Source organism: Girardinichthys multiradiatus, chromosome 18, assembly GCF_021462225.1.
Source record: "Girardinichthys multiradiatus isolate DD_20200921_A chromosome 18, DD_fGirMul_XY1, whole genome shotgun sequence".
In the NCBI taxonomy this organism is placed as follows: domain Eukaryota; kingdom Metazoa; phylum Chordata; class Actinopteri; order Cyprinodontiformes; family Goodeidae; genus Girardinichthys; species Girardinichthys multiradiatus.
In genome coordinates, this window is record NC_061810.1 from 38949629 (window position 1) to 39092642 (window position 143014).

Sequence of the window (143014 nt, forward strand, 5' to 3'; positions counted from 1 at the left end):
GTTTGTCCTTGCGGGTACTGGAAAGGTTATTGCACACACATTCACATATCTGTTTTTAATAAAATCCCATTAATAATAATGTGTACCTTTCCTCTAACTTAAACTTAGTTATATAAACTGAAAGTTCATGCCCTAACTGTGAATATGATATATTATACAAAGTTAATATTTGCACCCATGGTTTTATTGTTACTGCATGGGAACCTGTTGCTGGCTGAAAGTGAGACCAGCTGTGGGTTTGCAGTTACTGTGTAGATGAGCAGAGAAATGAAGCTGTAGCTGCATTCTATCATTTCTAACTTCTCTTTCAGACCATTGTACATGTAAGTAGAGCAACACAAAGATTTTCTTAAATCTGTGTTTTTGTCTATTTTGTTATCTAACTTGATAACCAGAATCACAATTGTTCATAAAAGAATACTACACTTGAATGCTTTAAAAGTAGCCACAATTAAAATTGTAGTCTTAATAGGCTGGTTTTCAGCCAAAATGTATGGTTTAAGCTGTTGTTATTATTAATCTGAGAATATTATTTAATATTAATATTTCGGTCCTGTTAAGGGTTGTCCTGTGAATACCAGCCCAGTAAGGCGATGGTATTAGGACAAAATAGAAAGGTGTGAGACGAGCTCTGACATTATTGAACAGCATAAACTCTGCAAACATGGAATTAATTCACACAATTTCTTAAAATATAAGAATATATTAACAAAAATAAGTCAACTCAAAGTCAAACATATTTCAATTAACAAAGTCTATGCTAAAATAATCCAACTAAACTACCAAGCAGAATTAAAGAATAGGGAAGACTAATGGACTATGTACAATATAAACAAGTTGATTAAAGATGATTGAAAATAATGACCAAAAGAGTGATGCAACATTACCATGCAATGTTTATGTTTGAGAACCAAGGATTATCTTGAAGAATCTGGAAGTGAAGTTAAGTTAGTCTTCGAACTACCTTAGGCAATAATCAGCAAACGTTTAGACAACCATTCACAATGCAACATCAGATAAAATATTATTTTAATAAAATAATGTTTTAAATAATGATCTGCTGAATAAAACCAACCTTCTGGATGACCATTTCTCAACGGTGTCTCATTAACTGCCTTTATTTATTAACATAATATTTGAAGAAATATTATTAGGGGAATATTTTGGAAAGAGCCAAATCTTTCCGGAGAAATGGGGCTTAATGGTGTTTACTTAGTTATCAGATTTAGTAAAATAATGTTTAGGGACTATTATTCACTAGCTTGAAAACTAACAACCTTTCTGTTAAATACTCTTTAGTTGCAAGCACGTGTTCTTACCGGTTAGCATTGAGCTAACAAAAAAAGCTGACAGCTTAGCACCAGAAACAAACACATATCTTTAAAATACATCTGTTAATATAAGGGTTAAAATGCATAAGCGCGGACGGTGCGTTATGAGCAATCTTCTGTGTTTAAAATCACCCTTGAAGTAAAGTTTGACTTAACTTGAAAAACACAAACACAGAACACAAACAGGGCACGTGTGCTGCAGATAGCCTGCTAGCACTTAGATAGCCGAGTTTCACACAAACAAAACCAAACTTCATAAGATGAAAAACGTTTAGATCATTTCAATCTAAATCTTTCTATTATTTTTCTGCTCTGCCCAAACACTTACCCTCATGAACTGTGATGAGGAATGTTGTCCAAGCAACGATGAAGTTTGAAGAAGGTATCCACAGTGAACCAGGGTTACCTTCCCGCTAACCTCCAGCTGTGGATGAAAAACGGCTCGTTGTGTCCGCCAACCACACTGCACATTAACACGGTGGTGCGGTCTCTGCTGTTTTCCTTTCAGACTGGGAGACCGCTCTGCTCGGCTTCATAGAGACCGCTTCTCTGTAGGGAACTTCTCTGGGACAATTTGCATTTGCAGGCCTCAGAGAAAAAGTAAGCAACTCTTACACTTTAATTTCCCCGTTCATGAATGAAAATACCAGATACACAGACAGTATTTCATTCGTACTTATCTTTGCATATGATTGATGATCGTATGATATCCGTGGATCCAGTTGAAGAGTTTATTTCTGTTTGCCAGCAAAGAGACATCAGCGCGCTAGTCTCACCTATCCAATCCCTTTCGAAGGCCGTGTGGAAGAGGGCGGATGTAGCAACAGCTGTGCTTTTATTTGGGTAGTGGCGTCACAGTCCGCAGTTATCCCGTTTCCTGGCTGTGCCGGAAGAAGGTGCGCGCTTGTCTCCCCTATCCAATCCCTTTCGAAGGCCGTGTGGAAGAGGGCGGATGTAGCAACAGCTGTGCTTTTATTTGGGTAGTGGCGTCACAGTCCGCAGTTATCCCGTTTCCTGGCTGTGCCGGAAGAAGGTTAATGCACTTCCAGAAGAGTTCGTACTGGAGTTTAATGTTGAAATCCATAGCTGGGTCCCAACAAAGCTAAAAATGTTAATGACAGCAGCTTTCTTTTTAACTTGATCAATTTAATATAATAGTTTATATGAGCTAAAAATAAAAAGTGAAGACAATTAACCTGATCCGTAAATCCGCTGGCAAAAGCCAGCCTGCAAATGTGATGACAATGTCAGTATGTTTGTATTGAGCACAAAGCGATGACCTATAATTATTTTAACTTTTGTCAATAAACAAGTGATAAATCCACAAAAGCCAATTCAAAGTGGTACTGTAAATTTTGTCCAGGATGTTTAGATGGTGAACTTTTATATGAAATAATTTAGTTTGAACTTGTGTAAGTTGAACTCAACTAGTTTTTGTTATGGGTGCATTTGCACAGCATTGATGCCAATGAAGGTAAATCTTGGACTTGTTTGTTTCTTTTTTACTGGTATTACTTTTAAGCAAGAGGAAAATTGTTGTAAAGCCATAACAAAACATGTGTGTCTCATCGGAATAATTGGGTAAAACAGAATGATGAGAATCAATAAATGTATTCCTTCTGATGCTCATAATTGCCAGATAAATAATAAAAAGGGTGGCTAAAATAATCAGTAATGCAAGTCTGTCTACAATAAAGATTTAAACAGCATTTTCCATATTGTGACACATTTTTATAATACTTATGCTCCTTTCCATTCACTGTTCCAGCATCGCACAGCTCCACTCCGCTCAACCTCACTCTACTCAGCACAAAACCTGTTGTGTATCTATTGACGATAGGAGGTTTAGCTTGAAGCATCACCCTTAGCTGTCAGTGTCGTGTGCTGTGCAAAAATAAAATAGACACTCACTGTTGCACATCATGGTAAATAACCTGCACTTGTATAGTGCTTTACCAAGTCTCAAGAGACTCCAAAGTGCTTTACACTACAATCAGTCATCTGCTCATTTATACAGTGACAGTGATAAGCTACAATGTAGTTACAGCTGCCCTGGAGCAGACTGTCAGAAGCGAGGCTGCCATGCATCGGCGCCACCAGGCAAGGTGGGTGAAGTGTCTTGCCCAAGGACACAACAACTGAGACTGACAGAGCAGGGGTTCGAACAGGCAATTCACCAGTTACAGGACGAAGTCCTATTACCTGAGCCACAGTCAGCCCATTGAGTTTGTGGAGTCCAGACCACCCTCCTGTTCACATCTTGCGGGATGCGAGATGTGGAGACGAGATGCCATCCATGATTTTGAACCATTGACACAGCTTTTGGTTTGACCCACTCCAGGCATTTTGGTCTTTAATATTGTTGGGACCCACAGCCATGGAAACAACATGAAAGATGCGGTACAAACTTTTCTGGAACTTTCAAAATAAATTGCATTTAGCCTACTTCCAACATTTGGAAAAGGGGGGTAACAGCGGACTTCCCATGATGCCACTGCCCGTATAAAACCCCCACTTCTCCCACAAGTCTTTCTCTTCCACACCTGTGATCATCGGGATAGGGGAGACACAGCGCGCTAATGCCTCTTAGCTGGAAAACAGACATAAACTCTTCAAACTGGATCCAAGGGTGTCATACGATTATCGATCATATGCACTGAGTTAAGTACAGATGAATTAGTGTTTGTGTACCCGGTAATCATTCAGAAAAAGGGGAAATTAAGGTATAAGCATTGCCTTACTTTCTCTCTGAGGCCTGCAGAAGCAAACTGTGTTCCAGAGAATTCCCTGCAGATAAGTGGTCTCTACGAAGCTGAGTGGAGCGGTTTTCCCAGTATGGAAGGAGGACAACCAAGGCTGCTTCACCGTGGTTACAGTTACTGTGCAGTTGGTTGGCGGACAGAACGAGCCGTCTTTCATCTACAGCTACGGAGGTTAGCCGAAAATAACCGTTTGTTCACAGTGGATGTTTCTTCAAACCTCGTTGCCCCGGACAACGTTTCCTCACCACGGTTAGGATTTGGGCAGAGAGATAGAAGTGATTTAGAATGAAATAATCTAAACGTTTTTCATTTTATGAAGTTTGATTTTGTTTGTGTTGAACTCAACTATCTTGGTGCTAGCAGGCTATCTGCAGCACACGTGCTCAGTTTTGTGTTCTCTGTATGTGTGTTTTTAAAATTAAGACAAACTTTATTTAAAGGGGTTATTTTAAACACAGAAGATTGATCATAATGTGCCGTCTGCGCTTATGCATTTTAACCCTTTTATTGACGGTATTTTAAAGGTGTGTGTTTGATTCTGGTGCTGAGCTATCAGCTTCTTTTGTTAGCTTTAACTGCTAACAGCTAAGAACACGTGCTTGCATACTTAGGCCCATTTCTCCAGAAAGATTTGGTTCTTTTCCAAAATACCTCCTTAAATATTTTACCATTTCCTTAATAATATTTCTTTAAATATTATTTTAATAAATAAAGGTAGCTAATGAGACACCATTGAGAATTAGTCATCCACAAGGTTGGTTTTATTCAGCAGATCATTCTTTAAAACATTATTTTATTAAAATAATATTTTGATCTTTTGATCTTGCATTGTGAATGGTTGTCTAAAGGTATGCCTATTACTGCCTAAGTTGGTTCCAAGACTAACTTAACTTCATTTCCAGATTCTTCAAGATAATCCTTGGTTCTCAAACATAAACATTGCATGGTAATGTTGCATCACTCTTTCGGGTATAATTTTCAAACATCTTTAATCAAATTGTTTATATTGTACATAGTCCATTAGTCTTCCCTATTCTTTAATTCTGCTTGGTAGTTTAGTTGGATTGTTTTAGCATAGTAAAGAGTTTGTTGATTGAAATATGTGCGACTTTGTGTTGACTTATTTTTGTTAATAAATTCTTGTATTTTAAGAAATTGTGTGAATTAATTATGTGTGTGTGCAGAGTTTATGCTGTTCAATAATGTCAGAGCTTGGCTCACCCTTTTGATTTTGTCCTATTACCACCGCCTTACTAGGCTGGTATTCACAGGACAACTCTTAACAGACTGAAATATTATTTGATAAAATATTAAAATATTATTATTAAATATTAAATAATATTTTCAGATTCATAGTCACAGCAATATTTTTGTAGTCACTTATGAGTTTTTTTTTTTTACTTTTCTAGGCACTGCTGCAATGTGCGGTATAATCCGTGGCTTGTCATTCTCTCTGCTACCTTGGCGAACACCTTCTCATTTCTCCTCACCCATCAACGTGAGCTGCCACTTAACACCAGTCTATTCATGTCACATTTCGACTACTCAGCACCAATGGGACCTAAAAAACCAGCGACGGAAACAGTCAAAAAGTCATAAAGGGTCATAAAAGGCATGATCTATACTGTAACGTTCATGATGACAGACCACAGTGACTGTTGAACCTTTACCAGATAAAAAAAGCCAGGCATGTGTGATACATGTGTGATACATGTGCTAGGCATGTGTAAAGAAGCTCAGTGACAAGTTTCTGGTGGTCATGCCATGATTCCTGGCCATAGCCAGGGAAATTTACAGAAAGTCCCTTTAATTTGGACCTAACCTTTAGAACCACACACACACACCTGGACGTTGGGTGGGCGGGGGGTGGGGGGACTCTTCCATGAAGAGGGGCCCTAGGCTGGAGAGGGGCTACTCATAACTCCCCAGTTTGAGTGAAGACTCTGACTACCCTGCCCAGGTTCTCACTGCTCAGATTACCTAGCTGTCTTGTGAGTCTAACAATAGTCTCATGTAAAGGGCACCATTTGACAATTCCTTTGTGTCTCTGTGTGACTTCAGTAAGTGTGTGGTGATTTATGAAGTTACCTGGAGATGTGTGACTAGGAAGCCTCCCTGATATAAATCTGAGCAGCGTTTTGTTACTGGATTTCTGTGTTATTGGGTTTCATGTTTGTCATAGCATGGGATATCAGTGACAAACATGGGTGATAGGTATTATTTAGTCAACTCAGAGGTAAGGAACGACACAGAGTCAGTTATACTTGCGGCAAGGGTAGCTGTGCAACACAAACTACAAAGTATTAGCCCCCTCTCTCTTTATTTATACATGCTTGGTCACACACAGTTCAAACATCATTCAGGGTGGGGTGTGTGTGTGTGTGTGGGGGGGGGGGGGGGGGGGGGGGGTTCAGAAAGGTTAGGGTTCATTTGTCTTGATTATAAACAAATAGAGGAAGTTGGAAGTCAGGAGAACACGGTATGGCCCTCTCCAGCAGGGGGTGCTCCAGTCCTTTCTGTGGAGTGTCTTAATCAGGACCAGGTCTCCAGGCCTCAGGTTGTTCTGTGAAATTGGAGCAGAATTTACTGGCAGACTACTGGACAACTGTACTTCTTTTGTTTGTAACATCTTATTCATCCATTCAGCTAATGATGTTTCCTGCTGTGCTTTTCCTACGTCATCCAGTTCTGATGGCAAAGGAAAAGGTCTGCCATGTACTATTTCAAATGGAGTGAGACCAGTTTGATTTGGAGTTATTCTCATCCATAATTTAACCAGAGATAGACATTCAGGCCATGGCCTCCCTGTTTCTTCCATTGTTTTCCTTAATCTATTTTTTATTGTTCCATTTGTTCGTTCAACCAGTCCAGCAGATTGTGGGTGGTAAGAACAATGTTTTTTTAACTGAAACCCTAATGCTTTAGAGCACAGTTCTATTACATTATTTACAAAATGAGTCCCATTACCTGATCTTATGATTTGTGGGATACCATATGTAGGGAAGAAATGTGTCACTAAACTCTTCGCCACTGTGAGCGCATCACAGTGTTAGGCAGGGTACATTTCTACCCATTTCGAAAATGCATCTATGACCACTAAACAATATTTCTTTCCCCCTGACCATGATAACTCTATGAAATCCATGTGTATCGTGTGAAAAGGATGAATAGCGGCTGGGAACTGGCCTCTTTTGGGTCTCATGTTCACCTGTGGATTATGTTTGCAGCAGATAATACATGATCTACAAAGGTTTTTTGCATAGTCAGAAAAATTTATGGTATGGAAATGTAGATTTACTAAGTGTATCATTCCCCCTCTCGACACATGGGAAACCCCATGTGTCACATGGGCCGCCGTCTTGTATAAATTCTTTGGTAATATTGGCTTATTTCCCAAATGATAAATGTCATCTTTCTTTATGGCCCCTCTATTCAGCCAAGATTTAACTTCTGCAGCTGGTGCAGATTGTTGTGAATCTTTCAGCACATCTGTATCTATAAATAAGAGATCTGACATTTTCAAAGTGAGGGGAAGCCTCGAAGCTATTTTAGCAGAAATATCAGCAAAGGTGTTCCCCTTCGTTTCCATGGTTTCATCAGATTGATGCGCTTTACATTTACAAAGTGCTATCTTTGCAGGTAGCTGGATAGCTAACAGCAGTCGTTTTAACAGATTAAAATGTGTTAATTCTGTTCCAGATGATGTCTTAAACCCTCTATTTTCCCATATTATGGCAAAATGGTGAAGAGAACTGAATACATATTGGTTGTCTGTATAAATGGTTAGGATTTTTCCTTCATATAGTTCACACGCTCTGATAACAGCATACAGCTCTGCAGTCTGTGATGAGCATGTATGGGGCAGGGCCTGTGATTCTATAATTTTAGTTTCAGTGGTTACTGCATAACCAACTCTGTTTTTTCCATATTCATCTTTTGATGCTGATCCATCTACAAAGATTATTTGTGAGTTTTCCAGAGGTGTCTGAGAGATATCTTGCCTAGGTTTTGTGTCTTCCTCAACCTTTGTTTTGCAAGAATGTGGTTTCCCATCTTCTGCTGTTGGAATTAATGTGCTAGGGTTCAGTGGACCACATCTTTGCAGAGTTATATTTGGTTGTGAGAGTAACAATGAGGTCAACGTAATATGCCTTGCATGAGTCAAGAAAGGAAGTGAGGTTTGTAGCAATACAAGTGACACTGAATAAGGAACTTTCAGTGTGAGCGGGTGACACAGCACAATTTCAGCTGTCTGCTTCACAGCTTCTGCTGCTGCGATGCAGCTCTGCAAACAATTTGGAAATCCAGATGCCACCGAATCCAATTTTTTAGAATAAAATGCTAAAGGTCTGTTTTTGGAGCCAAATGGTTGGGTTAATACAGCTTTCATATAACCCTTACATGCATCTACACAAAGTGTGAAAGGCTGGCTATAATCCAGCAGAGCTAAGGTGACTGTTCTTTGAAGCAGATTTTTTAGCTCTGTGAATGCTACTTCTCCTTCCTTAGTCCATATGATTTTGTCTTTTAATGTCATGCCTTTGCCATAGATCATAGAATGCAAGGGTTGTACAATGGCTGCATAGTCTGGTAGCCATTCTCTGCAAAAATTACACAGTCCCAGAAAGGACATCATTTGTTGTTTAGTTCGTGGTTTTGGGGCTTCCTGTATAGCTGTTTTTCTACTACTTAGGAGGGAACGACCATGTTGTGATAACATATGTCCCAAATAAATCACTTTCTCCTTGCAAAACTGCAGTTTATCCCTAGAGGCTTTGTGCCCCGTCTGGTAGAGATGTTTCAAAACTGTTATAGTAGCTTCCTCACAGTGTTGTTGAGTGTCTGAAGCTATGAGAATATCTACATACAACAGGACTTGACTATGTTCAGGCACCTCACAGGTGCTCATAGCGTATCTTAAGGCTTGTGTATATACATGTGGACTTTCAATGAAGCCTTGTGGTAGTCTGGTGTAAGTGTATTTTTTCCCTTTAAACTGAAAGCCAAATAAATGCTGTGACTCTTCATGCAGTGGTACTGTAAAGAAAGCGTTGCTAAGATCAACCACTGAGAAATATTTTTTATCTGGAGTTAATGTATGCAGTAATGTATGTGGATTCGGGACGTCCGGAATCACATGTCACACTATTTTATTTATCGGTCTAAGATCCTGAACCATCCTCCACTTTCCTGTGCTGGCTTTCTGCACTGGAAAGATAGGTGTGTTGCATGTAGCATCAGGTGCTTCCCTTAATATTCCTGACTTCAACATATCTTGTATTACTGGCTTAATACCCTCTTCAGCTTCTGGCTTCAAGGGGTACTGGCGAACTACTGGCCGTTCTTCAGATATTAATTTAACCTTATATGGTGGAAACCCCTTTATAAGTCCTACATCAGTCGATGATTGGGACCACAGTTCAGGTGGGACAGCAGCTAAGGCAGGGTGCCTGTTGCTCTCTTTGCTTTCAGCTAGGCCCTGTATTTGTCACTTTGCCTCATCCAAATGTGTCTTTGGATGAACTTTGACTGTCCACCCTAGAGTGAGTTTCCAGATTCCTGTGTTAGGATCTACTTTCCAGTCAGAGCTTGTTAATGCCTCATATCTCCCTCTTTCAGCACGTTGTATAAAGTTTTCTAATTCTTTCCACTGACCCCCCACAGGTTTAGTTAATGACAGATGAGGTGTACTGCCTTTAAACTGTTGAAGCTGCCTTCCTCACAGTATGATTGAGGTGGAGGATTTCCTTGTTTTGGGGTCAACATACAGATGCTGTATGGTAACAGTCTGATTATTTTCTCTGTGAAAAACAGTATCATACTGATAATCTGGCCCTGCAGTATTTTTATATCTCATGGTTACATGGAGCTCAGTATCTGGCATGTACTGTGCTTCCTGGGAAGTTTGTTTTTCTCTTGTTCTCCTCAGCAGTTCTCGAGCTGTTGGTGTGGGGCCTAGATCAAGGGACCAGTAATAATGTGGCTGTGAGAGTTCATTTAGGACTAGGGCATCTTCTTCCACTACAGCTTTCATACCTGTTTCTGTTGATACTATATTTATATGCAACTTTTGCATAACATCTCTTCCCAACAGGTTTACTGGGCATTTTTGACTTATCAGAACGGGAGCCTGACAAGTAAGTTTTGTCTCAGGTTCTATTATTGTTACTGGTGCACTTAGGTAATGTACCTCTGATGTGCCAGCTGCTGATCTAACATGCACTGCGGTGTTAGAATATTTTACTCCGGGTGGAGGTTTAGTTAGCACAGTTCTACATGCCCCTGTATCACACAAACAGCTATATACTTTGCCATTTATTATTATGTTTTTATATGGCAAATCTTGCGTCCTACTTAGTGCTATAAGTTCTAATGCTGCTGTATGTCAACTTCTTCAATTTCAATACTGTTTCTCTCTGCTAGTGGGGGAGGAGGTGGGGGCTGTGGCTGTAATTGTCAATTCTGGGTAGAGTTGGGGTTATCCACCCGCTTTTCATTACATTCTCTTGCAAAATGTCCTGGCTCATTGCAAATCCAGCAATTGTCATCTCTTGCGCCAGGGTTTTGTAAAATTGTCCTATATTCTCTAGCATAATGCCCTATTTTTCCACACCTCAGACACACATTGCTCTGTGTGTAACTGTGTCGTGGCCCTCCTCCTCCTCTGTGACCTCTATATCCCCTCCGTCCTCTTTGCCCGCTTGCCCCTGAGCGATGCAAAACCATTAAACTATCTTGCATTCCAAACGTATCTGTCTTCCTATCTCGCTGTGTTTTATGAGCGTGCTGCGCGTATTCTAAAGCTTGGTTAACAGTTCTTGTATTTTGATGAACCCAGTGTTTGTCTATATACCGTCTGAGTTTAATTTTAAGGCCTTGCAAAAAGCCTCTCTTCAACTGTTGCTGATAGGCTCCTGCCTCTGCTTCATCATATGGTATAGCATAGTTTGCTCTAAAAACACGTCTCATCCTATCCAAGAAATCTTGTGGGTCTTCTTCCTCCTTCTGTTTGCATTGTGAGATTTTACCATAATCTGCTGTCTGTATATAAACTCTTCGAATTCTTTCAAAGAGTAAGCGTAAGGCGTCCCTAAAATCTAGTGAATTATGTGCCAATATGTCACCATTGTCATCGCATCCAGTGAAACCTCCTGCAGATCTGCACCAGCGATGACCAAACAGCTGGGTAAAACACTGGAGCATCTCTCTGCCATTAAGATGAAAACTTCCTCTGAGTTCTGTAATAGCGTCTAGAAATTCTTCCACGCCTTCTTGTATCAATGGGATACCTTTTAAAGCAGCAGTTCTGTCTTCCTGTGTCCATGGTCTATATACTAGAATAGTTGGCGGCTGTCGGTGATTAGCGTCACCTATGTTTGGATTTGCTACCTCAACTCGAGGGAATTTGTCTCCCTCTAAATTTATTTCAGATGGATGAAATTTCTGTTCGTGAGCCATTAAGGCTTCGCCTGGGTACATGCTAGGAATTGTTTTCTTATCTTTACTCCTAGTTCACACTCCTGTACAACCCCAGGAATTAGGAGACCAGGGTTCACTAGAAGAGCTCTGTTCTTCTGTTTTAAAAGCATTGCTTATTTTTTCTTGCTTACTTATAGAAGTTTTAGGAACTGCTACAGCTCCTTCTATCTCTCCTTCAATTTGTTGTGCTCCAGCCTCCGGCCTGCTTCCTGCACGGCAGGGGGCCGAACACCTCGATGTCTGGATGCAACCACTGTTTCCTCATGTGGGCGCACCAAGACTGCAGCTCTCAGCTTCTTCTTTCGTTTCTCCTCCTTATCTTGCCTCTGCATGTTTCTTAATTTACTTTGTTCCAGCCATTTGTCTGAGAATTTATACTCGACCTTTCTCTGTTCCTTTTTAGTTGGTTTCTTGGTTTTCATTATTTCTAATTTTAAATCCCTTTGTAATTTTAAGATATCGTTAATATTTAGTTTACCCAAGAAACCATGTTTTTTATTCCATCTATGACAGATCATACCTGCTCCTTTTACATAATTCTCCATAAATTTTACATCCCCTTCCAAGTTAATTAGTTTACTTTGTTTCTTCCACATGATGTTTAATTTTAGTTCACAATACTATAAATGTCCCAAATAGAAATTCATTGGCATGAGATTCAAGGAGAGGACATTAACATGCCCTTCTACTGCGACTAATTCGCAGCGGTGTTAATTTTCTGGGATTAAACCCGACCTTTATCTCCAAGAATCACCAATACGTCTTTCTATTCTGGGCAAAAGAAAACACAAGACCAGCAGAATCCTACTAAGATTCTTCCAAAAATGCTTAGTCTTCCATACACACACAACAGCACTAACACAGTTAGTATTTTAACATATTTATGTCCCTTCAGCAATATGTATGGTCGACCTAGCTTAGTTTATGAGCTCTCTTTATTATTCAACACTTAATTTCATTCCCTTCCGGCGGAATGTTACCAACCAAATTATCCAGTTCACTTTATGGCGCCTAGTCATTTTTAATCTCTTTACGGCGAGATAACTACCTAAATTTATCACTATTTCTTTGCGGCGAAATAAAACCTTTCCTTACGGCGACACACTACCAAACGACTTTTAAGTACTTTTCTTCTTTCATTTATATAGCGCTTACTCTTATCTCATGTACTGTATTTTAAAACTGTCTCACCTCGGAGTTGACTTCTAGGTGACTCTGTCGGACCTCCAGAGTCACCCTGGTATCGAGCAAGACAATAATCCACCGGCCAGATGCGAACGTCACACACCGGGACTTTCAGCCACCAGGCCTAGGTGCGGCTATGCGGCAGCGCTTAACTCAACGTCAGGCTGTTCCCGGAGATCCGCCAGTCACTGCAAAGAAAGATAAAATCAGTTTAGTTCTTATAATATCCGGCTCCGAAGGACCAAATTAATTATAGGTATTATTTAGTCAACTCAGAGGTAAAGAACGACACAGAGTCAGTTATACTTGCGGCAAGGGTAGCTGTGCAACACAAACTACGAAGTATTAGCCCCCTCTCTCTTTATTCATACATGCTTGGTCACACACAGTTCAAACATCATTCAGGGTGGGTTGTGTGTGTGTGTGTGTGTGTGTGGTCAGAAAGGTTAGGGTTCATTTGTCTTGATTATAAACAAATAGAGGAAGTGGGAAGTGGGGACCTGGTGAATAGCCCCCAGATGCTGCTAGTAAAATAATAAAATAATAAAATAATAAAAGCATAACTCATTCTTGTGACCATCTCCCTTCCTGTAACATGTAAGGAGGGAAAAGCACTTAGATGAGTGATAAACAATACAAAAAGTCATAAAAACCCTAACAATGGGTTTAAGCACTTGGCACCAGGAAACTGTGAACCAAAGCTTAATGACTGAATTCATAATTATTTTGTCAAACCTATGCAGTTGTATCTTGGACTCTCAGGTGAACAGAGGGGGAGAGCTGTGGTAACCTCTCCTTTCGGTAGAACAGGGTATAGTCTTGGTAAACCCAAATTAGGGATTTTGAATAGATTAGTGGTAGGGATTAACTTGGAAAGTATGGTAGATTACCCCTTTCAGAAGATATTTGTCATGGAGTGACATTTTGGACTTTGTGGGTTCTTGTGATGGTTTATTTTGTAATTTAGATTCTCCTTATGGCTCTTTGTTTATTTCTTAGGTTATTGTTTCTATGTTCCCCTCTTGTTTCTTTGTTTACTTTAGTTCATAGTTATTCTAGTTCTTTATTTCCTCCTCTGATTTATTCTCTTGCTTAGTTTGTGTTTTCTGTTGTTTGTTTAGTCCTTTCACTCTTCTTCAGCCTTTGTATTTGTTTCACCTGTTCCTTGTCCCACATGTTCCCTGTTTCTTTGATTACCTGCCTTTTGTTCCCTTCTATGTGCTCTGTATATTAGTAGTTCTGTGTGATTAGTTCCTGGCTGGTTCCTTCTGTTACTACCCCGTTCCCTACCAAGTCTATGCTTTGTTTATGCTTCGCTTTGATCTTATGCTACGTTAACCATGACTATGCTTTGTTTATGCTTCGCTTGGATTTTATGCTACGTTTTGCCAAGGTACCTGCAGTGTTTTGTTACGTTTTTGACCCTTTAAGAAATAAACTATGATGCGGCTACCGAGCTCTTGTCTGCACTTTGGTCCGACCCAAGATCCTCCCATGACAATATTCTTGCTACACCTCTTGGAAAGTTTTCCTTCCAACAAAAGGAGATGAGATTCACCTACAGGTCCCTCTCAAAATATTAGCATATTGTGATAAAGTTAATTATTTTCCATAATGTCATGATGAAAATTTAACATTCATATATTTTAGATTCATTGCACACTAACTGAAATATTTCAGGTCTTTTATTGTCTTAATACGGATGATTGTGGCATACAGCTCATGAAAACCCAAAATTCCTATCTCACAAAATTAGCATATCATTAAAAGGGTCTCTAAACGAGCTATGAACCTAATCATCTGAATCAACGAGTTAACTCTAAACACCTGCAAAAGATTCCTGAGGCCTTTAAAACTCCCAGCCTGGTTCACCACTCAAAACCCAAATCATGGGTAAGACTGCCGACCTGACTGCTGTCCAGAAGGCCACTATTGACACCCTCAAGCAAGAGGGTAAGACACAGAAAGAAATTTCTGAACGAATAGGCTGTTCCCAGAGTGCTGTATCAAGGCACTTCAGTGGGAAGTCTGTGGGAAGGAAAAAGTGTGGCAGAAAACGCTGCACAAAGAGAAGAGGTGACCGGACCCTGAGGAAGATTGTGGAGAAGGGCCGATTCCAGACCTTGGGGGACCTGCGGAAGCTGTGGACTGAGTCTGGAGTAGAAACATCCAGAGCCACCGTGCACAGGCGTGTGCAGGAAATGGGCTACAGGTGCCGCATTCCCCAGGTCAAGCCACTTTTGAACCAGAAACAGCGGCAGAAGTGCCTGACCTGGGCTACAGAGAAGCAGCACTGGACTGTTTCTCAGTGGTCCAAAGTACTTTTTTCGGATGAAAGCAAATTCTGCATGTCATTCGGAAATCAAGGTGCCAGAGTCTGGAGTGTCAAGTACCCACAGTCAGTGATGGTCTGGGGTGCCGTGTCAGCTGCTGGTGTTGGTCCACTGTGTTTTATCAAGGGCAGGGTCAATGCAGCTAGCTATCAGGAGAGTTTGGAGCACTTCATGCTTCCATCTGCTGAAAAGCTTTATGGAGATGAAGATTTCATTTTTCAGCAAGACCTGGCACCTGCTCACAGTGCCAAAACCACTGGTAAATGGTTTACTGACCATGGTATCAATGTGCTCAATTGGCCTGCCAACTCTCCTGACCTGAACCCCATAGAGAATCTGTGGGATATTGTGAAGAGAACGTTGAGACACTCAAGACCCAACACTCTGGATGAGCTAAAGGCTGCTATCGAAGCATCCTGGGCTTCCATAAGACCTCAGCAGTGCCACAGGCTGATTGCCTCCATGCCAAGCCGCATTGAAGCAGTCATTTCTGCAAAAGGATTCCCGACCAAGAATTGAGTGCATAACTGTACATGATTATTTGAAGGTTGACATTTTTTGTATTAAAAACACTTTTCTTGTATTGGTTGGATGAAATATGCTAATTTTGTGAGATAGGAATTTTGGGTTTTCATGAGCTGTATGCCACAATCATCCGTATTAAGACAATAAAAGACCTGAAATATTTCAGTTAGTGTGCAATGAATCTAAAATATATGAATGTTAAATTTTCATCATGATATTATGGAAAATAATGAACTTTATTACAAAATGCTAATATTTTGAGAAGGACCTGTATACATGCAAAATACATTAAACACTGTAGGGCTGATATCATTGACACGCCTCTTCAATGTCACATGGAGGACTTTCACAAAACAGGTTGGGGCATTGGAAGAGTTAATAGTGATCCCAATTTTGAAGTAAGGAGATGAGGAAGTGTATTCAAACTAGAGAGGAATCACACTTCCCAGCCTCCCAAGGAAAGTTTACTCTAAGGTGGTGATTTTCAACCTTGGTCCTCAAAGCACACTGTCCTGCATGTTTATGTTTCCTTGCTTCAGCATACCTGATTTCAATTGATGGCTAAATAATAGGCCTTTGTCATTGAAATTGTGTGTGTTCAAGCAGGGAAACATCTAAAACCTGGAGGACAGTGTGCCTTGAGGACCTGGGTTAACAAATACTAGGGTGTAGGGGAAGCGGCGCTGAATGATTGTTGAACCTTGGACACATGAGGAGAAGTGTGTCATTCATCATGGCTGCGGAACAACACTTCAGATGTTAGAATTATAAAGTTTGGTTCTCCACCCCATGTGTTATGGGGATCTGGAGGAGGCTTGTCTGCAGTAAAGCAAGAGCAGCTCTGTTCAGTCACAGGGAAGAAAGAGCTAAGCCAAAAGATAATGTAAGGAACTCCTTTATCTATAGCAAGCTCAAAGCTGAGCTACTGCTCCTACACATCTCAGAGGTCAGGAGGACCAGGAGGCCTACTGGTGGGTGTTGATGATGAGAGGGATTTCCCATTTAGATCTTTTATCCTTGCAAAATGATCTCAGGTAAGAGGGGGACACCGGATAAATGGATTTGAATGAGCAATCTAAAGTCATATTTTTCTCCGCTCAATTTTTCTCACACAATAGAACACACACATGAATTTAATAAAAGCTTTTACTTTTTAGATGTATATGTAAGATAAAGACCATATATTTATTGCATATTAAGAGACTGTTGATGATTGCTGGCTATCTAAATATAAAGAAAATGGAACACATTTAGATTGCATGTTAGAAATTCGTACTCTTCAGAATGACTTTTGTGGCACTTTCCCCATCATGTTCTTTTTAGTATTTCTCTCCGGTTTCAGTAACATGATATAGCATTTTGGAATAAAGATACAAATCAATAATCCAAAACTAGAGGCCAGAATTGCAAAGATTTCTACAGCAACACTGAACTTCCCAGGAGAGCTGACATATGCTGGAATAAATGTGATCCATACAGCACAGAATATTAACATGCTGAAGGTGATGAATTTGGCTTCATTAAAATTATCAGGCAGCTTCCGAGCTAAAAAAGCAAAAATAAAACACAACATTGCAAGTAGTCCTATGTAACCAAGCACAGACCAGAAACCCACAGCTGAGCCCAGAGCACACTCTAGGATCATTTTCTCTTTAAATTCCTTAAAATTATTAGATGGAAAAGGAGGAGAAATTGTTAACCAGACGACACAAATGATTACTTGTACAAGAGTGAAACCCAAAACACTGAGTCTCTGTTGTGCAGGCCCAAACCATTTCATCATATTTCTCCCAGGAAGTGTAGCTTTAAATGCCATTAAAACTACCATTGTTTTCCCCAGAACACAAGAGAGACAGAGCACAAAGGTGATGCCAAAAGCTGTGTGACGCAGCATGCAGGACCACTTAGAAGGCTGGCCGATGAACGTCAGAGAGCAGAGGAAACACAAAGTCAGGGAGAAAAGGAGCAGGAAGCTCAGTTCAGAGTTGTTAGCTTTCACAAGAGGAGTTTTCCTGTTTCTGTAGAAAATGATGATCACAATAGCTGTTATACATGTTCCAAATAAAGCTGCTGTACTGAGAAGCATTCCCATAATTTCCTCATATGATAAAAAAACAGCTTCCTTGTTTTTACAGGCATCTCTTCTTTCGTTTGACCAGGATTCAGGGGGACATCTCACACAGGTGACAGCATCTGCAAAATATGAATGTTGAGGATGGGATTAGTCTAGTGTATGTATTTAATTGTTAATTAATTGAAGAAGACTGAATTAAGTAAAGTAGGAAGGGACAAGATTTTGTCTAAATGGTTAAGGAAGTTTTTTCCAGGTAGTGTCTTAGATCATCTAAGTCTTGCGATCTGGTGAAGCAGTTAAAAAGGTCTGTCATCTCTTTCCTTTATGCTTGAATTTGATGATGTAGATTAAGCAACTTTAATTTAAAAACTGGACTTTGAAAACATTTTCTACTCACAGGTTTTAATGCCTGTTAGTTTATATAAGTTCTTGCTGCAAAAACATCCAAAAGAGAGGTTTGTATATAGTAATCAAAAGATTAATTGGTGGCATCATGTTTATGTCTTTCTTGCAGAGGCTTTGCTCCAAACTTTTACAAGTGCATCCAATTATAAAGCAAGCTTGCGGTCTTTTTTTCAAAATGTTTGGTGCTGCTTATTTTTTACATTTGTACTAGAATTTAACATGACTCAGCAACACCTTCATTAAGTCAGTCTAAAAATGGACAACATACCAGATGATATATACTGGATAAATATGTTATCTGGTATGCTGACTGTAAAATCATGTATATGATATATTCCTTTATTGTTCCATTATAAAAACATTATATTTTACCATAGATCGCAGTTGCTATGCAATAGTAACTTTCAAATAAATTCAAAATAATCACATTGAAAAAGACTCTAATCAGAAATCTAAAATCTAGCAATGCACTCTCATGTTACTGTTATCCTTTAATTAAAGTAAAATATTGGTAAATATAATTATTTTTCTTGGTTTTAATTTAAAGTAAACTTTGTAAAGCTGAAGTATTTCACTTTTTTGCATTTTCTATTTTTATAGATTATATACTAAGTGCATGTTTTGTTTTTCATCTATTGGAATCAACAAGTGGTTCACAGCTTATCTGTTTAGCTGTGTTTCTGTCCCAAATGAAGTCACTAACAGAGCTAATACTGCCATTTACTCTCTGTTTTGTTTTTAACTTAGAAAATACTCCTGGATCAGTACTCAGTGTTTTTTGTTTTATGTGTGTCTGCTCTGTCTTCTCAAAGCCCCACTCGATCATGGCTGATGGGTGCAGTCAGTGACTCAATGAATGAAGTGATTTTTTACCAACTGAAATATTAACCTGTGCTTAATTGCATTGTTTAAAAAAAAGGATCAAATTGAAATGTATGTCATTGAATTTTAATCTGTCTGTATGTCTGAATTGAACTGACTTCTTTTGTGTCTTGAGACGATATTTGTTGTCAGTAGGCACTAATTAAATAAACTGAACTCAACTAAAAGGAATTTGTTCAAATGAAATTGTGCTTGTTACACCAACACCACACAGTTTCAAAAACAATAATACAAATTTTTTTAGATGGCATTTCAGCAGAAACAATTTCACTCTGACCAATGAAACAATGTCAAACTTTTCACTGAGTTGTTCTAAACCTGTGATGTTGCTCATTTCTCCTTCGGCACATCTTATACAGTCATGGCAGCAAACAGGCTTTCCTTTCTGGTGAACCTTGCGCGTCCCTGGGGGACACATCTCACTGCAAACCGACACAGGTACCTGCAAAGGCAAATGCACCATGAACTAAGATCTTTGCGTCCTTGACTCCTCGCCAAATAATGAAGCAATAACAGAAATTATGTCATTTGAAAGAAAAAAATAACAATTCACAATTGTTTGTACCTGTGTTGAGCTCTGTGCCCAAAGCAAGGACTTGTTTTGCAGTTTTAGCTGTTTGTTTAATGGTAATGATGCATCATATAAACCAACTGTGACAAAGTCCACAACGCCATTTTCTCTCCGTTGCCAGTTTATAACTTCATACTTTGCAGCTGGATCTCCATTCTCATTAAAATAAACCTCTTCTCCTTCCTTTGTTTTGAAGTGAATCTTTTTAATCTGCTGTAAAATCTAAGAAAACAGACATTTTTTATGTTAATCAAATGATACAAATAGTTACATAATTGCTTGTGTATAACTGCCTCAGTTTCTTTTTAATGTGTTGATGATTCAGATGAAAAATTGTAATAATTAATGTTTCTTTCAAGCTCACCGTGAATGGATCTAACTGCACATTGATGTTGCATGTTTTATCACATCCGAGAATATTGTGCAGAGCATGAGCCACGGCATACACTCCTTTATAGACATTGTTAAAAATGGGCATGAGTGACATGTCAGTGAAGGTGTTTTCCACTCCAGTCAGATCCTCATATCCAGTACATTCTCTAAAAGTTTCAGCTGATTTTTCCTGCTTGAACTTGCAGCTAAACAATGTCTCCCAAAACTCTGTATACAAGTCATTATTTAAAGATTTGAGTGGCCTCACATCAAGTATGAACTCTTTGAGACCACTCACATGTGTATTAGGAATGGAAACCCCTATTGCTCCATCCAGGATGTGATTCTTATCCACTGCTGCAATTTGAGAATCAAAGATCCAGGACTCACTGCCAACCCATTGGTACCCAGTCAACTTGTAGTTGGACAACTCATGTATAAGCACATCCATGTCCAAGTGTGATACAAAAGCTATAACCACTTTGGAGGTTGAAGTTTGTATAGTTTTGATTAACTTTTGGATTTTTTCTGTTGAATCTGTTCTAAAGAAAGAAACAGAATATTCAAGACAAATGCCCAGTTGCTCTGCAGTTTCAGTGAATATAGCCATGCCATTATTGCCATAATCATCATTGGTTCTAACTGCTCCAACCCAAGTCCAACCAAAATGTTTGACCAGTTGGGCGAGGGCTCTGCTCTGGTAATAGTCACTGGGTATTGTTCTGAGAAAGGATGGGTACTTGGTTTTATCACTGAGACAGGCACATGTGGCAAAATGGCTGATCTAAAAGAAAAAAAAAATTTATAAAAAAAAAAAGGAATAAAAAAGTTTGAAAATATACAGACAAAAACACATTACCCTTTCCATCTGAAACTGAATAATATTTTTTTAACAATTATATTTTAGTTTTACCAGTTCTACGTACCAGTGGTATATGAAATGGTCCAATGAGAGTACTTATTGCAGTGCTAGGAGAGGAAGAAGTTTCTCCCACTATAGCCTGCATTTCTGCAGGTTTGGTACATGTCTTCTCAGGGTTTGAAGATCTATTGTCGTTACCATTGTTTAAGGCCAGTGCAACTTTTATGCTTCTTGGAATGGAACCACAAGTGTCATAGATGTTATAGCCCAGAGAAATTCCTGGCAGTAAGTCCGTACTGTTATTTATTTCCTCAATGGCGAAAAGCATGGTCTGAGCAAATTGGAACTCTCTGAAATTCAAACTTGATTTAGAGTTACAAAAGGTTGGCATAAAAACTGGAAAACAATAGCAAAGTGTATTAAGTATTTCAAAGTATAATTTACCTGATGCATTGCAGTGCCAAGGGCTTTTGTGTATACGTATTCTCTCTGTTCTTCCAGCTGCTGTGGAAATAGAAGATTCCAGCCAACACAATGTCCCCATCCTGGGATAGCTGTGCAATCTCAGAATTATCGATCTGCCTGCATATTGGGTCTTCTGTTTGTGAAACAGACACCAAAACCAGCAGTTGTAAAAGTGCACATCCAAGCTCAGGCCATCTCTGCATAAATGTCATGTTTTCTGAAATGACCAAATCACAGAGTGGTGTTTTATAAACCATGATATACACTAATACTATGACAGCTGCTCAGAAATGGATCAGCTTATAAATGATATACAATGACACTGCATCTCTGTGGGAGTACCAAAACCAAAAAAGGGAGGGACATGATGACCAACTAATATCTTGCTTTAAGTATGATTTATATATGTAAGGATTCATCTCTTAATATTTTTCATATTAATAATAAAGATTACATGAAGAGAAAGAAGGATGTGAGAAAGCCTACATCCACAGACAATCTGTGATTAGTTCTCCAACATCTTTGAAACAACGTACCAGCCGAGTTCCTTGAAAAACTGTGTGCAAGTGTTCATAGAAGAATTGATGCTGTTTTGAAGGCAAAGGGTGGTCGCACCAAATATTGATTTGATTTAGATTTCTCTTTTGTTCACAGCAATTTGTTGGTTGATGCAAATAACTGATTAACACTTCAATTTTTGAAAGCATTATTTGTTTACAGCATTTCTTCACACCTGCCTAAAACTTTCGCACAGTACTGTGTTGGACAATGAAATTGAAACACCTGGTTTTACACCACAGTAACTGTCAGGTTTAACCAACCTAACAATACTTATAACAACACAAAAAGAAGAGAGAGAGACAAAGTATTAGTTATTTACTCGTATGAGGAGAACGATCAGAGATATGTTCAGTTACAAGTCCCCAACCATTCTGAACAACATCTCTCCGAACCCCCCTTTTTATTTAGGATTGTCCCTAGTTACAATGAACATTAATCTCTAAAGGATGGGAAAACAACAGCTGCATCTTAGACAGGTCATAAACTCCTTTATCTTTAAACAACATCTTTCCCACAGTCTCCTCCAACTTTGCAGGGTCAACTCTGGCCTCTTGTTCAGTGCAATCAGCCCCTCTTTATGACCTCCTCAACTGGACTGCTTCTTCTCTCGCAAGCTCAGCTCCACTTTGTGACCTTAACCTGCAGACAAAATTACTCACACACATCTTGAATGATTATAAGATAAAATGGTTAAAATAACACAAAGGGAACAAAATATAAGATAATAAAAATACTATATACAATTTTTCCAACAGTAACTTATTAGTATGGTGTAGGGCCTCCTTTTGCGGCCAATACAGCGTCAATTCGTCTTGGGAATGACATATACAAGTCCTGCACAGTGGTGAGAGGGATTTTAAGCCATTCCTCTTGCAGGATAGTGGCCAGGTCACTACGTGATACTGGTGGAGGAAAACGTTTCCTGACTCTCTCCTCCAAAACACCCCAAAGTGGCTCAATAATATTTAGATCTGGTGACTGTGCAGGCCATGGGCGATGTTCAACTTCACTTTCATGTTCATCAAACCATTCTTTCACCAGTCTTCCTGTGTGTATTGGTGCATTGTCACCCTGATACAAGGCACCACCTTCAGGATACAATGTTTGAACCATTGGATGCACATGGTCCTCAAGAATGGTTCGGTAGTCCTTGGCAGTGACGCGCCCATCTAGCACAAGTATTGGGCCAAGGGAATGCCATGATATGGTAGCCCAAACCATCACTGATCCACCCCCATGCTTCACTCTGGGCATGCAACAGTCTGGGTGGTACGCTTCTTTGGGGCTTCTCCACACTGTAACTCTCCCGGATGTGGGGAAAACAATAAAGGTGGACTCATCAGAGAACAATACATGTTTCACACCATTGAAACCGACGTTTGGCATTTGCATGACTGATCAAAGGTTTGGCTATAGCAGCCCGGCCGTGTATATTGACCCTGTGGAGTTCCCGACGGACAGTTCTGGTGGAAACAGGAGAGTTGAGGTGCACATTTAATCCTGCCGTGATTTGGGCAGCCGTGGTTTTATGTTTTTTGGATACAATCCAGGTTAGCACCCGAACATCCCTTTCAGACAGCTTCCTCTTGCGTCCACAGTTAATCCTGTTGGATGTGGTTGGTCCTTCTTGGTGGTATGCTGACATTACCCTGGATACCGTGGCTCTTGATACATCACAAAGACTTGCTGTCTTGGTCACAGATGTGCCCGCAAGACGTGCACCAACAATTTGTCCTCTTTTGAACTCTGGTATGTCACCCATAATGTTGTGTGTGTTGGGACCCACAGCCATGGATTTCAACATTAAACTCCGGTACGGACTTTTCTGGAACTTTCAAAATTAAGTGCATTAACCTTCTTCCGGCACAGCCAGGAAACGGGATAACTGCGGACATCCGCCCTCTTCCACACGGCCTTCCAGAGGGACCGGATAGGAGGGACAAAGCGCGCTGATGTCTCTTTGCTGGCAAACAGACATAAACTCTTCAACTGGATCCAAGGATGTCATACGATCATCGATCATATGCAAAGATAAGTACGAATGAAATACTGTCTGTGTGTCCAGTATTTTCATTCATGAACGGGGAAATTAAGGTCTAAGAGTTGCTTACTTTTTTCCTCTGAGGCCTGTGTAGCAAATTGTCCCAGAGAAGTTCCCTACAGAGACGCGCGGTCTCTATGAAGCCGATCGGAGCAATCTCCCAGTCTGGAAGGAAGACAACAGAGACCCCATCACCGTGGTCACGGTAACGTGCAGTGTGGTTGGCAGGCAACGAGCCGTTCTACATCCACAGCTGGAGGTTAGCGGGAAGCTGACCCTTTTGTTCACAGAACGAATGCACCTTCTGATCGTGAGAAGCTGAGGTGGTTAGCGGGAAGCTAACCCTTTGTTCACTGTGGATACTTTCTTCAAACATCTTCGTCGCTTGGACAACATTCCTCACCACAATTCATGAGGTTAAGTGTTTGGGCAGAATAATATAGAAGTGGTTTAGATTGAAATGATCTGAACGTTTTCATTTATGAAACTTTGTTTTGTTTTTGTGAAACTCGGCTATCTTAGTGCTAGCAGGCTATCTGCAGCACACGTGCCGGTTTGTGATCTTTGTATGTTTTTAAAGTTAAGACAAATCTTATTTAAAGGTTTATTTTTAAACAGAACATTGATCATAACGCGCCGTCCGCGCTTATGCATTTTAACCCTTATATTAACATGTTAGCAGTAGAGCTAACAAAGAAGCGGATAGCTTAGCACCAGAAACAAACACGTGCTTGCTACTAAAGAGTATTTAACAGGAAGGTTGTTAGTTTTCAAGCTAGTGAATAATAGTCCCTGAACATCATTTACTAGATTTGATAACTAAGTAAGCACCATTAAGCCCCATTTCTCCAGAAAGACTTGGCTCATTTCCAAAATATTCCCTTAATAATATTTCTTCAAATATTATTTGAATAAATGAAGGCAGCTAATTAGACACCATTGAGAATTAGTCAAGCTGAAGGTTGGTTTTATTCAGCAGATCATTCTTTAAAATATTATTTCATTAAAATAATATTTTATTTGATCTTGCATTCTGAAGGGTTGTCTAAATGTTGCTGATTATTCCCTAAATTGTTTCCAAGACTAACTTAATTTCACTTTGAGATTCTTCAAGATAATCCTTGGTTCTCAAACATAGACATCGCATGGTAATGTTGCATCACTCTTTTGGTCATAATTTCCAATCATCTTTAATCAACTTGTTTATATTGTTCATAGCCTATTAGTCTTCCCTATTCTTTAATTCTGCTTGGTAGTTAGTTGAATTGTTTTAGCATAGTAAAGAGTTTGTTGATTGAAATATGTTTGACTTTGAGTTGACTTATTTTTGTTAATACATTCTTGTATTTTAAGAAATTGTGTGAATTCATTCCATGTGTGCAGAGTTTATGCTGTTCAATAATGTCAGAGCTCGTCTCACACCTTTCTATTTCGTCTCTGCTCTTACTGGCTCTTACTGGTGCAATGTGCAATCAATGAAGACTGGCTATCAGGCTGGTCCAATTTAGCCATGAAACCTCCCACACTAAAATGACAGTTGTTTCAGTTTCATTGTCCAACCCCTGTATATACTTTGTGAGAATATGATATTATACAACATAACTTACTTTCAATGTTGAAACTGAGACTTTTAAAGCAATTTCTTTTGACTCCATCTTCCTCCTGCCTTCCTATGGATGTGTGCACATTTGTGAGTATGAGTCGGTAAATGGGGCTCTGGTGTAAAGGACGTTGACTGGGTAATGTGACTAGAAAGGCACTACATAAGTTCAGTCCATTTTCAAAAGGCACTTTTATTCTGACAAACAAGCCTCATTGGAATGCTATTTTAAGTTATTGAATATGACTGTATACCTCTTCTATAGAGGTACTTTGAATTTGTACGGGAATTTCAAGTGACTTAGTAACACTTTCATTGGATTATTCTGAAAATGGACAACATACTGTGCAGCATAAATATTTGCTATGTGGTATATCAGTATGTTGATTATAATGTGTGGTAAATTATAACAATATAACACACAACATAATTGGTATGCTTTTCTTACCTAATTTAAACCCTTACTTAAACTATTTTTAAAAACAGTTAGTAATGTAGACCAAACTTTTTCACTGTATTGTTAATATTATTATTTACAATGTGCTTAGCTTTAGCTCTTACTGAGATGATGGTATGCCGTAATGTTGCTAATTTCTCCATCGGCACATCTTATACAGTCATGGCAGCATTGTAATGCTCGGTTTGAACAGCAGCAGATTGTCTTGACTATGTCTACATGCCTAAATCCATTGTTTGTATATATATATACAAACAATGGATTTAGGCATGTAGACATAGTCAAGACAATCTGCTGCTGTTCAAACCGAGCATTACAATGGGGAAGAAAGGTTATTTATGTGATTTCGAACGTGGCATGGTTGTTGGTACCAGACGGGCTGGTCTGAGTATTTCAGAAACTGCTGATATCCAGTGAGCGGCAGTTCTGTGGGCGCAAATGCCTTGTTGATGCCAGAGGTCAGAGGTGAATGGCCAGACTAGTTCGAGCTGATAGAAAGGCAACAGTAACTCAAATAACCACTCAATACAATCAAGACATGCAGAAGGGCAACTCTGAATGCACAACACGTCGAACCTTGAGGCAGATGGGCTACAGCAGCAGAAGACTACAGCGGGTGCCACTCCTGTCAGCTAGGGAAACTGATGCTACATTTCACACAGGCTCACCAAAATTGGACAATAGAAGATTGGAAAAACGTTGCCTGGTCTGATGAGTCTCGATTTCTGCTGCGACATTCAGATGGTAGGGTCAGAATTTTGCGTCAACAAGATGAAAGCATGGATCCATCCTGCCTTGTATCAACAGTTAATGCTGGTGGTGGTGGTTTAATGGTGTGTCGGATATTTTCTCGGCACACTTTGGGCCACTTAGTACCAATTGAGCATTGTGTCAACACCACAGCCTATCTGAGTATTGTTGCTGACCATGTCCATCCCTTTATGACCACAGTGTACCCATCTTTTGATGGTTACTTCCAGCAGGATAAAGCGCCATGTCATAAAGCACGAATCAAATGCGCCATGTCATAAAGCACGAATCATCTCAGACTGGTTTCTTGAACATGATGATGAGTTCACTGTACTCAAATGGCCTCCACGGTCACCAGATCTCAATCTAATAGAGCACCTTTGGGATGTGGTGGAACAGGAGATTCGCATCATGGATGTGCAGCCGACAAATATGCAGCATCTGTGTGATGCTTTCATGTCAATATGGACCAAACTCTCTGAGGAATATTTCTAGTACTTTGTTGAATCTATGCCACGAAGGATTAAGGCAGTTCTGAAGGCAAAAGGTGGTCTGACCCGGTACTAGCAAGGTGTACCTAAAGTAGTATATATATATATATATATATATATATATATATATATATATATATAGATAGATATATATAGATATATACAGTACAGACCAAACATTTGGACACACCTTCTCATTCAAAGAGTTTTCTTTATTGGTGACTTTACAGGTCCTTTACAGGTGACTACCTCTTGAAGCTTATCAACAGAATGCCAAGAGTGTGCGTAGCAGTAATCAAAGCAAAAGGTGGCTACTTTGAAGAACCTAGAATATAAGACATATTTTCAGTTGTTTCACACTTTTTTGTTCATTATATAATTCCACATGTGTTAATTCATAGTGTTGATGCCTTCATTGTGAAGCTACAAAATTCATACATTCATACAAGAAACCTCTTTGAATGAGAAGGTGTGTCCAAAAGTGTGGTCTGTACTGTATATGCTTGCAATAGGTACAATTATCAGGTAGCATAGAATACATTTTAACAGCACCCATTAAACAGTTTATATAGGGTACCATGTGAAATAATGGCCCTTTAAATGTTGAAGCTGCACCTAACCTCCAACTACACCACAGCTGTTCCCTGTGGTATGTTGGGCTGGATGTGGGTGCCACATTTGGGCCACATGTTCGCTGCTATTTGGGTTGACGATGGACTTGTAGCCTTTAACTTGAACATATCTATAATCTTCATTCAAACCTCTCCAAACAGCTGTTGCCTTTGTGTTATTTTGTTCATGTCTAATGTTGTGCAGACAAAAATACAAGCTATCCATTTGCATTTCTTTCCGTTAAATAGGCTAAATAACTGACAAAAAACATGAAGGCACATGCGATGCTAATTAGGTGCAACACATTCTTTGAAACATTAATATAATACAAAAAAACAACAGTCTCTATAGTGGTGCCAGCAAATCTGAGCTTACAATTTCAGTATATGCTCTTAAAAATTAACAACAAATCAGACTTGTGCTTTTAATTGAGAAATAATGTATTGCCTATGTCTATAAACTCTTTAAGACTTTTCACTTTTTTCTTAACAAAATGTATCATACATGTGAAATTAAACAATTTATTCATGATGAGACATTCAGAGTGATGCAAAAATAACTGCATATAAAGAATAATTAACACATTTACATTTTTATCCAGCTGTTTAAAATGCCTTTGCCACAAGAAAGGTTACTCTTCAGAATGCCTTTGGTGGCCCTTTCCCCATCATATTCTTTTTTGTATTTTTCTCTGGTTTGAGTAACATGATATAACATTTTGGAATAAAGATACAAATCAATAATCCGAAACTAGAGGCCAGAATAGCAAAGATTTCTACAGCAACACTGAAATTTCCAGGAGAGCTGACATACGCTGGAATAAAAGTGACCCATACAGCGCAGAATATCAGCATGCTGAAGGTGATGAATTTGGCTTCATTAAAATTATCAGGCAGCTTCCGAGCTAAAAAAGCAAAAATAAAACACAACATTGCAAGTAATCCTATATAACCAAGCACAGACCAGAAACCCACAGCTGAGCCCAGAGCACACTCTAGGATAATTTTTTCTTTGAATTCCTTAAAGTTTTTGTCAGGAAAAGGAGGAGAGGTCGTTAACCAGAGAATACAAATGATTACTTGAACAAGAGTGAAACCCAGAACGCTGAGTCTCTGCTGTGTAGCTCCAAACCATTTCATCATATTTCTCCCAGGAAGTGTAGCTTTAAACGCCATTAAAACTACCATTGTTTTCCCAAGAACACAAGAGAGACAGAGCACAAAGGTGATGCCAAAAGCTGTGTGACGGAGCATGCAGGACCAGTTTGAAGGCTGGCCGATGAACGTCAGAGAGCAGAGAAAACACAAAGCCAGAGAGAAAAGAAGCAGGAAGCTCAGCTCAGAGTTGTTTGCCCTGACAAGTGGAGTTTTTCTGTATCTGAAAAAAATTATTATCACAATAGCTGTTATGCATGTTCCAAATAAAGCTGCCATAGTGAGGAGTATCCCCATAATTTCTTCATATGATAGAAAAACAGCTTCCTTCATTACACAGGCATCTTGTCTCTTGTTTGGCCACAGTTCAGGGGGGCATCTCACACATGTGACAGCATCTGCAAATTTTATGAAGTTAAATATGGCATTAATGTTGTAGTTCATTCATTTATTTTGATTTAAAAGAAAATGCAAGTTTAACAAACTAGGAAAAGAATAAAGAAATGCGACATCTTCAAAACTGTAACAGTTTTTCAGCCATGGTGACTTGGGTTCCGAATAAACTTAAAATTTCATCAAACATCTTTTCCCTTTTTACTTTGTGAGAATATGATATTATACAACATAACTTACTTTCAATGTTGAAACTGAGACTTTTAAAGCAATTTCTTTTGACTCCATCTTCCTCCTGCCTTCCTATGGATGTGTGCACATTTGTGAGTATGAGTCGGTAAATGGGGCTCTGGTGTAAAGGACATTGACTGGGTAATGTGACTAGAAAGGCACTACATAAGTTCAGTCCATTTTCAAAAGGCACTTTTATTCTGACAAACAAGCCTCATTGGAATGCTATTTTAAGTTATTGAATATGACTGTATACCTCTTCTATAGAGGTACTTTGAATTTGTACGGGAATTTTAAGTGACTTAGTAACACTTTCATTGGATTATTCTGAAAATGGACAACATACTGTGTAGCATAAATATTTGCTATGTGGTATATCAGTATGTTGATTATAATGTGTGGTAAATTATAACAATATAACACACAACATAATTGGTATGCTTTTCTTACCTAATTTAAACCCTTACTTAAACTATTTTTAAAAACAGTTAGTAATGTAGACCAAACTTTTTCACTGTATTGTTAATATTATTATTTACAATGTGCTTAGCTTTAGCTCTTACTGAGATGATGGTATGTTTATTTAAACAAAAACAGGCTCAGTTACAGTCTTGTTCATGTGTAAGATGTGCAAAGTGGAATCTTTCAGCATTAAAGTCAATGCATGTAAGCAAATTTGATACCATTTGTTCAATATTAATGTTTTAAAATTTTGCAAAACGTTGTTCTATACCTGTAATGTTGCTAATTTCTCCATCAGCACATCTTATACAGTCATGGCAGCAAACAGGCTTTCCTTTCTGAAGAACCTTGCGTGTTCCTGGGCAACACTTCTCACTGCAGACCGACACAGGTACCTGCAAAAGCACCCTTAACAATATTATACATTGTTCTCACAGGTCTTTATGACTACTTTTAATATATACCAATGAAATATCATGTAACAATATTATTGACTTCAAACACCAAAAAAATATTCAATGATCAATTGTGATAGTTTATACCTTTGGTGAGCTCTGCGCCCAAAGTAAGGACTTATTTTGAAAACTTAGCTGTTCATCAAATGGTAATGATGCATCATAAACCCCAACTATGACAAAGTCCAAAGTGCCATTTTCTCTTGGCTGCCAGTGCATTACTTCGTACTTTGCTGCTGGATCTCCTTTCACATTAAAGTAAACCTCTTTTTCCTCTTTTGTTTTGAAGTGAATCTTTCGAATGTGCTGCAAAATCTAGAAAAACAGTTTTTGTTGAATATATGAGAGGATTAACATATTACATGTTTATTGGCTCAACAATATTTGTATCATTTATCTCAGCTTTTTGTAGGATGATGTATGTAAATGGAAAAACTATTATATTAATGTTACTCTCACCGTGAATGGATCTAGCTGCACATTGATGTTGCATGTTTTATCACATCCAAGAATATTATGCAGAGCATGAGCCACGGCATACACTCCTTTATAGACATTGTTAAATATGGGCATGAGTGACATGTCAGTGAAGGTGTTTTCCATTCCAGTCAGATCCTCATATCCAGTACATTCTTTATCATTTTCAGCTGGTTTCTCCTGCTTGAACTTGCAGCTAAATAATGTCTCCCAGAATTCTGTATACAAGTCATTATTTAAAGATTTGAGTGGCCTCACATCAAACATGAACTCTCTGAGACCACTCACATGTGCTTTAGGGATGGAAACACCTATCGCTCCATCCAGGATGTGATTCTTATCTGCTGCTGCAAACTGAGAATCAGAGATCCACCCTTCACTTCCCACCCACTGGTACCCAGTCAAGTTGTGGTTGGACAACTCATGTATAAGCACATCCATGTCCAAGTGAGCGACAAAGGCAATAATCACTTTTGATGTTGAAGCTTTTATAGTATTGATTATTTTTTGCATTTTTTCTGTTGAATCTGTTCTAAAGAAGGAAACAGAATATTCCAGACAAATGCCCAGCTGCTGTGCAGTTTCCGTGAATATAGCTATCCCATTATTTCCATAATCATCATTGCTTCTAACAGCTCCAACCCAAGTCCAACCAAAATGTTTGACCAAATGAGCCAGAGCTCTGCTCTGATAAAAATCACTGGGTACAGTTCTGAGGAAGGATGGATACTTGGTCTTATCACTGAGACAAGCACATGTGGCAAAGTGGCTGATCTACAAGAAAAGATTCAAAGTAAAGGTCATAATATTACTTCCATCTGAAACTGAATTTTAGTTCTACAAGATGTACCCACCAGTGGTATATGAAATGGCCCAATGAGAGTGGCAATTGCAGTGCTAGGAGAGGAAGAAGTTTCTCCCACTATGGCCTGCACATGTACAGGTTTGGTACATGGTTTGTCAGAGTTTAAAGACAGGCTTTCATTTCCATTGTTTAAGGCAAGAGCAACTTTTATGCTTCTGGGAATGGAACCACAAGTGTCATATATACTGTATCCAAGAGAAATACCTGGCAGTAGGTCTGTTCTGTTATTTATCTCTTCAATGGCATAAAGCATGGTTTGTGCAAATTGGATTTCTCTGAAATTCAAACTTGATTCAAACAGCATGAATAGATAGTTATAATATTTTCTCTGTCATAGAGACAGTAGTATTGTACATGAAGCATTCACTTATATTATCAAACAAAACAAAGGTAAAATATAAAAACAATTTGTATTAGATATAATTTACCTGATGCATTGCAGTGGCGTGGGTTTTTGTTCGTAAGTGTTCTCTACATTCTTCCAGCTGCTGTGAAAATAGAAGATTCCTCCCAGCTTTATGTCACCATCCTTGTATAGCTGAGGGATCTCAGGATCTCCTAGCTGCCTACATAACAGCTCCTCAGTCTGGGAGAAAGACACCATTAACAACAATTGTAAAAGTGCACACCCCAACTCAGGCCACCTCTGCATGAATGTCATGTCTGCAGAAGTCAAATCACCAGGTGGCATTTCATAAACGTTTACATAGATTAATACATGAAAAGATATTTATGGATCAGGACTACAAGGTGGAGAAAGGGGAGGAGGAATGTTAAAGTGCTTAGGTTCTCTTAAAAAAAAAAAAAAACTGAATATGTGTAATGGGGCAAGACTGTTTTTCTTATGAAAATATATTTATTTTAAATTCAATTTTAATCCATCAAAGTTTTTTTTTAAATAAATTTTTGGCACTAGTGGCCTTTATTTTCAAATTTTTGACAGTAGGTAGACAGGAAAGAGGGGGAGACATTCGGTAAATGACGCTGGGTCCAGGACTCGAACCCGGGACAGCTGCCATTTGAGGACTGTAGCCTCTGTATATGGTCGTGTGCTTTCACCCTTACACCACCAGCGCCACCCTTAATCCATCAAAGTTTAAAAAAAATGTGTCTTGTTCATTAACATATTTACTTATCCAATAACATATTAACAAAGTTCATTATTTTCAAATTCAATCAACGGTCATAGTAAAAAATAAAGCTACTTTAATTGCAGAGCCATAGCTGTCAGTACATCACATAAGATTATCTGTACATAGTTTTAGGCTTTATTTTATATTTTTCTTTTCTCTTGATTTACTCACTGATGCTTTACTTTGAGGTTTGATTTTTCATTACTCACTTTTAAGTATAAGAATTATTATTTTCATATTTTGTTTATAATTGCTTCATATTCTCAATTGCCCCTTTTTCTAGCTTGCAAAAAAGGCTGTCAGAATAATATCCTATTGTTGCTGATTCTTCTCCTGAATTGGTTTGTTTTCAAGCAAAGACTTCAGAGGAGGCACAGCAGAATGATTTTGCAAAAAGTTAACTATATTGGGAACTCATTTAGCAATCCAGTCACATTCACCCAGTTAGTATGTTACGCATCCTGTTCCTTTTGTTGTCTCTTAGCCACGAGCCATGCCACAGCTAAGCTTCAATTGCTGCACTGTGGCATACTCTAATCCTTGGCTCTTAATTATATCATTGCACACTCCTGAACACCAGGCCATGTCTGCTTAATCCAAGCACTTCGCCATGTAAATGATAAATGGACTTAATTTTTAAAGGGTTTTTCTAGTTACACTGACCACTCAAAGCACTTTACACCACTGCCACATTCACCCAATTGCACTCACAAATGCACACACATTCATGCACCAATATATAGATCAGTACTCAATTTGCCCATATGCACAGCAACATGTGGCAGGAGGAAGCTGAAGTCAAACCAAAACCTTTCTAGTTGAAAGTAAACTAACTATGCAGATGTCATCACTTTTTGTGCCATGACAACTGCATAAAAAATAAAAAATATAAACATAAAACATATTTACCAATGCTGAGAAATTAGGCTACAGACAAGATGCCTGGATTTTGAACAGTTAGCTTACGTTTCATTAATTTTATTTATTTTTTCAATTGCTAGACAGCTATTAATCTGCGGCAGGTTTCTACTCATCAGCCCATTATAATGTGTTACTTAAAAATAGCAAATGGTAAAAACAGACTTTTCTTTTTTATTTTCACTTAGTGCACAGCTTCCATTAAAAACATAACAAAATATATTTTCAAATGCAGAGATCATTTACATCTCTCGCTGTTCATCATTCCGATTTTGGCACAATTTTACATTATGACTAGGTATTGAAACAAACAAATTAAATATAAATTTGTAAATGTGTTTCTATCCACAAATATGGTATGGAAATGATTGCCAATATAAATAGGCAGTCTTTATCTCTGACGATTCTCTATTAGGAACAACAAAACCTGCCCCTTCTTCAGACAGGCTAAACAGGCTAAATTCTAAAACTGTAGGATTTGTTAACATGGTTTTGGTAAGTTCCAATCTGTAATTTTGGGGTGTACCTTGCCTTCAACATCTTTTCGAGAGGTTTTTGATGGTTTGATTAACTCATTTTCCCTGCCCATTCTGTCTGATAATCCGGGGGATTTATTTCTTCCTACAACAAATGCTGGGAAGTTGGCAACAGTCCAACGAACTTCAAACTTTTTTTTACTAAAATTGACAATGTCCTCATTGGGGAATGAAGCTACTTCAGACATAACAAAGGCATTAAGGCATTTTTCAGATACCTAGGGCACATCTGGCTAGTTCTTGACACAGTTAAATTAATATGGGCAAAAAGTGGCCTACACACAAAATGTGGGTTATAGCATGGGTTATACTTAATTACGGTTGGAGCAGAACTGTCCCAAACCAGCATTCAGTTTGTGTTATGGCAAAATATGTGTGGAAAAGAACACATCCCTATGAAATATTTGGGCACTGTTTAAGTGTTTTTATTTTCCTTTGGTACAATAACACATTTGAGTGCATACTGTCTCCCTCTTTCAAATGAAATAAAGCATTGACTGCCTGTCAATACAGAGAACAGAGAGTTTATGGCCTACTTTTTTCTAAAATGCAGCAACCATAAACAGTCTATATATCATGTGAAATAATGGTCCTGACTCAATCTAAATGTGGAAGCTGTACATAACCTCCAACTAGACTAAATGTTTTTCCACGTGGTATGTTGGGCTGAATGTAGGTGCCACATTTAGGCTACATGTTCACTGCTATCTGGGTTGACGATGGACTCATAGTCTTTAACTTGAACATATCTATAATCTTCATTCAAACCTTCACAAACAGCTGTTGCCTTTGTGTTATTTGGTTCATGTCCAGTGTTGTGCGGACAAAAATACAACATTACCCATTTGCATTTCTTTCCTTTAAATAGGCTAAAAAGCTGATGGAAATCTTGAAGGCACCTGTGATGCTAATTATGTGCAACACTTAATTTGAAACATGACTATAATACAAAAACTAGCAGTCTCTATAGTGGTGCAAACAAATCTGACCTTGCAATTTTAGTATATCATTATAAAAATAATCTTCAAATCGTTTCTTCTTAAGGTATCATGTGTTTATCACTTACAGACCGCTGCTTTTAACTGAATCACTTTTCATGAAAAATAAAGTATTGCCTATGTCTATGAACTTTTTTATACTTTCCAAATTTTCTTTACAAAATGTAGCATATTAATTCAAACAATTTATTCATGATGAGACATTCAGAGTGATGCAAAAATAACTGCATATAAAGAATAATTAACACATTTACATTTTTATCCAGCTGTTTAAAATGCCTTTGCCACAAGAAAGGTTACTCTTCAGAATGCCTTTGGTGGCCCTTTCCCCATCATATTCTTTTTTGTATTTTTCTCCGGTTTGAGTAACATGATATAACATTTTGGAATAAAGATACAAATCAACAATCCGAAACTAGAGGCCAGAATAGCAAAGATTTCTACAGCAACACTGAAATTTCCAGGAGAGCTGACATACGCTGGAATAAAAGTGATCCATACAGCACAGAATATCAGCATGCTGAAGGTGATGAATTTGGCTTCATTAAAATTATCAGGCAGCTTCCGAGCTAAAAAAGCAAAAATAAAACACAACATTGCAAGTAATCCTATATAACCAAGCACAGACCAGAAACCCACAGCTGAGCCCAGAGCACACTCTAGGATAATTTTTTCTTTGAATTCCTTAAAGTTTTTGTCGGGAAAAGGAGGAGAGATCGTTAACCAGAGAATACAAATGATTACTTGAACAAGAGTGAAACCCAGAACGCTGAGTCTCTGCTGTGTAGCTCCAAACCATTTCATCATATTTCTCCCAGGAAGTGTAGCTTTAAACGCCATTAAAACTACCATTGTTTTCCCAAGAACACAAGAGAGACAGAGCACAAAGGTGATGCCAAAAGCTGTGTGACGGAGCATGCAGGACCAGTTTGAAGGCTGGCCGATGAACGTCAGAGAGCAGAGAAAACACAAAGCCAGAGAGAAAAGAAGCAGGAAGCTCAGCTCAGAGTTGTTTGCCCTGACAAGTGGAGTTTTTCTGTATCTGAAAAAAATTATTATCACAATAGCTGTTATGCATGTTCCAAATAAAGCTGCCGTAGTGAGGAGTATCCCCATAATTTCTTCATATGATAGAAAAACAGCTTCCTTCATTACACAGGCATCTTGTCTCTTGTTTGGCCACAGTTCAGGGGGGCATCTCACACATGTGACAGCATCTGCAAATTTTATGAAGTTAAATATGGCATTAATGTTGTAGTTCATTCATTTATTTTGATTTAAAAGAAAATACAAGTTTAACAAACTAGGAAAAGAATAAAGAAATGCGACATCTTCAAAACTGTAACAGTTTTTCAGCCATGGTGACTTGGGTTCTGAATAAACTTAAAATTTCATCAAACATCTTTTCCCTTTTCACTTTGTAAGAAAATTATATTATACAACATAACTTACTTTCGATGTTGGAATTGAGAGTTTTAAAACAATTTATTTTTACAGAAAACATTGGAATTTTCTTATGTTTAATACCGGGCGACTGACTTAATTGGAAGAGCAGTAGTCTTGCAACCTGACAATTGTGGGTTTGTTTCCAGCTTCCTCCTGCCACATGTTGATGTGACCCTTGGCAAGGCACTTTACCCCAAGTTGCCTACTGATCTGCGTTGGGTATATGAATGTGTGCACATTTGTGACTGTGATTGGATAAATGGAGTTCTGGTGTAAAGGGTGTTGACTGCGTGATATGACTAGAAAAGCACTGAATAAATTAAGTCCATTTAACATTTTCAAAAGTCACTGTGTGACTCAACAACACGTTTATTGGATTATTCTGATAATTGACAACATACCATATAACATAAATATTTGTTATGTGTTATATCAGTATGGTGATTCTAACATGTATAGTAAATTACAACAATACAACACACATCATAATTAAACTCTCTCAGGAAGAGTTTTAGCACTCCCTGAGAGGGTTTAGTTACACTTTTCAAAGTTTAAGATGTGCAAATTAAAATTTTTGAGTACTGAAGTCAATGTATTTGAGTAAATTTAATACATTTGCCTTTGCTAAATGGGTTTTCTGTTTGTTACACTTAGGCCCAAATCCAGTCTTTAATCAATATTAATGTTTTTAATTTTTGCAAATCGTTGTCTTATACCTGTGATGTTGCTAATTTCTCCATCGGCACATCTTATACAGTCATGGCAGCAAACAGGCTTTCCTTTCTGAAGAACCTTGCGTGTTCCTGGGGGACACTTCTCACTGCAAACCGACACAGGTACCTGCAAAAGGAGCCTTAACAGTATTATACATTGTTCTCACAGGTCTTTATAACTACTTTTCATATATAACAGTAAAATATATTGTAACAATATTATCTACTTCAAACACTAAAAAATATTCAATGTTTAAATGTGATAGTTTATACCTTTGGTGAGCTCTGCGCCCAAAGTAGGGACTTATTTTGAAGACTTAGCTGTTTATCAAATGGTAATGATGCATCATAAACACCAACTATGACAAAGTCCACAACACCATTTTCTCTTGGCTGCCAGTGTATCACGTCATACTTTGCTGCTGGATCTCCTTTCTCATTAAAGTAAACCTCTTCTCCCTCCTTTGTTTTGAAGTGACTCTTTCGAATGTGCTGCAAAATCTAGAAAAGGAGTTTTTGTTGCATATATGAGAGGATTAACATATTACATGTTTATTGGCTCAACAATATTTGCCTGTATCATTTATCTCTGCTTTTTTTAAGATGATGTTTGTAAATGGAAAAACTCTTATATTAATGTTACTCTCACCGTGAATGGATCTAGCTGCACATTGATGTTGCATGTTTTATCACATCCAAGAATATTATGCAGAGCATGAGCCACGGCATACACTCCTTTATAGACATTGTTAAATATGGGCATGAGTGACATGTCAGTGAAGGTGTTTTCCATTCCAGTCAGATCCTCATATCCAGTACATTCTTTATCATTTTCCGCTGGTTTCTCCTGCTTGAACTTGCAGCTAAATAATGTCTCCCAGAATTCTGTATACAAGTCATTATTTAAAGATTTGAGTGGCCTCACATCAAACATGAACTCTCTGAGACCACTCACATGTGCTGTAGAAATAGAAACACCTATCGCTCCATCCAGGATGTGATTCTTATCTGCTGCTGCAAACTGAGAATCAGAGATCCACCCTTCACTTCCCACCCACTGGTACCCAGTCAAGTTGTGGTTGGACAACTCATGTATAAGCACATCCATGTCCAAGTGAGCGACAAAGGCAATAATCACTTTTGATGTTGACGCTTTTATAGTATTGATTATTTTTTGCATTTTTTCTGTAGAATCTGTTCTAAAGAAGGAAACAGAATATTCCAGACAAATGCCCAGCTGCTGTGCAGTTTCCGTGAATATAGCTATCCCATTATTTCCATAATCGTCATTGGTTCTAACAGCTCCAACCCAAGTCCAACCAAAATGTTTGACCAAATAAGCCAGAGCTCTGCTCTGATAGTAGTCACTGGGTACAGTTCTGAGGAAGGATGGATACTTGGTCTTATCACTGAGACAAGCACATGTGGCAAAGTGACTGATCTACAAGAAAATATTCAAAGTAAAGGTCATAATATTACTTCCATCTGAAACTGAATTTTAGTTCTACAAGATGTACCCACCAGTGGTATATGAAATGGCCCAATGAGAGTGGCAATTGCAGTGCTAGGAGAGGAAGACGTTTCTCCCACTATGGCCTGCACATGTACAGGTTTGGTACATGGTTTGTCAGAGTTTAAAGACAGGCTTTCATTTCCATTGTTTAAGGCAAGAGCAACTTTTATGCTTCTGGGAATGGAACCACAAGTGTCATATATACTGTATCCAAGAGAAATACCTGGCAGTAGGTCTGTTCTGTTATTTATCTCTTCAATGGCATAAAGCATGGTTTGAGCATATTGGATTTCTCTGAAATTGAAACTTGATTCAAACAGCATGAATAGATAGCTATAATATTTTCTCTGTCATAGAGACAGTAGTATTGTACATGAAGCATTCACTTACATTATCAAACAAAACTAAGGTAAAATATAAAAACAATATGTATTAGATATCATTTACCTGATGCATTGCAGTGGCGTGGGTTTTTGTTCGTAAGTGTTCTCTACATTCTTCCAGCTGCTGTGAAAGTAGAAGATTCCTCCCAGCTTTATGTCACCATCCTTGTATAGCTGAGGGATCTCAGGATCTCCTAGCTGCCTACATAATGGCTCTTCAGTCTGGGAGAAAGACACCATTAACAACAATTGTAAAAGTGCACACCCCAACTCAGGCCACCTCTGCATGAATGTCATGTCTGCAGAAGTCAAATCACCAGGTGGCATTTCATAAACGTTTACATAGATTAATACATGAAAAGATATTTATGGATCAGGACTACAAGGTGGAGAAAGGGGAGGAGGAATGTTAAAGTGCTTAGGTTTTCTTAAATAAAAAAAACTGAATATATGTAATGGGGCAAGACTGTTTTTCTTATGAAAATATATTTATTTTAAATTCAATTTTAATCCATCAAAGTTTAAAAAAATATGTCTTGTTCTTTAACATATTCACTTATCCAATAACATATTTAGAAAGTTCATTATTTTCAAATTCAGTCAACAATAATAGTAAAAAATGAATAATGATTTAATTGTTGGGCCATAGCTGTCAGTACATCACATAAAATCATTAGTTCATAGTTTTAGGCTTTATTTTATATTTTTCTTTTCTTTGATTTAGTCACTGATGCTTTACTTTGAGTTTTGGTTTTTCATTACTCACTTTTAAGTATAAGAATTATTATTTTCATATTTTGTTTATAATTGCTTCATATTCTCAATTGCCCCTTTTTCTAGCTTGCAAAAAAGGCTGTTGTTGCTGATTCTTCTCCTGAATTGGTTTGTTTTCAAGCAAAGACTTCAGAGGGCCCAGGCACAGCAGAATGATTTTGCAAAAAGTTAACTATATTGGGAACTCATTTAGCAATCCAGTCACATTCACCCAGTTAGTATGTTACGCATCCTATTCCTTTTGTTGTCTCTTAGCCACAAGCCATGCCATAGTTAAGCTTCAATTGCTGCACTGTGGCATACTCTAATCCTTGGCTCTTTACTATAGTCATTTTTAAAAACTTAGAATATATGTTCCAATGAGGATTGTTTGATATATTAAAAGTGCTTTTTTTAAAAATAACATTTGAGCATTTATAAAACACATTTTTAAACAGCCCAAACTTCTGTATTAAAATAATTTTAGTTTTTTTTATTGGTCTGATGTAACATTCAAACCCTAAATGTTGTATTTTCATCAGCAGAAAATCCTCATAATTAACAAAAATAAAGGCTAGTTTGTGCGCAGTTAATCTTTACAATGTGTTTCACTTAGTGAGCTAAATTACTTAACTAAATGAAATGTTCAACTAATTCATGAAAGAGTCTGTATAGACTGCTGGAAATAGGCACTAGCTCCCCTGCGACCCATTATGGAAGAAGTGGGTATAGAAAATAGATGGATGGATCTGTATTTCATTGCACACTCCTGAACAGCAGGCCATGTTTTGCTAGATCCAAGCACCTCGCCATGTAAATGATAAATGATATGCTGGGTTTTTATAGCCTTTTTCTAGTTACACTGACTACTAAAAACACTTTACACTTGAGCCACACTAGTCACATTCACAAATGGATACACAATTCATGCACCAATATTGCAATCAGTAGGCAACCTGGAATTAAGTGCCTTGCCCAGGAGCACATTCACGTGTGGCATGAGGACGCTGGAGTCAAACCCACAACTTTCAGGTTGCAAGACGAATATTCTGCCCACTGAACCACAGTTGCCTACATATTCCTTCCACAGTTCTAGCCTGAGTCCAGCTGTGAAAAAGTAAAGATCCAGCCTCCAGCTGTACTCCAGATAGTTGTGGTGGCAATCAAAGCCATTATGGCCTGTGATGTTAAAATTTTAATTGCTTGTGTCCTTCTGAGTTGACGATCTGTCTAAAATGATAATGGCTTCCACCTTCCTTCCTGCTCCCTCCTGTTGGTCACCCCCACTGCATTTACAAGCTAAAGGGAAATGTTTATCACAGAGGAGTCGAGATGTTTGCGTGAAAGTTAGGTTGATTGTCACCTCTGCTCTTCCTAGACGGGGGTGCCAGGCCACATGGGGTTTTTGCTAAGTTGATAAAAAGCCTTTGTCTCATTGGATTTTGGTATCGACTCTGCTCAGTAATACGTCTGATGCTGAAACACCTGTCTCCTTTATAAGGCTAAATTAATAAAGCTGATTGAATGGTTATCATCGTTCTCTTTCTTTAGAAAATAAAAATTTTCTTCAACAGTCGCTTCCTTGAACCTAGTCTATGGGGGGTTTCCTATGAACCGGTTCCTGTGCTACACTGGCGCTAGTGCATGCTTAAAATCAGCTATTTTGTGTTATCAGCCCTGTAGCTGTGCTGGGTTAGGCGCCCATAAATATGTAATCTCTTGACGCTATTAACAAAAATAACCACTTTTGTCAGGCGCTCCAGGCAGTCTAACGGAGAGCAACCACCAATGAAAACATAATGAGCAGCAAATAAATCTCAGGTTAGTGTTATTTTTGGTTTTGATTGATTTAGGTCACCAAACATTTAAAACACTGAACCTTCATCTTGAAAAGAAAAGTTGAATGAGAGCTGGAATACCATGAGGTCACTGTTTCTTTTGTTCACTCTGTTTAGTTTGGTATCACCCATCACAGAGTTTAAGTTGGTTAATGTCTGCAGAAGGATGCATGTAGAGACAATATTTTCAGCATTCAGTTAATTCATGCTAAACTGTGTGCTAGAGCTGAAATCATCCACAAGAATACAGAATACAACAGTGAGAGGATCAAATATTTTCTGGATGAGACTTTTATAGTGGCATAATGACATAGCTCCAAGCTGGTTCTCTGGCTGTGGAAATCCAAGCCGATTCTATTGTAGAACCAGTTAAGAACTGGCTCTGTCACCGGCTATGGTTAAGCTATGAAACCACTTTGGTGGAAAAACCTTATACTGGGAGAACCTGCCTCAAATGGGCTCTATAAAAGCCCCTCCTCCAAGTCAAGGTCTATTTCTGTGAGGTACAATGACCCTCAACCAAATTAAGTTTATGCTTTTGCTCAATACTCTGGGGGAGAATCTTCTATAATATTAATTTCAGAGATAATCTGTACTGTTAAAAATATAATCCAGTTGTCAATATCTTTCACTTTTACAAATCTAATTTTGATTATTGTATTTTAGCATTGAGTCATTGGCTGCAAATCTTTTGACAGTGCATATTTATACTTCCAATGCTGAGATGTATGGCACCTCTGTTCTGCTAATATGATAAGGAAAACCGTCAACATGAGAAATTATCGCATAATTGTTATCAATTTTAATGAAATAATGTATGCTTGGGCCTGTCTTTCCGTGTTTAACCCAGTCTTTCTCCTAGACATAGCTATTGACTGAGCTATTCAGCCAATAGCTCAGCCAATAGCGGCTAATATGCTCTATTTCATTCTAATGACCGGAAAACTGACTTAGAGTTAACAGTTGTGTTTATCTCCTATATGAAGCCACCAAAGGAACAATGACTGCCATAAACTTTTTACTTTTCTTTCACATAGAAAGTACTCCTGGATCAGTACTTTTGTGTTTCTTTGTTTTGTGTGTCTGCTTTGTCTTATCAAACACCCAGTTTGATAAATAGGATCAATTTGCAATGTATATACTTTTGGGAAGTGCCTTGAGACAACATGTGTTGTGAATTGGCGCTATATAAATAAAACTGAATTGAATACTTGACTTGGAAATTCTCTGTATGATTGGACTGAATTGGCTTTTTTGTAAAGTGCCTTGAGACAACATACAGGGGTTGGACAATGAAACTGAAACACCTGGTTTTAGACCACAATAATTTATTAGTATGGTGTAGGGCCTCCTTTTGCAGCCAATACAGCATCAATTCGTCTTGGGAATGACATATTCAAGTCCTGCACAGTGGTCAGAGGGATTTTAAGCCATTCTTCTTGCAGGATAGTGGCCAGGTCACTACGTGATACCGGTGGAGGAAAACGTTTCCTGACTCGCTCCTCCAAAACATCCCAGCATCAATAGACATCAATTGTATGATTTTGTTTAAACAGACATCTTAAAGGGCTTTCAGTATCCCTTTACTCATCAAGTATTTCTTTGTATTGTATTGTGGTTTAAACAAAATGATGTAACACTTAGGCAAAAAAATACAAAACAGCATTCCATAACTTGAAGCCAGAATAGCAAATATTTCCACAACAACAGTGAATTTTCCAGGAGAGCTGACATAAGCTGGGATAAAGGTGATCCACACGGCACAGAATATCAGCATGCTGAAAGTGATAAACCTAGCTTCATTGAAATTGTCGGGGAGCTTTCTGGCTAAGAAGGCCAATCCAAAGCATAACGTAGCTAAAATTCCTATATATCCCAATACAGCCCAGAAGCCTAGAGGTGATCCAAGTGCACACTCTAATATGACCTTATCACTGTAATATTTAGTGTTTTTGAACGGATGGGGAGGATTGATTGCCAGCCATATCAAACAAATCAAAACCTGTAGAAGAGTGAGAGCTAAAACACTGATTCTCTGCTGTGTAGGCCCAAACCATTTCATCATATTGTTGCCAGGAACTGTGGCCTGAAATGCCAACAAAACCACAGTTGTTTTCCCCAGAATACAGGACACACAGATGACAAAGGTAATCCCAAAAGCTGTGTGCCGTAGCATGCAGGACCAATCAGAGGGCCGGCCGATGAAGGTCAGAGAGCACAGGAAGCATAAACTCAAGGAGAACAGCAGCACGAAACTCAATTCAGAGTTGTTGGCTCTGACAATTGGCGTGTGCTTTTGGCAGAAAAATATCAGGCTTACACCCACTGTTGAGAATGCACCAAGCAAAGATAGGGTGACCATCATTATACCCATTAACTCTGTAAAGCTGAGGAACTCGACTGATTTTAAGTAACAGTGGTTCCTCTCTCCATTGGACTTGTACTCAGGATGGCATTTTCCACATTTCACAGCATCTGAAAGGATAAATACATTTAAGCTGTACAGGGAACATATTTTAAAATGCACCAGTAAAGTGCTGGCACTAATTTTGCCCAGCAGATACACGATGAGCACCAGGGTAAAGGCTACAAATCCAGCCGCCTCACTTGTGCTGTTGCTGAACTCCCCCTCAGCACAGGCGATGCAATCAAAGCAGCAGATGGGTTTGCCTTTAACGAATGCCCGACGAGAACCGGGCAAACAGCTGTCACTGCAGATGGATCGTGGCACCTGAATCACAGAGACAAGACTTAAAAATCACATATGATCACATTCCATGGACTCAGCAGTAAATTAATGTATGCAATAGTTTTCTTAAATAAAACCTGGCTAGAAATGTGTACGGTTTAAAAAAAATGAACTCTGCATTGAATAGAGAGTCTAAATTGACTCACCTCATTACTTTCTCCTGCCCAGATGGCTCTCACTCCGGCTTTCATCTTAAATTGCTGACCTTCAGGCCAGGAGGCATCATAATAACCAATAGTTTCAAACTGTATGTACCCTGTGTTATCCAGCTGCCAGTTCACCAGTGCATAACGTGCCACAGGGTCACCAGACTCATCAAAGACAACCTTTTCACCAGTTTTAGTTGTGAAATTTACCTGTGTTAAGTAATGCAACACCTACAAGGGAAAAACAAGTTAGTATTTCATAATTATTTCATCACAGCAGTTTTGATTCAAGCATATTGTTCTTGTTTCATGTTTACCTGCCATGGCTGAATATTTTGCCTGTCAGCACAAGTATTGTTCTCAAAAGGCCCATGTCCATCTTTGCAGTTAAATAGCATACTCAAAGCATGAGCAACAGCATATATGGCTTTGTAAACATTATTCATCAGGCTGGCATCTGAAACATCAGTAAGTCGAGTTTTCACATCCCGCAGAGTCTCTGTTCCACTACAGACTGTAACATAATCATGTGGGTAAATCCCTCTTTCTGGCAACAAGGTGCAGTGAAATATTGTTTCCCACAACTCAACAAGTCCCTGATTTCCTGGTGTGGTAGATGGTCTGCTGTTGGTGAGAAACTCCTGCAGTCCAGGGATATAAGCATTCAGTGCTGCAAAGCCCACTGCCCCCTGAACCACAGCATAGTTTGCTGGGGAGGCAAAATAACGATATGTAATCCACCCTTCACTTCCTACCCACTGTAGGCCTGTCACATTCTGAGCATACAGCTCTTCCATGAGTACATCAAGATCTGTAGCATCAGCAAAGGCAACTATTACCTTAGAGGTGGATTTTCTTATAATATCCACTACTTCCAGAAATGCCTTTCTGGGATCAGTTCGGTAAATGGCAACTGAATACTCAATACACACACCTTCCTTCTTTGCTGCTTCTAGGAAGCTGGCCATTCCACTATTTCCATAGTCATTATTAGTTCGGATTGCTCCTACCCAAGTCCAGCCAAAATGTTTCACAAGTTTTGCCAGTGCTTTGCTTTGATGAATGTCACTTGGTATGGTTCGAAAGAAAGATGGATAGATTCTCCTGTCGCTAAGACATGCACAAGTGGCTGAATGACTGATCTAAAAAGATAAATAGCCTATTAATGTCACATTACAACTGAAATTATTTTTTTTCATTTTAGTAGTCAGAATGCATGAATGCCCATGCCACTCACCACAGGTATATTGAAGGGTCCCAGTGTACGTGCTATACCTATTGTAGAGGTGGAAGTGGTGTCCCCAATGACAGCATACACACTGGAGAGGTTGTTACACAAGCCTTCTCTGTTTTCATATGGATTCATTAGATTTAGTGATGACCTGATAGATAGAGGTACGCTGGGGCAGGAGTCAAAGATTCTATAACCAAGTGTCACATCTGGCAACAATTCATTGCTATTGTTGATTTCATCTATGACAAACATCATGGTGAGTGCATACTGAAGCTCACCTATTTCCAGTCTGAAAAGAAAGAAACATGAAATGTGAAAAATACATGATGATAAAAGATTGACACTTAAAAGGATAAACAAGCACCACAAAAGAGGTGTTTTTCAACACTGTCTTACCCTTTACACTGGATTGCTCCAGGGTTGGTCGTGAGTGCTGGACTGACTGTGACTGGGTTCTGGTGGAAGGAGAAAATGCCTCCGATGATGATATCTCCCTCCTTAGAAAACTGAGACAGTTCTTTCGTCCCGTATATTTGACACATGGGGTTTTCCCCTCTTACGTCCATGAGTAAGAAAAATAGCATGTCTACAATAAACTGCATAATTCCTCCCCTGAGTACTTAGCACACAAATCCCAAGCAATAGCACAGCTCGGGTCTGACCATTTTATAGATTTTTTCATCATAAATCAATGGGGGATGTATGAGATGTTTTTGCATATTTTCTTGGTCTCCACCAATGACATTGCTTGTTTTGGGACTGACAGGGTAGCAGACCATGAAGTCCTATAATTTCTCCTGCAAATGTTGTTTACTTAGTTTTATCATAAATACATACTTTTAACAATACAACAGGATGTCTAAATTCTGTTTTGTAAATCAAACGTTTCTACATTAGCTGTCATGTTTTAATCAACAGAACAAAAGCATTCAATACATGTTTCTTCATTTGGTTTAAAGTACTTTCACTTTTTCAGTGAAGTATTGCAGATGTATAAAAAAAAAAACATTTAGTACCTTTCTGGAAAATTTCTAGCTATTATTTGTTGATTTGACAAAATACTAGCAATTTTCTTTTCTTGTATTTTCAGTATAGTAAGCATTTTCTTGCCAATTAAGTAAAGATGGACAATCGAAATGCTAAAGTTAAAAAAAAGGGACTGCATGAATGTTCAGTCATGCCACAAATTATGTGACATTTCCACAACAGGCTTTGATATAGAAATTTGTGAATGTACAAAATCAAAAGCTAATTTCTGAAGAGAGCTTGTAAAACTAAACATAAGTAAAACTTAAATTTTGCATTGCTGCAAATGTCATTTGTACTGGGTTCTCCTAAAGCTATCTAGCCACAGAAATATAATAGAGCTCACTGAAATAACTTGTGTTACGTTGTTCCTACGCCAAAATTAGTCACACAAAGTAGTTTGTTTGTTCTGTTGCTCATTCAGTTAAATTTGTTCACCTGCTAGTAAACGTTTCTCAAAGGCAGTCTACCTTGGGCAGTTTCTACCACAGGTAAGATGCTAACTTCTGATAACAACCATAGAAACAGACTCCAAAACCTACAAACTGAACTATAAGTGTTTGTACTACACACACACAAACAAACACATAGAAAGATATAGATATAAAGCATTCACACATTACATTTATCATCAAATAACACCTCTACCTTCTAGGGGAAAAGAATATATGAATAAAACCTACTTAGTAGGTAGTATATATTTACACCAAGTATTATTTTAGACTTCAAATTCAGTTATAATAAACATAGTATAGTGATGCCATAATTTAGTTTATTTGCTTTAGATCAAGTTTTATATACATGTGTTGCACCTTATCAAATTTTGTGACTTCACAAATTACATAAAAGAAGATATCTTACTGAAAAATGATTTATGCCACTGCTGCAGAAATATATGTATAAATTAGATGGGTGTCAATTAGGATTTTTTGCCCCCAATAGCGTTCCGAGCCATTTTAGGAACAGGCATTTGCCAAAAGTGATTTTTATACTTTAACAAAAATAAATGCCATAGAGCCATAAAGGCAAAGTAACATCAACAGGCATTGGGAGTTGAGTTTCAAGGGACTCTGATCAGAAATTTTTTAATTCTTTGATTGGGACCACTGCATTAAACTTGGATCAGATAGGAACATCCACAATATACGGATATTGCTTATTACCATCTTTGTTAAATGTGCTGTAATAAATAAATACATTCTTTGGTATTGCTTATCCATCTCAGGTGTTTGACCATTATTCCGGCTGTTCTATGTAGGCATACCAACACGTAAATCAACAAGTAATGATTGAAAAGAAAAAGTATGCAACTTTACTATTTCCAAAAAAAATATTAAAAATAAAAAAAGCACTAGAGATTATAACTGTATTTTTCCCTCTGATATCAACAGGGAAAAACAACTAGCGAAAAGTAACAAAAAACAAACAAATCAATGAAAGCTTTTAGACACTAATAGCACAACTGAAATGTAGACCATTTATTTTTTACTAATGCTTATTGGACTGTGTTCTTCCCATTATGTGGTTTTTAGTATTCCTCTCAGGTTTCATTAGTAAAATATAACATTTTGGTGCAAAAATACAAAAAAGCAACCCAAAGCTTGAAGCTAGAATTGCAAATATCTCTACAGCTACAGTAAACTTACCAGGAGAGCTGACATATGCTGGGATAAATGTGAGCCATACAGCACTAAATATCAGCATGCTAAAGGTAATGAATTTAGCTTCATTAAAATTATCTGGTAGCCTACGAGTGAGAAAAGCAAGGCCAAAGCATTGCAGAGCCAGAAGTCCGATGTACCCCAACACAATCCAAAACGCTATAGGTGATCCTAAATTACATTCTAGAATAATCCTTTCACTAGCGTAAATTGTACTCTTGTGAGGATATGGTGGGGCAAAAGCTAACCATATCACACAAATCAACACTTGAATTAAAGTACAGCCAAGAACACTTGTTCTCTGAAGTGGAGCTGAACACTGAATGACTGTGTTTGCTGGTCTTTTAGCTTTAAAGGCCATCACTACAGTTATAGTTTTTGCAAGAATACATGAGATGCACAGAGCAAATGCTATTCCAAAAGCTGTATGACGAAGCATGCAGGACCACTCAGTGGGTTGGCCGATGAAAGCCAGAGAGCAAAGGAAACACAAAGTCAAGGAGAAGAGTAGCAGGAAACTCAGCTCAGAATTACTGGCTTTGACAAGTGGTGTGTGACGAAAGCGGAGAAACACACACAAGACCACAAGGGTTAAACTTGCTCCAGACAATGAGAAGGCAGTAAGGAGGGCCCCCATAGTCTCTCCATATGACAGGAACTCAATCACCTTTGGAACACAGTTGCTGTGATTTTTATTTGACCAGTACTCCTGTGGACACTGTGAACACTCGGCCGAATCTGATCAGAAAAACAAAAACTGGAATGGATTTGTGTTATTTTCATGCTAAAAATAAGAAAAACAGTAGAATACTTGTTTCACTTACTGCTGGTGTTGCTAATCTCCCCAGCAGCACAGGGGACACAGGAGAAGCAGCAGATGGGTTTTCCTTTAATGACTGCTTTCCGGAAACCCGGCAGGCAATTCTCACTGCAAACAGACTGTGGCCTCTATAACAATAGAACAATTCAGCAATCAGTTCACAGAAATGTATTGTGAATAGATGCAATGAATTTAAAATATACTTTACATGTAGTAAACATTTTTTTTATTCTATTTTACCGACAATTGGTTTATAGTTTTTTGTTTGTTTACTCACTAAATGTAAAACTCTGAATTACTATTTCATGCAGAAATTTGTCGATACCTCCATGAATTTTGCAGCCCATGTGATGTTGATTCCATTCATGATCAATTGGTTTGTATTTGGCTGTGAAGCATCATACTTCCCAACTGTTGTGAACACTATATCTCCATCAGGGTTTGTCTGCCAGTTCACAAGCTCATAAATTGCTGCGGGATCTCCATTTTTATCAAAATAAACTCTCTCTCCTGACTGAACAGTAAAGTTAATGTCCTTGAGATGTTTTACAACCTATGAATGTCAAAAAGAGGTTAAATGTATTTTTTTAGATGTTAAAACAAATATATGTTCATTAGGACAGGTACCAATGTTTTTTTTTTTACCTGTCTTGGATCTGAATGGTCTTTAAAGTTGCAAGGGTCATTTAATTTTTCACCACTTAGCTTACATTTCAACATGCTATGCAAAGCATGAGCCACAGCATAAACTGCCTTATACACATTGTTGGATATCCTCAGCTCCGACACATCTGTGAAAGCATTGTCTGTGTCTTGAAGTCTTTCAGAGCCAGAGCACGGTTTTGTGTCAAGCATGGACTGGAAACTGCATCCAAAGGTTGTTTCCCAGAACTCTCTCAGGAGGTTGTTCTGAGGATCCTGATTTGGGTTCACCTGTAAAAGAAAGTCTTGCAGGCCTGTGATTTTTGCCTTTCCTATTGCAAAGCCCAGCGACCCTCTTAGTATGCCAGAGTACCCTTTTTTAGCTAAATGAGTTGATGAAATCCAGGATTCACTACCAACCCACTGCAACTCAGTCAGGTTTTGACACAAAGCCTCCTCCAGTAAAAGATCCATCTCATCATAAGCCAGAAATGCAACTAAAACACTTGCTGTACCTCTTCGGATCACGCTGACAACCTTCTCAACATGTTCTCTGGAACCGGTCCTTGAGATGGCTTCAGAGTATTCCACACAAATCCCCTCCTGACTTGCAGCTTCTATAAAAGTTGTCATCCCATTATTACCGTAATCATTATCACTTCTTACTGCCCCAACCCATGTCCATCCAAAGTGCTTTACCAGTTTGGCCAGTGCTCTGCTCTGGTAGTAGTCACTGGGAATGGTTCTGAAAAAGGAGGGATACTCCTTTCTATTACTAAGACAAGCACATGTTGCAAAATGACTGATCTACAAGAAAAGAAGTAACACAAAATAATATAAAAAAACATTTGCATGTTTTACGATGCAATCTTGCTTGATATATTGGTTGAATCTGCTGTTTTTGTGAAATTGTATTACCACAATTTTATTTATTTGATAAGTTTATCATTATCTCCAGTGAGCTGAGTCCCATTGATACTAAAAAAATATTAGTATTTACCACTGGTATGTGAAAAATCCCTGTAATTTGTAACATTGCGTTGGTTGTAGAGGACTCAGAAGTTCCAATGATGGCATGAACGGAGCCTGAGCAGTTTTTTCCAAAAGTCCGTTTCTCTCCATTCATTAAACCTATTCCTGCACGTGTTGCAGACAACGTGGAAGCACAGCTGTCGAATATCTTATAACCAACTGAGACATTAGGTGGTAGAAAGCTTCTATTGTTAATTTCCTCAATGGCAAATATCATTGTTTGAGCAAAACGAAATTCCCTGAAATTAATTCTGAAAAAAGACATTTTAAATTTTATGCATTTCATTGAGTTTCAAATTTTTAGTTAAAGTTAAGAACAAAAAGCAGTATATCAGTACCTGGAACACATGAGAGGTTCCGGTGGCCCATTCCAGGAGAGTAAAGGCTTTGAGATTTGGCTATGAAGGGAAAAAGCTCCTCCAATAATGATATCTCCTTTCTTAGACATCAGAGGAACGTCTCTGCTCCCCAGAATTTCACAGAAAGCTGTTTCATCCTTTGCTAACCCTCCAATAACTACAAACATCAAAATTGCACAGATGTTTTTCCACATCTTAAAAAAAGGAAAACACACAACCCGTAATGATTCACTGAAACATCTCTCCCCTAAAAGGCTTAGCTTTATACTTCTACAGGAGATGATGATAGCTTAGGTCATCAGAGTGATGATGATGTAAGCAATCTTTTTTTTATATTGTTTTTTTTCATTATTTATAATATTTTCTATAATACTATAAAATATGTTGAAATGCAGAGATACTGTTTTTTGTATACTTGAAAAAAATGTTTTCAATTTGTCTTTCAAGATATTTCTTTTAGAAATTGCTGGGGGTTCTCACCATTTTTATTTAATTGCTTGAATCAACCATTTTGAAAGGAATGTTTTTTTTGTCCGTTCGTTTGCTTGTTAAGTTTGTCTTCTCTACATTTTGGGTTTATGATGGAAAAATGAACTAGTCGTTATCAGGTTTGAGAATTATTTGAATCTAACTTCAAGCGTACAAGGCCATTCACAAAAGATTCTGCGATGTTAAGAAAAATTAAGCAAAAATGAGAAATTAAGTTAAAAAAAATAAATAAATAAAAAAAACACGGTCCACAACCCGGCTGACGCAGAAAATATTTAACTGCAGAGTTTAGATGGGTTTACATTATTTGAACCATGACTGTATTAATGCCCTGCAAAGTACCTTATAAGAGAACATTCACATCCTAGAAACATCCTGGAAATGTTTTGTTTTCTTAAATTCAATGCACCCATTTAAAAATAAAACGCATAAAATACTTAACACTGGTCTGATACTGCTCTGACAAAAAAATTGTCAGACCAGTATCAGACCAGCTCCAAATTGAATAATTAAGAAAGTTTAACACAGTATAGGCATATACAGGACATGCTGTTTTCTCTGGTTTAAATATGATGCAAAATACAAGAGCACCACAGCTCAAATTTAGAATAAGGACAAATTATATAAATTATTTAAAAAAAATCTTGTTTTTTTCAAGTGTCAGAGCTCTACAGCTAAAAGAGATCAACATAAATAGCAATTTGAAAAACCAAAAAGCACAGGACCCCCAGATAAATAGAACATACAGAGCCGATCCTTAACTGAAACATCTGAATCAAAAGAAGGGGAACTTGAGTTGACTTTGAGTTTCAGTGATTTCTCTACTCCCTCTGCATAAGGACAGCTACAATTGCTACAGAGCCCATTAAAATGATCTTCTAGATATGTAAAAAGCCTTAATATAAATAATTGTTTTATTGCTGTAGCATATTGTCACACTGAAAAAACAAAATCAATCCAGTCATTCAGTACATTTCTATGACGGAGTATTAGGGCCAGGCTAAGAGATTTTTTTGTTTTGTTTTATATTACAAAAATAAACTCAAAATATTACAAGAACACATTGTAAGATTATGATAATAAAGTCATAACATTTTTATGAAAACTGTTACAAAAAAGCACAGTTTTCCCTGTGATAAAATGAAGAATGTTGAGCATCTTGTCAAGTTATACTTTTGTATTGGTTTCACAAAGGACATTCCTAATCTTTTAGCACATCAGCATCAAAATAGTATCAGGACTTGGAAATGATTGTGCATATGACTGTGTCTGTTTCGAAGAAACAACCACTCTACAGTACTTAGAAGAAAGTTTTTTGGAAGAAGGTTTGTGTGCTTGTTTTGAGGAAAAGGAGCTCTCATTACTTTATTATCGTAATGTTAAGACTATATTCTTGTAATATTACACATTATTCTCAGAATATTAGCCTACAACTTTATTCTCGTAATGTTGCGATTGTATTCTCGTAAATTGCAACTTTATTCTCGTAATTTCAAAAAAGAAATTGTCTTAGCCTGGCCCTAATACTCTGTCATGCATTCCAGTTGGTCTGTGTGGCCATTTAATACATTGCAGCATGTGGATAGAAATGTTTCTGTCATTGTCTTCTTCTTTACTGTGCTACACTGCCCCTATGATTACTGGAGGAATTGCTCTGTTTGTTGCATTTGGATACGCATCCGCAATCCCCCGATGATTAAAATGTGCACAAAATAAACAGAAGGTGGATGCAAGACTCTTGTCAGTTTGCATTTTAATATTTCACATTGAGCATCAATTGGCATTAAATGTGAGGAAATAAAGGAGATTTTGTGGAACATCAGGTTCTGTGATATTTTTGTAGTATGTGTGCTGCTTTTGACATATTCCAGTTGAACTTAGTGCTTGCATACTGAGAACAGTCGGTGGAATTCACAGTGTTCTGCTGTCATTACTGGGTATTTCATTATCTCATGGTACATATTTTCACTGCCTCATTTTAATTTTCTTCATCATATTAGAATACAATATGAAATTCCTTTGAATGAAATATGAATTTCATATGTGTATGCCATTTCAAAGCTCTATGAGTTCCCCAAAGTGGTAAGATAATAATTAGCTAAATCAATTATACAGTATGGATTGCCTTGAGTTTCACTTAGAATTTTAAGCCTCCTAGATGTCATGGTGAACTGTTTGCATAGTGTAGCATAGGATTATGTAATGTTATTATGGGTTATTGTTTCAGTAGCAGTGGTGTACATGTGCTAGAGCTGCAGAGCTCATGTATATATTTTTTGACATTTCCAAAAATCCATGGCAGCCTGACTAATCTGCTGATCAAATTGTGCATGCTACAGTGTTAACCACGTAGGAAGATTATGTGATTATATGGTAAAGCTATTACCCCAATGCATCAAGACTTCCAATGTTATCAAAACTAAAGACAGATATGCAATAGTGTCACAAGGGTATAAGATTGAGTTTGTTTTTTTTTTTTGTTTTTTTTTAGCAATGAACACACCTGGTGGGTCTGTCATAAAACACAGTAAAAATATCTGAAAAAAACATATTATGCCCACTGTTAAATATGGTGGATGATTTTAATGCAGTCATCTCTGCTTTTAACGTGAAATAGGGTTGTCATTTGGTCCTTTAGCAGGATACTAATTTAAAACCTATGGCAAAATCAACAAAGAAAAGATTTGCCAGAGGCAAAACAACCTTTTTTATGGCCACCTCACGTGCCAGACCTAAATCTATCGAAAAGCCCTGGGGTGGGCAAATGAGTGTATAAGAGAAAATCCAGGACTCTGGACAATCTAAAGTTATGGTGCAAAGAGGAATAGTCAAAGATCCTCAACTGTGTATGCTACAACCTGGCAAAATATCATTAGCATAGATCAGGTGCTGTTCTATTGTCGAAAAATTGTTGTTTAAAGTAATAACAGGAAGGCTGCCAATAGGTGTTGGGTTGGTGAGCTTAAAATGATTATTATGTATTGAGGGATTTACCTTACTGAATAATAAATTGAAATTAATTTTAAGAATTTACCAATTTTTAACTGTTTATTAGATTATGCTAAGATAAATGTATTTATCTTTCACATGTCTTCCATGTAAGCCAATAAGCGTATATACAGAATTGTAGTTTTATAACTCATAAGCTGCAATGTTACATTTAATCTATGTAGGTAGTGTTTAACTAAAGTTCATTTTAAAAGCCCTTTTATATGTATTACTCTAAATATTCTCTTATTGTGTTTTTGATTGAATTCTGCCCATCAAACCTTTTTTAGTATTCCTCTCAGGTTTCATTAGTAAAATATAACATTTTGGTGCAAAAATACAAAAAAGCAACCCAAAGCTTGAAGCTAGAATTGCAAATATCTCTACAGCTACAGTAAACTTACCAGGAGAGCTGACATATGCTGGGATAAATGTGAGCCATACAGCACTAAATATCAGCATGCTAAAGGTAATGAATTTAGCTTCATTAAAATTATCTGGTAACTTCCGAGCTAAAAAAGCAAAGATAAAGCACAGCAGAGCCAAAAATCCTATGTATGTCATCACAACCCAAAACGCTATAGGTGAACCTAAGAAACACTCTAGAATAATCCTTTCATTAGCGTAAATTGTACTCTTGTGAGGATATGGTGGGGCAAAAGCTAACCATATCACACAAATCAACACTTGAATTAAAGTACAGCCAAGAACACTTGTTCTCTGAAGTGGAGCTGAACACTGAATGACTGTGTTTGCTGGTCTTTTAGCTTTAAAGGCCATCACTACAGTTATAGTTTTTGCAAGAATACATGAGATGCACAGAGCAAATGCTATTCCAAAAGCTGTATGACGAAGCATGCAGGACCACTCAGTGGGTTGGCCGATGAAAGCCAGAGAGCAAAGGAAACACAAAGTCAAGGAGAAGAGTAGCAGGAAACTCAGCTCAGAATTACTGGCTTTGACAAGTGGTGTGTGACGAAAGCGGAGAAACACACACAAGACCACAAGGGTTAAACTTGCTCCAGACAATGAGAAGGCAGTAAGGAGGGCCCCCATAGTCTCTCCATATGACAGGAACTCAATCACCTTTGGAACACAGTTGCTGTGATTTTTATTTGACCAGAACTCTGGCGGACACTGTGAACACTTTGCAGAATCTAAAAAGAAGTATGAGACAAAACAAATGGGCGCATGCTGTAAAATGCATGTTGTAAAATTCTTCATATATACACAGGTTTTATATAGTGACTTGAGTTTTCTGTGAAATAAAAGGCAGAAAGTAGAAATACATTTTTTTGCTCACTGTTGGTGTTGCTGATCTCTCCACCAGCACAGGGCACGCAGGAGAAGCAGCAGATAGGTTTGCCTTTGATTATTGCCTGTCTGAAACCTGGCAGACAATTCTCACTGCAAACAGATATTGGCCTCTGTGACAAAAGCAAATTTTAACCTGTAATGAATATATTTGAACTAAATTTCAAATTTAGAACGTTATTAAACCTAATTACACATTGGGTTTGGCACATTTAACTGCTCTAGCATCTACATAAACAGCATTTGTTTTAGCCAAACCACTAGAAAGGTTTGGAATGCTATGTGTTTTTAGTGTAATAATATAATAGTTTAACAATGAATAATTAATCATTGCTGCTATTTTGAATAACTGAATACAAGAGTTCTTTATTGTGATATTTTACAACAAAAAAGAAAAAAAAAGAAAACAAAAACAAAAAACATGTACTACCAGGTTAAATTGTGTTTGTAAGTTATTTAAGTTGTTTTGTGCATCCACACTAAATAACCTTCAAAATTACACAAAAACGGATTCCTACCTCCCAGGGTTCTGCGGCCCATGTAATGTTTACATTGTTTATATTAAACTGGTTCCAATGTGGTTGTGAAGCATCATAATTCCCAACAGTGATGAACACAATATCTCCTGCATGGTTTCTTTGCCAATTCACAAGTTCATAGGTTGCTGCAGGGTCCCCATTTTGATCAAAATACACTTGCTCCCCTGACTGAAGTGTAAAATTAACATTCTGGAGTTGTTTTGCAATCTGTCAAAAAATAAAAACAGTGCACAGATTTTCAAGAAATTTTAAATCATTTCAGAATAAATAAAAAACAAAAAAAAAAAAAAAAAGAAAGAAAGAATTACATACATTTTCAAATCTGTGATTTTACCTGTCTTGGTTCTAAATGGTATTTAAAGATGCATGAGTGAGACATTGAGTCACCACCTGATCCACATTTTAAAATGTTATCCAAGGCATGAGCAATAGCATACACAGCCTTATACACATTGTTGGATATCCTCAGCTGTGACACATCTATAAAAGTATTATTTGCATTTTGAAGCCTCTCAGAGCCAGAACATAATTTTGTGCCAGGTATACTGGACTGGAAACTGCAGTCAAATGTTGTTTCCCAGAACTCCTTCAGCAGGTTGCTCTGAGGGTCTTGACTTGGGTTCACCTTCAAGAGAAATTCTTGCAAGCCTGTGATTGTTGCCTTTCTTATTGCAAAGCCCAGTGAACCAGTTAAAATACCAGAGTACCTCTTCTTAGCCAAGTAATTTGCTGTGATCCAAGATTCACTCCCAACCCACTGCAACCCAGTTACATTTTGCCTCAGAAGTTCCTCGAGCAGAACCTCCATTTCACCTTGAGCCAGGAATGCAACTAAAACACTCGCTGTACCTCTTCGAATTACTCCAACTGCTTTTTCAATGTGTTCTCTGGAACCAGTTCTTGAGATGGTCTCGGAGTATTCAACACAAATCCCGTCCTGGCTTGCAGCTTCAACAAAAGTTGTCATCCCATTATTACCATAATCGTTATCACTTCTTACTGCCCCAACCCATGTCCATCCAAAGTGCTTTACCAGTTTGGCCAGTGCTCTGCTCTGGTAGTAGTCACTGGGAATGGTTCTGAAGAAATAGGGATACTCCTTTTTGTTACTAAGACAAGCACATGTTGCAAAGTGGCTGATCTATTGGAAAGAAAACAGAGAAAAAACAGAACTTCCAACTGAAACATAATCTTCTTGAAAACAAGCGCAGTATTACTAAAATTATGTGTCAGAGCAGTGCTGCGGGAACTGTTATTTTCATGACACATACCGTGGGTATTTGGAAAACCCCTGAAATCTGTTGCATTGCTATTGTTGAGGAGGATTCAGAGGCCCCAATGATGACATGAACAGAAGAACAGTTTTCACCCCAAGTCTTGTCCTTTCCATTCATAAGACCCATTACTGCTTGTGTTGAAGGTAGTGTTGAACCACAACTATCAAATACCTTATACCCAATTGAGACATTAGGCAGTACTATACTGCTGTTGTTAATTTCTTCAATGGCAAATATCATTGTTTGCACAAAACGAAATTCTCTTAGATTTATCCTGAAAAAAGGAAATAGAGTGGTTCACATTTCTCTTCTGTTGGACATAAAATGAAGTTGAGAATAAAAGTAAGCTTTACCTGGAGCATCTGAAAGGCTGTGGTGTTTCATATTTGGAGAGTGTGGGTATTGAGATTTGACTATAGATGGAAAAAGCCCCACCAATAGTGATGTCTCCATCCTTGGTCAAGAGAGGGATATCTGGGCTCCCAAACATCTCACAAGTAGTGTCATTCTCCGCTGTGAGGAATCCCAAAAAGACCAATAACAGTGAAATTACGCAAATGCAATACACCATCTTTCACAAAGAGATCTGTATTCACAGTCCTATGTGGTGACTTCTTCTATCAATGTCAAGATGTTTGTTTTCTGTAAGAGGACGGGCTTCTACTTATACTGATGATGATGCTCCTCCTCTCATCAAATCAGAGTGACAAGACTTACGTCAGGATACGTTTTTATTTGATTTGACATCAAATATTTTATAAAGAACAGTGTATAGTATAATAAGAGTTAGGGTTTAAATCAAGAGTAAATGAGTATAGCATTGTTTTTTACTAAGACTTTTAGTGTACATATAATTTACTATGCAATTTTCCATATCAGTTTCATGATTTATGACTCAATTATCATGACATAATATCATTGTAAAAAGAAAAGTACACCCCCTTTATTTAAACAGGTAAATCTCAGTAAGATATTAAGTATAATTTTCAAGAGCGGCCTTTTTTAGATATACATACCAACGTCAAATCATATTTTAATTCTATGGGTTACACATTTTCAGATCAAATATTTCTGGTCTGTACTTTTTCTTGAGCTCTTCCACTTTGGTTTCATCTCACATGGTGACTTCTGTGGTGTGAGGTTGTGTGAACAACCAGTTAAAACCATAGACTTGCCAAAAGGTGTGCTTTATTTATTTTAACTGTGTCTGAGACAAAGACAAGTAAAACCATAACTAAATAACCAACCGAACTAAATACATAACTAAGTTATAGGCTCTGGAAAGAGCATAAAAAACAGCATGCAACAAGTTAATTTTATAGTATATTGACACACCTAGCTTTTCTCTGTGAAAACAAAAATCCTTCCATAATTTTAATGATGAAGAGTTTGTAGTTTGACCACTGCTTTTACACTTTTGCCTGCTTTTAAATTGGCAGTGTTATTGATTAAAAACACAACTTCTAGTGAAGTCAGAAGTTTACAAACAATCATCATAAGCATGAATGTCAAGCCATCCATTCCTCCATTGTCTATACTATGAGGTGCCAATATATTGCAAATGTATTGTTATTGCAATTTGGATACTGTTGTAAGGATTATGATTATTGATTAATTAATATTTATCAAAAATTATAATTACAAATCATAATTCAGGAAAATTATTTCAAAAAATCATTACTTACAAATAGAAATCAGAGATGTCCTCTGGTGTTGTGATTATGGGCTCAAAGCTTTTAATAATTACAATTAGCTATTCATCATTAATAGTTGATAAATTATTAACCAGAACCACAAAATGTCACTGTTTATTCAACCGCTTCACCGAAGGTGGGGGAACTTTGAAATTTTTTTTGACAGATAAATCACTCTTGCATGAAATAAACACAAACGCTTCTCTTAATTACATATATGAAGATTTACTGAAGCAATATAATTCTGATATACCATTATTCTGGTCATAAAAACATTCACCTAACTAACAAGCACTACTCTACACAAAGGGGATAAAAATGACTACCTAACAATGATAATGTCACGGAGTGACATTTTTGGACTTTGTTTGTGGCTTTGTGTTTGTTTACCTTTTGCTTAGATGTTTCTATTTTGGTTTTTGTATCATGTTTTCTTTTTTCCCTCTTCTGCCTCCTGGTGTTTACTTCTTAAGTTCTTTTATGGTTGTTTTCTTATTACTTTGTATGGTTTATTATCATTATTATTATTATTATTATTATTATTGTAATTATTATAGTTCTTGGTCTTCCCTGGATTCTCTAGTTTTATTTCTCTTTACTATCTTTATGTTTAATTGTGTTTTATTATTTGTTCCTTTGCACTCTTCTTGTTTACTAGTTTATTTTCTGTTTCCTTTCCAGTTAATCCAGTCAGTGTGGTTAGGTGTGTTTATTTTTGTATTCAGGTTTTCTTTATGGGTTCTTTGTTTGTTCTTATGTGGTTATTGTTGTTCCTATGTTCCTTCTAGTTTCTCTGTTTACTTTAGTCATGATTATTCTAGTTTTCTTATTCCCCATTTGATTATTTATCTTTGTCTATAGGTTTGCTTGGTCTGTGTTTCTGTTTATTGTTAGTTACTTTGCCCATCCTCAGCCTTTGTATTTGTTTCACCTGTTCCTTCTGCTTCCCTGCCTCCTTGTCACACCTGTTCCCTGTTTTCACTGATTACCTGCCCTTTGTTATCCCTCAGTATATTAGTTGGTTTTGTGTCATTGTTTGTTGCTGGTTCCTTGTGTTCGTCACACCACGTTCTCGTCCACGATTATGCTTTGTTTTTTGACCTGGTAAATAAATCTTTGAATTTCAAAGATGATCCTGCCGAGCTCTTGTCTGCACTTTGGTCCGATCCAAAACCACATCGTGACACATAATAAAAGAAAAATATATGCACATTGAATGTCTATGAAGGTCAAACCAGCTGTTTTGTGGACAAAATGTGCAATTTGGGTTAAATGGAAAGAGAAGCCTTCCTAGTGTGCTGATGTCTCGATTGCAGCTGGTAGACGGTGAGCTGTGCTCTTAGCCACTAGGAGCTGATTGCGAATATCGAACAAAGAGTCATAAAACTCTGAGGCAGGAACTCAGTGGAAAAACTCCATTAATAAAACTGGAACAAAGGAGTGGTCAGGCGAGGCCCAGACCGCATTTTCTTTGAATGGAAACTTTAAATGTCCAACTTCTAACTCCTGGCTGACTTGGGATCAACTGGACAAAAACATGAACACGTACCTTGCTGATCCGTGCTGCGCGATTCAGCCACACAGCAAATCAAACACTCAGCATAAAACACTTCAATCAGTATTGCATGCAACAAGTTTATACCTTGGATTAACTACTGGCAATTCTAAATCACCCTAACTATGCCTCATCCTGCCCAGACTTCTAAATGCACCTATCCAATTTAATATAAAAAAGAACAAAATTACTTTGACATTGATTTCTTCTCTCCACCGGTTGAGGAGGGATCAGGTCTGAAGAAAAATGAGGGGGTTGGCGATCACGCGTCCGTAATCAACTCAAAAGAAAAATGGTAAACTTCTCATCCGTCCAGGAGGGGAAAATATGAAGAACCATTTAGTCAACTGAATCATAAGAAGGAAAACTCATCTCCTTGGAAATAAATCCTCTGTGGGTTTTTCACCTGCACCAGAGTGTCGGCGTGGTCTTCGATCGGTATATGAATCTTCGGACCTTCCAGCTTTCAAGCTCTTTCGGAAACGGCTGTTGGAGCAAAAGTTCGCCTGTGAGCTTTTGTCTCCAGATATGCGCCTCCGTCGCACCTTCCCGTGAGACATGCTGGAAATGGCAACGAAAGTTTATTTTCCATGGGTTGTATAATACCGGGTGACGTCAGAGCTGCGATGTCTGTTGAGCTGCGCATGTTCAACTGTGCGACTGTTCAACTGTACCAAAATGGATGACTCCAACACCGTGAAGAATTGCTTGGACTACAATAAATGTTAGCTGATTGCAATCAGGCACTTGATGCTTGAATATTCAGTAAGTTAGAAACGTGTATCTGAAGAGGCTTGTTTGTCTGATTAAAACTACCTTTTTAATTTTAACAACCTTTAAGCGGTATTAAACATACCTTTCATTAAGCCTGCATTTCTAAAAATGTTTTTTTTTATTGGTCTTATGTAATATTTTAATCTTCTAAGAAATTAAATGTGTTTTCATTAGCTGTAAGCAGAAATGTATGAGTATTAACAGAAATAAAGGCTTGGAAACAGTGTGTAATTAATCTAGATAATGAGCCTTACTTAGTTATTGACGTACTGAAATAAATGACTTTTTCAATAATGTTCTAATTCATTGAATATGTCTGTATATTTGGTGACAGTTGTTATTTTGCAGCATAAAAATTATTTAGAAGAAGGTAAAGATGCCTTTTGCTTATGTTAGTGCTGTGTGCTGCTTTTAGCTTCTTGAGGACAGAACCATACAGTGTGTTTGGAATAGTATTATTACACTAACTGTTTTCCTTTTTTTTTTGCAGTTTTTGTTATGTTTCTGTCATTGCAGTTCCACTTTACATAGACAACAACTGAATGGTTTGAGTATGAAAAGGAAGAATTTAAAGGCATGATATGTTCCCCTTAGTCTACAGAGTTGTGGTCAGCATCATTGTACAAGCTTAGTGTTCGACTGCTTTATCCATTCTGAAGCCCGTTTTGATGTATGTTGTACCATTGCTCTATAAGACTTCCCAACTACTCAGATGACCCAAGCTGCTCTGTCATTCAAAAACCCAGGAACAATAAGGCTGGAGCCTCTTAGTCACTAACCAGAGTGACTAAGGGGCTCACGGATTTGTTAAAACTATGTTCTGACATACAAGACAATTCGAGACAGCTGATCTGTGAAAAAAATCAGCTCCTCTGGTTCTTCCCAGTGATCCTACTGCCACTTGCAGAAATACAACACTCCCGGTCAGAAACAACCAATCAGTCAATCACACTTATGTACTCACTGCTCACACCCGCCCCAGCACAGCACATACCATCTTTCAAGCTAAAGATTGCCGGTGTGCTGCAGTTATGCTAATGGTATTGGCAGGTCCTAGTCAATGAAAAGCATATTATTGATGTTTTGTCCCTACCAGGCTAAGTTCATGGTTTTCTCAGAACTCCCCACTGCAGCTTTGATTTAAAGATATCTCTTCAATTATTGTATAAAGTGAAATACTAAAAATTTTATGTTGGCAGTTCTACCAACAGCATTTGTTTTTTTTTTTATTTATTTTACAATTATGTTTTTAAACTGAAAGACAGATATATATATATGCAATATATGCTTATAGCAATGCATTTCTTAGCTTTTTTACTTTGAAACCATGTTGCACAGCATGTTCACTAAAGTGGTACTCCTTATGACATGTGTGAATATGATAGAGAAAGAGAGAGAGAGAGAGAGAGAGAGAGAGAGAGAGATGGTTGAAATCACTTAGTGGAGATGGAACAGTACCATCGTTCTTCTTGCCTTCTAAAAACATTAGCCTTGCTAACACAGGCGCTGCAATCTTGCAAGAACCTGGAACTAACGCTGAATTGGTGTCAGATCTGGTAGCTGTGGAAACTGAGCTGATGGAGGTGCAATCTTCTTCGGCAACTGCAACTGTGACATGGATGATCTGTAGGGGGCAATGTTATGACAATGCTGCCAACATGTCTGAAGTATATAAAGGATTAAGAGCACGTATAAAGAAAATCAATCTCCTTGCTGAATGTGTCCGATGTGCTCCACATGCTGCTAATTTGGTTGGAGTCAATAGTTTTAGCTGCTGTTTTTACCAGTTTGTGCAAAACCTATTTAACTTCTGCTCTAAGTCAACAGCAAGTGAGCTTAATGCAAATAAGCGCATGTAAACACTGAAGTATCTTTGTAACACTAGACAGGCAGTGAACATTAGAATTAACATTCTAAAGTCATTCAAGAATATTGCAGAACTTAGAAAGCACTTTTGGCTCCCTGAACAACTTTTCTGATGACAATGTTTCAGAGCTAGGAAACAAATCATACTTGTACTCGTTGTCTTCCACTTTATCTGGGACCGGGTCATGGGAACAACAGACTCAGTAAAAACACCCAGACCTCCCTCTCCCCAGACACCTCCTTCAGCTCCTCTGGGGAGAGCGCAAGGTGTGTCCAAGCCAGCCGAGAGACATAGTCCCTCCAGCGTGTCCTGGGCCATCCCCTGGACCTCCTCCCGGTGGGACGTGCCTGGAACACCTCCTGAGGGAGGCGTCTAGGAAGCATATATGCCCGAGCCACCTCAACTGGCTCCTCTCGACATGGAGGAGCAGTGGCTCTACTCCGAGCCCCTCATGGATGGCCGAGCTCCTCACCCTATCTCTGTGGGAGTGACCGGCCACCCTCGGAGGAAGCTCATTTCAGCTGCTTGTATCCGGAATCTTGTTATATAGTCATGACCAAAAGTTCATGGGCATAGGTGAGGGTAGGATCGTAGACCAATCGGTAAATTGAGAGCTTTGCTTTTCGTCGCAGCTCTCTCTTCACCATAAATGATCGGCACAGCATCCACATTACTGCAGCAGATGCACTGATCCGTCTGTCGATCTCCCACTCCACTCTCCCTTTACTCGAGAATAAGACCACAAGATACTTGAACTCCTCCACTTGAGGCAGGAACTCCCCTCCAACCTGAAGAGGGCAAGCTACCCTTTTCCGGTCGAGAACCATGGCCTCAACTTGGAAGAGCTGATCTTCATCCCAGCCTCTTCACACTCGGCTGCGAACAGGCACTGCAGACCTCACAGGCACAGTTATGGGCGACAGCATCCACAATAGATGGAGGGAACATAGTCCACTCAAACTCTATGTCTCCAACCTCCCCTGGTATCTGGTCAAGGCACTCCCAGAGGTGGAGTTGAATACATCTCTTCACCCGGGTGTACAACACATGCGGCTGAAGGTCTGAAGAAACGACAACAAAGTCGATCATCGACCTCATGCCTAGGCTGTCCTGGTGCCAAGTGCACTGATGAACACCCTTATACTTGAACATGGTGTTCATTATGAACAATCCGTGACTAGCACAGAAGTGCAATAATGAAACGCAACTCGCCTCGCCACGCCTCTCCAGGTGTCAATGTTGTTTCCCACATGGGCGTTGAAGCCCCAAGCAGAATAATGGAGTCCCCAGGAGGGGCACTATGCAGCACCCCTGACAGGGACGCCAAGAAGGCCAGGTTCTCCGCACTACCGCTCGGCCTGTAGGCCTAAATGACAGAGGCATCTCCCCAACCCAAATGCGCAGGGATGCGACCTCTCTCATCCACCAGGGTAAACCCAACATGAGATGGCTGAGCTGGGGGGCAACATGCAAACCCACCCTAGCCCCCCGCCTTTCCTCGCAGGCCACTCCAGACTAGAAGAGTCCAACCTCTCTTGAGGAGCTGGGTTCCAGAGCCCATACTATACGTGGACGTGAACCCGACTATTTCTAGTCAATGTCTCTCGCTCTTCTGCACAAGCTCAGGCTCCTTCCCTCCCAGCGAGGTGACATTCCACATCCCTAGAGCCAGCCTGGGCAGCCAGAGATCGGGTTGTCAAGGTCTCCACCTTCATCCTTTGCCCGATCCTCTTTGCACCAGTCCCTTATGATTCCTTCTGCAGTTGGTGGGCTCACTGGGGGATGGCCTCACATCTCTTGTTTGGGCTTGGCCCGGCTGGGTTGCATGAGGAGCAACCTAGCCACCAGGCGCTCTCCGACGAGTCCCGACCCCAGGCCTGGCTCCAGGGTGGGACCCTGGCTCCAGGGTCCATTTTTACCATATTTTACTGTAACGAATTACTCTGACGAACTGGAATTTCAGCCAGACACAACAGGTAAGATTCAAAAAGTTTATTAAAAACTCTGGAAGTCATGAGGGAGGAAACCACCAATGACAGACTCAGGAACCTGGTAGGTTAGTGGCTGAGCAGAGAATGGGGGGAAATGTAAAACTCAGGGAAAAAGCCACTTACCTTCTCAGAATCCCTAATGGAATCAGGAAGTTGAGTTCCAGTACCTCAGAGTGTAGATGGGGTAACAGCTAGAAAGCGTGAGCAGATTGCAGTGGTCAGGGGACAGAAACTGGGTCAGAGACGTGAGAGCAAACAAGGGCCGCAGGATCAGAGGGCGACGCTTGAGTCTTTGTCAGGGGTACAAAAATGAAGTCATGCACAGAAAGGCAGATACAGGTTGATAGATCCAGGGGTTAGGCAGGGAGGGTTGGTCAGGAGGCAGAAGCAAGGTCGTAGTCCAGTAAACAGAAGCCAGTGAGGTATACGACGAGGGAAAGGCAGAGTAGAGAAATCTGTGAGGCATAAAACAAGATCAGATTAGGGAGACAGGCAAGGAAGGAATGTTAGCGCTGTTTATCTGTAGGCGTGCTGCTTATTAAGCCAGTGGCGCAGGTGAAGCGGGTGAGGTCTGATTAGGCTAAGAAAGAGCAGGTGAATGTAATCACCATGGTTAGAGCAGCAGTAGACAGAAAAGAGGCCAAATGGAGGGGAAGACATTCAGCAAAGGTCGCCTGGTCCAGGACTCGAACCAGGGACAGCCGCATCAAGGACAATAGCCTCAGCACATAGTCACGCGCTTAACCGCCACACCACCAGTGCCGCGCCCACCACACAGGGATTTCAGTTTAGTCTTAATCTCTCTTCATTTGCTTCCAATTCATCTTAGAAAAAACAATTCAGATCAAGAAGGGTTTTTGCCTTTGCAGAAAATAAATCCCTACATTTACTTGATTTATTCAATACTGTGTTTCAAACTTGTAAGTAACTGTGATGAACAATGGAACGTCAAACATCTGTAATTATATTTTAGTATATATATATAGTTTTTTTTTTTTTTTGTATATATTTTTGAGGCCCTAAGTTCTACAACAATCAAGGCATTATTTTTATGACATACAGTTAAGCCCAACATGGTTCAACCCCTGGAATATTAAAATGTTAAAAATATTTACATTCAACCAAGTACTTTGTGTCTAATAATAATGGGACAGACATCTATCTAAAGATGATAAAAACATGTAAAAAACTATTTTTTAAAGATTTTGCTGTTTTTATCTACATTTTATTAATAAATGATCTCTCAAAAATTATGTAAACACTGTTTTCCAATAAACAAAGGAAACATTTTTTTTATCAGCATTAGAGCAGCCCTTATAATTGCTGACCAGCTTTTTTCATGTATGAGCTGGTATTTCTAACATTAATTTATTTGGGAAGAGCTCCATGTTTTTGGTAAAATAGGTTTTAAGGCCTCTTGGTCATCACCCCAATCTTTAGCTCCCTCTATAAATTGTCAAACACATTCAAGTAAGGACTCAGGCTGGCCTCTCCAAAACATTGATATGACTTCCAGTTAGAAGAAATATGTTGGTAAATTAAAAACATTTCTTTAAAAATGCAACCAGTACTTTGTGGGGTCAACTGTAGCTATTCTCCTCTTTTGGCAACTCTCTGTGACAGTGAGCATGTTAGTGTAATTTCACACATACAGTTAGTTAACCATGTCTCTACTGGCTTCAAATTGTGCTAATTAAAGAAAAACGACAAACAATCATCTTTATTTTGACATTTTTATTTTTATATTTGACAGTGTTTTTGTACATTATTATGAATTTAATATATATTGATGTTTTTAGGCTTATTTAAAACACGTTTGTTTTACAGCTGAATGGCACATTTTCACATGAAAAAGATATATCATTTAAACCTTTTGTGATGGAAGATAACAAAAAATGGCAACATTTAAAAAAAACTAAAGAAAGCATTGTGTGTTATATTAAGCTACTTAACATTATGTTTTCCTAGAAGTTGTTTCTTTGTGTTTAGCTCAGGTTTCAGAACAAGTATAAAGCACTTTGGTGCAAATATACACAATAGTATCCCGTAACTTGAAGCTAGAATAGCAAATATCTCAACAGCTACAGTAAATTTTCCAGGTGAGCTGACATAAGCTGGGATGAAGGTGAGCCAGACAGCACAGAAAATCAACATACTAAAGGTGATGTGTTTAGCCTCATTGAAGCTATCTGGCAACTTTCTGGCCAAGAAAGCAAGTACAAAACATAATAAGGCAAGGAGTCCAATGTATCCTAACACAGCCCAAAATCCAACAGATGATCCCAAAGCACACTCAAGGATTATCTTCTCCATATAGTAATTCATGTTTTTTAAAGGAAAAGGAGGATTTATTGTTATCCAAAGGATGCAAATTATCACCTGTATAAAAGTGAAAAACAAAACAGTGAATCTCTGTTGTGCAGGTCCAAACCATTTCATCACATTACTACCTGGAAGTGCAGCTTTAAAGGCCATTAGAACCACTATTGTTTTCCCAAGAATACAAGAGATGCAGAGGACAAAGGTGATGCCAAATGCTGTGTGTCGCAGCATACAGGACCACTCAGTGGGCTGGCCTATAAATGTTAATGAACACAAGAAACACAGAGACAAGGAGAAGAGCAACAAGAAGCTCAGCTCAGAGTTGTTTGCTTTCACTAGTGGAGTGTCCTTATTAATTAAAAACAGTGTGGCTACTATTGAAGTTAGCAGAACACCAAACAAAGTAAAAAATACTAGTATTTTGCCCATAATTTCAATAAATGAGAGAAATTCTATGTTTTTTGGTAAACACGCATCTCTGTTTGGATTGGACCAATATGCTTCAGGACACTTTTTGCAGCCAATAGAATCTGTAATAAAACATATTGTTTTTATTATTGCAAGTCAATCTGTTGCACCCTAATAATGTTTACAAAGGACTGTATCATTGCTAATTTAAACATAATACACACACTGTGGCATGTAAAGAGTGTGCACATATTACTACAATTAAAGCCTGTGGTACCTGTAGTGTTGCTGAATTCCCCAACTGGACATGGTATACAGTCAAAGCAGCATACAGGTTTTCCTTTCTGAAGGACTTTATGGGTTCCTGGATGACAGCTTTCACTGCAAACTGAAACAGGTAACTGCAATAATAAAAAGGCGAATTGTTAAATATCTTTTATGACACGGGTGTGACCAGATTTTCTTGTTAGGAAAGATCTTTACCTTATTAGTTCCCCCTGGCCACATTATATTCTTTGTGTTAAGTACAAACCTCTTGCCAGAGGGTAGTGAAGCATCATAGTAGCCAACAGGTTTAAACTGAACTGATCCATCTGTTCCACGCTGCCAGTTCACCACCTCATACCTGGCAACAGTGGCCCCAGTATGATCAAACCACACTTTGTCCCCATTTTTAATAGTAAAGTTCACATGCTTTAAAGCCTCAACTACCTAAAGAGCAGCAAACATACGTTTTTTCAGCACAACTTTTTTTGTTAGTGAAACACATGTAACCCAAACAGTACAGTCATACAATGTTTTTTCTTACCTCCCATGGCTTTACCTCCACAGTCTTTTTACACCCTTCACCATCTGAACACTTCAAAACGCTGTGCAAAGAATGTGCTACAGCATATATGGCTTTGTATATGTTAGTAGAGTATCTTAGCTCTGCTACATTCTCCGTATTATCTCCAAGCTCCATTAAATCCTGGTTCTCTTTGCAAGTTTTTCGACTTGACTCTGTGTTTGTCTCATTGCACAGAAATTCTGTTTCCCAGAAACCTCTAGCTAGAAAGTCCTCCAGGCCACTGATGTTGGTCTTTTCTACTGCAAAGCCTAATGCACCTCCCAGCACACTAAAGCTAGTAGGAGTCACAAGGCTGTCCGCAGTGATCCAGGCCTCCACACCAATGAACTGGCGTCCTGTGATGTTGTGGACACTCAACTGCTCAAGCAGGTTATTCATTTCTACATGGGCAAGAAAGCCAACAATCACCTGAGCTGTGCTCTTTTTAATCACCTCTATCACATTTAGAAGTTTTTCTGGCTCTGCCCTGTCAAATTTCTCTGTGTATTCCACACACACTCCTTCCTCTTGCGCTGCAGAGAGGAAGATGGCCATCCCATTGTTGCCATAATCACTGTCACTGTTCACTGCTCCGACCCAGGTCCAACCATAGTGTTTGACCAGCTGTGCAAGGGCACGGCTTTGATAGAGATCACTTGCAATGGTTCGAAAAAAAGAGGCATAGTTCTTCCTACTGCTTAAACACTCACAAGTGGCTGAATGACTTATCTGTAAGAATAAAACACAAAACTGCAAGAGAGAGAACAAAATGCAAGATGTTGCATGTCATGGACACATAAATACTGATTACGATTCCTCTTACCACTGGAATTTGGAATGGTCCTGTAGTGCGGGAAAGGACAACAGTTGAAGAAGATTCAGACTCTCCAATAACAGCATGAACAGCTGACTGGCCTGAGCAGCTGTTTCCCAAAGTCAACTCATCACCATTCAAAAGAGCCATTACTGAACGCATTGAGGATAATGTTGACGCACAGTTGTCATAAATCCGATATCCAATAGTTACATTGGGAAGAAGCCCCTTCTTTTCATTTATTTCTTGAATTGCAAAAATCATTGTCTGAGCAAATCGAAACTCCCTTAGGTTAATACTGAGAAAATAAAAGCACAATATAAAATTCTGTTCACAAAGACAAAAAGTTATTAGAATATTTTGTGCATAGTTCAAAATTACCTGGTACACTTAAATATTGTTGGCATCTCTGTAAAGAGAAGTGAAGGTTGTGTGATTTTGCTGTGGATGGAAAAAACACCTCCAATGGTCACATCTCCTTTTTTAGACAGTACAGGTAACTCTGGATTTCCCCGTATCTGACAGAGAGAAGCAGGCTCCCCAAATGCATTGTATGATGACAGGAGGCCCATAAAGATAAAGACTCTAAGTACTGATGGCATTTTTTTCTGGTGTATTCTAATGTGGAAGAGTCACCTAAGACAACGTTGTAGCTGACAGTAAGGCTCTTTGTCCTTTTATTAACCAATCAGAAAAATGTGGGACGGCCTTGACAGGCGCTTACCATAGTGTTATTGTCTGAGATTATTGTGCTTTGATAGACAACACATTAGACATTTGGTTATTTCCATAATATTCTATAAAATACAATGGAGCATAATAAAAAATGCAACTGAAGTAGTATTGTAGTTTATACTTTATTGTTTTAATCTATACTTCACTGTTTTACATCGATCAGATAATCTAATGGCTTTTAAGTTGCAATCTATTCCTCTAAAATTTATTACATGACACAGAAACTAATTTCTCTTCAAAAGACTAAAGAAGATACCATTTGAAGTGAGGCAGAATTGTTTTGATCTTCTTATGTCAGGAAATGGCCACATTCAAATTGCTACAAACCTTAACTTGGCCATATCTTCAGTCAGAACAATAAGTACAAACTTTAACCAAAGAACTAGGCTGCATATGGTTTCTGGTCCAAGGATATAATGACAGTAGCATTTTGAGGTTCTTCCCAATCTGGTTACCTTGAGAACTTTTGTTCTCAAGGTGAAGTTACAAGGAGGAGGGGTTCTGGCTTGGGAAACTTGAGGTTTCATCTATGCTGTTGGAAGATTATGTGGTTCTGTTGGCTGCTTCAAACAATGACTTTTAGCCTGCACTGAACAGTTGAAGCAACTAGGATAAGAATCTATCCCTTTGATTTAGTTCATAATTTTCTTTTTTTTTACCCTGTCCTGTCCGGCAGAATATCACTCAGAATTGTTGTCTGAGTGCCAAGAAATTGCCCAACAGATTTATTTTCACAAGCAGAGCATCACAGCTAATGCTTTAATGCTCTGCTTGATATTTATAAAATAAACTTTATTATAAACTTATTTGGGAATATTTCAATTGTTACGGACACGGAGACTGAAATGAAAAGGAAAAAAGAAGCTCAAAAAAGAGAGAGATGAGGAAAAAGGGGAGAGAAGGAGGAAAGAGTGGAGGAGAGAAAGAAGGATAAAGAGACAAGATTACACCCTGCTTGCTTATACACCTGCAGCTGTTTTTTTTTTCTTTTTAACAAAATAGTACACGGTAATTCTGAATGTAAAATGTACTTAGTGAGAGGTGCAGCCCAAAATAGAATGTCTTTGTATCTGTCAACACCTGAAGGCCCCGGCAAGCAGCCACCGGGAGTGAGCCAGCCCACACCAAAGCACCCGGCCGCGGACACCGAGAACCACAAGTACACCAGCAGGCAGAGACTCCAACCACCTGCAGGCGGTGTGGCGGGGAGGAAGCTGATCCAGGAGAGGGAGCAGTTCAAGACCCAACCTGTCGCAAAAAAAAACAAAAAAAACAGGTACACACAATCACAATCACCCACTCCCACCCTCATGCATACACATAAAATCACTCACACCCAACATAAGGATAAACAACAATGGACGTCATACACTCACTCACATTCCCCATGCATACTCTATACTCCCAGGTCCAGGCGCCGGACCCAGGAGGTGGTTCCCTTCCCTCCTGGGGCAGAGGCAAGCAGACAGCGCCGGTACTGCCCAGACCCAGGTGACCCCGGCCCAGCTCCCGCCCCAAACTCAGTCCCCAACAACCCCCATCCACCTCTGGAGAGGGGGCTATGTACAAAAGAGGGGTCCACATGGCCCAAAGCAACCCGCCAACCGGAGCCGCCCCAGGACGGAGCAATCCCGACCCCCCAACGAGCTCAGATCCCAACCCCATGAGTCTCCCACCCCCAGTGAACCCCAACAAGAACCTCCCCACATGGCCACCCCCAACAAGGACACTGATATCGAACACATCCCCCCGAACCCAAACGCCACAAATCCCCACCCCCACAGGGGCACACCCCCACAGGTGAACTCCGTGGCTGAGAAGCCGATGAAGGCACACCCACACAGCGCAAACTCCACACACTAGGAATCCCCGCCGCACCCGGCTCCCCCACCACACAGCGAGCCGCAATGGAGAGGCATAACATTCATTCTTTCACTCTTGTTTATGTTTGCAGAAGATGTATCAGTCAATCTGCAGCCTATAATTTACAACCGATTGCTGTTTATATTCAACATTAACTTTTGATTCTAGCTACACATGGTCATCATTAAAAGTAGAACCAACATTGAAGAGAGCCATTTTACAGAGTTGACAATGCTAAGGAGCTCAAGCTAATCCCTTGTCTGGCATAGACCTGAAACACATGCATACAAAAACACAAAAATATTTGGATGAGGACCCGAATTTATCTTGCAATTGTGCAACATAGTCTGAGGACTTGCTAATGCTTTTCTGCAGTCTTTCTTCAACTCTTTCTGCAAATCCTGACGTGTACTGATGTGAGTTATCAAAGCAGTGCATGGTGAAATTATTTGCGCCAACTAGTACTGTCTTCGGCAATGTGACTGGAACATTGCCCTCAAAAATAAATTGAAGCCACAAATCTCTGTTATCCGACAGCGGGAGAATGTGCATGGACACATGTGGGTCTTTGCAGGCAACAACAGAACATCTGCTTTTGAGGGTAGCCATTGTATAGCGTGTGTAAGATAAAAACAGCTGCCAAGACATGATCCTCCAATGAAAATCAAGTGGGTGGAGCTCCGCTTCAGTTGCTAGTCAGGGGTGGAACTCAGGTAACGTTGATAGGTGCCAGTGTCATTGTGACGTCACAATTACACAGCTTTGAAACTGTGTGTTTTTAGAAAAAATAAAACATTAATTTATAGCCAGATAACTGCTGAATGTTTTTTGTTTTTTTGTTTTGTTTTGGGATTTTTTGCGTTTGGACTGTTTGTAGATGCATCAGAGACCCACATAGAAATATAAAAACCATGAAAAAGGGAATTTTGCATAATAGGGCCTCTTTAAAATATTAGTAAATCTCTACCACAAAACCTAAACTACATCTTCATTGGCTCTTTAAGCAGGATAATAATAGAAACACATTTAAATCCATTAAATCATTACAGAAATGTAATGATACTTTATTTTGACATCAGTATATATTCAAAGTTGTTAATTATTTGAAAATATCATGGTAGCATTATGGTACATTTTACATAGCAGGGAAAAGACAGATCATTTAAATTTTAGAAAATTAATATACAGTTCCTACAACATAGACAAACAGCCAAGTAAAAGTAAAGAAACAATTGTGTATCACATGAAACTGCTTAACACTGTGTTTTTCCTAGCATGTGTTTCTTTGTGTTTAGCTCAGGTTTCAGAACAAGTATAAAGCATTTTGGTGCAAATATACAAAATAGTATCCCGTAACTTGAAGCTAGAATAGCAAATATCTCAACAGCAACAGTAAGATTTCCAGGTGAGCTGAAATAAGCTGGGATGAAGGTGAGCCAGACTGCACAGAAAATCAACATACTGAAGGTGATGTGTTTAGCCTCATTGAAGCTATCTGGCAACTTTCTAGCCAAGAAAGCAAGTACAAAACATAATAAGGCAAGGAGTCCAATGTAACCTAACACAGTCCAAAACCCAACAGATGATCCCAAAGCGCACTCAAGAATTATCTTCTCCATATAGTAAGTCATATTTTTGTATGCAAAGGGAGGATTTATTGTTAACCAAAGAATGCAAATTATGACCTGTATAAAAGTGAAAAACAAAACAGTGAGTTTCTGTTGTGCAGGCCCAAAACATTTAATCACATTACTACCTGGAAGTGTAGCTTTAAAGGCCATTAGAACCATTATTGTTTTTCCAAGAATACAAGAGATGCAGAGGACAAAGGTGATGCCAAATGCTGTGTGTCGCAGCATGCAGGACCACTCAGTGGGCTGGCCAATAAATGTTAGTGAACACAAGAAACACAGAGACAATGAGAAAAGCAACAGGAAACTCAGCTCAGAGTTGTTTGCTTTCACCAGGGGAGTGTCTTTATTATTTAAAAACAGTGTGGCTACTATTGAAGTTAGCAGCACACCAAACAAAGTGAAAATCACCAGTATTTTGCCCATAATCTCAGTAAAAGAAAGAAACTCAATGTTTTTTGGTAAACATGCATCTCTGTTCTGATTGGACCAGTATGCTTTGGGGCACTTTTTGCAGTCAATAGAATCTGTAATAAAAATTAATATCAGGATTGTGATTTAATCAGAAACATTGTCATAACATTAATAAGTGAGTGTATCACAGCCAAGTTCAAAATCATACACAAACTGTAGCATGTAATAAGCATGTGCACATTGCTGTAATTTAGGTCTGAGGTACCTGTGGTGTTGCTAAATTCTCCAACGGCACATGGTACGCAGTCAAAGCAGCACACATGCTTTCCTTTTTGAAGAACTTTATAGGTTCCTGGACGACAGCTTTCACTGCAAACTGAGATTGGTGCCTGTAAATAAAAAAAGGTTATTTATGAAAAAATCTGTTCAGATTTTTTGAAGTAATTTCTTATCATCATATCTTTACCTCTTTGCCTCCTCCAGGCCATATAATAGCCTCTGAGTTAAGAGCAAACCTCTGGTCAGAGGGCATGGAGGCATCATAGTAACCAACTGGTTTAAACTCAACAGATCCATCTGAGCCACGCTGCCAGTTCACTATTTCATATCTGTTGACAGCTGCTCCAGTGTGATCAAACCACACTCTTTCTCCATTCTTAATAGTGAAGTTCACATGCTTTAGAGCCTCCACCACCTAAAGGGCAATAGACATCACATTTAGTCAGCAATGTTAGGTACAAATTATATAAAAAGAACATTGCAGTCTTTAGTGGTTTTTTTTACCTCCCATGGCTTGATCTCCAGAGCCTTATCACACCCTTGACTGTCTGAACACTTCAATATGTTGTGGAGAGATTGTGCTACTGCATAGATGGCTTTGTAAATGTTAGCATGGTATCTCAACTTTTCCAAATCATCATCATCACCTTTTAGCTGAAAAAAATCTGAATTTTCTTTGCACGTTTTTAAAATACTTTCTGTGTTTGTCTCATTGCACTGAAACTCGGCTTCCCAGAAATCTCTAACCAGAAAATCTTCCAAGCCACTGATGTTGGCCTTTTCTACTGCAAAGCCTAATGCGCCTCCCAACACACTGAAGCTAGTAGGAGTCACAAGGCTGTCCGCAGTGATCCAGGCCTCTACACCAATGAATTGGCGTCCTGTAATGTTGTGGAGACTCAACTGCTCCAGCAGGTTATTCATTTCAAAAGTTGAAAGAAAGCCAACAATCACCTGAGCTGTGCTCTTTTTGATAACTTCTATCACTTTAAGAAGTTTTTCTGGCTCTGTCCTGTTAATTTTTTCTGAGTACTCCACACACACTCCTTTCTCTTGGGCCACAGAAAGGAAAATGGCCATCCCATTATTGCCGTAGTCATTGTCACTGTTCACTGCTCCAACCCACTTCCAGCCAAAGTGTTTGACCAGCTCTGCAAGTGCATGACTTTGGTAGAGATCACTGGCAATGGTTCGAAAAAAAGAGGGATACTCTTTCCTATTGCTCAAACACTCACAAGTGGCTGAATGACTTATCTGTCAACATAAAACAGAAAACTGCAAGAGAGAGAAAAAGCAGGCTGTGTATATCAAAGACACACAAATGCTGATCAGGATTCCTCTTACCACCGGTATTTGGAATGGTCCTGCAGTGCGGGAAAGGATAATAGTTGAAGAGGATTCTGAAGTTCCAATAATAGCATGGACAGCTGACTGGCCGGAGCAGCTGTTCCCTGAAGCCAACTCATCACCATTCATAAGAGCCATTACTGCACGCATTGAGGATAATGTTGATGCACAGTTGTCATAAATCCGATATCCAATAGACATATTGGGAAGAAGATCTTTTTTTTTATTTATTTCCTCAATAGCAAATATCATTGTCTGGGCAAATCGAAACTCCCTTAGGTTAATACTGAAAGAAGATCAGCACTGTACAATTTTATGTTCACAAAGGCAAGAAAATGATGTAACATATTGTTCAGAGCTCAAAATTACCTGGTACATTTAAAAGCTGTTGGCCTCTCTGTAAAGAAAAGTGAAGGCTGTGTGATTTCGCTGTAGATCGAAAATGCACCTCCGATCATCACATCTCCTTCTTTAGACAGTACAGGAAACTCCGGATTTCCCCGTATCTGACACAGAGAAGCAGGCTTCCCCACTGTGACATATGCTACTAAGAGCCCTACAAAAATAGGTACTTTTTTAACTGATGACATGTTCATTTGGCTGGTTCCTTCTGAGGAGGAGCCACCTTGTTCAAGGGTTATGTGCGCCCTACTGTGAATTTAAATGACAGTAGGGTGCACAATTTTCACATTAACCAATCAGACATTTGTGGGACGGCCCTAGATGGAGCTTGCAGTAATACTGTCTGAACTTATTCTGTTTCAGAAAATACACTATAATTCCCCAATGTATTTGTATGTCTACTTTTACATGCACATGAACTTTGATCCCATCCTATTCTTAATCTACAAGGTCCAATTTGTTGAAGGACCCACAGTTGCCAGTGATAGCAACTTTAATTATTCTGTAAACATATTCCACAAGGTTTAATAGTGTGTTCATTGTTAGGTCGGTAAGGAAATGATTGTAACACTGGAATTATTTGATTTGGTGGTGTGACCCAATAAATTTGGCAATGTAGTGTATATATAAGTGATAAGATGCATTGTCTTCAGTGTTACTAACTGAGAGAGTTCTAAAAGGATAAACTAGCATCATATTTACAAAAGAAAAAACATATTTCAACAATAATGATCATTCGATTTTCATTTGACTGCATTACAGTTTCTTTTTTTTTAAAGATTTCATCTTTTCAAAAACAACGCAACCCCAAGCGCAGATACAAAGTAAAAAAACAAACATCTTAAGGACATGAAAGTTGTTGTGATGTCCGACCAATGCACCTCTTGTACACACAGACCTTCATCTTTTCATCCATCAAATAGTCTAGATCTTCCTAAATTTGTCTAGCTTGTTTTTTTTCTTTTGTAACTTAACCTCTCCAGAGCAAAGTAAAAACACATTTCGTTCAGCCATTGTGCTATGGCACAAGTTGTTTCACAGGCTATACAGCAATGAGCTTCTTTTATAGCGGGTAAATTCTTATGGATAAATACGCAATATGCATAATTTTGAGATAAGGGGCACCTCTTCACCAATAATTGGACAATCTTTAACACTTTCTTTCAAAAGGCTAGTATTTGTGAGCATCTGCCCGAGCGATGAAATGAAGATAATTTTTGATGCTTACATTTAAAGCAAGTGTCAGGAATGTTGCGGTTAAAATGGTGCAACTTGGCTGGGGTAATATACAGTCTACTCAACCATTTGTATTGTTGTAGTTTAGAGTTTGTGTTTGAACTAGATTACATGCTACTGACCATTCTTCCTCTGTCATATTCTCTTGATGATTCTGTAGATTTACTTACAAAGGTACATTCATATTTCAGCCACAGCACTAGTGCTCATCTTTAGCAATCAGAGGAGATGTTGGAGTCTTATTAAGGCATTATCTTTTCCACCGGTGCCGCTTTTGCTGAGCTTTCTCTTCTCCGCCAGGTATTTCTGTTTTCCATTTCGAACGTAAGATTTGCCAGGGCTCGGGGAACCCTGCTTCAAGATCTTGGTAAATGCTCACATTTCTTTGCTTTTTAGAATATAAAATGCTGGTAATGCCCCTGTCGCAAACAAAATTTTAAAAATACTCTATCTCCTGGTGAACCCAAACATATTCTCCTACTACTTTGTGTCATCTTCTTCGTCTTTTTCACCAGTAGTACCATCTGGTTGTTGGTCACGTGACTCGTGTGATGCAAAAAAAGTGTTTCCATTGCAGTTTTGCAAAATACATCAATTTTGATACAGCCAAAAACATCCTAGCACAAAAACGTTTTAACAAAAAACAGGAGTTTTTTTTAAATTGCCGTGGTTCTGTTAAGCGATTTTATTTTTCGCAATTGCACTTTGCGCAATTTGATGGTCAATATAAACGCAGCTATAGTTTCTCACTAAACTCTGAAACCATTTTTTTAACTGACCTTCAGGCTCCACACTTAAAACGCTGTGGTTTGGGGGAAATATATGTGCATCTGAACAGCTGATGTTATGTGTGACCAGCTGGTTTAGGATGAAATTAAATACAGCGTGCCCCACCTGCATGTAATTCAGAAAGCTGATGTGACTTTTTTTTTCTTTTCGTTAAGGCTTCACGTATGGTTTATGATTTCTAAACAGTAAAATTATGTTTCAAATTGGCCTGCTCTGGCCATTGTGGTCCTTAATAATATTGTAGTCGCTCTTGAGGTTTATTAACTTTTTCCTGCACTACGTCTCAGAAAACCTTCTCATTTCTCCTGGTCTCGTGGCCAATCAGTGAACAGCAGTCTGTTCATGTCATGACCTGCCTGTGTTTCGAGTTTTAGTTTCCGTATTCTGCCTGTGTTAGGTGTTTGTGTTTAATGTTCTCGTATGTTTCTCAGCTCTTCCCTGTTTTGTTGATGTTATTTTATTTCATTTATTGTAGGATTCCCTGCTGATCTGTTAATTAGCCTCCCTTCCTTCTGTTGCTCTGCATTTTCCCTCTTACCAGCTGCTCCAGATGTTTCCCAATTAGCTCCTATTATTCATTGGTTCATTATCATTCCTACCTCAGTATTTATAATCTATGGTTTTAATTTTTCGCCACTGGATCGTTCAGTTAACTACCAGCTCCATGTCTGTAACCTTGCTTGTGTGCCTAATCATGCTTCAGCCAGTAAGTCAGGCAGTCATTATTATTAAACTTTTAACTCACTATGCGGCTCCCAAACTCTTGTCAGTTCAGTTCAGTTTATTTGCCATTTGCAGTACAGAAAACCACATTGGAAAAAAGGTGCAAGTAGCTCAAGTGTCAAGTGGTATGACATTCACACAAGCAGAGATACAAGAACAATAGCCACCCAGTCAAAAAAAAAAACAAGAGGGTTCCGAACAAAAAAAAAAATTAAATGAATATTAAACCAAAATAAAACAGCGAGCCAAAACGTGCTTGTTGCAGTCTTCATGCTTATTCATCACAGATTGTCCCACATTTATTTGCTCGATAGCATCTCCCAGATGGGAGAAGTTCAACCAGGTCCCTGGCAGGATGCAAAGGGTCCTTGTCTGCAATGTGGTCCACCAACAAACCAGACATACATCACAGTTCACGTTGCATGTAGTCCTTACTCAGCCCCGATCGTCAGGAGCATGGATAAAAAAGTAGGTTGTTGGAATAATTGTATATGGTTTTTATCTTTTATCTTATATTTTTTCCTATTCTTTAATTTGACTATTTGATTTTATAGCCTTTCATGATGTATGTGTGAGTAAAGGATGTGATGAGTTGTCTGCAGGCAAAAATCAGAGGTGGAGCTGAGAAGGAAGCAGCCACAGTTGAGGAGGTCATTAAGATGAAGGCTGATTACGCTGAACAGAAGATGCACTGATCCTAAGATGGGGAGACTGTGGAAGTGTGTTGTTAAAAGATAATGGTGTTTATGACCTGTTTACGGTGCAGCTGTTTTTCCCATCCTTAGAGAGCAACGTTTTTTGTAACTAGGGACCCCCGGAAAGATAATAAAGAGAGGTGCGGACAGATGTTTTTCAGAGCGGTAGGAGATTTGTAACTGAAGCACATCTCTGTCCGTTCTCCTCGCTGCAAGTGAAATAACTAATTCTTTGTCTTTCTCTTCTTTTTGTGATGTTATAAGTATTTTAGGTTGTTTAAACCTGACATTAAATTGGTCCTTCGGAGCCGGATTCCAATTACGCCTGAGGATTCCAGCGGGTTGGTATATTCCAGCAAAAGACCGTGCGCACGGCAGGCTTCAATAGGAAGACTCACAGACCCTTTCCGGGACTGGATCTCGGCCCGCCCACTGGGGTCTGACGGCTGACGGAAGTCTGAGAGAGAGGAGAGGACAAAGTGGTGTGTTGAGTTTGGATTTTAAAAGTGTGACGAATGACTGGGGGTCATTGCGTGAAATAAAACCCTGTGAATCCTAGGCCCTAACAGGTAAAAGTAGGACGGTGGAATCCTGGAAAAGTATTAAGAAGTAATACAAAAGATTCCGTGTTTCAAGGATGGGTTTAAGTATTTAAACAAAAATACTAAGAAAATTCCACGTTTAAAATGTGTGTATGTGAGAAATGAATGGAGGATTTAAACCACTAGGTTTTGCCTCATACCAAAGCAGTAGGATCGAAAGTGACTAACTTTTGTGGATGCAAAGGCAAGAATTCTCCACTCGAAAGAGTTGAAGTGAAAATTACCACAAAAGGAGATTTTTCTGTCACCCTACTGAGCAGAATAATCCAGCATTTAGAATACCCTAGGTATTTATATGCTGGACCAAATTTAAATAAATAAAAAAAAGGGGAAAAGGGGTGAGTAAAATAAACTAAACATTGATAATAATGCAGAGATTGGAAATTTATAGAAGCACAGGATCAAATTAAAATATTAAAATGAAAATATTTAGATAAATGGATAACCACATATCATTATGATCGTCGTTTAAACTCTAAAAAATTTGTTAATCTATAGGATGCAATAATTAAAAGTACATTAAAAGTACACGTGATTTAAGAAAAATGGACAAAGAAGGTTATGAAGATGTAGATTATTGGTTAAAAGTAACTAAAAAGAGAGAGATGTGATGCAGGAGATAAGAATGGACGTTTTTGTGGAAAGCAGAAAAGGTCAGAGGGCTAAGAAGTAATTTTTGATGGACTTGCAAAGTAGAACAGCAGGACAGAAGAAGGGGAGTAAAAAGAGTAGGTGGAAAGTTTTTGTTTTGTACCAAAGATCTGATGAGGTTTGACAGGATTGGATGGGCTAAAATGAGTCCCTTTGGTGAATAAATCCATCCCCACCATGGCTGTTTTATTTGTGTTTATTTTTTATTATTGTTTTGAGACGCTGAAGGCTGTTGATACAGCTTGTCACGGAGGTTCGTGGCATGACATGGTTTTTTTCTCTGTGTAACCTTAGAAAATATTTTACTCTTTTTAACAGCAGAACAAACAGAGTGACGCAGAAATAGCAATAGTGAAACAAAAAGAGGAAGAACCTTTTGAAGAATATAGGATTAGACTGACAAAAGTGTTTAAAAATACATAGTGGTCTACAAGAAGATGAAAACGAGCAAGGAGCGTATCGACAGCAGTTAAAAAAAAGCATTACATGCTGGTTCCAGGGATGCAATTAATACCTGGGTAAAGAGACATTTAATAGGGTTCCCCACAGCAAATCTAGAAGACTGTTAATCATGCCCTCCATGCAGAAAAAGTAATGAAGGATGAAAAAAAAAAAGATAGCCAACACAATTTTTCAGCAAGAAGAAGAAGAACAGATTTATTATCAAAACAACAGAGGAAGAGGAGGATTTAGAGGAGGAATAGGCAGAGGAAATTATAGACAATACACCTCATGGTGCTGGTGTTGTGGGAAAGAAGGACATCTGGCCAGAGGCTGTCCTGAGAGGAGAAATAATAATTCAGCATGACTACACAGCGAATCAGAAATCACAAATTTAACACCCTCAGAGTTAAAATGAACACTTTCCCAGGGTTTATATGGGAACCACTGGCAAAGTGTTAAATTAACACTTTTTATTTAGTTAAAATTATTAACACTAGGCAGTGTTGCTTAAGAAACTCTTACAGTGTTAAATATTAACACTACAGGATGACTTAAAATTATTAACACTGTGACAGTGTTGTCTAATAAACTCTTACAGTGTTCAATATTAACCCTAACCCCTATCCCTAACCCTAACAGCCGCTACACGACAGAGGACGTTTAGAAAAAACATTTAAAATTAATTGGCTACTTAACCTAAATTGTTCAAAACTATATTTTAGAGAGGAATTTAGTTTAACGTTAACCCACGATGTCTTAACATGACATGAAATAAACGCTAACGTTCGGGCAGGTCTGCTTAAAGTTAGCAAAAAACAGCAACAAAAACTTGTAATAAATGCCAATAAATTTTAATCTGTCCCCAAATTTAGAAACAACGAGTCAGCGTAAACACATTTTAATAAAAGTAGCAATGGCACGATGACTAATTGTGAAGTTTTACTCACCAGTGTCTCCTTCTCATGCGCCATGTGAGTGTGAGAAAATGGCTGCTGACAAATTCCTTCACGGGGGGTACCTGTCCAAGTACCCGGATGTTCAAAGTGTCACTCATTAGTGTTAAATACCGTCAACTCCGTGATTTGACACCAACACTCTTATGTTTCATTAGCGGAGAGTTGATACTACCAAAATCAACACCAATACATCAACACTTCACTCTGAAAAAGCCTAACACCAGCATTTTAACACTGATGAATTTGCTGTGTAGGACAGAAAACAAGTGAAATTGTTCCTAGTACCTCAGACACCAATGAAAAAAAACAAAAACAGGGACAGGATATCCTCCTAAATTTCCAGGACCTTCTCTCCCTAGATAGCATAAAACCTGAAGTTACCTTACTGTTGAATGGAAAATCAATTACTTTTCTTTGTGATACCGGAGCATGCAGGACCACCTGTAGAGAAACAATTCCAAATTCCAGACTTAGTGATCAGCAAATAACAGTAAGGTCAGCTAGTGGGAAATTGACACAAGTCTGTGAGTCTGAACCAGTTTGGATAAGAGATCCCAATGGACAGTCATGCCAGCTATCTATTCTAATGTTCCCTGAGTGTCCGGTGAATCTATTGGGACGAGATGCGATTACTACATCTGGGGTTAGCATTAATTCCGACCTCAGAAGGACACATTGTAGTAAAGAAAAAAGCAGAACTCAGCCAAGAAGATTATTTCGTGTTAAAAGGAGTTGGACCACCTTATTACCACTATTCACTGGATGTTCCAAATAAGCCACCCCTAGACATAGGGACAGCTTTATTAACAGAAGGAAGAAATGTCATTACTCGACTACAAGATCAGATGACACCAGATGATCTACATATTACCATGTGGTATAAAAATACTCCTGGACCAGATAAAACCTATGAAGAAGCATTAACTAAAGTAACCCCCACCAAAGTCATGGTGACTTCTGTTTATACAGATGGGAACAGTACGTCAATTGCTGAAGTAGTTTTAGCGGAAGACACTAGGAAGCTCTGCAAAATGTGGACACCTCCACACATGTCTTTATTCAAGGATAAAGAACTCAAGTGGCATGAAATGGGAAGAATAGTGCAGGAAGGGATACATTTGCATACAAAGCAACAATGAGAAATATTCCTTACTGAACAGGAGGAACAGTTCTTGAGTGAAGTCCCTGATAAGTTATGGTCAAAATACCCTACTGATGTGGGTTTAGTAAAAGGAGTGTTACCTGTCCAAATTAGAGCAAAAACACAATACAGGCCCAGTGTAAAACAATACCCTTAGAAACATGATGCACGTGAAGGAATAAAACCAGTAATAAAGGATTTAATAACTGCAGGGGTGATAATAAAATGTGAGGACTCACCATGTAACACCCCCATTTTTCCAGTTAAAAAACAAGCTCCATCAACAGGAAAGACAGGCAGTTCTGGTTTGCATTTACCTTTGAGGGACAAAGATATACTTATACCAGACTACCTCAAGGCTACTGTGAAAGTCCAACTATATACTCTCAGGTAATGAGTGAAAGTATGGCCACGTTTGACCCTCAAGGAGGTAGTCAGGTTTTACTATATGTTGATGATGTGCTATTAGCCTCTCCTCATGAGGAGACCTGTAAAAATGACACAATAGCATTATTAAAACATTTAGCAGAAGAGGGACACAAAGTCAGTAAAAGAAACTTCAGTTGTGTAAAAATGAGGTTAAATACCTCAAAAATTAGACAGTATTGCGTGTGCGCAACTATATTGTGTGAGAGCTGTAATTGCAGCCTCAATGGCAGTTGAAGTCAGTGCTACAATAATGTTGTTTCACCTTATTGACATAGGTACCGGTACGGAAAAAACAGTAATCGATTCGCTCTCAAAGCGGGCTGAGTGGAGTGGAGTTGGGTTAAATCAAGCCGGTGTAAAAGAGGCAATAGATATTGTGAAGATGTACCAAAACCTTTTAACATTAATTCTTTCACTCTTGTTTATGTTTGCAGAAGATGTATCAGTCAATCTGCAGCCTATAATGTACAGCCGATTGCTGCTTATATTCAACATTAACGTTTGATTCTAGCTACACATGGTCATAATTAAAAGTAGAACCAACATTGAAGAGAGCCATTTTACAGAGTTGACAATGCTAAGGAGCTCAAGCTAATCCATTGTCTGGCATAGACCTGAAACACATGCATACAACACACAAAAATATTTGGATGAGGACCCAAATTTGTCTTGCAATTGTCCAACATAGGAAAGCAAAAGAAAGGCTTGCCAGGAATAAGCTACTTCTGTCCAACATTATACCACAATCTTGTGGAGTTTGATAAATACAAATGGGACTTTAACTATAATTATGTGTGTTATTGGACGAGACTAAAGGGGCTTTTAGAGCATATGCAGTATAAGCTGACTTTCCATCTGAGTCTGCAGTGAACTTGAAGAGCTATACTGAAAACAACATCAATTGTGTTGCACTTTCCTCATCCAGGCCAGAGTACAGCGCAAAAGGTTTTAAAATAACAAATACATAATGGCTTTATCTTATCTGCAAAATAGCAATTTTGTCTTGTGCTAAAACGAACCATAGAATCAAACCTAGACAGAGAGGAAAAGACAAAGCAAAGGAGAAAACATTTTGATGAGACACTAAGATTTAGATAGCAATGTGGACCTTGTAAATGAGCTGTTCCATATTGATTGGTCAATATGGAATATTACTTGGTCTGAGGACTTGCTAATGCTTTTCTGCAGTCTTTCTTCAACTCTTTCTGCAAATCCTGATGTGTACTGATGTGAGTTATCAAAGCAGTGCATGGTGAAATTATTTGCGCCAACTAGTACTGTCTTCGGCAATGTGACTGGAACATTGCCCTCAAAAATAAATTGAAGCCACAAATCTCTGTTATCCGACAGCGGGAGAATGTGCATGGACACATGTGGGTCTTTGCAGGCAACAACAGAACATCTGCTTTTGAGGGTAGCCATTGTATAGCGTGTGTAAGATAAAACCAGCTGCCAAGACGTGATCCTCTAATGAAAATCAAGTGGGTGGAGCTAGCTTCAGTTGCTAGTCAGGGGTGGAACTCAGGTAACGTTGATAGGTGCCAGTGTCATTGTGACGTCACAATTACACAGCTTTGAAACCGTGTGTTTTTAGAAAAAATAAAACATTAATTTATAGCCAGATAACCGCTGAATGTTTTTTGTTTTTTTGTTTTGTTTTGGGTTTTTTTGCGTTTGGACTGTTTGTAGATGCATCAGAGACCCACATAGAAATATAAAAACCATGAAAAAGGGAATTTTGCATAATAGGGCCTCTTTAAAATATTAGTAAATCTCTACCACAAAACCTAAACTACATCTTCATTGGCTCTTTAAGCAGGATAATGATAGAAAAATATTTAAATCCATTAAATCATTACATAAATGTAATGATACTTTATTTTGACATCAGTATATCTTCAAAGTTGTTATTTATTTGAAAACATCATGGTAGCATTATGGTACATTTTACATGGCAGGGAAAAGACAGATCATTTAAATTTTAGAAAATTAATATACAAGTCCTACAACATAGACAAACAGCCAAGTAAAAGTAAAGAAACAATTGTGTATCACATGAAACTGCTTAACACTGTGTTTTTCCTAGCATGTGTTTCTTTGTGTTTAGCTCAGGTTTCAGAACAAGTATAAAGCATTTTGGTGCAAATATACAAAATAGTATCCCGTAACTTGAAGCTAGAATAGCAAATATCTCAACAGCAACAGTAAGATTTCCAGGTGAGCTGAAATAAGCTGGGATGAAGGTGAGCCAGACTGCACAGAAAATCAACATACTGAAGGTGATGTGTTTAGCCTCATTGAAGCTATCTGGCAACTTTCTAGCCAAGAAAGCAAGTACAAAACATAATAAGGCAAGGAGTCCAATGTAACCTAACACAGTCCAAAACCCAACAGATGATCCCAAAGCGCACTCAAGAATTATCTTCTCCTTATAGTAAGTCATATTTTTGTATGCAAAGGGAGGATTTATTGTTAACCAAAGGATGCAAATTATTATCTGTATAAAAGTGAAAAACAAAACAGTGAGTTTCTGTTGTGCAGGCCCAAACCATTTCATCACATTACTACCTGGAAGTGTAGCTTTAAAGGCCATTAAAACCACTATTGTTTTTCCAAGAATACAAGAGATGCAGAGGACAAAGGTGATGCCAAATGCTGTGTGTCGCAGCATGCAGGACCACTCAGTGGGCTGGCCAATAAATGTTAGTGAACACAAGAAACACATAGACAATGAGAAAAGCAACAGGAAACTCAGCTCAGAGTTGTTTGCTTTCACCAGGGGAGTGTCTTTATTATTTAAAAACAGTGTGGCTACTATTGAAGTTAGCAGCACACCAAACAAAGTGAAAATCACCAGTATTTTGCCCATAATCTCAGTAAAAGAAAGAAACTCAATGTTTTTTGGTAAACATGCATCTCTGTTCTGATTGGACCAGTATGCTTTGGGGCACTTTTTGCAGTCAATAGAATCTGTAATAAAAATTAACATCAGGATTGTGATTTAATCAGAAACATTGTCATAACATTAATAAGTGAATGTATCATAGCTAATTTCAACATCATACACAAACTGTAGCATGTAATAAGCATGTGCACATTGCTGTAATTTAGGTTTGAGGTACCTGTGGTGTTGCTAAATTCTCCAACGGCACATGGTACGCAGTCAAAGCAGCACACATGCTTTCCTTTTTGAAGAACCTTATAGGTTCCTGGACGACAGCTTTCACTGCAAACTGAGATTGGTGCCTGTAAATAAAAAAAGGTTATTTATGAAAAAATCTGTTCAGATTTTTTGAAGTAATTTCTTATCATCATATCTTTACCTCTTTGCCTCCTCCAGGCCATATAATAGCCTCTGAGTTAAGAGCAAACCTCTGGTCAGAGGGCAGGGAGGCATCATAGTAACCAACTGGTTTAAACTCAATGGATCCATCTGAGCCACGCTGCCAGTTCACTATTTCATATCTGTTGACAGCTGCTCCAGTGTGATCAAACCACACTCTTTCTCCATTCTTAATAGTGAAGTTCACATGCTTTAGAGCCTCCACCACCTAAAGGGCAATAGACATCACATTTAGTCAGCAATGTTAGGTACAAATTATATAAAAAGAACATTGCAGTCTTTAGTGGGTTTTTTTTACCTCCCATGGCTTGATCTCCAAAGCCTTATCACACCCTTGACTGTCTGAACACTTCAATATGTTGTGGAGAGATTGTGCTACTGCATAGATGGCTTTGTAAATGTTAGCATGGTATCTCAACTTTTCCAAATCATCATCATCACCTTTTAGCTGAAACAAATCTGAATTTTCTTTGCAAGTTTTTAAAATATGTTCTGTGTTTGTCTCATTGCACTGAAACTCGGCTTCCCAGAAATCTCTAACCAGAAAATCTTCCAACCCACTGATGTTGGCCTTTTCTACTGCAAAGCCTAATGCACCTCCCAACACGCTAAAGCTAGTAGGAGTCACAAGGCTGTCCGCAGTGATCCAGGCCTCTACACCAATGAATTGGCGTCCTGTAATGTTGTGGAGACTCAACTGCTCCAGCAGGTTATTCATTTCAAAATGGGAAAGAAAGCCAACAATCACCTGAGCTGTGCTCTTTTTGATAACTTCTATCACTTTAAGAAGTTTTTCTGGCTCTGCCCTGTTAATTTTTTCTGAGTACTCCACACACACTTCTTTCTCTTGGGCCGCAGAAAGGAAAATGGCCATCCCATTATTGCCGTAGTCATTGTCACTGTTCACTGCTCCAACCCACTTCCAGCCAAAGCTTTTGACCAGCTCTGCAAGTGCATGACTTTGGTAGAGATCACTGGCAATGGTTCGAAAAAAAGAGGGATACTCTTTCCTATTGCTCAAACACTCACAAGTGGCTGAATGACTTATCTGTCAACACAAAACAGAAAACTGCAAGAGAGAGAAAAAGCAGGCTGTGTATATCAAAGACACACAAATGCTGATCAGGATTCCTCTTACCACCGGTATTTGGAATGGTCCTGCAGTGCGGGAAAGGATAATAGTTGAAGAGGATTCTGAAGCTCCAATAATAGCATGGACAGCTGACTGGCCGGAGCAGCTGTTCCCTGAAGCCAACTCATCACCATTCATAAGAGCCATTACTGCACGCATTGAGGATAATGTTGATGCACAGTTGTCATAAATCCGATATCCAATAGACATATTGGGAAGAAGATCTTGTTTTTTATTTATTTCCTCAATAGCAAATATCATTGTCTGGGCAAATCGAAACTCCCTTAGGTTAATACTGAAAGAAGAACAGCACTGTACAATTTTATGTTCACAAAGGCAAGAAAATGATGTAACATATTGTTCAGAGCTCAAAATTACCTGGTACATTTAAAAGCTGTTGGCCTCTCTGTAAAGAAAAGTGAAGGCTGCGTGATTTCGCTGTAGATCGAAAATGCACCTCCGATCATCGCATCTCCTTCTTTAGACAGTACAGGAAACTCCGGATTTCCCCGTATCTGACACAGAGAAGCAGGCTTCCCCACTGTGACATATGCTACTAAGAGCCCTACAAAAATAGGTACTTTTTTAACTGATGACATGTTCATTTGGCTGGTTCCTTCTGAGGAGGAGCCACCTTGTTCAAGGGTTATGTGCGCCCTACTGTGAATTTAAATGACAGTAGGGTGCACAATTTTCACATTAACCAATCAGACATTTGTGGGACGGCCCTAGATGGAGCTGGCAGTAATACTGTCTGAACTTATTCTGTTTCAGAAAATACACTATAATTCCCCAATGTATTTGTATGTCTACTTTTACATGCACATGAACTTTGATCACATCCTATTCTTAATCTACAAGGTTCAATTTGTTGAAGGACCCACAGTTGCCAGTGATAGCAACTTTAATTATTCTGTAAACATATTCCACAAGGTTTAATAGTGTGTTCATTGTTAGGTCGGTAAGGAAATGATTGTAACACTGGAATTTTTTGATTTGGTGGTGTGACCCAATAAATTTGGCAATGTAGTGTATATATAAGTGATAAGATGCATTGTCTTCAGTGTTACTAACTGAGAGAGTTCTAAAAGGATAAACTAGCATCATATTTACAAAAGAAAAAACATATTTCAACAATAATGACCATTCGATTTTAATTTGACTGCATTACAGTTTCTTTTTTTTTAAAGATTTCATCTTTTCAAAAACAACACAACCCCAAGCGCAGATACAAAGTAAAAAAAAAAACATCTTAAGGACATGAAAGTTGTTGTGATGTCCGACCAATGATCCAACTGGCAAATCAAAATGAGCACCTCTTGTACATAATTACATGTGGCATACTACATTGGTAGACATCCATTAACCATTTAAATACCCATTGAGAAATGAGCTGTTAAGGTAAAATGTTGCACCTTCTGGCAAAAAACAAAAACAAAAAATAAACGTTTTCACAGACCTTCATCTTTTCAGCTATCAAATAGTCTAGATCTTCCTAAATTTGTCTAGCATGTTTTTTTTTCTTTTGTAACTTAACCTCTCCAGGGCAAAGTAAAAACACATTTCGTTCAGCCATTGTGCTATGGCACAAGTTGTTTCACAGGCTATACAGCAATGAGTTTTTTATAGCGGGTAAATTCTTATGGATAAATACGCAATATGCATAATTTTGAGATAAGGGGCACCTCTTCACCAATAATTGGACAATCTAACACTTTCTTTCAATAGGCTAGTATTTGTGAGCATCTCCCCGAGCGATGAAATTAAGATAATTTTTGATGCTTACATTTAAAGCAAGTGTCAGGAATGTTGCGGTTAAAATGGTGCAACTTGGCTGGGGTAATGTACAGTCTACTCAACCATTTGTATTGTTGTAGTTTAGAGTTTGTGTTTGAACTAGATTACATGCTACTGACCATTCTTCCTCTGTCATATTATCTTGATGATTCTGTAGATTTACTTACAAAGAATTAGGGAAGTTAGGAAACCTGCCCCTTAGAATGCAAAAAATTATGTGCAAAGTTTTTTTTAAGTAGAAACGGGAGGCAGTTTCAGGCTTTTGCACTCTTTGCTTAGGATAAAGCTTCTCAGTTGCAAATATTTAAAGAAATGTTTTGAAGGTAATGCATTTTTGGACTTACATCGGAGTGAAGTATTTTTCAAATTAGAACAGAACAAAGTTCCATTGTCTGCGTACAGAGCTATATGATGTTTCATCTATTTATATTCGACAGTACTTAAATACATAAGTGTAAAGTGTAATACAAGTGAAGACCAGAACAGAATATGGTAGTTATGTGCATTACCTGTTTACAGTTACAGTGCCCCTCCAAAGGTATTCACCCTCCTTGGCTTTTTAAATATTTTGTTACATTTCAACCTGTAACTTAAATGTGTTTTAATCTTATTTTATCTTATGGTTCGGCAAAAACTGGTCTAAGTTGGGGTGCATTTGTTTACCACCACCTTCACATGTGGGGATCTAAGGTTTTGTTGTGGGGCCCCTCCTATTTAATATCATGCTCGCACTAGCTCAGTTTCTAACAAATAACAAGATAGGTTACCACAACTACACAGATGACACACAGCTCTACATTACAATGTCAGAAACAATTTTAGATACATTTTGTTACATGTTGAAACAGATTTTGAAACAGGTTTGACCCATTTTCCGCTTATTACAGGTGTAATTTTGTTTACCTCTTCACAGTACTCATAGACCTTGTCAATAGAGGATTGATCTTTCAACCCCAGGTGGTCCAGAAATCCTTAACTATATAAAAAACTGGTCAGTGACTTTTGGCAAAAATAACATTGTCACTACATATCTGTCATGATATTGCATTTTACCTCTCTCATTCAGTACACACATACTATACAAAATAAGGGTGCATCATACATGGCTTGCATACTTCATAGACATGACATGACTGATGTTTTCACAAAATGTGCCTTATTTCGTACATTTAAAGTCATGTAAAATGTGTTTTTTAGTATGCCAACTGCACAGCAGGAGAATAAACTGAGTGAAAGCTGCTTTAGGAGAGAGAATTATATTCAGAGGGACCAGCAGTGCTAGATATTCAACATCTAGATTAAGGAAGGTAAAAAAAAGAAAAACACCTGCATTACTTTTAAGGTTTTATATATTTAATATCTACCTTGGGCTTTTGGGGTGTGTTGATGATGACATGGTGAAATTTACTGAGTGCAGTTTTTTGCACTTCAATTTAGATTTGAATAATTTTAAAACCTGGTACACCAGATCATTTTCACATTAAGAGCCAAGAAGAAAAGATGATGCTTTTTTTTATTACTTAATGAATTTTGGAGTTCTGAAGCTCCCAAAGGTTTGTGAACAGCAACAGCCATAATTTATTACCTTGCTTTTTTTGTTAATAGCTTTTTGTGTATTCTTTCATTAATTAATTATTGTGTGCTTTTTAATATAAAATTCAGGCATACAGTTGTGTTTTTTATTGTATGAAAGCATATTATTATTATTAGTGCTCATCTACTTGCATTATGGTTATTTAAGTTGATATTATGCACTATATGGTAACTTTTTTGTGTCTGGAGTGAAAGGTTATATTAGATTTAATAGATTGGTAACAGATTTGGTTAATGCACTTCACATGTAGCGGGGAAACTTAATGAGGCCTAATGTTAGCTTGTTTAAATTATACATTACCATCCCCATTTCAAAAAGATTTCCTATTATTTTACCCAACATGTCTCTTCACTTTGAAGTCTGGATATGGATGAGGGAATAATTAAAGTTACACTTCTGTCAACTGATAAAAATAAACAATTAAAAGCAACTGTTGTGAATATTTTTAGGGAGGCCAGCTAATTTAAAAAACATCTTGGACTCTTTTGGTTCGGTCTTTTGGGAACTGATTTAGAAGAACTCAAACAGTGCATGTGCCTTAGGCGTGATTGTGACTGACTGTACATGCTCTTTCCAATAACAAGCTGGCAAACCCTCTTCAGAGTGTACAGTGCTTCCATCACAACAATGTAATTTCATTATGATTTGCATTGGAAACCTTCCTTCAGGGTTGTTGCATCATGATTTCAATTAGATGACCACTGGAGACATTATTCCTGTACACAGCTTTCTTTCACCACAAAGTTACTTTGTGAACTTATGCAACTTAAGAAAAATTAGATATTGTTAATATATTTATGAAACATAACATATATTTATGAAACATAACTAATACACCAAATTCACAACATGATAAAACATGTATATAAAAACTATGCTTTTAATAGATGTTATTGGTTGCTGGTGCCTCTCTTCAGAGGCTGATTAGCAATTAGATGACCACTGGAGACATTGTGCCTGTACACAGCTTTCTTTTACCACAAAGTAACTTAATCAACTTAAGAAAGGTTAGATAATGTGAATACATTTATGAAACATAACTTGCATAACTAATACAACAAGTTCACAACAACATCCATCCATCCATCCCTGGGGGTGATGGGTGTGTGTTTCTGTAGGGGAGGGGGTGCCTCTGTTCAGAGGTTGATGAGCAAGAGGTGAGGTACAGCTTTGGAAAGGGACAAAAGACGAGACTTTTACAACATTTGGTTAAATTCTCTCTAATCAGTAATAATCTAGTACTGGTTTGACAATTATATTTATAATAGTTGTCATTCTTGTCTCAGTCTAAAGTTCTGTTGCGTTTACAAACAGAATAAAGGTTTCACATACTTATAGTTCATTTTAAAGAATCTATGGTCAGCACATAATCATCCAGAACAGGCTTAATAACTAATTATTTTATCTTTTGAGCTAGTGATGCACAACTGAAGTCCCATTACTTTAGTGCTCACTAGTGGCAATAAACCAAGTTCATTCCAACTTTAAGGGTCTGATATATCACTCTGTATTTATATAGATTAGCAGCTTCAAACCTGCAGACATGCATCCGCCTCTATTCATAATATTTTTAACTTGATCTGTGTTCAAGTCAGACATACAGTCTTTCCTTATAGACTCTTGATGTACTGGGTTAAACACTGTCTACGCGTTTACTTAAAAGAGCAGAAGAAAAAAAAAAGAATGAATTCATTTCTCATCAGGCTATGAATTCAGTTTTTGTATCTTTGTTATTCCTGAGGGCAAAATCATCCACATTGGGAAAACAATAGATCTTTCAATATCAGTCAGTTTCTACCGCTTATTCCATAGTGGGTCACGGGGGAGCTGGTGCCTACCTCCAGCAGTCTATGGGCAAGAGGCGGGGTACACCTTGGACCGGTCGCCAGCCTATCGCAGGGCAATACACAAACAACCAAGCGCACACTCATTCATACACCTAAGGGCAATTTAGAGTGACCAATTAACAGGCATGTCTTTGGACTGTGGGAGGAAGCCGGAGTACCCGGTGAAAACCCACGCATGCACGGGGAGAACATGCAAACTCCATTCCCCTGGCCGGTAATCGAACCCAGGACCTTCTTGCTGCAAGGCACCAGTGCTATCAATTGCAGCCCCATGTCTCTCAATTTATTTGTTTAAAACAAGCTCTGTTGTGGCAACTGGATTGTCCCGGCCTGTGCGTAAATCATTATCAGTATAAAAAAATGTGGGATGCATACAAATGTTTATAAAATCCCTAGCACATCTTAATAGGCAACCACAGAGGATGAAATTCACACAGGCTTTGTGGTCAAGCGAACAGCAGGGCGAATAAGCTAGTTAGGAAATTGGCTTTAGCATTGTTAGCGTCTATTGCTTAGCAAGTCTCTGTATTTTTACAGTGTTTACAAATTGCTTGTGTCTAGTCTGTCACTATTCTTTTTTTCTATCAGGTACCAAGGCCAGTGTCATAGAAAGGATCTGATAGTGGTTTGCTTTTGTAACAGAGTGTGTTGCTTGACAGCCAGACTACTTTCTTTCTCACTTTAAAATAAGAGTCTCAAACATAGAACTGAAATGTCAAGCTTAAAATATATTCATATCCACACAATGACAATGGCTCACACTATGTTTTACCATGACAGACTTCTCTTTGGTGAGAAACAGCAATGCATTTTGATATCACAAGACCTCAGAATACCCCTACTAAACAGGCTTGTTTTTGGACTGTAAGAGAAAACTGGAATACCCTGGGACAACTCATAGATACAAAGGGAGAACGCTCCACAAAGAAAGGTTCCACCGAGGATATCAACCCAGACAATAGAGCTATCATACACCACCATACCGACATAAACTGTATCATTTTAACTAAAATTGTATTTGTATTGATAACAAAGTGCTTGTTTTGGCCTGTTGGATAAAGTGGGATATCCAAAGAAAGGCTTAACCTACACAAGAACCATTTTTGCTGGGAGAGAGCAGTGTTAACCACACTGGTTGTGCTGATCACAGAAATGTCAAAGTAAACTAGAGGTATAAGATATATGTTTGACAGTATTAGCCTTTGTCCAAACCTGTAGACTGTGGACATTGGCTCAACATTAGTTTTTATTGTCCAAGACTGCACCAGTAGAATATATGATGGGATTCACTGGAAAAAGAACCAAACATATGAATAGGTACAATAAGAAAGTACTAACACATAATAATCCCCACAACCTATAACCTATAATGGGTTTTGATAATGAGCAGAAAGAGACACTATAACAAACCACCCTTTATTTTAATAACAGTGGAAAATAAACTTTGCCCTGCGATGGACTGGCGACCTGTCCAGGGTGTACCCCGCCTCTCGCCCATAGACTGCTGGAGATAGGCACCAACTCCCCACGACCTACTATGGAATAAGCGGTAGAAAATGACTGACTGACTGATGACTGGAAAATAAACATATCATGTACAATGCTGCCACCTCCTGACCTTATTGTGCCATTGTTGAATGCTGCAAAAAATGGCAGCTGGTGGCACTGAAGATACAATTCAACCCAGAAGGTAGGGCAGAAAGATTAATAGAAAAAAGTTACATGTGGAATCTCCTAAAAAAGTAATGTGGTGACATAACGAAACAAAAAATTCATATTATAAAAAACAAAATAAAAAACTGTTCTTAATCAACAATCAATAAATAAGCAATAGGTATCTACAACGGCTCTTTGAAGAAACCTACATAATGAGCTACAACAACATTTAATTTCCCTTTTGGGATTAATAAAGAATTTTTTGAATTTGAAGTTGCCTTGCACTGGGTTATTTTGAATAGTGGCAGCCTTTATTGTGAGTATATGTTCTTTTAACTGGTTGCTTGTATGTAAATATTAAAAAGATATTCTAGACTCCAATATACCTAAATGGGAGAAAAGAAAATACACTATGACTTTCTGTGTACACAAAGTTAACATCACAAACCTAGACTGTGTTGTTCAGAGGGTAAAGAAAGAAATAAAACCACACTTAGGTGTAAACTGATTTTCTGAAAATGTATGTATTTTTTTATTTGAATGTCACTGCTTTAGAACAACATCAAGTACAGTAGTCCCTTGGACAGTTTATTCATTTATTTATTTGTTAATTACCGCAAATAAATATAGTAAGTTGCTAAAATGGTGTGGAGAGAAAGTTTTCTCAGTATGCATATCAATTTTAATTCCTTCCATAAACTAACAAGGAATCAGGATTTTTTTTTTGTCCCTGATATTGATTTGATTAATTTAAGGTTTGTCATTTACAGATATTGACTCCCAGTCTGATATTCTCAATAAAAATCCATTTATGTACTCAAAAACTTGTATATTGATTTCCAGTAAAATATCCAATGACATTTCATCACCATTAAATGGTCTACATTTTATACTGAGCTTGTGCTCCACACAACTCACTGTCCAGGAACTCTAGTAGCAACTTTGTTTAACCATCACAAATATTTTGTCCCAATCAGAGTTTTTAAAGACATACCTGACTAGACACGAGGCTACAGTCTTCATTACAATGACAATGTTTTAATGAGGGCTGCCAATTGCAATTTCTTTTTTTCAAATGTTCTATCATTTGTTTTTATTAATATATCACTACAAATGATTATGTTTTCTTTAAACTGAATATTACATAAGATCCATAAGAAATTACAGTTTAAAAAGAAATGTCAGGCTCCTGAAAAGTTAATTTTCATGTACTCAATGCTTGGTTGGGCCTCCTTTGCATAACACCTCCAATGGTCACATCTCCTTCTTTAGACAGTACAGGAAACTCAGGATTTCTGGATCTTCCGTTGGCTCCTTCAAGCAATGACCCTCAGACTGCACTGAACAGTTTGAAGAACTGGCATACGAATTTCTTTGAATTAATGATTTTCAATGGGAAAAATATAGATTGCTCCCTCCCATTTGGTAGTCAGTGTCTGCATCAAACAGATAAATGTATTTGTTTTGGCGTCCTGTTTAAGAGTCATGGTAGCAGGAACTGGAAGGCAGATAGATTGGGGCTTCAGCTAAAGGTAATGTGGGTGTTGCTCCACTCATTCCCAGAGAGGGTTGAGAATAATGTGCCTATTGCAGAGACTGTCAACCAATATCCTTTTTTCCATGTGTCCTGTCGCAACATTTCAGGTATACCATATAGAGCAAATGGCTGCATACATGTGCCAGGACGATTTAGCTCTACACAAGGAACATCTCAAGACAGTAGGCTCACTGCACGAATGACTTTTATTCAATCAAGATTTGATCCAGCATCAAAGTAGGCAGGCCACAGAGAAGTAATAGTAACCTGTGTTTTTATGACCTTCATTCATTGGTATTGTTTGCGTGTTGGTATGTGGGTATGTGTATAAGTGTGCATGGGTGGGTGAAACTATGTGTAGAAATGTGTGTTTGTGTTGAGTGGGTGCATATGAGCACGTTTATCACCTTTACAGTTGTTAGTGTGGCAAGAACAGTAGAGGACCCGCAACCCACATCACTCAAGAGCAGCAAAGTACAGGAGGACCCAGCTCCTTAGGGCAGCTGAAGTCCTAGGCAGCCAGGCATCTCGCAAAGAAATAGATTGTCAGGACCTGCAGGCCCCAGGCCAAAGCAGGCCAGAGTGAGACGCAGGGAACAGAATACCCTGCCTAAGTCACACCGCCGCCCCCGGCAATTAAGGATCCACACAAAGTACAGCAGTAAGACCACCCAGATCCCCCAACATGCCTGGATGGCTACTCCACGCAGCAGCTGGAACAGACCAATGTAGAAGGGACACAATCCATCTACCCTGGGACCTTGACCTCCCAGGATGGATGCCCACCAGAGCCCAGAACAGCCCCGTCAGCCCACTGCCAGCCCAACACCCACAGGAGCCTTAGGCAAACAGACAAGAGTTGTGGCTGGGGTGTTCAAGACCCCCCTGCTTGCTGACAGCACAACCTATAGTATATTGAATCTGAGGTGCAGGACAGGGCCAACAATAGCAAGGGTGGGACACTGCATGGTGCTCCCCCCCCATGCCTGCAAGGCCTGTTGTCCCACACTCTATGACGCTACTAATGTGTGGTGTTGCATATTTAAATGAGTTGTTTTTAAGTCTTTAATTTTCTGTTGTAGTTCCAATTCATTTGCTTTTTCTGCTTATATAATATATAAGAAAATATTTTGCTGTGCAAAACACATTTTGCTGCCTCCCAGAGGACTCCAAGAGATATTAGGTAGATAATTTATTTCCAAGAAATCAGTCCACTCTTTCTCAGAGAACCTGGTGAAGTCTTTGTCTTTCAGTAATAATGTGTTAAACTTCCAAAACTTTATAGGTGGTGTTGATGTTTTTCCATCACCTTCATACTTACTGGTGCATGGTCACTTAGGGAGATTGGATGAATTTGTTTGTCATATACCTCCTTCGTAAGAGAGTTTCGGATTAGAAAGACATTAAGATGGATGTAAGAGTGAGAAAAAGGTAAACTTCTCATCTGGCAGCACCAAGCATCACATACACCAAAATCTTCCCTATACGGTTTTAGTATTTAAACTGACTGCAAGTTACGAAGTGCAGATGATATACTGAGCCTGTGTTCAGAGTGTGGTTAAGATCTCCCATCATAAGTGCTGTGGCAGTCTGAGTTTAAAGGGCAGAAGTCTGTGATAACAGTTGGAATTATCCAAATTTGGACTGTACATTTGTGATACACAGTTTTATTAATAATTTTGTTAATAATTACATATGTCCCTTCTTGATCAAATATGCTGTTTTTGCATGCAAAGTGTGTCCTTCTATAAATTAAAGTAACTTCTCTTCTTTTTTTGCAATTATAGTTTAGCTAAATAAAAATGTGGAAATTCTGGCATACTTGGTGTCTTTGGTCCAGATTTGGAAATACAGGTTTCCTGAAGTAAGACAATGTCTGCTATAATGTGGGTACTGATCATTCACACTGTAGTTTATACAATGCAGTTCTGCATCGTTTGGCTTGTTGTTTCTGTTTGAAATGCTTAAACCTTGCTACTGTGGGTCTTGGCCAGTGATTGTCAGGCTGCTTCGCTTGGGATCTTAAGCTGTCGTTGGATGAAATCTCACACGATGGCCTCTGGGTCTTGTTCTGTGCACTCAGGAATTCAAGGTTGTCCTACATGCTCCTTGCCTGGATATTCAATATGGTCTCTTTCATTTTTCTGTTATTACAGGAGAGCTGCCTTATCCCTTTGGTGAGTTTCTGTACACTTTCCCTTGGTGTCTTCTTCTTAGTCACCAGCATTGCCATCTTTTCCTGGCTGTACTCTAGCAATTCCTTTAGGGCCTGGAATTCCTTGTGCAGAACTTTTACCAGGGCCAGTCTAGCATTGAGGCTGGAAAGCCTCTGGTTGATAGAGTCTAAATATCTGTGTATCTCTTATCTGGTGAGGCAGTGGAACTAGTGTCAGCCCAGGTCTGCTTTGATGTTGGAGTGGCCGGTTTTCCCATTACAAGTCTCTGTTTCCCAATATCCTGAGGGAGAGAAGGACAACCTGCTTCTACCGGGGGAGTAATTTCAAGTTTTGAGACATGGTCAATGGTGACCCACCATTCCCAGTGACTCTGCTTGATTCTCCCGACAGGGGGTCGAGTTGGGCCCTGCATGCCTGGATCAGATGCCTGAAACAGATGCCAGAGCCTCTTCAGTTGACTCCTCCTGATGTGGAGGAACAGCGGCTCTACTCTGATAGCCGAGCTCCTCACCCTATCTCTAAGGTAGTGCCCGGCCAATCTGAGGAGGAAGCTTATTTCAGCTGTTTGTAATACTTAATACCGTCACCCCACCTTTGCAGGGTGGATGGGTTTGAGTATTCAAATGATCCCGGAGCCTATGTTATCCAGGGCTCAAAGGCCCCTGGTAGCGTCACCCATGGCAAACAGGCTCTGGGTGACGGGTCCAACAACAAGTGATTCACAAGCTTTCATGAGAACCAGTAGAACGAGGCATATGACGTAGTCCAGTACAGTGAAGCCGGGATCCAACTCTCCATCCAACGGGTCCGGACTTCCATAAACCTGAAAGATCTTACTAAGCAGGTTTAATGAAAGTTCTGTTTAAGCTGGTGTCGGGAAATGACTCGCCTAGCCTCTGACAGCCTTCATACAAAAGTCTCGCCCTTCTTCAACTGGAGGTCTGGACGACTAAGTAGTCTACCGCAGTCATTCACATTTCAACAATCACTTTTGTTGACGGCAGCTCATTCCCTAATTTTACAACTGGCTCTTGGTATATGGGCTAGGTTAATTTTAGTGGTTCATCACAAGCCCCAAGGGCGCTGTTTTAACAAACTTGGCTAAGGCAACCTATAAAAACCTCCTAAAATTTCTTAGAACTAGGCAACAAGACTTTTTACCACCAATGAAAAACCAAAATAAGGTGACTCAATTAATTGAATGTCCACGATTTAACTAGAATTTTATTTGCTTTCTTTATTTAGCAACGCTTACGCAGGGGTCAGTAACAACTTCAATTCGGCAACACGTAATAATTTCAATAATAGAAATAAATCAATCAATTCAACCTGTCTTACCATGATGCTGAAACTAATGAGGTTGGAGAGGCTTTGAAGACGGATGCTCATCCATGCACCTGATGGAGATGTTTCTTCTGGTAACAACGAGTGGTTTCTTGAAGGGAATACAACTTAATCTTCAGTTTTCTTCCTTTAAGTGGCAGGCACTGATGCTCCAGACTTCGATGGTTAAACAGGAACTTTGTTGTCATATGTGTCCGAAGACAGTAGTTTCCAGAGGCTGAAGAGTTGAAGGAAACCCAGAGACATAAATGAGGTTGATTCAGGACTTCCAGAAGCCTGAAACTTAGAGCAATCAGCTGTTCACCGATCAAGTTCACTTCTGTTGTCTGGATAAAAAGGCTTTAGATGAAATCAGATTCTTAATCTTGAGGCACAGTCCTTCTAAGGCAAACAGGATGATACTTTTTATAATGCAGTCGATCAGCTGGTCTGTGTCTCTGGTCCTCTGATTCATCTGTAGCGTCTCTCCGATCTTGTTCGCTGGTCTTCTGCGAGGAAACAACCAACTAGTTCCTCTATTCTTGCCCATTTTATAGAGCATTTCCACCAAACTCTTTGTGCTCATTGGCCAGTGGTTGTTGCCATGGCTGTCCCATTGGTCACCCATGACATAAGGTGATTTTCTGGAATTTCCCCAGTCGTGTCCATATCAGACATGCCATCATCACCTCAGTCCTGAGCAGTCTGCTGGCATCTTCTTTGAACTGCTCCCCCACCTCAGTCATCAGCCTTGTGGTGTAAGCTACAGCTCTCACTTCCCCAATTCCTGAACATCTGCTCTATTCCTGTCTCATTCAGCATTACACTTCCTCTTAAACAGAGGCTTTAATTCTTACATCAGTGCTGCTCAAACTTTTAGTCACAGTGTTTACTTCATTTACAGTTTAAAACCATTACTTAAACTTCATCCTTTTTATTCATACACCACACAACATTATCTCTTTTATATATAGAATTTCCAAACCTTAATAAATATCAGTTCTCAATCATATTTCAATCATATGTGTTTTAACTTGAAACTTAATTGTTTCATTTAATACTTGTTTAACTTGATAATCAAAGATTACTAATTTCATTTAATACTTGTAGAAAATGGAAAATTATCATACATTATTCCTTTGGTTACACTTCTTGGTTATTCTTCTGCAAAAGATAAGACAGTTAATATGTGACGACATACAGGCCTCTCCAGTCTCTCAGTTCTAGAATATGAGAATATGCTTGTTTCACTCTCTAATGCTTCAGCTGTGTATTTTAATAATTATTGCATGGATTACACAAAAGGATATTTATTGTAATTTTTATGGATTTAACTGTGAACAGTTAATGAATGTTGCATGGATTACAAGGAAAGATCTCACCTTATTTTGACAATATATATACATTTATTGAATGACTAAGATTTACCTGGATCCATAAAATGGACCAGATTTACCAACTTTGGGTGATAAATCACCTATAATGATAGAACATTTTTTAGTTATCATTACGGAAATGTGTTGATACATTGTTTTGACTTCAGTATATTTTCCAAGTTATTTATTCAATCGAATTTTTGTTGTGATATGGTACATTTAGCATGGCAGAAAAAAAGACAGATCATTTAAAATCTGGTAAATTAATATACAGGTTCAACAACACAGACAAACAGTGAAATATTTAAAACCTAAAGAAAGGATTGTGTATCATATAAAACTGCTTAACACTGTGTTTTTCCTAGCATGTGTTTCTTTGTGTTTAGCTCAGGTTTCAGAACAAGTATAAAGCATTTTGGCGCAAATATACAAAATAGTATCCCGTAACTTGAAGCTAGAATAGCAAATATCTCAACAGCAACAGTAAGATTTCCAGGTGAGCTGACATAAGCTGGGATGAAGGTGAGCCAGACAGCACAGAAAATCAACATACTGAAGGTGATGTGTTTAGCCTCATTGAAGCTATCTGGCAACTTTCTAGCCAAGAAAGCAAGTACAAAACATAATAAGGCAAGGATTCCAATGTAACCTAACACAGCCCAAAACCCAACAGATGATCCCAAAGCGCACTCAAGAATTATCTTCTCCTTATAGTAAGTCATATTTTTGTATGCAAAGGGAGGATTTATTGTTAACCAAAGGATGCAAATTATCATCTGTATAAAAGTGAAAAACAAAACACTGAGTCTCTGCTGTGCAGGCCCAAACCATTTCATCACATTGCTGCCTGGAAGTGTTGCTCTGAAGGCCATCAGAACCACCATGGTTTTCCCCAGAATACAAGAAATGCAGAGCACAAAGGTGATGCCAAACGCTGTGTGTCGCAGCATGCAGGACCACTCAGTGGGCTGGCCAATAAATGTTAGTGAACACAAGAAACACATAGACAATGAGAAAAGCAACAGGAAACTCAGCTCAGAGTTGTTTGCTTTCACCAGGGGAGTGTCCTTATTGATTAAAAACAGTGTGGCTACTATTAAAGTTAGCAGCACACCAAACAAAGTGAAAATCACCAGTATTTTGCCCATAATCTCAGTAAAAGAAAGAAACTCGATGTTTTTTGGTAAACATGCATCTCTGTTCTGATTGGACCAGTATGCTTTAGGGCACTTTTTGCAGTCAATAGAATCTGTAATAAAAACTTATATTAGTATTCTAATTTAATCAGAAACATTCTAATAACGTCAACAAGTGAATGTATCACAGCTAATTTCAACATCATACACAAACTGTAGCATGTAATAAGCATGTGCACATTGCTGTAATTTAGGTCTGAGGTACCTGTGGTGTTGCTAAATTCTCCAACGGCACATGGTACGCAGTCAAAGCAGCACACATGCTTTCCTTTTTGAATAACCTTATAGGTTCCTGGACGACAGCTTTCGCTGCAAACTGAGAGGGGTGCCTGTAAATAAAAAAAAGGGTGCTCATGAAAAAATCTGTTCAGATTTTTTGAAGTAATTTCTTATCATCATATCTTTACCTCTTTGCCTCCTCCAGGCCATATAATAGCCTCTGAGTTAAGAGCAAACCTCTGGTCAGAGGGCAGGGAGGCATCATAGTAACCAACTGGTTTAAACTCAATGGATCCATCTGAGCCACGCTGCCAGTTTACTAATTCATATCTGTTGACAGCTGCTCCAGTGTGATCAAACCACACTCTTTCTCCATTCTTAATAGTGAAGTTCACATGCTTTAGAGCCTCCACCACCTAAAGAGCAATAGACATCACATTTAGTCAGCAATGTTAGGTACAAATTATATAAAAAGCACATTGCAGTCTTTAGTGGGTTTTTTTACCTCCCATGGCTTGACTTCCAGAGCCTTATCACACCCTTGACTGTCTGAACACTTCAATATGTTGTGGAGAGATTGTGCTACTGCATAGATGGCTTTGTAAATGTTAGTAGAAGACCTCAGCTTTTCCAAATCATCATCTTCACTTTTTAGCTGAAACAAATCTGAATTTTCTTTGCAAGTTTTTATGAAACTTTCAGTGTTTGTCTCGTTGCACTGAAACTCAGTTTCCCAGAAATCTCTAACTACAAAATCTTCCAACCCACTGATGTTGGCCTTTGGTACTGCAAAACCTAATGCACCTCCCAGCACGCTAAAGCTAGTAGGAGTCACAAGGCTGTCCGCAGTGATCCAGGCCTCCACACCAATGAATTGGCGTCCTGTAATGTTGTGGAGACTCAACTGCTCCAGCAGGTTATTCATTTCAACATGAGAAAGAAAGCCAACAATCACCTGAGCTGTGCTCTTTTTGATAACTTCTATCACTTTAAGAAGTTTTTCTGGCTCTGCCCTGTCAATTTTTTCGGCGTACTCCACACACACTCCTTTCTCTTGGGCCGCAGAAAGGAAGATGGCCATTCCATTGTTGCCATAGTCATTATCACTGTTCACTGCTCCAACCCAGTTCCAGCCAAAGTGTTTGACCAGCTCTGCAAGTGCATGACTTTGATAGAGATCACTGGCAATGGTTCGAAAAAAAGAGGGATACTCTTTCCTATTGCTCAAACACTCACAAGTGGCTGAATGACTTATCTGTCAACACAAAACAGAAAACTGCAAGAGAGAGAACAAGCAGGCTGTGAATATTATAGACACAAAAATGCTTATTAGGATTCCTCTTACCACCGGTATTTGGAATGGTCCTGCAGTGCGGGAAAGGACAATAGTTGAAGAAGATTCAGACTCTCCAATAATAGCATGGACAGCTGACTGGCTGGAGCAGCTGTTCCCCGAAGCCAACTCATCACCATTCATAAGAGCCATTACTGCACGCATTGAGGATAATGTTGACGCACAGTTGTCATAAATCCGATATCCAATAGACATATTGGGAAGAAGATCTTTTTTTTTATTTATTTCCTCAATAGTAAATATCATTGTCTGGGCATATCGAAACTCCCTTAGGTTAATACTGAAAGAACAAACAGCATTGTACAATATTCTGTTCCTAAAGACAGGAAAATGATAAAACATATTGTTCAGAGTTCTTTATTACCTGGTACATTTAAGTATTGTTGGCCTCTCTGTAAAGAAAAGTGAAGGTTGTGTGATTTTGCTGTGAATGGAAAATGCACCTCCGATCATCACATCTCCTTCTTTAGACAGTACAGGAAACTCCGGATTTCCCCGTATTTGACAGAGAGAAGCAGGCTTCCCCACTGTGACATATGCTACTAGGAACCCTACAAAAATAAGTACTGTTTTAACAGATGACATTTTCATTTGGCTGGTTCCTACTGAGCAAGAGCCAGCAAAGTCAAGGGTTATGTTTATGAGTATAAATAACATCAGGGCACACGATCTTTATGTTGACCAATCAGACATATGTGGGACGGCCTTGGAGGGAGATTGCAGTAATATCATAGTGTGAACTTATTGAGAGTTGTTGATAATGCATTCCAGATTTGCAATGAATTATCTACATTTTAGAAAATAGACTATATTGCTAAAAGTATTTGTCAGTCTAATTTGATATGTTTATGAACTTTGATGACATCCTATTCTTAATCTATGAGGTCCAATTTGTTGATGGATCCACAATAGCAACTTTAACTATTCTGTAAACATCTTTCACAAGATTTAGGAGTTTCTTCATAGTTAAATGGGAAAGCCAGAATTGCAGCCTCTGCTCTAATTCATCTCAAAGGTCTTCTATAAAGTTGAGGTCAGGACTCTGTGCAGGTTATTCAAGATTCTCCTCACCAAACTTTATACACTTGCATTCATGGAAATGATTGTAACTCCAGAATTCATTGAGTGGGTGGTGGGACAGAATTCTTAAAGGATAAACTAACTTCATATTTACAAAAATAAAACACATCTCAAGAGTGATGATTTCAGATTTTTATGTCATTACATATATATATATATATATTTTTTTTTTTTTTGAAGATTGCATCTTCATTCAAATTGGCAATACTTAAATACAAATTGCAAGTGAAGACCAGAACAGACTATGGTAGACTATTGCGTAACTCTGTTGACAGTTACTGTGCCTTGCAAAAGTATTGGCCCACCTTGGCTTTTAACCTATTTTGTTACATTGCAACCTCTCTCCTAAATGTTTTTAATCTTATTTTATGTGATGAATCTGCACAAACTAGTCTAAGTTGGTGAAGTGAACTGAAAATATATTTATATGAAAAAGAGTCAAACAAAGAAAAAAAACAGGAAATTGGCATGTGCATATGTTTCTGACCCCCTTTGCTATGAAGCCCCTAAAATGTTCTTGTGTTACCAACTACCTTCAAAATTTGCGCAATCAGTAAAATGAAGTACACTTCCCCTGGGACTCTCCACTGCTCTTCTCTGCTCTTCTCTGGAGGGGTTGTGGTAGTCCCGGTGGTGGTTCTCCTGGGGTTCCTGTGCTTTGGGGGGCCTTTAGATGTCTGTGGCTCGGATCTCCTCAGTGTCCATCCAGGGACCATGGGGCAGGCCTGTGGGTCCTTACACTCGCTATTGCCTATTTTTGTGGAGAAACCTTGTATACAAAAGCGCGTCCACACCCATACTCACAGGTGTTAAGCTTCAGGTGTTGACAGATACACAGATGTTCTACATTGGGCTGCACCTCTCACTACGTACATTTTACATTCAGAATTACCGTGTACTATTTTGTCAAAAAAAAAAAACAGCTGCTCCATGACATCTGGAAGAACCACAGTGCTGCTGTTACTGGACCTCAGCACAGCATTTGACAATACTGACCATAGTATTTCAGTGGAAAACTGGGTCGGACGTTTTGGTACACTACTTGACTGGTTTGAGTCTTACTTTAAGGACAGGGATTTCTTTGTGTTGATAAGAAACTTTACATCAGAGTTGACACATGCAGGATTCTAAGGTTCATCTTGGGGCCCCTCCTGTTTAGTATCAATTCGCCCACTTGCCCAGATAATAACAAATAACAAGATATGTTACCATAAGTACGCAGATGACACACCGCTTGACATTACAATGTCACCAGAACCTATTGAAGCATTAGGTACGTGCATATAGCAAATCATTAAGGGGATGTGCCATAAGTTAAATAAGAACACAACTGAAGTAATTAATTTCGGACCAAAGGAAGATAAATAAAGAGTCAGAATACAGCTTCAGTTACTACAGGTTGAAACCAATGATCAGGCCCAAAATCTGGGTGTAGTGATGGACTCAAACCTGAACCTTCAGAGGCACATAAAGACAGTTACATAGTTGGCCTTATATCACCTGAAGAATATTTCAAAGATTAAAGGATTAATGTCCCAGCAGTATCTTGAAAAAAAAAAATGTAGCATTATTATCTTTAGTCAAATTGATTACTGCATCAGTGTCTTCACATGTCTGCCTAGACAGCTACAGCTGATCCAGAACCCTGCTGCCCACACTAAAACAAAGAAAATAGAGCAAATCGACCCAGTCCGTAAAACTCACTTTCTGTATTGCAGAGAATAGACTTTAAAATACTTCTGTTAGTTTATAAATTACTGAATGGATTAGCACCGAAATACAAAAAATAGTACTGTGGAAGTCCAAGCTAGACAACAGCTTGATTCCAGACATTCAAATAGCCCAATTCCTGTTCACCATCGTGTGCAAAGGCACTGTTCTGGTCAAACAGACGAAAACCCACTCCGTCATCCGCCTTCTTTTTTTTCCAAAACCTTTTCACCCTAGGTATTACAACTCGAAATTAGGCTGCAAATCCCTGTGTTACACTCCAGAGAGGGGCCTGAAAAACCTCTGCTAAAAGTCAAGCTTTGACCATATTTGTAAATGGTTTCTGAATGTTTTTTTTCTTTATAACCTTCCTTCACTGCCTTTGTAGTCTGATAATTATGATTATTGGTTAATTAATGTTTATCAAGGGTTGCACGGTGGTGCAGTTGGTAGCACTGTTGCCTTGCAGCAAGAAGGTCCTGGGTTCGATTCCCGGCCGGGGATCTTTCTGCATGGAGTTTGCATGCCCTGCGATGGACTAGCGACCTGTCCAGGGTGTACCCTGCCTCTTGCCCATAGACTGCTGGAAATAGGCACCAACTCCCCTGTGACCCACTATGGAATAAGCGGTAGAAAATGACTGACTGACTAATATTTATCAAGAATTATAATTTAAAATCATAATTTGAAAAAATTGTATTTCTTAACCAAAAATCATTACTTACGAACAAAAATCAGAGATGTCCTCTGGTGTTGTGATTATGGGCTCAAAGCTCTTTAATAATTACAATTCATCATTAATAATTGATAAATTATTAACCAAAACCACAAAATGGAGCCTATTACTATTATTAGTCCTCATCTACTTGCATTATGATTATTTAAGTTGATATAATGCACTATCTGGTTACTTTTTGTGTCTGGAGTGACAAGGTTATATTAGATTTAATAGATTTGTAACAGTTAGGTTTAACTGTTGTTAAATAATAATAATAAATAATGTACTTCACATGTAGCGGGTAAGCTTGATGAGGCTTAATGTTAGTTACCATCCACATTTAAAAAAGATTTATTATTACTTTACCCAACATGGATATGGATGAGGAAATTAAAGTTACACTTCTGTCAACTGATAAAAATAAACAATTAAAAACAACTGTTAAAGTAAAGCACTGAGCTATGTGATATTTAATTTGATCTTTTTCTCATTTCCCAACCTAAGGGATGTTTAGAGGTCATCTGTGCCTCTACGTCCCTTTAATAATTGAAAATGAAGTTGTTATATGAATTTTTTTAGAGAGGCCTGCTAATTTACAAAACACCTTAGAGTCTTTTGGTTAAGTCTTTTGGGAACTGATTTAGAAGAACACAAACAGTGCATGTGCCTTAGGCGTGATTGTGACTCACTGTACATGCTCTTTCCAATAACAAGCTGACAAACCCTCTTCAGAGTTAACAGTGTGTCGATCACAACAATGTAATCTCATTATAGTTTGCAATGGAAACTTTCCTTCAGGGTTGTTGCATCATGATTTCAATTAGATGACCACTGGAGACATTATTCCTGTACACAGCTTTCTTTCACCACAAAGTTAATTTGTGAACTTAAGCAACTTAAGAAAAGTTAGGTATTATAAATATATTTATGAAACATAACTAATTCACCAAATTCACAACATGTTAAAACATGTATATAAAAACTATGCTTTTAATAGATGTTATTGGTTGCTGTTGCCTCTCTTCAGAGGGTGATTAGGAAGAGATGAGGAACACCTTTAGAAAAGGACAAAGGAGAAGATTTGTACATTTTGTTAAATTCTCTATAATCTGTAGAATCTAGTACACGTTTAACAGGTCTATTTATAATAGTTGTCGTGCTTGGCTTAGTCCAAGGTGGTTCTAATGTGTTTACAAACAGAATAAAGGTTTCACCTATTTATTGCTCATTTAAAAAAAATCTATGTTCAGCAAAGAATTTTCCAGAACAGGCTTAATAAGTATTTTAACTTTTGAACTAGTGATGCACAACTGCAGTCCCTTTACTTTAGCGCTCCCCAGTGGCAATCAACGAAGTTGATGCCAACTTTAAGCGTCAGATATATTTCTCTGTATCTGTGTAGGCTAGCAGCTTCAAGCATCCGCCTCTATTCATACTGTTTTTAGCTCGCATTTATGACTGTGTTCAAGTCAGATATACAGTTTTTACTTACAGCCTCTTGATGTACTGGGTTATACACTGTCTACTTGTTTACTCAAAAGAGCAGAACAAGAAAATGCATAAAGAATAAACTAATTTCTCACCAGGCTATGAATTCAGTTTTGTACCTTTGTTATTCCTGACAACAAAATCAGCCACACTGGAAAAACAATAGATCTCTCAACGTATTTGTTTAAAACAATCTTTGTTGTTTCAATTGAAATTGCCCCTACCAGTGAGCAAATTCAAATCAGTATAAAAACGTCTGGGCAGCACGCAGATGTTCATGAAGACCCCTAGCGCATCTTAGTGAGCAAACACAGATGATCAAATTTACATAACAAAAGCTTTGTGGATAAGGGAACAGTAGAGCAAACAAGCAAGTTATGAGTTAGGCTTTAGCATTGTTAGCGACATATTGGTTAGCAGGTGCTTACAAATTGTTTATGTCTAGTCTGTCACTATTTCTTTTCCTATCAGTTATCAAGTGTTGTTGGGCAGCCAGATTACTTTATGTCTCACTTTAAAATAAGAATTTCAAACAGATATAAAGTGTTAAGCTTAAAATACCTTCATATACATATTTTACCATTAAAGACCTTCTCTTGATGAGAAATATCAGTGCATTTTGATATCACATGATCTTAGTATACCCCTACTAAATAGGCATGTTTTTGGACTGTAAGAGAAAGCTGGAATACCCCGAGACAACTAAAGAGAAGCTAACCTAGCACCACTATACCGATATAAACGTTTTAATTTTAACTAAAACTGTATTTGTATTCATCACAAAGTGCTTGTTTTGGCCTGTGGGAGGAAGCTGTGTATCCAAAGAAATGCTCAACCTAAACTAGAGTCATTTCTGCTGTGAGAGAGCAGTGTTAACCGCACTGGTTGTGCTGATCACATATATGTCAAACTTAACTAGAGGTATATGTTTAACAATATAACTTTTTTCCAATCCTGTAGACTTTGGAAACTCGCTCAAAATTAGTTTCCACTGTCCAAGAATGCACCAGTAAAAGATATGATTGGATTCACTGGGGAAAAAAAGCTAAACATATGAATAGGTAAGAAAGTACTAACACATAATAATCCCCACAAGCCAGAACAGGCCAAAATGGGTTAAATGAGCAGATATAGACACTGTAATATACCACCCTTTGTTTTAATAACAGTGAAACAGAAACATATTATGTACAATGCTACCACCTCCTGACCTTATTGTGCCATTGTTGAATGCTGCAAAAAATGGCAGCTGGTGGCACTGAAGATACAATTCAACCCAGAAAGTAGGGCAGAAAGATGAATTGAAACTAATTAACAACATGTGGAATCTCCTAAAAAAGTAATCTGATGCTTGTATTTAAATATTCAACAGATATTCTGAAGTTCACTATACCTAAAAAGTAGAAAATAAAATACACAATGACTTTGTGTGTTGACAACAGTTTACATCACAAACCCAGACTGTATTGTTCGTAAAGAAATAAAACCACACTCAGCTGTAAACTGATTTTCTGAAAATATATATATATTTTTCAATTTGAATGTCACTGCTTTAGAACAACGTCAAGTACAGTAGTCCCTTTCACAGGTTTATATATATATATGTATGTATTTATAAACTAACAACTAGGAACCAGGATTTTTTTGCTACACTCTTCATTACAATGGCAATGTTTTAATAAAAGCTGCCAACTACAATTTATTTTCTCCAATAATTCAATATTTACATTGTTTTATTATTTGTCCACTACAAATGATGATGTTTCTCTTAAAAAAGCAAGGCTTTTTCATATTTTGCATACCACACTAAATAAAATATAAAGGTTTTGCATTTTAAAGTATCAATTATATCTATAAAGTCCCAATGTATTCTTCTAAATTAGGAATAAACAAAAATATGTACTCAAAAAAATAGAATATCATGAAAAAGTTCAATATGTGTTGTCATTTATTTCAGATAGCGAAACTCATATATTGTATAGATTCATTAAACAAAATGCGAAATAACTCAAGCTTTCTTTCTTGAGATTTTGATAATTATGGGTTATAGTTAATGAAAACCCAAAATTAAGTGTTTCAGAAGATTCAAATATTACATAAGATCAATAAGAAATTACAATGTAAACAGAAATGTCAGGCTTATGAAAAGTATGTTCATTTTCATGAACTCAGTACTTGGTTGGGCCTCCTTATGCGTGAATTACAGCATCAATGTGGCCTGGCATGGAGGCGATCAGCCTGTGGCACTGCTGAGGTATAGCCAAGGTTTCTTCGATAACGGCCTTCAAGTCATCTGCACTCTTGAGTCTGGTGTCTCTAGTCTTCCTCTTGCCAATACCCCATACATTCTGTTAAGTTGGAAAATTTTGTCTTGTAAAGGAGGGGGGGGGTGTGTGTGTGAATACTTATAGTGAGATGAACATGGGTCAACACAGAGATCAACTGTGTTGTGTAGGACATAATGTCACCTAAACTTATAGGTGCTTTCTGTGACGCAAGTTCTGAGACTCAAGTTGCTGATGTCAACATTTATCTGAGGACCAGCTAGGATCAAGAGTAGTCTGGGGCAGTAATTTTTCATCTCCACGATTCAGGATCTGACCCATGAACTCTACTCCCCACCTCCCTAGAGACCGGGTCCTTGTACAATCAAACCCTGAGCTCCATTAAATCCTTAATGCAGAAAGGTAGTTTGTGTCCCATCTCACATCAATGAACATCCAGAGTTTTTAAACTTAACAATTCTCTATGGGGTTCAGGTCAGATAAGTTTGCGGGCCAATCAAGCACACTAACACCATGGTCATTGAACCAGCTTTTGATACCTTTGGTATTAAGGGTAGGTTTCAAGTTCTGCTAGAAAATAAAACAAGCATCTCCATAAATCTAGTCAGCAAAAGGAAGCATAAAGTGCTCTAAAACTTCCTGGTAGATGACTGTTGACTGTGGACTTCGAAAACCACAGTGGACAAACTTCATCAGATTACTTGGCACCCCAGATCATCATTAACTTCACACTGGACTTCAAGCAATGTGTATTTTGTGCCTTTTCACTCCTGAGGCTTCTGACATTGTCTTTCATTCAGGGGTGGCTTGACACGAGCAATGCGACATTTGTAGCCTAAGTGTAGGATTCGTTTGGGTGCCCTTTTACCACACTTTTTCCTTCCACTCAACTTTCTATGACTATGCTTGGATACAGCACTCTGTGAACAACCAGCTTCTTTAGCAATATCCCTGTTTGGCTTACCATCCTTGTGAAGTTAGCAGTCTTTCCCATGATTCTGAAGCCTTCTGACCCTGAATGAGAGACCATTTAGAGGCTCAGGAAACCTTTGCAGGTGGTTTAAGTTATCTAGCTGATTAGTGTGTGACTCCCTGAGTTTCCAAAATTTAATTTTTTCAAGAAAATTTAAATGTTTGGAGACAGTGAGTTTAGTTTTTTTTTTTTATCTGTAAGCCATATTCATCAACATTTCCGAAAGAAAGTTTTGACAAATGTTACCCTTTGTGTAATGAATCTATATGGGTTTCACTTCCTGAAATGAGTGACAAATAATATACTTTTTCATGATAATAAAATGTTTTGAGATGAAACTTATTTTTGTTTATTCCCAATTCAGTACAATCATATTGACATGCTATGCATAGTAAAAGTATAATAATTTATACTTAAAAGTGCAAAACTTCGTTTATTATTTCATGTATATTATTTAGTGTGTTATGAAAAAGTATTATTTTCAGTGTTACAGTTCTCTCATTGGAACTCATAGAAAATCATAAGCCTGCTCCTGCCCCTAGCCACTTTCAACCAAATAGTGCTGGTTTAAAATTACTTTTGTCTTTATGAATTATGCATGAAAACAGGAACATTTGTTGCTTCTCAAAGAAAAAAAATATATATTCAGGTCACATTATTGAATTTTCACAAAATTTGAAAGTTATGTATTTGATTTTCCTGCAGCCAAGATAGATATAGATAGATAAAACAGGCCTGAGTCTAATGGATTCATTTCAAATGTAAATTGGTTTTGTAGGTGAATGGATCTTGTGAAGTTATTTGAATTCCTGGGATATAAAGGTGATACACTCAGCAAAAGAGGTCCTGAAGTTAAAATAAAAAAAAGAAAAAAAGAAATCAAGAATTTAAATAAAATCTAATAACAATTATTAAATATTACTTATAACAAATATTGTGTACTAAAATGATGGGTTTAGATCTTATTTCATTGAGCATTTGTTGGGGGTTCTGGTTTTATATTCAGAACACAAAAAATATGAAATATTTTTTTTTCTTAATAATTCAGTGTATTAACAACAGCCTTTATTAATCATAAGTTTAGTTCTTCTCAGCTTCAAAGTGGTTGCTACAGTTACCATTGAATGGAAAAAGTAAATGATGTAACTTAGTCTGTCCAATTAAGTGTCCATTGTGTTTTAGAATAGTCAGTATAACCTAATTTCCACCACAACACCTGTGACCTCCTGTTACATAGCCTTGGGCCTAGATGTGATCACTCTTGCTGGAAACACTTGCTTGTCGCTGCATGCCCAACAACCCCCCCCCCCCCCCCCCCCCCCCCCCAACTCCCAACAATACCATTGGGTAAAAGGTAAATTGGCAGGTTCAGGATGATGTAAGGCTGTCACATCTTGATAAACACAAACAAAAAAACAGGTTTAAAGACTTCCCAAGAGTGTGTTGTGCCTCAGCAAACGTTGTTTTTCAAGAATGCATCTTATTAGAACAACAGGTATGGTTCATTGGTTATTTTCCTAATGCACAAGGTCACGCAAACAAGTCACACAAGCATGGTTCCTCAGTATGTCAAAAGTTTTCTTGTCCCTTTGGAAATTAGGTTGTTATATCATAAATAATAACATGGTTTATATTTTCTAATAAGTCCACCACATGTGATAAAATAAAGCCAAAAATATGGTGTTGTTTGTAGTTTTATTTAAATGGATGACTACTACTGTTTTTTAAAATATAAGTAATTTTAAGATAACACAAATATTTTGTTTTATCTTTTGGTTCAATTAACTAATGAAATATAATAACAACAGGATTCTTAGGAATAGAAATTGTACATTTACTTAAAATGTATTAAGGCTTTAAATTCGGATAGGGTAAACATTTCAATAGCACAAAAGTATGTGGCAAAATAATTTAATTAACAATGTGATAATTTCCAGTATTGTTTGGTCACGAACAAAAAATTGGTCTTGCTTTCCACCTTTATGAGACTTTGCAGAGTCTTTACTCAATCTGGCATAATAACATTATTTAAAAACCGATATTGACTTTGGTGAGTGATATTCAGCTTAGTCAATTAATCAAATTACTTGGGCACTGTGTAAATATGACACTTTTCTATCTCAGAAGCTGCTGTCCCTCAGTTTCGTATCTTGCCATTTATGTTGGCATGTATAAACATATTGTTTTAACAATGTTTTTGAAATAAAATGTATTTTGTGAAACATTATAGGCTGTAACAGGTAGGATGGATGTGTTTCTTTTGTTCTGGCCCCATTTTCTAAATTGGAATGAAGGGTGTAAAGTTTAGTGCTCTGTTGCATCAGGATGGGTTACGTAACTTTCAATTTGAAATCCCATTTTATTTTATGTATTTATTTATCTTTAAAGATATAATAATGAACAGTGAAAGTTCACTGCATAGTCTATCAGTGAGTCCAAGTGGTCAGAGAGTAATTAGCTGAATAAATTAAAAAGTAGGATGGACTGCTGTCAATCTGAGTGGCTCCAAGAATTCTGCATGCCTAGTAGATGGAGTTTTTTTGAAGGAGCATCTGCTTAGCGTAGCTTGAAACTGTACAATTATTGGTGGGCCTTAAACATGATGTCTAAGAGTTCCAACATGCATGCAACAGAATTTTCAAGTTGTCCTACACCTCTGTGGTAACCTGGTATAGCTAGAGAACAAAATACGTGTGTTATAGTCATGCCTTTGTGTTTAATCAGGGATAAAAACACTCTGCTATACAACCTGAAATGATGCATATCATGCTGTCACCAGGGCTGCTTTGGGACTTTCTGACCACTCTCTGGTTCACCTCATCCCAACCTACAGGCAGAAATTAAAAGCTTTCAAACCTGTGGTTCAGACTGTTAAAAGTGGACTGATGAGTCAAAGCAGATGTTACAGGCCTGCTTTGACTACACAGACTGGACTGCTTTTAAAACTTCAGTTACTGATTAAAACTAACTTACTGAGGTGGTGACATCATACATCAGTTTCTGTGAGGACCAAGACCCCTCTGTACATACAATAACAATAAACCTTGGTTCACTTCTCATCTGAGGCAGCTGCGCAGGGATAAGGAAGAAGCTCACAGCAGTGGGATCAGGCCCTGTATAAGCAGACCAGCAACAAACTGACCAAGGAGATCAAAGCAGCGAAGAGAAACTACAGTGAGAAGCTAAAGAAAGGTTTGAAAACAAAGAAGGCCTCAGGACCTCATAATGTCTCCCCATCATGCCTGAAAGCCTCTGCCAACCAACTGGCCTCGACCACCCAAGGATATACGCCAGGATCCTGTTTGTGGACTTCAGCTCAGCCTTTAACACTATCAACCCAGACATCCTCCACCAGAAGCTCACCCAGCTCAAAGTGCTGGCCTCCACCTGTCAGTGGATCACCAGTTTCCTGAAGGACTGGCAGCAGCAGGTGAGGCTGGGAGCATTTTTTCCCGCACAAGAACAATCAGCCCCGGCGGCCTCCAAGGGTGTGTTTGCTCCCCACTCCTCTTCTCTCTCTACACAAATGACTGCACCTCGGCGGGCCCATCTGTGAAACTCCTGAAATTTGCACATGACACCACTGTTATTGGACTGATCCAGGACAGTAATGAGTCTGCGCACGGTGGCGCAGTTGGTAGCACTGTTGCCTTGCAGCAAGAAGGTCCAGGGTTCAATTCCCAGCCTGGGGTCTTTCTGCATGGAGTTTGCATGTTCTCCCCGTGCATGCGTGGGTTCTCACCGGGTACTCCGGCTTCCTCCCACAGTCCAAAGACATGCCTGTTAGGTTAATTGGTCACTCTAAAATTGACCTTAGGTGTATGAGTGTGTGCATGGTTGTTTGTGTGATGGACTGGTGATCTGTCCAGGGTGTACCCTGCCTCTTGCCCATAGACTGCTGGAGATAGGCACCAGCTCCCCCATGACCCACTATGGAATAAGCGGTAGAAAATGACTGACTGACTGACCACTGTTATTGGACTGATCCAGGACAGTAATGAGTCTGCCTACAGACAGGAGGTGGATCAGCTGGTACACTAATGTGGTCAGAACCTCCTGGAACTTAACCCACTCAAGACTGTGGAGATGATGGTGGACTTTCAGAGAACACCACCCCTCTCACCATCCTCAACAACACTGTATTTGCTGTGGACTCCTTCCAGTTCCTAGTGTTGTAGAAAAATTAGTTTTTACCAAGAAGTTGGCATCAACGTTTTTGTTAGGAGTAATCCAAAGAAATATTGATTCAAACCCATTGACTACAGGATTGGCTAACATATATCTAGTGGTGTCAGCTTGTTGGGTGGACTTGTCTCTAATCAAACTGATGTGTTGCCGCAGGCCCTGTGGAATATAGTTAGAGTTCGGGTTGACAGAACCTTTTTGGATTTGAGTTCCAGTATACATAAGTCCAGTCCGGAACTATTTTCCAATTGGTAGCCTCCCAGGTGTGCGGACACAAATGTACACATCTGCATTCTGAAACCAAATGTCATAACGTCTGCGGTGTACGAAGTCACAGAGGTCAATCCTTGTTGCCACTGTGGTATTCTTAGGGTTACCTTTATGGTTACCTGTCTCAGTTGTTCTGATGTGGAAACAGCTCTGTCAGATCTGATAAGCTTTGATAAAAAAAAAAAACATGGAAAGAATAAACCAACATAACATAACAATGATGAAGACAGAGAACAAACATTCAAAAAGTTCCATCTTCTGTACATCTTCAATTTGGGAGACTTGAGGTAGATAAAAGACATCTTCTTCTCATCCGTGATCTTATTTAAAGCAAACGTTGCAATGCCCAAGGGATTATTATGCCCATTGTAAAAACAGTGTTCTTCACCCACATCTTCAGTCACTCTCCAGTGATTAGATTACAGTTCTTTGGCTTGTGGTGGGCCGTTGTCCTTCATGGGGTGATCTCTTTTCTTTACATCCAGTGATGGTTGGAGCAGGCTTAGTGCTCTAGCCCGTTGGCTTGGGCCGACATCCCTCAGGAGTGTAGTCATCTGGTGGATTAGGAAGCCGTCTGCGGTAAGCACCCACTGTTCGAGCCACCAGCAGCACCTTGGAATGGACTCTGTTTGCGTTTGGACCTTCGATGTCTCTTCCTTGGATGGTCCAATAACCATTGCTGCAGTTGGTGTAATTTGACTGCATCCTGCTAATGGCAGACATCTCCACCTGGAGAGAAGGCTTGATATACGGTTGCAGACAAACTTCTACAGTAATAGCTGTTTTCAGTGGCCTTCAGCAGTTCTAGAATAAATTCATTATTCTGTGTTTTCATTGCACCAAAACAAAATGAAACTTATGTCTACCCTTATTTTGCATGAAATTCAAATGCAGTGGTTCATTATTACCCCAGGTGCTTAACTCAGCTTGCATCATATTAAAGCTCAAAAATCTTCAAATAGGAATATTTACTTTGATAAGTAAGACTATTTTATAATTGCGTTAGCTTCAGTTTGTGTAGGAAATGTGGCATTTTCCTTAAAATTTCATTTGAAGTCATGGATATAATTTTAACCTAGTTAGAACCGCATAGGATTGATGTATTTAAAATATTTATAGCTTTTGTTAGCTCTATGTTTTTGGGATTATGAATCTGAGAATATTATTTAATATTTAAAATTAATATTTTAATATTTTATCAAATAATATTTCGGTCTGTTAAGGGTTGTTCTGTGAATACCAGCCCAGTAAGGCAGTGGTATTAGGACAAAATAGAAAGGTGTGAGACGAGCTCTGACATTATTGAACAGCATAAACTCTGCACACACATGGAATTAAATTCACACAATTTCTTAAAATACAAGATTTTATTAACAAAAATAAGTCAACTCAAAGTCAAACACATTTCAATCAACTAACTCTTTACTATGCTCAAACAATCCAACTAAACTACCAAGCAGAATTAAAGAATAACACTACTCTTAACCTTTAAGTCCCAAGTCATTGCTTACACAGAAGAAACCAGACTGAGTCAGAACATCTAAAACTTGCCTATGTAGCAGAGTTGACTGTTACTAGCGCGGAGATAGTGGAGTTATTAATTTTGACGAAAGTCTAAAATTGTGAACTCCTGGAATATCACGAGTTATAATGTTCTCTTAAATATAATCAGTGACATCTGATGTTAGAACTCTGATGTTTTGAGTCCTAGTGTGACCATTGACAGCGGATTTTAAGCTAATCACTTGGTACATCAATAATGTGCAGTTGTGGTTTATTCATTCGCATTTATGTACAGTGCAAGCTGTTCATGATAATGTCCACCGGATAGGGACGCCAATGTTGGGATTATGAATCTGAGAATATTATTTAATATTTAAAATTAATATTTTAATATTTTATCAAATAATATTTCGGTCTGTTAAAGGTTGTCCTGTGAATACCAGCCCAGTAAGGTGATGGTATTAGGACAAAATAGAAAGGTGTGAGACAAGCTCTGACATTATTGAACAGCATAAACTCTGCACATAGATGAATTCACACAATTTCTTAAAATACAAGAATGTATTAACAAAAATAAGTCAACTCAAAGTCAACAAACTCTTTACTATGCTAAAACAATCCAACTAAACTACCAAGCAGAATTAAAGAATAATGAAGACTAATGGGCTAGGTACAATATAAACAACTTGGTTAAAGATAGTTGAATGTCACAGTCTGTTGTTCAACCTGCCTGTTACTAACATTCTCTCACCCTAAGAGGCGCTGGAGCTGCAGACCGGAGTGTTGACAGCTGTACGTCGTTGCTTCATCAGCTGGAGGACTATATGAGGGTGGTTCGCTGGCTTTTCTACGCCTGAGTGTTTGCCTACCGTGGTAGTGTTTACCTGGCCATTATCTGCTGAATTCTGGAAGCTCCACTTGTTTTTTGAGCCTTGATTAATTATCCGTCTTGTTTCCTTCGTCATAGGCTGTTCACGCCAAGCTGGGGTTTCCTCCTGTCAAGACTGGAATCTGCTGCTGCCCTTGCGTGTCCTCCAGCTGGAGGCGCAACCTGTCCACCACTTTGTTACCTGGAACATCAGATCGCTCCAATCGTTTCCGTGCAGGCACTACCACAGCTTGAACCGGTTTCTCCCCCTGGCGGATCGATCGCCTTCCGGAAAGTGAGCATAGGTTTTTGTTTGAATATTCCAATCTGTTCCTCCGCTCACCTCTGTTCTTCTTTTGCAGTCTGTCTCCTGATCGCTCTGCCCACGTTGTTCCTGAGTCGAAAAGAAATAAAAGAAAAAACTTAATTTACTCTTCTCTGTCTGAGTGTCCTCTGCATGTGGGTCAAGTCGGCCTTAAAAACTATGACATTGAAACCATGACCAAAAGAGTGATGCAACATTACCATTCAATGTTTATGTTTGAGAACCAAGGATTATCTTGGTTCTCAAACATAGATAAAGAGGAGACGATTCTGGTTTTATTTTGTGTAAGAGTGATTCGTCAGTCAAGATAAGGTTAAAAGTTCCACACGTTTCGGCAGAAACAGTCGATTAAACAGTGACATGTCCGGTAATAGTTAGTAATTATTACTGAGTATTTAACAGTTGTAATTATCAAAGGCATTGAGCCACAATTACAACACCAGAAGACATATCTGGTCTCGATTCATAAATGAGGATTTTGGTTAAGAAATTGATTTTGTCAAATTAGGAGTTTTTAATTATAATTATTGATAGGGATTAATCAATCAATAATCATAATTCCTAACACTGCAGAGATTAAAGAAAATGGATTAAACACCTTAAATATTTTGGTACCTTTTAAGAGTTTAAGAGTTTCAATTACTAGTTAACAGCTCTAAATTAGCCCCACGTCATAATTTCTTTTAACCCAGAGTTCATAAGGAGCTTCAGACACTACAATAAAACAACACAGATCTGTTTTGGATTAAAGGAAAAGCATGCTTCAAAATCTGGTACTGTGGTGGGAAATAGTTCCACAGTTTCTGGAAGAAGGCCTTTCTAAGCAGAGTCTTTAGAGAACATGATATTAGAGTTTTTGTGGTATTACTTGTTGGGACCCACAGCCATGGATTTCAACATTAACCTCTGGTACGGACCTTTCTGGAACTTTAAAAATAAAGTGCATTGACCTTCTTCCGGCACAGCCAGGAAACGGGATAACTGTGGACTTCCTGTGACGCCACTACCCAAATAAAAGCACAGTTGTTGCTACATCCGCCCTCTTTCCACACGGCCTCTAGTGGGACCGGTCAGGGGAGGGCCAGCGCTCTAATGTCTTTTGCTGGCAAAAAGACATAAACTCTTCAATTGGATCCCAGGAAGCCATACGGCCATCGACCATATGCAAAGATAAGTATGAATGAAATTTTGTCTGTGTATCCGGTATTTTCATTCATGAACGGGGGTAATTAAGGTACAAGCATTGCTTGACTTTCTCTCCGAGCCCCCGCAGAAGCAAACAGTGGTCGAGAGAAGCCCGTGCAAAGACGCGGCCTCCCAGTCTGGAAGGAAGACAGCAGAGACCGCAACGGACAGGACGGGCCGCCCAGCTACAGCTCCGGAGCTAACCCTTTTGTTCACTGTGGATACCTTCTTCAAACTTCATCGTCCTTGGACAACATTTCCTCACCATGGTCAGAGGTTAGGTTGGTTTGGGCAGATTAACAGTTAGGATGAAATGATCTGAACATTTTCATTTATGAAGTTTTGTTTTTGTGAAACTCTGCTATCTTAGTGCTAGCAGGCTATCTGCAGCACACGTGCCCTGTTTGTGTTCTGTGTTTGTGTGTTTTTAAGTTAAGTCAAACTTTACTTGAAGGGTGATTTTAATCACAGAAGATTGCTCATTACGCGCCGTCCGCGCTTATGCATTTTAACCTTTATATTAACCGAGGTATTTTAAAGGTATGTGTTTGTTTCTGGTGCTAAGCTATCCGCTTCTTTGTTAGCTTAACTGCTAACAGCTAAGGACATGTGCTTGTTGCTAAATAACAAATTCTTGTATTTTAAGAAATTGTGTTAATTCATTCCATCTATGTGCAGAGTTTATGCTGTTCAATAATGTCAGAGCTCGTCTCACACCTTTCTATTTTGTCCTAATACCATCACCTTACAGGACAACCCTTAACAGACCGAAATATTATTTTATAAAATATTAAAATATTAATATTAAATAATATTCTCAGATTAATAATCACAACACACTTGTCCAGTTAAATTCTTTCTTACCTTCAGAACCAAAAATACATCTTTCCATTCTCATTTTACAGGTTTTTGCCAGGGAAGATATGTTTAACTGAACCCATTCCTCTGGAACATTTTGTTGTTGGGATGTTAGAGAAAATAACAAGTGTGTTTACATTCCAATGCAACACAGAAGTGATTCGATTTTCTTTCTTTTCCCAGAGGAGAAAATGCAGAACCAAGCTTTTCATAGTTTTGTCAAGACCAGATATGAGGTACAGTGTAAGTCAGCAGGCTTCATAAAATCAAAAGAGTGGGAAAATCAGCTAATTCAACCTCTTCCCAGTAGCTGCTGTGAAAACAATGAATTTGAACCTTCCATTAAAGCTCTAGTCAACACTTGTGGCCAAAGCTGTACCCCACTGGAAGTACTGTGTCAGACTGTACGGAGACCCTCTGCAGTAAAACTAACCCTATTCTCAGAGGTCTCTACCCGTTAGATTAACGGGGTACACTCTGACAACAGGAAACAATGCCTGAAGGAGAGTCCATCAGGTGTTACACATGCGATGGACTTTAAAATGCTCCTCCATGGGGTCTGTCCTGAGGCTGACATAGAAAACACATGGTTACCGCTGACTTTTGGAGGTGTTTAAAATTCCTCTTTCTTTTAAGAACTTTTAGTAGCAATATTTGACCCCGAATCTACCATGATGAGAGAGAGAACTTGTTTCTCTAAAACAATTACTTTATGACTTTTGGAAGAGAATCTCTTTAACACAGGAATAACATTTAATCTCTTGGTACGTCTGTCAACGTCAAAACCACATCAGCTGCAGTTAATAAGCTTTTTTCATTGCACAAAAACAGGAAAGATATTTGCCAATGTGTGTGTGTGTTTGTATGTTACCCCCCTCAGTTTCTTGACCACTTCAGAGTCGGACTGTTGTGGCATACAGTCCTCTATAAGTCCAAAAACCCAGGCCCTCCCCCTGGCCTGTTGGTGGACATTTCCTCTTTCCTTGTCCACTTTAACTTCTTCAGGAGAGAGGGAAAACTTTGCTCCAGCCTGTTTCTCCTCTGTCTGCATAAGATGTGCTCTCAAGATGAGTCCAGTGTAACGCTCTTCTGGCTGTAGCAACCAGCAGTGGCGTGCACAGACATTTTGGGGGGCAGGTGCTTCTAATTTAATCTAACAGATAAATCGTAGACATTCTCCTGGTGCCTGGTGGCGGCCATAGAAGACATAGCAGGTGAAGGTATGCCATTGATTGGCCTGTTCTGTTTAGATAAAATGGTGGCAGGTGAAGTTTTAACTTTTTCATCTGAAGTTTAGGAAGCAAGTATATTTGTTTTGTTTGTTTCCTGGATGGTTAGCCGGCCTGTCGGCAGGGCAGGACTCTATCTGACGGCGGAGGGGAGGAGAGAAGAGGTAAGCTGGACCAACGCAGGTCCAACTCTCCGGTCTGCTTGCAGCCCGTCTCCGTTGAGACACACGAGGCGGGACACGTATGTGTGTTGGCGAAGGGGGGGGGGGGGATTTCAAAATGTGGGGCACTGGTATTATAGGCCTTTAAATTCAGAAGTTTTACCTTGGGCCCCACACTATATTTCAGGAGGGCACTTTTTTCTCCAAAGGATAAAAGGGCAGGTGCTCTAGCACCACCTAGCGTCTATCTGTGCATGTCCCTGGCAACCAGCATGGAGTATTCCCCATCTCAGTGGGTTTTGGGCTCTTTACCAGCCTTCTTGTGAGTTTTGTTCTGGTGGAAACTCTCACGCTGTCGTCTGCAGCAGGCAGGCAGGACCTCTCCCTTTCAGGTCATGCTGAAGAAGCGTCTCTGGTGGAGTTAAGCCGTGGGGAGGGCAGGTGTCTAATGTCCAGGGAGCACTCAAATTCCCATGTGTATGTGTGTGTATGTGTGTAAGAGGCAGAGAAAAAGGTTTAGTACATGGTTCAGATTTTGCACAAACAGAAGTATTGTCAGTCAGTCAGTTAGTTTTTAACATACCTGTCATCCATTGTCTTTTTTTTCCTATTTTTCTCTTTTGTCGCTTCCTCAGTCCTTTTTAATATTGTAGAGCTGCAAAAGTTTTAACCCATATATTGATGCACTTGGTGCGTTGTGGTCCACATTTTTCACACGTTTCTCCCTGGAGAGGAGGAGGTAATCCCTTAGAACTGAACTGCTGTCCCATACTGACAGCCTTGCCACACCCTTTACTTACTGGTACCCAGAGAGAAGAGGTGAAACCTGTTGTCCTAGACATGATCTTAACAGTGTGGCATACATATCATCTCACACAGCTGCAAGCAGAAGGCTGAGAAACCATTACTCTAAGACTAAATAAGAGAAGAATGGAACAACACTGAGGGGTTCTAATACTTTTGTCAGTTCCTGTAGAGTATCAAGGAGCAAATCAAGCAAGGCATTAAAATTTCCATAACACTAGAAACCATCAATTCTCAAAACCTTAGATGGTCCTCACACATAGACAATGTTCAGAAGAAGGCCCAGCAGAGACTATTCGTCCTGAAACAACTTAAGAAGTATAGCCTTCAACAGGAGCTGCTGATTATCTTTTATACTGCCATTATTTAGTCTGTCCTGTCTTTGTCCATCTCAGTGTGGTTTGGCTCATCCACAAAACAGGACAGGTTCAGACTGCAACGAACAATCAGGGCTGCAGAGAGAATTATCAGTGCCGACCCTCCCTCAATCCAGGACTTATAGGTCTAGGGTCAGGAAAAGGACAGCAAAGATCTCTACAGAACCCATACACAGTCTGCTTTAGTCAGTAGAACCTTACACTGGGGGTATTTTGCAGTGCTAAATAGACAACATTCAAATTTAAATACAGAAATATATAGTTAATTAAATTAAATTCTAAAGACAGATTCAAAGTCAATTACACACATTTCAGTTTAATCCTGATTATAAAACAATTTAGTCAAGCCAAGTCCAATATTTTAACTGGTGAAATGTTTTCTATTCAATGAAAAAAGTCAATTGGATCACGTGACTGACCTTGCAGTAATCCTTCCGTCTGAATGAACATATGTAGGACGGTATGAGCAACAGTGGACAGTTGATAGCATTTAGTTATTAACTTTGCAGCAATTCCTCATACTGAATATACATTTGACGAAAGTTGATAGAAAAGACTCCCTTTCAACAAGAAAAATCCTCAGCAGCACCTGACTTATTGTGAGCGGCCATCTGTCATGACCAACTGGGGATTGGTGTCACAGTCTGAGGTAGTTTTGGACCAAAATGCACACAGGGACTAGGGCTCGGCATGTTGCAAAGTAGATCAGCTTTTAATAAGGCTTGTAGTCAGCACTTACAAGTTCGCTGGGAGAAAAAAACTCCATTGGCACAAATGCAGGAAAGCACTGGGAGTTTTAGGAGAGACGGGACATACACGAGGAACCAGCGAGGAGTATTGCAAACAAACCAGTTAATAAACAGAGGGAGTTGGAGTGTGGACCAATGAGAGAGGAAGGCAGGTAATCAGATGGAAGTGGAAACAGGTGAGGAACTAATCAGCTGGGAGACTGAGGGGGAATGTAACTAATGATACAAGGCAGAGGGAAATCAACGTGAGGGACAGAGCAAAGGTAACCTAAACTAAATGACAAAACCTGGAAAGAACAAATCTGGAGGAAATAGTAAAGAAACAAAAAGTGATGGACTGCAATTAATGATCTGACAGAAGGGAAATAAACATGAGAGACTAAACAAAGGGAACTACACTAAAATAAAAAACCTGAGAAAAAGACTAAAAACCAATGACAATAAACAGAAGGAAACTAAGGACATGGGGGAAAAGAACTAACTAACAAAACTGAGTAGCACAGACCTGCTGGGGAAAGTAATTACAAGAACCTAGGCATAAATGAGCATAATTACTAAACAGAAAGCACAAGAGAATGAACTAACTAACAAAGTAAACAAACACAAAATCCCAGAATGGCAGAACCTGACAGTTGGAGAAGAAAGAGCAGACATACAAAAAATAAAAGCATTGATCTAGCAGGACTTTCTGTGTTAAAGAAAAGGTAAATATTAATAGCAACAGTTGCTCCTTCAGTGACTTCATCTAGGAGAGAAAAAGTTTTAAAAATAAGCTTTTAGCCAGTAGTAAAATCTAAGGGATGAAAAACAAAGAAGACATTGTTAGTGGCAGGAATAGTTCCTTCGATTGCTTTGCATAGGAGAGGGATTAGGTTAAACACAGAAAGAGACAGTCAAGTAGAAAAAGTCTTGGTAGTAATAACTCTGCCGATGGCACCCTCCAGGAATGGGTCATTAGCATTAGGCCAGATATAGCCTCTATGAAGAAGAAGAGAAAATGAAAGAGAACCTAATTTAAGGTCAGTAATAACTGCAGATAATTGAAAGCAGCACACGCAAAAAAATTCTGGGTTATTTTTCATAAATCAAATGCTGGACAGAACCCATCAGGTCATGCATTGCGTTAGATTAACTAAATTTAACTCAATTGGTTGAATGTGACCTGACCAGATTTCACTGCAACATTACCATGCAATGTTTATGTTTGAGAACCAAGGATTATCTTGAAGAATCTGAAAATGATTCTGAAAATGAAGTTAAGTTAGTCTTGGAACCAACTTGGGCAATAATCAGCATACCTTTAGACAACCATTCACAATGCAAGATCAGACAAAATATTTTATTAAAATAATGTTTTAAAGAATGATCTGCTAATTAAAACCAACCTTCTGGCTGACTAATTCTCAATAGTGTCTCATTAGCTGCCTTTATTTATTAAAAATATTTAAGGAAATATTTTGGAAAAGTGCCAAATCTTTCTGGAGAAATGGGCATAAGTATGCAACCATGTGTTCTTAGCTGTTATGATCAACCTTCTGTGTTTAAAATCACCCTTTAAATAAAGTTTGTCTTAACTTTAAAAACCCACACAGAACACAAAACTGAGCACGTGCTGAGCAGATAGCCTGCTAGCACCAAGATAGCTGAGTTCAACACAAACAAAACCAAACTTCATAAAATGAAAAACGTTTAGATTATTTGTTCTAAATGGGGACTGCTGGGGACTCTCTGGAAACAAAGTTTGATCTGTAGGCCTCAGAGAGAAAGTCAAGCAGCGCTTGTACCTTAATTATCCCGTTCTTGAATGAATCTACCAGATATACAAACAGTAATTCATTCGTACTTAACTTAGTGCAAATCGATGATCGTATGACACTCTTGGATCCAGTTTGAAGAGTTTATGTCTGTTTGCCTGCAAAGAGACATTAGCGCGTTGTGTCTCTCTGTCCGGACCCCTTGGAGGAACTTGTGTAGTAGAGATCGATTTGTTGGAAAGGTGGGGTTTATATGGCCAGTGGCATCATGGGAAGTTTGCTGTTACCCCCGATTCCTAAGTTGTGCCGGAAGTAGGTTAATGCAATTTATTTTGAAGGTTCCAGAAAAGTTTGTACCGCATTACCTGTTGTAACCATGGCTGTGGGTACCAACACTATCTTCACATCCCAGTCAGTGCGAACCTCTGCACCATACTACACAGAGCTGGAGCTGCTAAGAAGAGAGAGAGCTGAGTTTAAGCAGTCTAAGGAAGCCGTCATGCCAAGCTGGCTGAGCTCAGAAAATTAAAGGAAGAGATGAAGATGATGATGATGATGGGACCTGTCCACCAGAGCACAGCAGCTCTGCAGCAGAGACTTAGATCCCCACCACCGGCATATGTACCAACTGTGTTGGAGGAGGAGGAGGAATGGCCTGATCCTCCGCCTTGGCCTGACACTGAAGAAGCAGCTGAGCCTTCTCCACTAACTTGGCCAGTTCGGACCATGCTAAAGAAGCTGATGAGTGATCTACAAGTCATAAAGAATCAGAACACAGTTCATCAGAGCAAGCCTCCACTCACATCACTTAACACAGCTCACTTCAGTAACAGAAATCAAAGGGTGCGATCACAACTGGAGAGGGCGGGGTATAGTGAAGCTTTGTGTCAGTCCCCATCTCACCCACCTCACACTGGAGTAGGACAAACACAGTTTGGTGCACCCATCACCACACAAAGACTATGCTGGCAGATGTTCAGGGGTCACCAGGGCTGGAATGCCTGGATCCGACACTAGTTCTGCAGCCTCCCTATAGCTTCCCAGCTTTCACTGTCTACAGAGGTCCAAGACCAAGCATTCCCTACTTCAGCAGACCCCAGTGAATTTGCTTGGCTGAAAATTGCCTTACCTAACCCCCCTAATAGCACAGAATTGTTCAAACACCAGATTCTGGTTGACCACCTCAACCTTGAAGCAGCCAAACAGAATGAGAAGACAGTAACTCGCTCCAAACTAGACAAAGAGGCTGTGGATCTGTTGGAGAACAGGACAACACATGTGTGCATGGATGGGATTCTCCATTATGCTATTCCACTGTTATGGAAGAAAACCATGCTTGTTGTCAAGCCTCCCCTGAACTAGTGATGTTCAATCTGTGGCATTATAAACTTAATCCTCAAGAAACAGAAACGAACAGTGACTCATGGTTCATCTCTCACCAAATATTAACCCATAACAACAAGAACAGGCTTGTGATAAACTTTTCTCACCAGCATTAAGGTCTCAGCCTCAATGACTTAATGCTGCCTGGACCCGTCCTTGGTGCATCACTTCTAGGAGTACTGCTCTGATTTCATTAACATGCCATTGCCATTGGATACTTTCAGATTCATGTCGATATAAAGTATTTGTGGGCACCTGAGCGGTTGAGGTTCAAGACCCAACAGATCCACAGTATTGGCATTATATCTATTAAGCCAACAATCCAGCAGATACAATTACTCAGGGCAAGACCTTACAGGCTTTGTCCGAGTCGAACAGATGGAACCAAGGCCCCCCTTTCCTTCTTCAAAGCCAGGACAACTGGCCTACTAAGCCAACAACCCCAGCAAAGGAGGAACCCTCAGAACTACGAAAGTCAGCCTTTTGCAAAACAGCTTTACCACAGCATCATCAAACCCAGAATCCAAGACTGGTAGGAACTACATGAATCCACTGCTAAGAAGCTACGAGGTACAGCAGGGAATAGAGGAGGTTTGAGAGTATCGCAACACTGTGAAGCAGATTGTAAGATACAAAGTGATAGTTTCCCCTGATGAGATCAAGCTTCTTAGACAGGGAAATCCTCTTGCCACTACCAGCAGACTATATGTTTTAGCACTGGAGTTGGATGAATCAGGAGAAATCAGGGTAGGGGGCAGACTGAGACATGGAAACGATCTAGTGTTTGGGGCAGTACATCCGATCGTTATAGATCCGCACCACCCTTTCACGAGCCTCACCAGCCTGCTAATACAGGATTCCGATCAATGTCTATGCCATCCTGAGTGACTGTTTGCAAACATTCATAGAGGCTTTTGGATACTGCGAAGCAGAGAAGCAGAGAAGCTGTTCGACGTCATCATTCCAACTGCCCAGACTGGAAGGGCAAGCCTACTGTTCCCCAAATGACTGACTTACCAGCTGCTCGTCTTTGCCTCTTTAAGCCTATTTTCCACTCCACAGGGACTGTTTTGGACCATTTCATGTCAAAATCAGACAGCGTACTGGGAAAAGGTGGGGCATCATCTTAAAGTGCTCAACAACTAGGGCTGTCCTCCTTGACATTCACATACACCTTGATGTTGATGGGGCGGCCTGACGGGTCCTTGCCTCAGGTTGTGTACCCTGCAACTGAACTCTCCAGAAAATGCCACTGGGGCCACACACATGTTTTGGCAGACCATTTCTAGTCCAGGTTTATCTTCTTCCTGGGTTATCAGAAATATTAGCTTCATCTAAACCTTCAACTTGTATGTTAGACCCAATCCCGACCAAATTATTTAAGGATGTGTTCCCTCTGATTACCAGCCCTATTTTAGATATGATTAATCTATCCTTACTCCTCCTTGAACCGCCACCTTAACATGGTGGAGGGGTTTGAGTGCTCAAATGATCCTAGAGGCTATGTTGTCTGGGGCCTAAATGCCCCTGGTAGGGTCTCCCATGGCAAACAGGCTCTAGGTGAAGGGTCAGACAAAGAGCGGTTCAAGAATCCCTCATGAGGACAAAAATATCGAGGCACGTGATGTCGCCCGGTACGGCGGAGCCGGGGTCCCGCCCTGGAGCCAGGCCTGGGGTCGGGACTCGCCGGAGAGCACCTGGTGGCCGGGTTGCTCCTCGCGGGACCCGGCCGGGCCAAGCCCGAACGAGAGACGCGAGTCCATCCCCCAGTGGGCCCACCACCTGCAGGGGGAACCGTGAGGGACCGGTGCAAAGAGGATTGGGTGGCGGACAAAGGTGGAGACCTCAGCGGCCCGATCCCCGGATGCTTAGGCTGGCTCTAGGGATGTGGAATGTCACCCCGCTGGGGGGGAAGGAGCCTGAGCTTGTGTGGGAGGTCGAGAGATATCGACTAGAAATAGTCGGGCTCGCCTCCACTCACAGCGTGGGCTCTGGAACCCATCTCAAGGAGAGGGGTTGTACTCTCTTCTACTCTGGAGTGGCCCACGGGGAGAGGCAGTGGGCTGGTGTGAGTTTGCTTGTTGACCCCCAGCTCAGCCGTCTCGTGTTGGGGTTTACCCCAGTGGATGAGAGGGTCATATCCCTGAGCCTTCGGGTTGGGGATAGGTCTCTGACTGTCGTCTCGGCCTACGGGCCGAGTTGTAGTGCGGAGTACCCAGCCTTCTTGGTGTCCCTGTCAGGGGTGCTGGATAGTGCCCCTCCCGGCGGGGACTCCATTATTCTGCTGGGGGACTTCAACGCCCACGTGGGAAACGACAGTGACACCTGGAGAGGCGTGATCGGGAGGAATGGCCTCCCCGATCTGAATCTGAGAGGTGTTTTGTTATTGGACTTCGGCGCTAGTCATGGATTGTCCATAATGAACACCATGTTCAAACATAAGGGTATCCATCAGTGCACTTGGCACAGTGACACCCTAGGCAGGAGGTTGATGATCAACTTTGTTGTCATATCATCAGACCTTCGGCCGCATGTTATGGACACTCGGGTGAAGAGAGGGGCTGAGCTGTCCACTGATCAGCACCTGGTGGTGAGTTGGATCTGCTGGAGGAGGAGAAAGCCAGACAGACTTGGCAGGCCCAAGCGCATAGTGAGGGTCTGCTGGGAACGCTTGGCGCAGCCCTCGGCCAGGGATGTATTCAACTCCCACCTCCGGGAGAGCTTTGACCAGATCCCGGGGGATGTTGGAGACATAGAGTTTGAGTGGACCATGTTCTCCGCATCTATTGTCGATGCTGCTGCCCGTAGCTGCGGCCGTAAGGTCTGCGGTGCCTGTCGCGGCGGCAATCCCAGAACCTGTTGGTGGACACCGGCAGTAAGGGATGCTGTCAAGCTGAAGAAGGAGTCTTATCGGCTGTGGTTGGCTTGTGGGACTCCTGAGGCGGCTGACGGGTACCGTTAGGCCAAGCGTGCTGCGGCCCGGGCTGTGGCAGAGGCAAAAACTCGGGCCTGGGAGGAGTTCGGTGAGGCCATGGAGAAGGACTACCGGTTGGCCTCGAAGTGATTCAGGCAAACCGTCTGGCGCCTCAGGAGGGGGAAACAGTGCTTCGCCAACATTGTTTATAGTGGGGGTGGGAGGTTGCTGACCTTGACTGAGGACATTATTGGGTGGTGGAAGGAGTTCTTCGAGGATCTCCTCAATCCTGCCATCACGCATTCCGTGGTGGAAAGAGGCTGGGGACACGGGGTTGGACTATTTCATCACCCAGGCTGAAGTCACCGAGATGGTTAAAAAGCTGCGCGGTGGCAAGGCTTCGGGGGTGGATGAGATCCGCCATGAGTACCTCAAATCTCTGGATGTTGTTGGGCTGTCATGGTTGACACGCCACTTCAACATGGCGTGGCGGTCGGGGACAGTGCCTCTGGACTGGCAGACTGGGGTGGTGGTCCCCCCTCATAAAAAGGGGGACCGGAGGGTGTGTTCCAACTACAGGGGAATCACACTCCTCAGCCTCCCTGGCAAGGCCTACGCCAGGGTTTTGGAGAGGAGAGTCCGGCCGATAGTCGAACCTAGGCTTCAGGAGGAGCAGTGTGGTTTTCGTCCCGGCCATGGAACACTGGACCAGCTCTATACTCTCTACAGGGTGCTCGAGGGTTCATGGGATTTGCCCAACCGGTTCACATGTGTTTTGTGGACCTGGATAAGGCATTCGACTGTGTCCCTCGTGATGCCCTGTGGGGGTGCTCCAGGAGTATGGAATCGGGGGCCCTTTATTAGGGGTCATCTGGTCCCTGTACGAGCGGAGCAGGAGTTTGGTCCGCATTGCCGGCACTAAGTCTGACCTGTTCCCAGTGCATGTTGGACTCCGGCAGGGCTGCCATTTGTCACCGGTCCTGTTCATAACTTTTATGGACAGAATTTCTAGATGCAGCCAAGGGCCGGAGGGGGTCGGATTTGGAGACCAGTGGATTTCGTCTCTTCTTTTTGCAGATGACATGGTCCTGCTGGCCCCCTCTAGCCAAGACCTATAGCATGCGCTCTGGCGGTTCGCAGCCGAGTGTGAAGCGGCTGGGATGAAGATCAGCTCCTCCAAGTCCGAGGCCATGGTTCTCGACTGGAAAAGGGTGGCCTGTCCTCTTCAGGTTGGAGGGGAGTTCCTGCCTCAAGTGGAGGAGTTTGAGTATCTTTGGGTCTTGTTCACAAGTGAAGGAAAAATGGAGCGGGAGATCGACAGATGGATCGGTGCGGCTGCCGCAGTAATGGGGGCACTGTGCCGGTCCGTTGTGGTGAAGAGAGAGTTGAGCCGAAAAGCAAAGCTCTCAATTTACCGGTCTGTCTACATTCCTACCCTCACCTATGGCCATGAACTTTGGGTCATGACCGAAAGAACGAGATCCCGGATACAAGTGGCTGAAATGAGCTTCCTCTGTAGGGTGGCCGGGCAGTCCCTTAGAGATATGGTAAGGAGCTCGGCCATCCAGGAGGGGCTCAGAGTAGAGCCACTGCTCCTCCACATCGAGAGGAGCCAGTTGAGGTGGCTCGGGCATCTATACCGGATGCCTCCCGGACGCCTTCCTCAGGAAGTGTTCCAGGCACGTCCCACCGGGAGGAGGACCGGGGGACGGCCCAGGACACGTTGGAGGGACTATGTCTCTCGGCTGGCCTGGGAACGCCTTGGGCTCCCCCCAGAGGAGCTGAAGAAGGTGTCTGGGGAGAGGGACGTCTGGGCGTCTCTGCTGAGTCTGCTGCCCCCGCGACCCGATCCCAAATAAGCGGAAGACGACGAGTTGGAGTACAAGTGATCTATCCTTAGTAAATGGATATGTACCACAAGCTTTTAAGGTAGCTGTAATTAAACCTTTACTTAAGAAACCTTCGCTTGATTGAGATGACTTCAAAAATTACAGACCTATATCCAATCTTTCATTCTTATCTAAACGTTTTGAGAAAATAGTTGCCAATCAAATGTGTGAGCATTTACACAGCAATGACCTGTTTAAAGAGTTTCAGTCAGGCTTCAGAGCTCATCAAAGCACTGAAACAGCTCTGCTGAAAGTCACTAATGATATTCTTATGGCCTCAGATAATGGACTTGTGTTTGTACTGGTTCTGTTACATCTCAGTGCTGCATTTGATATTGTCGATCACACTATTCTCTTAGAAAGGCTGGAATATTCTGTAGGGATCAGGGGAACAGCGATAGACTGGTTTAAATCTTATTTGTCTGACAGATTCCAGTTTGTTCATGAAAATGATAAATCATCTTTAAACTCCAGGGATAATTGTGGAGTACCACAGGTACAATACTTGGGCCAATTCTCTTTATTACAGGTCCTTCTCAAAATATTAGCATATTGTGATAAAGTTCATTATTTTCCATAATGTAATGATGAAAATTTAACATTCATATATTTTAGATTCATTGCACACTAACTGAAATATTTCAGGTCTTTTATTGTCTTAATACGGATGATTTTGGCATACAGCTCATGAAAACCCAAAATTCCTATCTCACAAAATTAGCATATTTCATCCGACCAATAAAAGAAAAGTGTTTTTAATACAAAAAACGTCAACCTTCAAATAATCATGCACAGTTATGCACTCAATACTTGGTCGGGAATCCTTTTGCAGAAATGACTGCTTCAATGCGGCGTGGCATGGAGGCAATCAGCCTGTGGCACTGCTGAGGTCTTATGGAGGCCCAGGATGCTTCGATAGCGGCCTTTAGCTCATCCAGAGTGTTGGGTCTTGAGTCTCTCAACGTTCTCTTCACAATATCCCACAGATTATCTATGGGGTTCAGGTCAGGAGAGTTGGCAGGCCAATTGAGCACAGTGATACCATGGTCAGTAAACCATTTACCAGTGGTTTTGGCACTGTGAGCAGGTGCCAGGTCGTGCTGAAAAATGAAATCATCTCCATAAAGCTTTTCAGCAGATGGAAGCATGAAGTGCTCCAAAATCTCCTGATAGCTAGCTGCATTGACCCTGCCCTTGATAAAACACAGTGGACCAACACCAGCAGCTGACACAGCACCCCAGACCATCACTGACTGTGGGTACTTGACACTGGACCTCTGGCATTTTGGCGTTTCCTTCTCCCCAGTCTTCCTCCAGACTCTGGCACCTTGATTTCCGAATGACATGCAGAATTTGCTTTCATCCGAAAAAAGTACTTTGGACCACTGAGCAACAGTCCAGTGCTGCTTCTCTGTAGCCCAGGTCTGGGGAATGCGGCACCTGTAGCCCATTTCCTGCACACGCCTGTGCACGGTGGCTCTGGATGTTTCTACTCCAGACTCAGTCCACTGCTTCCGCAGGTCCCCCAAGGTCTGGAATCGGCCCTTCTCCACAATCTTCCTCAGGGTCCGGTCACCTCTTCTCGTTGTGCAGCGTTTTCTGCCACACTTTTTCCTTCCCACAGACTTCCCACTGAGGTGCCTTGATACAGCACTCTGGGAACAGCCTATTCGTTCAGAAATTTCTTTCTGTGTCTTACCCTCTTGCTTGAGGGTGTCAATAGTGGCCTTCTGGACAGCAGTCAGGCCAGCAGTCTTACCCATGATTGGGGTTTTGAGTGATGAACCAGGTTGGGAGTTTTAAAGGCCTCAGGAATCTTTTGCAGGTGTTTAGAGTTAACTCGTTGATTCAGATGATTAGGTTCATAGCTTGTTTAGAGACCCTTTTAATGATATGCTAATTTTGTGAGATAGGAATTTTGGGTTTTCATGAGCTGTATGCCAAAATCATCCGTATTAAGACAATAAAAGACCTGAAATATTTCAGTTAGTGTGCAATGAATCTAAAATATATGAATGTTAAATTTTCATCATGACATTATGGAAAATAATGAACTTTATCACAATATGCTAATATTTTGAGAAGGACCTGTAGGTAAAATTATCAGGCAGCATAGGATAAATTTTCCCTGTTATGCTGATGATACTCAGCTTTACTTATACATAAATCCTGATGAGCCCAACCAGTTAGATCGACTACAAGCATGTGTTGAAGACATAAAAACTTTGATGACTTTAAATTTTCTGCTTCTAAATTCAGACAAGACAGATGTTGTTGTCTTTGAACCAGAGTCTTTGAAAAAACTTTTGAAACTGCTTAGTCAATCACTGAACCTGGATGGCATTAAATTGACCTCCGGTAATAAAGTAAAAAAACCTTGGTGTTATTTTTGACCAGGACATGTCATTTAAATCCCATATTAAACAGGTTTCTAGGATTTCCTTCTTTCATCTCCGGAACACTGCCAAAATTAGAAATATCCTGTCCAGGAGTGACGCTGAAAAACTAGTCCATGCATTTGTTACTTCAAGGCTGGACTATTGTAATTTGTTACTATCAGGATGTCCACAAAATGCAGTTAAAAGCCTTCAGCTGATTCAAAATGCTGCAGCAAGAGTTCTGATGAAAATTAAAAAGAGAGATCATATTTCCCCTACTTTAGCTTCCCTTCATTGGCTTCTCGTTTAATCCAGAATAGAATTTAAAATTCTCCTCCTCACGTATAAAGCCCTTAATGATTTAGCTCCATCATACATCAGAGATCTGATTATTCCATGTGTCCTCTCCTGTGGAACCAGCTCCCAGTTTTAGTCCATGAGGCAGACACCCTGTCTACTTTTAAGTCTAGGTTTAAAATGTTCCCTTTTGATAAAGCTTATAGTTAGAGTGGCTTAGGTTATCCTGAGCTATCTTCCTTATTTTTTACCTCCGTCTTCTTCCCTCCTTGTTGGATAGAGTAAGAGGGAGTCAGGTTTAGCATAAACCGGCTCAGTTATGGTTGAGGTGCAAACACACCCTCCATTTCTGCTACCTGTATGACCCCCTCTCTTTTCCAATGGTTATGGTCAATCTGACAGAGAGAGGTATCCCAATCGTTGTGGTTTTTAGTATAACAATGACCATCAGTGGGCTCTAGATGGACAAACTGTCTACTTTTAAGGCTAGGCTTAAACTTTCCTTTTTGATAAAGCTTATAGTTAGAGTGGCTTAGGTTATCCTGAGCTATCTCTGTAGTTATGCTGCTATAGGCTTAGGCTGCTGGAGGACAGAATGACCACTTTCACCCTCTTCGCTACATTCTCACACTATTCTCCAATTTTGCATTATTTGCTGTTATATCAGCTTTTAACTTTGTTCTCTCTTTTCTCTTCCTAGAAGCTACACCTGGCCTGACTCTGTGTCTACCTGTGACACCTTTCTGGAGAGGGGCATCGTCCAAGCTTCTGCTGGCAGCAACTTAATGCTCACCCTCTACCGATGATCCACATGGCCCTGTCTTTCAGTGTTTAACCCTTTCTCTCTCCTAGACATGGCAATTGACTGAGCTTTTACTGTGACTAACTCTATATGCTCTCTTTCAGACCCTAACCTTGAAAACTGGCTCAGAGTTTATCTGTTCTTTCTTTCTAGGTGAAACTATTAGAGGAGCTACATCCATTAACATATACTTTTCCTTCCCATAGAAAGTACTCCTGGATCAGTGCTTGTTTGTTCTCTTTGTGTCTCTGCTCTGTTCTCTCTAACCCCCAGTCAGTCGTGGCAGATGGTCGCTCACACTGAGCCTGGTTCTGCTGGAGGTTTCTTCCTGTTAAAAGGGAGTTTTTCCTCTCCACTGTCGCTACATGCATGCTCAGTATGAGGGATTGCTGCAAAGTCAACGCCAGTGACTGTCCACTGTCTCTACATGCTCATCCGGGAGGAGGGAATGCTGCAAGTCACTGACTGGATGCAATCTGCTGGGTTTCCTTAGATAGAAAAACTTTTTATCCAATTTGAATAAATAACTGAATCTGACTGCACTGTTCAATGATTAGGATTAATTGGAATGTATGTACCTGACTTTTGTGAAGTGCCTTGAGACAACATGTGTTGTGAATTGGCACTATATAAATAAACTGAATTGAATTGACTTGAATCTTTTGCGTTTCTGTGCTTAATGCGTGTACCTTAACAATTCAATGCACATGCCTTCCATGAGATAAAGTGTTGTTTTACTGGTTTTACCAGTTTTTGTTTTTAACTTATTTTCCTTTTCTTCACCCAGCTGACCAAATAGTTTGTCAAGTTTGTGCTCAAATAACACGCCCAAATATAATTAAGTTTTTCTCAGCAATAACATACTACATATAAACAATCTTGGTATAAAAATAAATATATAAAACATATATAAATATATATAAAATATATAAAGCATTTGGGAGATCTCATCAGAAGTGCAAGTATCACAGCAGCTACTATTGTTTCAGAGATACTGAGGTTGGAACATAGAAATAAAGGAGTATTGTTTCCCTCGCCAGATGTTTTTCTGCATTATACAGTATATAAACCTTATAGAAAAATCACAAATAAGTCTTCAATCTTTTGGAAACTCTAAATAAATTTGTGAACATTGGCTTTGCAAAGATTTATGCAGCTGAGGTAAACTAAAGCAGTTACAGAGGTTTTAGTAAAGACATACTTAGGCACTGTACGGCACATTTTGGCACCATCTACAAAAGTGTACATTTCCTATGTTTTCACTTGCCAAACTTAATAAACTATTTTACACATCTAAAATGGCTTACATACATTATATTTTCTTACACAATTTTAATAATACAATGAGGAACTGCTATGTTTTATTCCAGTAGGAGCATTTTTACTGACCCCCAGGTTTAAATGGAGCAATAACTCAAGTTTGATTTGTCCGAAATGACCCCTCTTTTGCATACGTACAGCTAGTAGAATCAAGTTATAGTCAATACGTTCACATCAATCCCACCAATCACCAAATGCAGGAAGACAAAGGCGTGTGGAGCAGACTAAGTCAATTTTACCTTCGCCCAATTAACTCCTTGTAACCTTTTCCAGGAAGAAGGAAGTTGGCCAGGAAAACCTTACAAAGCACATTGGGAGATCTAGTAATTCCGTAAATGCAGTTTTATTCCGTTAGATTTAGGTTAGAAATAACAGCTGAGATTGATATTTGCAATGATGGCATTTTGTGCTGTTTGTTTAGTTTCTGATCCAACTGCTTGGAGTTTTAATTGTATTTGGTGTTCGTAGAGATGGTTTATATCAGCTTTTAGCCAAGATTCCTATGTTTCTGTGGAATACCACACATATTTATGTTTATCTAATAGAACTTACAGTAATGAATTCCTCCCCTGGTACCAGGGGATGGGGATTAAGAGGTTAAAAAAAATTTCTAATATATTTTATCTCATCTATTGTCTGCATATTTTTCTTTTTTTTTTTTGCCTGTCACATATAATCGTGCTAAATTGTTTTACCCATCAGAAATAAAAGTACTGTTTGAAAGACTTATTTCCTATCTTTATAGAATTATCTTTTGTTGTTGGCTAATCTCCTTTTTTGGGACTAACAGAATGCGTTAGAACCCAACATTCATGGGCTTTATTTACCTTAAAACATGGGATAACTGTGAACACAGATGCAATACATCTAAATTTCTTGTTTCAGTAACATGTTTGACTATGTCACCTGAGAGCATAATTATGATCATTTGGGCCTTGAATCCTGCCTGCATGTAGAGGACCCAATGCCTGTTAGGGCTGAGGGTTCTATTAAGCCCCATCTCCTTCGTCTTGTGTCACACAGGGACATATTAAAACTGCAAGCACACCGACATGCCAGAGGCAACATAACAGGTTGAATGTAATATTTTGTTTACTTCATGCTCTGTGGTCCTCTGTTTTGTAGCCTGCGGTGTTCATATTGGTAATGATTTGTGAAACACCCCAATCACTTGTGTATTACACGGCAATATGATTTAATAAAACATGGTCTATAGCGAATAAAATAAAACTGTACAAAAATCATGTAAACCATGTGAGTAACTTAAAATTCTACAAGCACTTATATACTTTGTACAGCATTTTTTTTTAAGTGTACATACTCCTGTTGAAATTCAAGGCTTTTGTAAAATAAAAAACAGACCATAATACATTATTTCAAAACACATTCCACAAATCATGTGGAATGTGTATTGAATACAATCCAGCTAAAAAACAAACAGACCTATAAGTGGGGAAAGTGAGAAAAACAAAAAGTTGGATAAACCTGGTACATGGGTTTGCACACCCTTGAACAAAAATTGTGTTGAAGCACCTTTTAAATCAGGTGCAGCACTCATCAATAGAAGTCTATCAGCATCCTACATTTTGTCATTTGTTTACTCTCCCTTTCAAAATTTCTCTAAACCTAAGAAAATGTAAAGACATCTTTTATTCACTGACTCCATAGATCTCTTGCCAGATGTAGTTCTAGACTCTGGCTGGGCCAGTCCAAAAAGTTAGTTTTCATCTGGTGAATACAATATTGACAATCAAATTGTCTAGGTTGTACCCTACCTCTCACTCAATGACTACTAGAAATTGGCACCAGACCCCACTTCACTGCAAGGACAAGCAGTAATAGAAAATGGATGGACAGACGGACGGACGCACGGACGGACGGATGGATGGAGTCAAGTATTTTGTTGATTTGGATGATAAAGAGTATAAGCTCTATTGCTCTTTAGCTTTTTAACAAACAAGTGAAGGTTCTGGGTCAAAACAGAACCATGTTCAAGATTTCTATAACCTTAACAATAAATCTAATTCTTTCTGAAGAAAATAAACCTCAGAGCATGATGCTGCCACTGCCACATCCACTGTGGCTATAATGTTCTGCTAATTTGTTTCTATCTTTTTAAAAATGTGACCAAGTGTGAACAGTGTGGACATTTATGCAACTAGGTTATTAAAGCATTTTGTTTCTCTAAAATGTTTGTTTTTGCCAAGTTGAATTGTACAAAATATATTCCACATTTTCTATCACAAAACTGGAAGTTTTAAAAGAAGTGTGAAAACTTTTATATTCACTGCATTAATATCTAGAGCTTTTTATAAATCTATCTATTTTATACTCCACACTGTTACTTTACATATATGTTCTTATACAAGTAATGTTGTCAGTTTGATTTTTGAAAAGTAATACTTCAACGAAGGACTAAAGTCTTCCGAAATTATGAAAACAGTATCTCTGTGAGTGTGAATGTGAAAGGCAAAAGGTGAATCTAATGTAGTTTAACAGTCCCAGTGATACTTGTCTACTGTGTGCCTCATCGCATTAATGCAGGATGAATTAATCTTACTCAAGCATAACTCTGCATTATGACAGTGTTCATATCCATCTCCCTTATGTTTCGGGGCCGTCCCAGTTCTTTGTTTTTGTTGTTACCTGCTCTGAAACTGGAGATTATTTTCCACCGAACAGAAGCCAAAGGGGAAATTAAATCTTTCTGACAGTTGGATCCTGATGAAGAAGCGTTATATATGCGATAGGGCAGAATCTCTTACATGACTCTAGAGAGTGCATAGTTAATCTGCTGCTTTGCCAGTGCTGTGAAGCCCTTGAAGCCCGTACCTTACCTCTAAATCTTTGGGTTAATCGTTATTTGAGTTTTTCTGCTTTTTGTATTCGCCATCTAATGTCTGTTTTTACAATCCAATGATTTATCATTTATAGTTTGAAGTGCTTTAAATACTTTGATGTGCTGTAGGATGATGAAATTTTGGATTAGATCATGTGTTCTAATTCATACAAGAAGAAGGACCTGGTTTGTGCTTTTGAATTTTGTGTGGAATGTATTATTTCCTTGCACTTCCAACCAGGACCCGAGCCTGCAATGTCAAATGATACCCAATAGTATGCCTGTGCTGGAAAGAAAGGGGGACATCATCTTGGGGGGCCTCTTCTCCCTTCATGACATGGTGGAGGAGCAAAGTTTGCCTTTTACTTCCCAGCCTCCTAAAAGTAAATGCACCAGGTAAGATGCTTTTGACATATAATTGGTAGCCTTATGTGTAGAAAACAGTTATCATTCTGATCAGGTAGTGTCCTTATGCAGCTCTCACAAGTCAATACTGTCTTGAACCAGATTTAATTTCCGAACTTTTCGCTGGATGCAAACTATGATGTTTGCAATTGAAGAGATCAACAAGGATGGGAATCTTCTTCCAAACATCACAATCGGATACAAGATCTATGATTCATGCAGCACGCCGCATAAGGCATTGAAGGCTGCCATGGAGTTAATGGGAAGTGAGAAGGCTTCAGAGGTTGAACAAAACAGTAATAGCACTTGTAATGAAAGTATACCGGTTGTGATAGGAGATGGAGGCTCTTCTCAGTCTCTTCTTGTAGCTCGTTTTCTGGGAGTCTTCATCGTGCCACAAGTAAATACATTTTGTACTATGACTTTGAAAATTATTTATATTTCATATTTTCCATATTTCCACCAAAAGCTTTAATGTGTTTTGTTGGGATTTTATGTAAAGGACCAACACAGTGGGAAGAAACTTGTTTAATCAGAAACTGAATTTGAATTGCTCTGACTGAATCTGTATTTGCGTAATTTGAAATTAAATGCAATAATTTGAAAATGAATTTCACTAAACTCAAACTGAATTTTATGGTTTGAAACTGAATTTGTTTGCTTTGAAAATGGCTTTGCTTTGTATAAAAAATTCAGTTTTACTACTTTCACTTCAAGTTCTATAATTCAATTTGAGTTCCAAAATAAATTTTTTTGAAGCCACAGATTAATCTAACACAGATTCACCGATTCACAGATCCTTTGGAGGTCGCATTTGTGGG

At 39.1% G+C, this 143014-nt stretch overlaps 10 protein-coding genes and 1 pseudogene across 11 annotated transcripts in view; 1 reads left to right on the plus strand and 10 right to left on the minus strand.

The window, feature by feature from the left end:
• Nucleotides 1-16894: 16894 nt before the first annotated feature.
• LOC124884324 (extracellular calcium-sensing receptor-like) lies at nt 16895-21440 on the minus strand. Its single transcript, XM_047392191.1, has 6 exons — nt 21226-21440; nt 20846-21131; nt 19912-20703; nt 19542-19769; nt 19295-19418; nt 16895-17808 (listed from the first exon to the last, which is right to left on the minus strand). The coding sequence occupies exons 2-6, from the start codon at nt 21107-21109 to the stop codon at nt 16895-16897; spliced, it is 2322 nt and encodes a 773-aa protein (XP_047248147.1). The 5' UTR covers nt 21110-21131; nt 21226-21440.
• Nucleotides 21441-28396: 6956 nt separating this feature from the next.
• LOC124884340 (extracellular calcium-sensing receptor-like) lies at nt 28397-32414 on the minus strand. The gene is made up of 6 exons (XM_047392218.1): nt 32224-32414; nt 31785-32082; nt 30913-31704; nt 30541-30768; nt 30270-30393; nt 28397-29310 (listed from the first exon to the last, which is right to left on the minus strand). Exons 1-6 carry the CDS (start codon nt 32397-32399, stop codon nt 28397-28399), a joined length of 2532 nt encoding a protein of 843 aa, XP_047248174.1. The 5' UTR covers nt 32400-32414.
• Nucleotides 32415-35683: 3269 nt separating this feature from the next.
• On the minus strand, nt 35684-39714 carry LOC124884316 (extracellular calcium-sensing receptor-like). 2 transcript variants are annotated; one of them, XM_047392179.1, is made up of 6 exons: nt 39500-39714; nt 39061-39346; nt 38189-38980; nt 37813-38040; nt 37543-37666; nt 35684-36597 (listed from the first exon to the last, which is right to left on the minus strand). In XM_047392179.1, the coding sequence occupies exons 1-6, from the start codon at nt 39673-39675 to the stop codon at nt 35684-35686; spliced, it is 2520 nt and encodes an 839-aa protein (XP_047248135.1). In that variant the 5' UTR covers nt 39676-39714. The 2 variants fall into 2 exon arrangements, with proteins under 2 accessions (XP_047248135.1, XP_047248136.1); XM_047392180.1 differs by having other exon boundaries at nt 39061-39358; nt 39500-39690.
• A 3769-nt stretch (nt 39715-43483) lies between these two features.
• Nucleotides 43484-46425, minus strand: LOC124884398 (extracellular calcium-sensing receptor-like). The gene is made up of 5 exons (XM_047392306.1): nt 46159-46425; nt 45239-46063; nt 44922-45152; nt 44634-44757; nt 43484-44501 (listed from the first exon to the last, which is right to left on the minus strand). Exons 1-5 carry the CDS (start codon nt 46408-46410, stop codon nt 43588-43590), a joined length of 2346 nt encoding a protein of 781 aa, XP_047248262.1. The 5' UTR covers nt 46411-46425; the 3' UTR covers nt 43484-43587.
• A 2244-nt stretch (nt 46426-48669) lies between these two features.
• LOC124884401 (extracellular calcium-sensing receptor-like) lies at nt 48670-51871 on the minus strand. Its single transcript, XM_047392313.1, has 6 exons — nt 51675-51871; nt 51305-51587; nt 50308-51111; nt 49988-50215; nt 49667-49790; nt 48670-49580 (listed from the first exon to the last, which is right to left on the minus strand). The coding sequence occupies exons 1-6, from the start codon at nt 51860-51862 to the stop codon at nt 48670-48672; spliced, it is 2538 nt and encodes an 845-aa protein (XP_047248269.1). The 5' UTR covers nt 51863-51871.
• A 3547-nt stretch (nt 51872-55418) lies between these two features.
• LOC124884405 (extracellular calcium-sensing receptor-like) lies at nt 55419-58873 on the minus strand. The gene is made up of 6 exons (XM_047392320.1): nt 58656-58873; nt 58297-58576; nt 57360-58166; nt 57005-57232; nt 56476-56599; nt 55419-56329 (listed from the first exon to the last, which is right to left on the minus strand). Exons 1-6 carry the CDS (start codon nt 58871-58873, stop codon nt 55419-55421), a joined length of 2568 nt encoding a protein of 855 aa, XP_047248276.1.
• A 9070-nt stretch (nt 58874-67943) lies between these two features.
• On the minus strand, nt 67944-71305 carry LOC124884285 (extracellular calcium-sensing receptor-like). Its single transcript, XM_047392117.1, has 6 exons — nt 70938-71305; nt 70566-70854; nt 69722-70471; nt 69397-69624; nt 69191-69314; nt 67944-69035 (listed from the first exon to the last, which is right to left on the minus strand). Exons 1-6 carry the CDS (start codon nt 71156-71158, stop codon nt 68128-68130), a joined length of 2520 nt encoding a protein of 839 aa, XP_047248073.1. The 5' UTR covers nt 71159-71305; the 3' UTR covers nt 67944-68127.
• Nucleotides 71306-73127: 1822 nt separating this feature from the next.
• Nucleotides 73128-77717, minus strand: LOC124884296 (extracellular calcium-sensing receptor-like). Its single transcript, XM_047392133.1, has 6 exons — nt 77195-77717; nt 76823-77111; nt 75983-76732; nt 75666-75893; nt 75465-75588; nt 73128-75312 (listed from the first exon to the last, which is right to left on the minus strand). The coding sequence occupies exons 1-6, from the start codon at nt 77419-77421 to the stop codon at nt 74408-74410; spliced, it is 2523 nt and encodes an 840-aa protein (XP_047248089.1). The 5' UTR covers nt 77422-77717; the 3' UTR covers nt 73128-74407.
• Nucleotides 77718-86831: 9114 nt separating this feature from the next.
• On the minus strand, nt 86832-90011 carry LOC124883722 (extracellular calcium-sensing receptor-like). Its single transcript, XM_047390975.1, has 6 exons — nt 89747-90011; nt 89375-89663; nt 88535-89284; nt 88217-88444; nt 88016-88139; nt 86832-87863 (listed from the first exon to the last, which is right to left on the minus strand). Exons 1-6 carry the CDS (start codon nt 89971-89973, stop codon nt 86959-86961), a joined length of 2523 nt encoding a protein of 840 aa, XP_047246931.1. The 5' UTR covers nt 89974-90011; the 3' UTR covers nt 86832-86958.
• A 13008-nt stretch (nt 90012-103019) lies between these two features.
• Nucleotides 103020-118876, minus strand: LOC124884717 (annotated as a pseudogene).
• A 9627-nt stretch (nt 118877-128503) lies between these two features.
• LOC124884718 (extracellular calcium-sensing receptor-like) overlaps nt 128504-143014 on the plus strand; it is a 20201-nt gene continuing 5690 nt past the window's right edge. Inside the window, exons 1-3 of the mRNA XM_047392767.1 lie at nt 128504-128884; nt 142030-142184; nt 142296-142593. Of these exons, the coding sequence (XP_047248723.1) occupies nt 128504-128884; nt 142030-142184; nt 142296-142593 (834 nt within the window). The remainder of the gene's footprint in view (nt 128885-142029; nt 142185-142295; nt 142594-143014) is intronic.

Excerpts from the sequence above, each read along its gene's own strand:
- LOC124884285 (XM_047392117.1), bottom strand. The coding sequence starts at position 71,158 with ATGCCATCAGTACTTAGAGTCTTTATCTTTATGGGCCTCCTGTCATCA. Across the intron at positions 69,315-69,396 it reads GGCCAGGGGGAACTAATAAG|TTACCTGTTTCAGTTTGCAG; the intron begins GTAAAGATCTTT and ends TTATTATTGCAG. Across the intron at positions 69,036-69,190 it reads GGAATTCAGCAACACTACAG|ATTCTATTGGCTGCAAAAAG; the intron begins GTACCACAGGCT and ends GTTTTATTACAG.
- LOC124884401 (XM_047392313.1), bottom strand. The coding sequence starts at position 51,862 with ATGTTTGTAGTTATTGGAGGGTTAGCAAAGGATGAAACAGCTTTCTGT. Across the intron at positions 51,588-51,674 it reads GAACCTCTCATGTGTTCCAG|AATTAATTTCAGGGAATTTC; the intron begins GTACTGATATAC and ends GTCTTTTTTCAG. Across the intron at positions 51,112-51,304 it reads GGATTTTTCACATACCAGTG|ATCAGTCATTTTGCAACATG; the intron begins GTAAATACTAAT and ends CTTTTCTTGTAG.
- LOC124884340 (XM_047392218.1), bottom strand. The coding sequence starts at position 32,399 with ATGGTGTCTTTCTCCCAGACTGAGGAGCTGTTATGTAGGCAGCTAGGA. Across the intron at positions 32,083-32,223 it reads ACGCCACTGCAATGCATCAG|TTTGAATTTCAGAGAAATCC; the intron begins GTAAATTATATC and ends GTTTGAATCAAG. Across the intron at positions 31,705-31,784 it reads GGCCATTTCATATACCACTG|ATCAGCCACTTTGCCACATG; the intron begins GTGGGTACATCT and ends CTTTTCTTGTAG.
- LOC124884398 (XM_047392306.1), bottom strand. The coding sequence starts at position 46,410 with ATGATGTTTGTCATAGATGAAATCAACAATAGCAATGAATTGTTGCCA. Across the intron at positions 45,153-45,238 it reads AAAATATTCAGCCATGGCAG|GTGTTGCATTACTTAACACA; the intron begins GTAAACATGAAA and ends TTTCCCTTGTAG. Across the intron at positions 44,502-44,633 it reads GGAGTTCAGCAACAGCACAA|ATGCTGTGAAATGTGGAAAA; the intron begins GTGAGGCGGCTG and ends TTATCCTTTCAG.
- LOC124884405 (XM_047392320.1), bottom strand. The coding sequence starts at position 58,873 with ATGGTGTATTGCATTTGCGTAATTTCACTGTTATTGGTCTTTTTGGGA. Across the intron at positions 58,577-58,655 it reads CAGCCTTTCAGATGCTCCAG|GATAAATCTAAGAGAATTTC; the intron begins GTAAAGCTTACT and ends TCCTTTTTTCAG. Across the intron at positions 58,167-58,296 it reads GGGTTTTCCAAATACCCACG|ATCAGCCACTTTGCAACATG; the intron begins GTATGTGTCATG and ends TCTTTCCAATAG.
- LOC124884296 (XM_047392133.1), bottom strand. The coding sequence starts at position 77,421 with ATGAACATGTCATCAGTTAAAAAAGTACCTATTTTTGTAGGGCTCTTA. Across the intron at positions 76,733-76,822 it reads GACCATTCCAAATACCGGTG|ATAAGTCATTCAGCCACTTG; the intron begins GTAAGAGGAATC and ends TTATGTTGACAG. Across the intron at positions 75,313-75,464 it reads AGAATTTAGCAACACCACAG|ATTCTATTGACTGCAAAAAG; the intron begins GTACCTCAGACC and ends TTTTTATTACAG.
- LOC124884316 (XM_047392180.1), bottom strand. The coding sequence starts at position 39,675 with ATGGTGTCTTTCTCCCAGACTGAAGAGCCATTATGTAGGCAGCTAGGA. Across the intron at positions 38,981-39,060 it reads GGCCATTTCATATACCACTG|ATCAGTCACTTTGCCACATG; the intron begins GTGGGTACATCT and ends ATTTTCTTGTAG. Across the intron at positions 38,041-38,188 it reads TGCAGCTAGATCCATTCACG|ATTTTGCAGCACATTCGAAA; the intron begins GTGAGAGTAACA and ends CTCCTTTTCTAG.
- LOC124884324 (XM_047392191.1), bottom strand. The coding sequence starts at position 21,109 with ATGCTTTTCGCCATTGAGGAAATAAATAACAGTACGGACTTACTGCCA. Across the intron at positions 19,419-19,541 it reads GGGCACAGAGCTCAACACAG|GTACCTGTGTCGGTTTGCAG; the intron begins GTACAAACAATT and ends TTGCCTTTGCAG. Across the intron at positions 17,809-19,294 it reads AGAAATGAGCAACATCACAG|ATGCTGTCACCTGTGTGAGA; the intron begins GTTTAGAACAAC and ends CATATTTTGCAG.
- LOC124883722 (XM_047390975.1), bottom strand. The coding sequence starts at position 89,973 with ATGAACATGTCATCAGTTAAAAAAGTACCTATTTTTGTAGGGCTCTTA. Across the intron at positions 89,664-89,746 it reads ACAGCTTTTAAATGTACCAG|TATTAACCTAAGGGAGTTTC; the intron begins GTAATTTTGAGC and ends TTCTTCTTTCAG. Across the intron at positions 89,285-89,374 it reads GACCATTCCAAATACCGGTG|ATAAGTCATTCAGCCACTTG; the intron begins GTAAGAGGAATC and ends TTGTGTTGACAG.